Source organism: Furipterus horrens, unplaced genomic scaffold (assembly GCF_987537825.1).
Source record: "Furipterus horrens unplaced genomic scaffold, mFurHor1.1.pri manual_scaffold_3, whole genome shotgun sequence".
Taxonomy (NCBI): domain Eukaryota; kingdom Metazoa; phylum Chordata; class Mammalia; order Chiroptera; family Furipteridae; genus Furipterus; species Furipterus horrens.
The window spans coordinates 5,107,042-5,248,464 of record NW_028327173.1 but is presented as its reverse complement, the minus strand read 5'-3'; the positions used below and the strand labels follow the sequence as shown (position 1 = coordinate 5,248,464).

The 141,423-nt window shown below is 55.4% G+C and overlaps 1 protein-coding gene, 1 long non-coding RNA gene and 1 pseudogene across 4 annotated transcripts; 1 reads left to right on the top strand and 2 right to left on the bottom strand.

The window, feature by feature from the left end:
• Nucleotides 1-7,360: 7,360 nt before the first annotated feature.
• On the bottom strand, nucleotides 7,361-23,083 carry LOC150014144 (uncharacterized). The gene is made up of 3 exons (XR_016509901.1): nucleotides 23,017-23,083; nucleotides 8,508-8,705; nucleotides 7,361-7,847 (listed from the first exon to the last, which is right to left on the bottom strand). It is a non-coding gene; the product is annotated as an uncharacterized LOC150014144 (long non-coding RNA).
• A 40,466-nt stretch (nucleotides 23,084-63,549) lies between these two features.
• SPSB1 (splA/ryanodine receptor domain and SOCS box containing 1) lies at nucleotides 63,550-125,554 on the bottom strand. Of its 3 annotated transcripts, none has more exons than XM_090268543.1 (3): nucleotides 125,365-125,554; nucleotides 72,096-72,905; nucleotides 63,550-65,445 (listed from the first exon to the last, which is right to left on the bottom strand). In XM_090268543.1, the coding sequence occupies exons 2-3, from the start codon at nucleotides 72,787-72,789 to the stop codon at nucleotides 65,318-65,320; spliced, it is 822 nt and encodes a 273-aa protein (XP_090124669.1). In that variant the 5' UTR covers nucleotides 72,790-72,905; nucleotides 125,365-125,554; the 3' UTR covers nucleotides 63,550-65,317. The 3 variants fall into 3 exon arrangements, with proteins under 3 accessions (XP_090124669.1, XP_090124668.1, XP_090124670.1); XM_090268542.1 differs by lacking the exon at nucleotides 125,365-125,554 and adding an exon at nucleotides 111,153-111,389; XM_090268544.1 differs by lacking the exon at nucleotides 125,365-125,554 and adding an exon at nucleotides 109,582-109,603.
• On the top strand, nucleotides 101,575-102,538 carry LOC150014143 (E3 ubiquitin-protein ligase RNF115 pseudogene; annotated as a pseudogene).
• Nucleotides 125,555-141,423: the final 15,869 nt, after the last annotated feature.

Below are 141,423 nucleotides of genomic sequence, written 5' to 3'. Positions count from 1 at the left end.
GAACCTTGGGAAATAAACGTGTAAGCCGTCCAGTCTACGGGATTCTGTTACAGTAGCCCAAGTAGCCCAAATAGACCGACACTCCTACAACTGCAGGAAACTGGAGTCTGTGACCAGCCGGAGTGAACTTGGAAGTGAATTCTTTCTGCGAGCACCCAGGTAAGACCCAGGCTGGCCAGCACCTTGACTGTGGCCACGTGAGACCCTGAGCGTGGAACCCAGTTCAGCCAGCTTGGATTTCTGACTTACAGAAACGTGAGCTAAGAAGCACGTGCTGTTTTAGACCGCTGAGTTTATGCCAGCTTGTTACGGCAGGAAAACTAACACACCTCCTCGGTGTTCGCTGGCCACACTAGCTGACGCAGTCCCCACCCCCTACGGGGTTCTCTCCCATCCCCTCTGCTACCAGCAAAGCAACGATTTTGTCTCTTTTTTCAGCTCTCTCCCCCATGCTAGGACTTAGCCCAGGTAGGCAGAGACAGTGTTGATGTTATTCACCTGTGGCTCTGTGGTCCCTGGGCCCAGACCGGACCTGCACCTGTCCCTGAATCACTGTCACTGAACAGATGCATGACCCCTGAAGATCACTCACGCTGAGAGCCAGGGAAAGCCAGACCCCGCTCCCTTCCTCCTGCAAGACGGAACTGTAACATGCTAATGTCAATTAGAAGGCTTTTGACGAAAGCTGAAACAAAATTTGGACTTTAAAAATGATCGTTATTCATTTCATTTAACCAAAGCAGCTGGTTGGTCACCTTTCTCAGCTAAAACGGAGCTTTACCTCTACTATTTGTTTAGAATCTTTCTAGAAAGATCACTCATGCTGCGGTTGTTTTGTTAAATATGACCGACCAATTCTTAGGACCCCTGAGAAGTGAATAGGGATGGACAACGGTCTGCAGTCCCTGGAAAGGTTAAACAGGGAGTTCCCACATAATCCAGCAATTGAGTCCCTGATAGCTGCCCAAGAGAAATGAAGACCTACATATAAACAAAATTATATTCACAAATGTTTAAGGCAGCCTTCTTCATGATAGCCACAAAAAAAGCAGAAATAACTCAAATGGCCATAAGCTGGTGAATGGATAAATAAAATCTGCTATAGCCACACAATGGAAAATTAATCAGACATAGAAAGGAATGAAATACAGACCCACGCGACAACATGGATGAGCTTTGGAAACATGGTAAGGGAAGGAAGCCGGGCACAGGGGACCATGTGTCATGTGATTCCATTTACATGGAATGTTCACAGAGAACATGGATTAATGACTTCCCAGAGCTTGAGGGTGCATGGTTTCTGGGGTTATTTTAGAACATCAATATGTTCCACAGTGAATTGGAGTGATGGATGTGCAACTCAGAACACACTAAAGCCCACTGCAGTGGATGTTTTCAATTGTACGGTCTGCAAATTATATCGCAATAAAAATGTATGTCACAAAAGTAAGAAGAAGGAAGCAGGGAATGGGGGGGGAGCTGCAGGCAATGTGAGGAGGAGGAACCCCTGGGACTGGGCCCCCGCGCACAGTCTCTCCCCACAACACCATGTCCCTGCTCGCGGGGCAGACTCCCGACACCGCCTCCAAGACTCTGAATCTGAGAAAGCGCTTACTTGCCTGCTCCACTGAAGACACAGGACATTGTCAAGTTTGGTCATGGGTATGCTTGGACTTCCAGAAAAGGAAATCTATCTAAAATTTGGCGTGTTGAGGCCAGGGAGTATATGCAACCTTCAGATCGTCCCCAGTGGAATGAATGATGTCAGGAAGGAATCTTCTGAGTCTCTTTCTCGGGGTCCCTTCTGGGCCTTCCAAGACCCAGCTTAACGCTCTCTGAGCCCCTTGCAAGACAGGGGCGTGGGGCCGTCCTCCCCCAGGTGTCAGGGCGCCTCAAAGTCCTTCTTGCCTAATTCCGACAGCCTGTGGCTCATCCCTCCAAGGAGTTTCAGAAGGCTTGGAAGGAGCCCATCACATGAATAGCACATATGGTGGGGAGAGAAATTCCTCTTGGATCCCCAGCGGCCCTGGGTTCACGCCCAGAGCACCCCTTATCAACGCTACGCAGACACAGATGTTATTTATGGGAAGTATCAAGTCATCCGGCGCGGGGTGGAATCTCATTCTGGGACCTGGAAGCAGCAGGCACGTAAATCTGGGCCTGGAGAGCTTCTCACAGCGCCGGGGCCCCGTCCAGAACTCACTCACTCCCTCGCGCTTCCTCTAGGCTGCAAGGCCGGGCCTGGAACAGCCAGAAGCCATCTTCTGTGGCCTCTCACAAGCTTTTTCACTTGACCCAGCGTCCTGGTGGCCAGTTGTTCTGAGACCATGCCCTTTGCAAGTGTGCAACATTTGTTTTTAATCTTCTTAGGACTTCCTATAATCATGTCTGACAAATACTTTTATGCCAGGTGGACAGAGATGCTTGGCTCAACTCGGAGGTTCTGATGTCTACCCGGTGATTGCCCTGGAGGAAAACCCAGGCTGCGGCAGCCATGGCCTGCTAGGACCGTGCCACACACAGCCTCCTTCCCTGGGACGTGTGGGCACCACAAGGCCTGAGTCCCCGCAGCTGTGCGGCTTTCCGTGATCCCAACCCGCCACTGGTCTGTGCGTCTTCTGCGGGGTCAACACCCACCTCCTCACTTGGCCAAACTCTAAATCAGGTCTTCCCGATTGGACCACATCAGCTCCGCGTTGCCTGAAGGTGCCGACTCCAGAGGGCCCCGGGCAGAGCTATAAACCCTGGCTTTTGCACAAAGGTGGGAAGGTGTTAGGCCACAGGAGAGGGGGGCTGGAGGCCATGGCAGGGGGTGGAAGCCCACCCTGGGCGCTCTGACCTGCTCCCGCCAGAGGGCGCCACACCCCTCCTTTCCGCCACCCCGGTGTCTCCCGAGTTCAAAGCCTCAGGCCAGACCCTCACAGCCTCGCCACTTCGCGGACTACTCCTGAGCATCGCCTTCTCCTGCCGGCTCAGCTGAGGATTTGGGGAGAAAACGCAGCTGACCTGACCACGGCTCTCTGAAAAAATGACCCATTTCTGTGTTGGACCAGCACGGTCGTTTCCATTTTGGTTTCCATTCCGGTTTGTGACTTAAGAACAGCTTCCCCCTTTTCCAAGTAAAGCAGCGATCCCATTTGGGGTCTTAGGTGGTAAAGAGAGCCTGGGAAAGTGGATATGATGAAATGGAGCTTTTCTCTAAAAAGACTCTATCTAAACAGTCCCTGTTGATCTTGTGTGAACACACGTGTGTGCCAAAGTCCCAAGGATGCAAATCGGGGGGAATCCCTCTCCCCCAATTCTGCCAGTAGGCAAGGCTCACCCTCATACCCTGGCGCAGTCTAGTCTTGCCTGTAGCTCTGCATTGTCCCCCAGTTTCCCGACTGCCAGTCTCACCACGGCTCCTCTATCCACGGCTGTTTCCACCAGTGACAGGCTCCTGGCCTCACCGGGCCCCATGTCACCGGTAGTCCAGGCAGCCTTCCCATCTGGGTCCCCACCCTCATGCTCCAGGTAGCCTGGGACATGGGGAGAGGGGCCCTGGAGGGTCTCACAATCCCAGTCCTTTAATTGCCCACCTCCCAGGCCACTCTGGGAAGGGCTGCACCTCCCCAGCGGCTGTGGTTTCACTGGGGGCCTCTGAGGGTCAGCTTGACCCTTCGTCCCCTGGGGGCCTGTGTCCTGGCCACCACTGCCCCAGACGGGACTGGCCTTTGCACGCCAGGGCCCTCTGCAGGCTCCTTGTCAGAGAGAAGTCGGAACCACTGTGGCTTCGGCAGCCAGGCCTTCCTTGGGAGCCCTCCCTGCAAGTGCCTCGCTCAGCGGGCATCACTGGCAAACAGGCGACAGAGAGGGAAAGCCTCAGCCCTGGAGGCCCCTCAGATTCCTGGCTTTCCCAAGCTGGCCATTTCCCCCTTTTTAATTGGAAGGACTTACTTAAATGTTTCCGACTCATTTTGCCGAGTGAGGACTTTAAGCCACACACTATTCTAAGCATTTTTTAGAAAGCAAGCTCTCCCCATGGAATTCTTTATCTCACAATAAATAACAAACGGATGGCCTTTAAATGGAATATACTTAGCTTTATAAAAACTGGCCACCTTCGTCCTTGTTTTCTCTAGTTCCGCGGTTCCTCTGTGACCGTCGTCAGGTCTGAGCGTGCCCTGCAAGACCTGGGACCTCTCTCGCACTCACCTTCCTCCTTCACCTCGGCTTGTCCACCTCTGGGGGGACAGCGTCGCCTTTTCGCAGATACTCGCCCTGTGGCCTTTCACTGTCTCCGAGAGCCCGTCCGTCCGAGCGCTTCCCTTCTCTCTGCAGACCCCCGAGCCCCCTCTTCGGCCTTTGAGTGGCGGTGGGTGGGGGCAGCTCTGAGTGGCTGAGCCCGCGGCACCTGGTTCTCGCTTCCCCGCTTCCTCCACGAACTGCCGACCGAGCCGAATGGCCGTGCGGGGCAGAACCGTGCAGGTGAGAGGGAACGGTCTGGGTTTGTGTTGAAACCCTTGGAGCATTCCAAGAAGAGACCCAGATGTGAACCGAACGTCTGAGGGGCAGGAACACAACAGGACTTTTCGGCAAGTTCCCAGTCCCCGGAGGAGGACAAGGTCCACCGAGAACGTGACAGCCCCTCAGGGCTGAGGATGGAGGTGGCCGCCGTGGAGACCCCCGCTGAGCACAGCCCATGCCTGCTGGTCCAGAGCGTCCCCCACCGCCCGGCCTCTGGCCTTAGGGCCACCACTGGCTTCTTGTTCCCGGCTCGGAAAGCAAGCTCAGCCTCGGTGGGTGCCTCTTGGCTTCCATCTCTTCCTCCTCAGAACACTTCAAACTCACGCTTTCTCTTCTCCCAGAGGCTTCTCTTTCCATCTTCCTCATTTGATCACTGCCTCCCCGCCTCTCTGTCCCCCCAAAGCTGAACCGACGAGGCCTTCCTCTCTCACGTTGGTCAGCTCCAGCTCTCAAACCCAGCTGGTTGTCTGGGAGTTAATCCTTCCCTTAGAAGCTCATCTGTAAGAGCTTTTCCCCGACTCATCTGCTCTCAGCCCCCAGAGACATGTTCCATCTCTGTCTTTCTACAGAGAGTCTAGCCACCCATTGAGCAGGAGACCGAGACCCAAGTTGGAGTCCTCGGGGTTAAGCCTTTTCTCCTGTGGAAGAAAAAGTGACCCAGTGGCACGTGGTGAAGAGGGTAAGGCAGACTCCATGCACCGGGGCCATGGCGGTAGGTGGAGGGACTCACAGACCGGGGGCTGAAGCGAGGGAGGGAGGCCACACTCGGCCCCCAGTGCAGCGTGGAGATTTATGGCCCAAGAGTAGGGTGGGGCCAGTGGTTGGAAACTACTAGGAGAAAACATCAGGGGTTGGGGGGTCCCAGCGAGGGCAGGCCAGGGTGCTCAGCCATCCCCTGGGAGACGGTGGAGGGTGAAGAACCCCATCAGATACCGGGGGGTGGTGGGTGCTTGCTGAACGACTTAGCAGGGTTCTTGCTAAAACTGAGTTTTACGAGGAAGGACATAGATGAACCTAGGAGAAGGTTCAGGAGCCTGAGAGGCTTTGGTCAAGCACAGACTGTTCTTCTCCAGTGTTTGCCTTATGGATAGGACTTATTCTTCTCGTCCCCTTTGGGGCCAGGTATAAACGCTGTCACACAGCTGCTCCGTAATGCTGGGCTGTGGAACAGGTGACTGTCTCGCCTTCTGGAACCAGTGCTCTTCTTAGGGAACAAAGGTCTCTGTTCAGGAAAGTACCCAGCTAAGAGGTGAAAGGCGAGGCCCGCAGAGTTAGAAGGAGACCAAAACCAAAACCAAACCCCCAAATGACTTAAATTGTTCCGCATTATAACAGAATAGGCATTTGGGAATAGAGAGAACGGGAAAAGGGCCTGGAGGGATGGGGAGAGGCCAGAAGTGGGGTGAAGGCCAGAGCGCAGCTGGCAGAAGCGGCTTTAGGATGTGTAAGAACAAGGGAAAAGCTGGTACTCGGTTTTCAGGCGTGCGCATTGTAAGCTCGCTCCATCTCCCATGCCTTCCCAAGGATACCCAGAAATGTCTTCTGTTCTTCTTCCTCGGTTTTCACACCAGAGGAATGAGGCTACGCCCACGCTGGGCTGATGCTGTGGTGGAGATACAGCAACAGGCAGATCAGAGCGGGGGACGAGGCGGGGGCCGGCCTGCGGGGTAAGCAGCGGCCAGGACAAGCACAGCCGGAAGAAAGCTCGGGGTGGGTGTGGACCTGCCATGGGGTTGGCGTGGCGCCATGGGACACTGGAGCCGCAGGAGGGGCTGCTCACAGACCCACAGTTTCCATCGCTCCCTGGAATAACAATCACTTCTCTTCTTAGAAAGCTTTGCCTGCTCCTCCTGCCTGAAGGCCAAGTCCACACAGACCTCGCCCTGGAGGATGACCCTTCACAACCTGGTCCCCACTCACCTACCAGCCTTCTCCTCCAAAACCCTCAGGAAGCCCCTCGGGCCTCAGACCACGACTGATTCCTGGATGTTCCCAGAATGCCTCAGGCTGGACCTTTCCGGCCACCCTTCCAAGCCAGGTTTGCACTCACTGGCCTCGTGGCCCTCCTTCCTGACCACTCTCCCCCCATCCCGTCACCCCAACCCTGCAGCACTCCCCAGGCCCAGCAGCCTCCATCATCGGCACCTTGTGGGCAGTCCCATGGCGCTCAGCTGGCAGCGGGGGACATCGTGACTCGCTTTCACGCGGTCTCCCCTCCTGGACTGTTAAAGCCAGAGGGGCCTGTCTTCTTCACCTCGGTGCCCCCCAGCCCCCCACCGCAGACAGTCAGCGTCTGCTGAGTGGGACTGTCTAGGCGGAGAGGGTGAGAATGTCTTCACCCGAGGACCTGGAGAACTTCATCCAGCATCGCGAGGACGGGAACATCAACGAACGATGGCTGCAGCCTCCCCTCTGATGCGTTGTCATCCAGCTCCCAGTATAAATAGCTTCCTTTCCCCGTATCAGAGAACATCTGCTCCCACTAGCTGCCCAGTCCTGTACCAGCGCTATAAATAGCCTGGCCGGACCCAGCCGACCTTGGCGCAGGGGCCAGAAGACTTGGAAAGCGTGAACGGCAGCGAGATGAGGGCGGTGGGAGCGGAGCAGGCGTTGCCCAATCTCCAGGCACAGGCTGGCGACGCTCCCTCGTGGTCAGGAAAGCCCCACGGTATTCTCGGGAATTCGGCAGAGACGGGGCAATGTCCGCTGCTCCCGGTCTGGTGGTTTTCAACGCTCTGTCTGGGACAAAGGCCCGGCTCGCCTCTCGCCGGCTGAGACGGAGACGCAGCTTGGACGCAGGGCGAGGCAACGCTCCCCGTCCCAGCAGGGTCCCTGCAGGACTGGAAAGGACACAGCTCTGCAAGGAGCTGCTTCCCCTGCACATCTTAGAAGGAATCATGTAACTCTATGCTCCTGGAAGCTGCTTTTTATACTTAATAGACCAAAGGCCTGCATTTCACGTGGTACTGTGCTCTAAAACCTGCACCAATTTCCAAGGAGGAAAAAAGGAGTTTAGTGTGTGGGAGAAGGGACCTGGGAAGTATTCAGGTTCCATCTAAAAACACCGACCGCAGGCATCACAGGCCATGCTTGGGAAACCAGGGTGTGGCACAGACAAGGTTTGTGGGTGCAGCGATGAGACGCCCTCTTACTCTCTGGGGCCATTCAACACTCCCTGGGGGCTGGTCTCTGCTCAGGCCCCTGGGGAAGTCTCTGTGACCTCCCAGCGCTGTCGGATAACAGTCCTCTGGTCACTGAGTCTACAAGGTCTCTGTGTAACGGGGGTTCGTTGAAGCTAAATTTCTCCCCACACGGCTGGGCTGCTCCCAGCCAGAAGAAGCCTGTGGTGGAAGGAGGGGGAGGGGCCCTTCTTGAAGCATCGTCTGAGGCTGGGTTCTCCAGAGAAACGGCACTGATAGGATTACATCTACAATTGCTATAAAGGATCGCCTCCAAAGATTACGGAGGTGGAGGAGGCCAAGATTTGCAGCCGGCAGGCAGGAGACTCAGGAGAACCAATGGGGCAAGTTTCAGTCTGAGACCCAGTCCAAGGGCAGGAGACCAGTGCCCCAGCTCAGACACACTCAGGCGGGGAGAATTCTTTCTCATTCATTCTTCTGTTCTATTCAGGCCTTCTGTGGGCCGGATGAGGCCCGCTCCCCTTGGCGAGGGCCACCAACGTCACTCAGCCTACTGATGCCAATGCTAGTCTCATTCAGAAATACCCCCCCCCCCCAAGACACACCAGAATAATGTCTGGCCCAATATGCAGGCACCCCGTGGCCGAGTAGACACATAAAGTTAACCGTCACATCTCCCGGCTACCCTCCTCCCTCCCACTCAGGGGGTGGCCTCAGGCCGCCAGGGTAAAATGGTAGGTGGGCACCCTATAATCAGCCTTTGCTTCCTCTGGCCAAAGAAAATACTTAAAGTGGCCTTTTTCTTCTGGAAGGGGCTTTGGGGTTCCTCAGAGACCCCTCTGGCGCTGGGGTATTGCTCACCTGGGCCTCCCTCGAGGGAACGAGGACATCTTCAGCTGGTGCCTCAGCGTTTTTGCTCAGCCCCTCTCTCCCAGCGGCCCTTTCGGGATGGCTCTCTCCCATGGCCCACGTCTGGTCATTGGGGAAACACCAGGGGGTGCGGCTCTGTACCCAACTCAACAGCCGCCTCTCCATATTCTGACTTTCAGGTTTCTTCTTCTTTTAAAGTTTATTTTCAGAGAGAGGGGAAGGGAGTGAGAAAGAGGGAGAGACACATTGACCAGCTGCCTCTTGTACTCAGTTCAACAGGGGATGGACCCTGCAATCCAGGCACGTGCCCTGACCAGCAGTTGAACCAGCGTCTTTTCTATTCGTGTGACGATGCCCAACCAACTGAGCCACAGCAGCCAAGGCTGGGCTCCTTGCTGTTAAGATTTCCTGGGCATGTGACAGACACCAGTTGTGCGGCCCCTGAGCTCCTGGCTATGGACGTCATGTCTCTGAATGGCCTCCCTGAAGTCCTTACATGTCCCGCCCTCCGCCCCCATCCACGGTGGGGTGGATGTGTGTGTATGGGAAGTGCCATGGCATCCGACAACTCTCTTTAAAGAAACCATCCAATTTCCAATTTTTCCCTCTTGGCCTTGCCCACCTCCAGCCTGTTGGGAGTCACAGGTTCTCAGCTCCTTGAAGAGCCGGTATAATGCCTCACTTTGGAACCTGGGAGTAGTTGGCATCTACCGATTTGTTCTCTGCCCCGGGATTTCTGCCAGAATTGAACCAGAATTGTTTTAAACATCTGTTCCATTTGTATCGGCTGAGGGTAGTAGGCTGGCAGTTAAGTTTTAATAGCACAGTTTGTCTGCTTTGGTTTAATGAGGTCCCAGGCATTTCCAATGTCCTACTATGGCCACAGTTATACCTAAGAGGGAGGAGGAGGGCAGCTGGATGCTACTAGCGGCTGCAGACTAAAGGGTTGGTTGGTCACCTCATGGTCATCAATGGCTGCTGCAGCTCCGGGAATCATGCCCACCGTCAAGGTGGGAAGAAAGGGCATGGCCAGTCCTGTCTGTCTCTCTTAGAAGAAGAGCCAAGCCTCTTCCCGCGGGGCTCCAGAAGCAATCCATACACATGTCCTTTGACAGAACTCGGCCAGGCCCGGCCGGCCCTCTCAGCCCGCGAGGAGATGGGCGCAGAGGGGGCTGCGAGCATCGGTGTGCTCGTGTCTGCCTCCCTGAGCACCCGCCCCGACCAACGATGGTAACCGTGCTCGGGAAACCTGTTCCTGCTGTTATTCTCCCCTCCCCCCGCCAACCTCAGGGCATTGTGCAGGTAAGATGCTACATACAGGCAAAGCAGGTGTGTTCTCAAGGGGCTCCTTCTAGTTTTTGGTTAGTCCCTATATGGCGAGATACATAAACATCATACTTTTGGCTGTTGTTGCCCATGTGATAAGTTGTGGTGGCATTGCAACCCTGGCTCGAGGAAATTCAAATGTTGCCCAGGGTCCCGGATGCACTGGGACAGGTCTCCAGGCATGAACACGCGTATCAGATCATTAGGACAGGAGAGGAAGATTCTCTGCAACACCTGACAACAAAACATTTGAATAGTCTTAATATCTGTTTTCCTTTCACAGAACATTTAGTTGTAATTGGTTATATGCAGACCTTTGTAGATAGAATTGCTATATAAGCTATAAGTAGCTGAATTTCTGGTCTAAAGTTAGTTTTTCCATCAGATTTCTCCAAGAGAATCAAATGATTTCCTGAAAGTAGGCTGGCTACACTTTCTGGCTAGTTGAACACTTTTAATGTAAGTTACTCCTTCAGTCCACTAAATCTTGTCCTTCAGGCCTGAAATAGCTTCAAAGTTACCAGGCTCAGTGATGGAAGAATCTGGCTGACATGTGATGAAAGCCTTTAAAAAGCATAGTAATCAAAACAGCCTGGTACTGGCATAAAAACAGACACATAGATCAATGGAACAGAATAGAGGGCCCAGAACTAAACCCATGCCTTTATGGTCAATAAGTAGCTTACAGAGGAAGCAAGCACATATAATGGGGTGAAGATAGTTTTTCAATAAAAGGTATTGGGAAAACTGGATAGATATGTGCTAGACCACCTTCTTAAACCACACAGAAGAATAAACTCAAAATGGACTAACGACTTAAATGTCAGACTCAAAACCATAAATCTCCTGGAAGAAAACATCGGCAGTAAAATCTCAAAATTTCTCTTAGTAATATTTTTTTCTGACATATCATCTCAGGCAAAGGAAAGGGAGGAAAAAAAAATAAACAAACAGGACTACATTAAACTCAAAAGGTTTTGCACAGCAAAGGAAACCATCAACAAAATGAAAAGACAACCCACTGAATAGTAGAATATATTTGCCAATGATACGTCTGATAAATGGTTAACATTCAAAATTTATAAAGAACTTATAAAACTCAACACCCAAAACACAGACAATCCAATTTAAAAATGGGCAAAGGACCTGAATAGACAAGTCTCCAAAGAGGACACACAGATGGTGAGTAGACATACGAAAAGATGCTTAACGTCGCTGACCATCAGAGAGACGCAAATCAAAACCACAGTGAGGTACCACCTCACACCGGTCAGAATGGCCATCATCAACAAACCAACAAACAACAAGTGCTGGCGAGGATGCGGAGAAACGGGAGCCCTAGTGCACTGCTGGTGGGAATGCAGACTGGGGCAGCCACTGTGGAAAGCAGTGTGGAGATTCCTCAAAAAATTTAAAAATGGAGTTGCCTCTTGACCCAGTGATTCCACTTCTGGGAATATATTCGAAGAAACCTGAAATACTAACTCGAAGACTGTATGTGCCCCTATGTTCACTGCAGTGTTATTTACAATCGCCAAGACCTGGAAGCAGCCCGAGTGCCCGTCAGTGGATGAGCGGCTAAAGAAGCTGCGGCCCATTTACACAGTGGAGCACTGCTCGGCCTTAAAAAACAAGGGAATCTTACCCTTTGCAACAGCATGGATGGGCCTGGAGAGTGTTAAGCTAAGTCAAATAAGCCGGTCTGAGAAAGACAAAGGCCATATGATCTCACTTACATGTGGCATCTAATGAACAAAACAAACCGATGAACAAAAATAGAACCAGAGGTGGGGATACACGGAACAGACTGACAGCTGTCAGAGGGGTCGGGGCTTGAGGGGCTGGGTGAAGAAGGTGAAGGGATTAAGCAAAGAAGAAAACTCACAGACACAGACAACAGGGAGGTGATGCCCAGAGGGAAAGGGGAGTGGGGGAGGGAGAGGAGGGGAAAGGGGGGATAAACGGTGATGGAAGGAGATCTGACTTGGCGTGGTGAACACACAGTACAATACACAGACGACGTATTACAGAACTGCACACCTGAAACCTATATAATTGTATTACCCAATGTGGCCCCGATAAAAGTCAATAAAAATGGGCGAAAAAAGCTTCCTGGGAGCCCCACACACACAAAAAGAAATTACTGATGACGACACTATTAGGTATGGGAGGAGGTGTCCTTCCCACTTAAATCGGGATAGCCCAGCAGTTCCGCCCTGCCGCTCAACTGGGAGAGTAATGGGTGAGAGGAGGAAGTAGTACGGGGGAGGTTCCTGCCAGGCTCTCTTTGTGCCTCAGTTTACTCATTCCAACCGGAAGGATAATTTAATAGCTATCATATATAGAGCTTATTATAGAGATTGCTGTTTCAGCCAAGCATTGCTTTTATCTTATCATAGGTTTTATTATAATACCAGTTATCAATAAATTATATCATTCTATTAAAAACCCTGGCTTCTTAAGTATACAGGGTGGGGCAAAAGCAGGTTTACAGTTGTTTGCAGAGAAAATAACGCAATCATTAAATAAATAGTACAAGAATAAACTTTCAGGCAGTCACAACTGGAAGCCGACTTTTGCCACACCCTGTATATAAAAATGGCTACATCCAGACAATGGAGCATTATTTAGCCCTACAATGAAAGCTATCAAGCCATGCGAAGACACAGAGGCCCCTTAAATGCACGAAGCGACCAACCTGAAAAGGCTGCACACTGTATGATTTCAACTATTGTACATGACATCCTAGAAAAGGCAAAGGTATGGAGACGTACGAAGATCTGTGGTGGCCAGGGGATGGGGAGGGAGGGACGAACACGGGACGGGATTCTTAGGGAGGGACACAGCAATGGCAGACACATGTCATTACCCATTGACTGAAAGTCCACAGAATGCACCATGCCAGGAGTGAACCCTACTGTGTATGCGGACTCCGGGCCATACTGATGTGCTGGTGTAGGTTCATTGATTATGGCAAATGTCCCCCTCCTCTGGTGGGGAATGTGCATAGTGGGGGGGCTGTGTATCGGGGGGGGGAGCAGGTATATGGGACACCTCTGTACTTTCCCCTTAATTTTGCTATGAAACTAATACTGCTCTAAAAATAAAGTCTATTTAAAATATATAAGGAAACAGTTCACGAGAGGCCCAGGTCTATCTATTCTCAGAATCCAGCCCATTTCTTTTCCAAGGTCTGCCAACAAATCCTTCCTCCGTACTTGAGATGGATGTCATGTCAGGTGGAGGGAGACCGTCACCGATCCTCCTCCAGAAAAGACATTTATTCCGGCAACTTCACCTTCCTCGGCTTCCGTCTCCCTCCAGGCTCCCTGTGCTCACTCCGCGTGCAGAGAACATCGCCCGGTCAGCAGTATACACCGGCCCTTAGACGCAGGAGTATTATTTAGTCTAGAAACTCTCAGAGGAAATATCCGCTTGCACGTGAAAAATCCCTGGAATTTCTCTGTTCCTCTCTGTCCAACGTCCCTGTATCTGTGAGACAAACTTGAAAAGCTTCTGCACACAAACGCTGCCTTGTTCGGGGCTGGCCACTGCGGGCTTGGCTCCAGCGCACTTCTGTCCCTGCCGCTGTTATTCTGAGCTGCTCCTCTCCCTCTGACTGCGGCTGTGCCCAGGAGGAAGAATAGGAGGAGGAAGAGCAGGGGGAGGACCCTCTGAGGATCAGAGCTGAGAAGTTTTACACAATTGGGGAAATAGAGGAATAAAATCCGGTCTTACACCCCGGTCCCTGAGGATCTGAGCCACCCCGCTGCTCACGCCACAGTCAAGTCAGGGAAGGTTCTGGACCTAGAGGACAATGAGCGATGGGCCCGGCTCCTGACATCGTCTTATTCTCCCTCTTCCTTAGATTGCTTTTGCTGCACATCCTTCCATCTGCCTGTTCCCAGGCTTCCTCATCCTCCTAAATTCTCTTTCTTTCTCTCTTGAGTGCCCCCTTCAAACCCCCCTGGTGCTGACAGATCTGGAGCTCATTTAGATAAGGCCGCCTGGGGCCCGGACACATCCAAGGGTATATTGAGTGGCTTCACCTTCTCTTAAAACACTCAGGGAAACTGTGCTTTCTTCCCCATCTCTGGGCCCCTCTCTGCCCCTGACCCCCCAACAGTGTTTCCAGGACCGTCTTGTCTTCGTCTGAGCCTGTTTTCAGCGGGTGAAAGACCACTACTTCCCAGTTCCTTTTCTAAGTGTCTCTCTCTCTGCGCCAGCAGGCTGTGCTGAAGGAGACGGGCATGGCAAGGGGCTGGCGGAGAAGAATCCGCGGGGAAGAGAGCACCCCTTGGAAAACAAGAGAGAGTCAGGCAGCTGGTGTGAAAGTTTTAAATAGAAGCCTGCTTACACGGCACTTGGAGGACCCGGGCCTTTGCAGAAGACTAACATTTAACTTCCAGACAGTTCTGGGACAGTCTCAACATCACATGAATCCACTGTAGCAAAGCCTACAGCCCGGTGGCCCGTTCTGTCTGTGCATCTCCGATTCCAAGCTTAGGAGTTTATTTTCTAAGTTACACGCTAAAGCTCTCACATTCCAACACACACACACACACACACACACAACTGTTTTTCAAAATGCAGTCATACATGGGAATTTTATGACATCAAACCCTGAAAAATGTGGAAACTTCAGCTTCAAACTACTTAATAGGGGAAAATAATAAACCTCTTGAGTCGCAATTTCTTTGCTCTGCTCCTGGCTCATTTCTGAACGGTGACTGGCGCGGGGTGAGCAGACGGGGCTCCGGCGGCATAATCCGGTATTCATATATGCCTGGTCTTGGCACTGTGGAGTGCGGTGCGGTCTCTGATCTGGAAATATTTTCCCTTCAGACAGGAACAGAGAGGTTACTTTTGGGTCACTCCCAGCCTCACAAAAGGCTTTTCACACTAGATGAAAGCAAAGCGGTTCTGATTTGTCAGGAGTAACCACTAAGCTTTCAAATTCTAAAGATGGGGTGAGCCTCGGGGGCCAGCCGGCCTGCCTCTGGGGCAGGAGGCTGGTGAGCACCCACGTTGGGCTGAGAAGGGCAGGGCTCCAGTCGGGCGTAGAGGGCAGCGGAGGCCCCTCTTCCCCCAGGTGTCCCTTACGCAGACTTTCCAGCCTGGCCGTTGGCTGCAGGCGCCGGCCCCCTGCCCGAGGCTTGAGCATCCGCGTTCTCTGGAAAGCCCGGGGAATGGCCGCCTGCCTGCGCAGCTGCCTCGCCCACAGCGCTACCAGTTACACAGCTCTGCTCCCAGCCGGGGAGAGTGACAGCATTCCAAATGCATTTCCTCCTAGAAGCGCATAAAAAGCCGGGACCTGCTGGCCCTGGCGGAGGGAACACCTGCGTTCCTAAGTCACAGAAGGCTCTGTCTTTCCGTGACCCCATTTTCCTGTGTCTGCTGGGAAAGCAGAGTGTACAGAGTGGAAGGGGCAGTGAGGTGGAGGGACAGGCACAGCATCTGTCCAAGACCTCCGATCTCTCTGAGGAATCAACAGATAGTTTCCTGGAGCTCAAAGACCTCAGTACCTTCAGGGACAGTGAATTCCTCAATTGCCAGAGAAACTTTTGCAAAAACACCCAGTGCCTAGACCAGTGATGTGTGCGCAGCGGCCACTCCATAAATCTCATGGTGTGGATATGAGCACGGACCTGGGCATGGGACTGGGCAGCGAGCAAGAGCCCAAATCCCGTGCCCGCGTGAAGCTGGCCCTCCAATGGGCGAGGCAGATAAGGCAGGAACAAGCACTGTGCGCTGTTCTTGAGGGGATGAGAGTTTGGAGACAACCAGACGAGGGAGGGGATGCGCGTGGGAGGGCGCACTGGTTCTCCGGCCCGTAAGGGAAGCCCTCACCACTCACCGGGCATGTGAGGGAGACCTACAGGGAGAGAGGGTGCTGTGTGGGGGACCTGCAGTGCTGCAGGAGGGGGAACAGCGTGTGCGGAGGCCCCGGGGTAGGTGGGCGTCTGGTGCATTCAGGCTTCAGGAAAGTGGCCGGTGCAGCTGCAGCCACGCGGGCAGGGCACAGGCAATGAGGCCAGAGAGCATGAAGGAGTGAACTCTGCTCGGGGTCCCATCTTCAGAAACTTCCAGGGCCATATCCAAGGGAAATTATACGATGACAGGACAGTGACAGTGGCGGATAGAACAGGCTACAGAACTGATGGCAAGTCACCGGTGTTGGGGCAACAGCAACAGGCAGACAACTTGGCACCCCGGCTCTGAGGGGGGCTGTGCCCTGGGGGAAGCGTGTGAACAGGCTGTTTGGACCCTACAGGAATGCCAACCCTCAAGTCGGGGGCGGTGTTCTGAAATCCGTGGCAGCCACACCGACCCTTTAGATAAGAGGCTGGAGTCTTCACCCCAAAATGACCTCTGTTCAGGTCAAAGGGAGAGGGCGCAGCTCTTTAAACCCAGGGCGGCGTCTGCACGTTGCTCTAGTCCTGCGTGGGCGTCAGCAGCGGCTGGTCTCACCGTTTTGTCACGGGGCGACAACCCAGCACTTGGCACACCCTCTGCCTCGTTCATGTCGAGAACGAGGGTGCTTCCTCCTTGAATCTGCCTTTGCACCCAGTTCTTAAACCACCTCCTTTCCCAGGTTCACCCCCAGGTTTTGTTAAGCACAGGAGGCCTGCGATTATTTGGGGATCCAAACCAGAGCGCCGTCTCTGAGCTTCCTACGACTTGACCGCACCAAGAAGAAATCGCCACCGGGGCTGCTTCGGGCTCCAGCCACACGCTGCCTGGTGCTCATGTCCTACTCCAACAGCTCAGGACGCCGGCGAACAAGCCCATGACAGGTGGGCCCCTTGCTGCGTCTAAGGTCACTTGGAGCTGAGCCCTGTCACTGCCGTGGCATGTCACCTTTCCTTCTTGCCCTCACCATACAAGTGCAGCCGTCCTGGAGTAAATAATTAAAAAAAAAAACAAACAAACCTGCCCTGTTTCCTGGCAGTTCTGAAGCTCCTAAGGGGCGAGATGTTGCAACAGCAAAAGGGGGCAAGCTGGAGAGCGGATGCTGTCAGTCTGTGGGAAGCTTGGACGTGATCTCATCGTGCCAGGCCGCAGCCTGGCCTCCGCCTGCCCCTGCAGGGAAGGGTGCGCTGGGCAGTGAGACGGGCCAGGCCCCAGAAAGTGCCAGAGGCCATGGCTCACCTGGGCAAACGGTGAGAGGGTTGCCCTGGGAGCCCGACGACCCTGGTCAGATTCTAGTGGGAACGTTGTGTGCTGACCAGCAGCTCGGATTCCTTTGCTGAAACCCCAGCTGTGCTGGGAACTGACCTCATTCATGAAGTAAACATTGAATCAGATACCAGCAGGCCTAGCCCTGGTGGGGTGGAAATAACATGGACGTTTCCATAATTATGAAGCTGCCAATTGGATTTGGCAAGAGAAACTCTAAATATGTCAATCGGAATGAGTTCATTACCTTTCTTTGCCAACTCAATCAGAAGCCAATTGCCTTGCTGCGGTTGAAGTTATTTGTATGAAAATGCTTTACTTACATTTTAGTTTTTATACTCCAGATAATGTACTGGAAAGCAGCGTAGTCTAGCAACTGGAAGACAATATTGGGAAGCCGCTGACTGGCGCTCAGTCCTGGCCGAGTCTGGAGCACGCCGCGTGCCAGCAGTTACCGCACTTGGCTGTGGGATCCTGTTATTGGAAGACAGGCTGGAGAGCAGGGTCTGTCCCATGATCCGGGCTCGGCTGTAACCTTGGTCCTGGTGTTTGTGCTCACCCACTGTCGGCTTACACAGGCCTCGCCCGCGCACCACACAGAGGCCGTGCGCTGAGGTCACAGGCCGCTCATGCCCTTGACTTTCCTCTGTCCCCTCGCTGCTCCTTCCTTTCCATTCGGGAGATGAAGGAGCTGGTCTGTTACTCCACAGTCACGGAGGCCACTGTTGGCAATACAGTGTCACAGTTTTGGGAGAAGGACTTTCCAATAGCTGTTCCTTTCGTATCCTCATTGACTTGTAAGGCAGCAGAACTAACGTGTGGAGCCAGAGTCCCGGGTCCCAACCCCAGCTCTCCCCCTGACAAGATGGGTGGCCTGGGGCAGGTCACTTAAACTCTCCTCTGTGCCTCCATCTCATCAGCTGTGAAAGCAGCCCCTCTGTGACAGGGTTAATTCATATGAAGCACTTAGGACACTGTCTGCCACGGAGAAGGGCTAACATTAACCTTCTGCCATTAGCGGTCTATATTATAGCACAAGAACGGCCAGAACTGTGCATAATTCAGCAGTACATTTATGAGGTGTAAATCAACAGCTACATTCCAGGCATGGCAACAAAAAGCCAGGTGACTCAGTTATGACTGGTTCACTATGTCGCTTGAATCAGTTACCTAATTTTTAAAAAAATTTCTTGATATCTGTCACACAGGGTTAATGCTTACTATTCCTTCCTTAGAATTGTCTTGTCTGATTTTTGATAGTGAAGTAACTCAAAGAAAGGCACCATCACGTGTCATTTCATCTGAAGATGACTACTGACGCTTATGTCCTTCATTCTGCACAGAGCTGAACAACTGGACGTTCTTGTCCCAGGCTGATGGGGGCTGTGTCTTTGGCTGATGACGAGAGCAGCTGGCATTTGTCAGGCTCACAAAGACTTCATTTTCCCTTAAGCTGAGCCATTCGCCCGTTTCCTTTCAGCGCTGTCACAGCTGGGCATCAATCCTCCTCTGTCCACGCTGGGGTGAGAGGAGGCAAGCCCAGTGACTTGTTCCTTCCTGATCTGAAAGCCAGCTGAACGAGGGTGACAGGACTGACCAGCCCCAGCAGGGAGCATGGAGCACCACTGAGGTCTCAGGGTACTTCGAGGGATCGTGACGAATTGAGGTAAACGTCCTTAATTTTAAAAAAGCATGAATTGGGTGAACTTAAGGCCAAAGAGCTTAGTTTGGATCACAGGCAAATTCTGGAGCAGATAATCAAGTGAATGACTGACCAGTATTTAGTAAGGATGATTATAAAGCTCAATATTGATTATCAAAGGAATCTCTCTCACTAGATTATAAATCGGGTGAACCTTCCTTTCCCACGGTGCAGTGACTTTTGACAATAGTTTGAGGGTTTTTCATGAAATCCTTATGGACAAAATAGTGACAAAAAAACTGCTAGAGCTTGAAGGGACATCTGGAAATCATGTGGCACATATATGCTTAAGGTGATACCACTTGCTCAGGGCCACATAGCTAATTAGTGTCAAGGCTGGAGGCCACGCCTGGCTCTGAGTCCCAGGCCAAGGCTCCACCCCCTGCATAGTGAGGTGGAATGTTAACAGCAGATGGGACAGTGCTGTCCCAAGGCATTCTCTAATGGCATGCCAAACAGTTCTGTCCTTGGCCCTACACTCTTTAACATTCTATCAACAACTTGGATAAAGCCAAAGATAACTGCTTATCAACTGTGCAAATAACACGAGACTGGGAGGGAAGGCCAATATGTTGGAATTACAGGATCAGGATCCAAATTATCTCAGCAGGAAAGAATGATTGGTGGACTCCAACAAGATAAAATTTAATTGGAATACATGTAAAGTTCTGCATTTAGCTCCAAAAGTTGATTGCAAAAATATAGGATGTAGTTGGAAAACATGTCCAACCTCACCCATAATCAAAGAAATGCAAATTAAAGCACCATGAGATAATTATTTTCCCCTATCAGATTGGCAACGATTAAAAGAATAAAAATTCTCCATGTTTGGTGGGTAGGGCATGGGGAAATAGGCTCGCTTATAAACCACTGAGGGCACATAAACAAAATTTCCCTTTCTGGAGGGTAATCTGGAAATATATAGCAAAAGCTATAAAATGTACCATTTGTCCCAGCAATTTAATTTATAGAAATGTATGCAAAGACAAGTATGCAAAGGTTTATATACAAGGAAATTCACAAAAGCACTGTTAAGAAAATAATACTTTTGGAGTTGGGTGTTCGGTTTGGAACAGAAGACCTGGAGGCCTCAGAAGGGTGCCATCCAGCTATTGTCAAATACTTGATGCTATAACGAGGAGGGATTAGGGCCTGTGTCACTCTGGAAGGCCAGACCAAGACTTACAGGAGATAGATGTGGCCTAATGTTACAAAGCAAATTCTAACGACCAATTCCGTCCAAAATGAGACTGGGCTGCCTCGTACATTCCCAATCACTGGCAGACGACCCTCTGTCCAGGGTGTTAAAGAGGAGAGTTATTGTTCTTTAGCCACTGGGATGAAATGTTCACCTTGGTGCCTTCCGACAAAAAGAGGCAAAGAGTCTTTGCTGCACTAAATCACCAAAGGGTAGAGTCATCATTCAAGCTGAAGCTGAGTGAGAGGTCACACCAAGTTCCACTTCCTGACTCTGAACTCTGTGAATGAAATGAAACCTTCCCGCTGCCCAACACAACTCTTACTGAGAGCCTGTGGGAGGGGGGGCCCATCTCCCTTCACCCCAGTCTCTTAGGAATACCTGCTGTGTATCAGTTCCCCAAAGATAAACCTAAGGAAAGCTTTTAGCTGAATCTGAAGAAAAGAAATAAAAATGAATGCTCCTTCTCACTAAATCAATTCTACCGTTTTGGTTCCCAGTAGACAGAAGCATGGGTAAGTGTTCAACTGCTCTATCCACATCTTTTCTCATTTGCATTCATTTCATCTAAAACTTTCAGTTTGAATCATAAATCACATCTATCTAAACTATATCCAGCAGCCCCAAATACAGAGGTTTGGACTTTTCAATGCTTATCCTTAGTGAGTTCTTACAGCTGCTCACCACTTCCATTTTTGAAGTCCCTTCCTGGTCTGTTTATTGTTCAGTCTTCCCATCAACTGTATGCTGTGTCATTATTTAAAATACTCATAATTGCCTGGACTGGTGGGGCTCTGTAGGATGGGCATCATCCTGTAAACCAAAAGGTCATCAGTTCGATTCCCAGTCAGGGCATGTGCCTGGGTTGTGGGCCAGGTCCCCGGCTGGGGACTTGAGAGAGGCAACCGATCAGTGTTTCTCTCGCACGTCGATGTTTCTCTTTCTCTCTTTTTCCCTCCCTTCCCTTCTCTCTAAAAATAAATAAAATCTTTAAAAAAAAATACTCGTAGTTAACCCCTTCCTGAACCCTAACTGTGAGATACTCACTCACATGCAGTCTGCCAGGTCGTCCTCACTATCACACAACTCTGGAGCTGGGACTAGCCTCCTTCCAGCCCATCTGTGGTTGGTATAATCTTTTCATGAGACAACTCATCACATCACCAAAAACAGACCTAGGTGGCCACCAAGGTCCTGCACAGGCTGCTCCCCACCACGCCCAAGGAATCTCCTACCAGGGCCCCTCACTCTGAGCTCAGGCCACATGGGCCTGTCATTTCTTCCATGTGTCATAGTCCTTCTGGTCATAGGATTTCTACATATATTCTTCCCTTTGCCTGGAAGGTTCCCCTTGTCCCATCTCTTCATCCTATGCATCGCTTGGATCTTAATGAATGCTATGAGCTGAACTGTGCTCTCCTCTCCCCACTCTCCAATTTATATGTTGAAGTCCTAACCCCAGTACCTTGGAATGTGACTGTATTTGAGGACAGGGCTTTTAATGAGGCAATTCTGTTCACATGAGGCTGTTAGGCTGGGCTCTCATCCAATCTGACGGGTGTCCTTACAAGATATTACACCTGGAGAGACAGCAGGGGTGCAAGTGCATGGAGGAAAGACCAGGTGAGGACTCCGTGAGAAGGGGCCCGTCTGCAAGCCAAAGAGAGAGGCCTCAGGAGAAACCAAACCTGCAGACACCTTGACCTTGGACTTCTTCCCTCCAGGACCGTGAGAAAATAAATTTCTATTGTTGAAGCCATCTAGTCTGTGGCATTTTGTATGGCAGCCTAAGCTGATTAATAGAATTAAGGAGTCATTGCCGTGCCCTGGCTGGTGCGGCTCAGTGGATTGACCATCATCCTGTGAAGTGAAAGGTCGCTGGTTTGAATCCCAGTCAGGGCACATGCCTGGGTTGTGGGTCAGGTCCTTGGTTGGGGATGCATGAGAGGCAACCGATTTATGTATCTCTTGCACATTGATATCTCTCTCCCATTCTTTGTCCCTTCCTTCCCCTCTCTCTGGAAAAAAAAAAAAAAAAAGTCATTGCCTCAAGAGAGCTCTTCCCCATTCCTCCCCCCTTCAGCACTACTGCTTGTCATAATTTGTGTAATCATTTATGTGGATGACTCAACGGCTCGCTGGCAACCCTTCCTCGGCATATGGACCCAGGGGACCGAGGCAGCATGTGCGGTTAGGCTCTCCATTCGCCTCCAGCAACGCTGTGTTCGCTGGGCACACAGAGTGGTGTTTCACGTTGTTGAGTGAAAGGCAGATGTATTATTTCACTGATATTAAAAATGAGAAAATGGAGGCTCAGAAAGGTTACACTTTCTAAAGGTCACAAAGCAGCCAAGTGACAAAGGGCGATGGGGACCCAAGCTCCGAAAGCTCTACGAGTTAACCCTACTGAACCCTCCAATGCTGAAACACATCCTTTTACTCAACAGCTACTGAGCACCTGTCGTGTGCCGGCTTCTATCTAGGCATTGGGGATACAGCCGTGACACAAGTGACAAAACTGCTTCTTTCATACGGAGAGGACATCAAGTAAGAAGGAAGAAATGTCATACTCTACGTCAGAGGTGCCAAATGCAAAGGAGCCTAATGGCAACGTGGGATCGGGGAGTCAGATTTGTAATTTACAGTCAGGAGGAGGACTTTTTGAGTAAGGAGTGTTTGGGCCGAGCCCCGAAGGGGGTGGGGGAGGGGCCCGGCGGATATCTGAGGACAGGCTCCTTGCAGGGGTAAAAGCAAGCGCAGTGTCCCAGAGGCAGAAGTAAGCCCGGCCAATGACCCGCGTGGCTGGAGGAAGGTGAGGGAGTCAAAATCGGGAGCGAGCTCAGGGAGTTTCAGGGGCCTGGCGGCGCGGGGCACGTCCGGCCAGGACAAAACTTCGTCCTCTGCTGAGAGAGGAGTCTGTGCAAGGCGTCGCACAGAGCGGCGACCAGTGTAAGCCTGACTGGGACCTCCTGCCCTACGCAGAGTCCGACCAAGAGCAGCTTTAAATTCTACTTCCGTTGGACCAGTGGCACTTCCGATATTTACTAATGTAGTTCAAGAAACCCCGCAAGATGAATTTCGGGCTCTGACTCTACCTTTGGGGGCTCCTGAGAATCGCCAGCCGAGACGGCGCGAGAGCGGCCGCTATGTCAGAGAACCCACGCGGACTTCCGGAACCTCACCTACGTCAGCTGACCAGCTCTCCTCCAATCCCGTCTCGGGGCGGGGCTCGACGCGTCGTCTCCATAGCAACGCCTCTGCCGGTCCCGCTCAGGGCTTCCGCACCGCGGGGGGGGAGGCGCACTAGGGTGACGTCACGCCCTAGCGGCGCTTGAGTGACGCCAGCCTTGGCTTGGCGGGGGGCGGGGAGGGCTCCGCAGCCTGGCAGGTGTGAGAAGGAGCGTGGCTTTGGACGCTGCGCATGTGTCACCTCAGGTTGGCACGTGTGTGGCTTTTAAACACCAAGTCCTGGGCCTGCCCAGTTATCTGCCAGCCCTCGCGGTCGCGCCTTTAATCTTAGCCAGAGAAATCGTGGGAGATGCTACCGTTCCATCTGGCTTTCTGGGTGCTATCCTGGGGGCAGATGTGCGAGAATCAGACCATTCATTCAGTTTGTCTCCTTAGTCTCTTACCTCTTCCGGTACATTCCTCGTTGCACCCATAATGCCACCCGCCATTCTGAAAATGCCAGCTGAGGTCCCAAATTGCGGTTGCCAGCAAGCTTCATCAGACTATCTCCTTTCTAAACCGATGCTTATAAGATCAGCAAGCAAACTTTTGCGCTCTTTGTAAAGTGAAGGTACCCAGATTCCTACTGCAGGCCTGAGTTCTCTAAGTGAAGCGCTTGAACTTGTAAGGGCTTTTGTGACTTGTGTTGACTGCTTTTGGTTCTTTCCACCTGCTTTCACATGTTTAGCCAGGATCCAAACAGTCCACCTGGCTAAGTAAATGACTTCCAGGTAAATGAATTGTCACTGTTCTGAAACTTATGAGGCTTGGGGATACACTAATGATCACGGTTCTGCCACGGATGATAATTCATTCCATTGACTAATTCAGGAAATGTCTATCGAACAACTGTGCCAGGCACCGTTTATATTATTACCGTTCATTGTAAGAATGAAGTGTGATCTTCTAGGATGTAGCATTTGTCTAGGAGTCAGATTTGATTTTGAACTGTGGCTCTGCTCCTTCCTGGCTGAGTGATCTTGGGTGAAGTATGAACCCTCTTTGCATCTTAATTTCATGATTCATAAAAATGGGCAAAATAAATGCCTGCTTACGAAAGGTGACCTATATGAAAGTTAAAGCTCATGCCACGGTTTGAAGAGCCTTTTCCTTCTACTTCCTGACATCTCTTCCCTTCTCAGTCTCTATCTGTCCCATACCTTACACAGGATAATGCCGCTCGTGGGAATACAGCCCCCTGACCAGCACACAGCCTCAGAGGTCATCAGCAGATTCTCCTCGAATTGTTTTAAAAACAGCTTTCATCCAGACGCTGCTTTTTGTGGGTCTGTATGCTGAGGCCAAGTTATATTTAAGCAGAGCCCTCCCACCTCATCCCCAAACAAGCTCCTCTAAAACCACTCAAATCCAGAAGAAGGAAAAAAAAAAAAAATCCCTTTCTTCAAGTGCATGGTGACTTGAAGCTAAATATGTACCGGGTGTCGGAGGGTGGCCTGTGAGATGGGGTCAGATCCTGGGTCACTGTCTGAGGAGGACAAGGCACTGCAAGGGCTGGGGAGCGGGTGTCTGGCTGCCCTGTCACCACAAGGCCTGTGGTTTCCAACCCTGTCTGCATCCTCGTCCCACTGAATAGCAGCAGGAGAGAAAACAGACGTGCGCACCGGTGGTCACACACACACACATGCAGACTTGCTCGGCCTTCAGAGGAAGTGGAGCACCAGATGTTCTGGGTTTCCTGTTCCGTGCTTCCACAGCTGGTCGGGTCTGCGGTTGTGGTTTGTCTGTCTCGGGCTCATGTGAGAGACAAAAGCTGGGCTGACGGGAAGCCTCCCCTCCCGGCCCCCCCTCCTCAGCTCTAACTGATTAGCCACATGGAAGCCTGGCAGGTCAGACATTTCCTGAAACACCCAGAGCTTGGGTTCTCCCAGGAGGAGGCTGTCCCCCCCCCACCCCCCCATCCTGGACAAGGAGCCTCGAGGGACAATAGAAATCTCTCCAAATATACTATTAATACAGACCTCCATCCCTGCTGAATAGAACGAAGCTGAGGCCAGGTTGCCACGGTCCCTAACCCAGTGCCTGGCATAGAGCTGCCACTCAGAAATACTCAACACGTGAAGGAATGAGTGAGGAACAGGGAATTTCAACCTTGGGGGCTGCATCTAAAAGCTCCAGGTGGCCATCACTTCTCAAAAGGGCCTTTGGATTCAGACAGATAAGGGTTCCAAGTGGCATCGTGCTACTAATTTGCTGCAAGTAATTTAACCTCTATGTGTCCGGTTTTCTTACCTGTAAAATGGAGACAATAATATTCATCTCACAAAGTCATCAGGGCCCAATGACACATGTGGATTTGCTTGATATGGAGTCTTGCCCATTGTACCTGCTCAGTAAGTGCTGGCTTCCTTTTCTTCTTGCAACACTGCTGTTTATTTAAGGAGGTGTACCGAAAAGGCAGACAAGATAAAACAACCAGAGCATCGATCCCAGGACAACTGTCCGGTGGGGCAGTGGAGCACGAGAGTCGGCATTTGTGTCAGTGCCCATCGTAGGGGCCTGCTGGGGTTGTCCCAGGGTCTCTGGGAGGTGGTGCCTGGTGTCTTTCTCTGGGTGTGGAGTTGGGGGTGCAGGGGAGAAGAGACAGAGCACTCCTTCACCCCTTAGCTCAGTAGCGGTATCAATAACTATGGCTACTGTTCAGTCTGCCTCTGGACCTGCGCAACAAGGGCCCCTGCTCTGAGCCCCACCCAGCCTTCAGCAAGCTCCACGGCAGCCCTCCTCCAGCTGCATCTCCCGTGAGAGGAGCCATCCGCAGCAAAGGGCGGCCATTGGAGTCCTTGTCTCTGAAGCCTGACCCACTAGGTGCAGATGCCGTCTGTGTCACTTAGGAGCTCTGCAGCCTTGGGCAAGTTACTTTAACCTCTCTGTGCCTCCGTTCCCTCATTTATAAAATGGGTAAAACAATAACCACATCATAGGGTCGTTGCAATGATTAAATGAGTGATATATGCGTATAGCACTTAGAACAGCTGCTGGCATGTGGTAAGGGACTGACAAATGTTAACTGCTGTATGCACAAATATGTTGGATCGATGCAACAAAATCACTACACGTAGGTTCTGTTATTAGTTCCATTGCACAGGTGAGAGAAAACTTAAGTTCAGAGAGATGAAGTCACTTTTGCAAGTTCACACAGGTAGCAGGTAGTAAGGCTGAAACTTTTCTCCAGTTCTTTCTCACTCCTTGTGTGGGGTCTGAGCCACCTCTTCCCTCCCCCCCAGTGCCCCCCCTCTCCGCTGCATTTTCTTCTTCTGAGAGTCCACACCCTGCCCCAGGATGCTCAGACTCCTCCTGCATCCAGGACCTTACCCCCTGCAGCTCCCGGCTGGATGTGCACTTTCAGATCGAGGTCTTGACTCACTGTTTCCTTGCAGAAACTTACTTTGTGAAGTGGCTTCTTACAAGCAATTGTTTTTAGGTGAGAATAATCTGAGTTACTTCACAGGAAGATTTCGGGTGTTTCTGGGACTATTGTATTTTAACCCAAAGAAATGGTACTTTGGGGAGAGTCTGGCAAAAAGCAGTCCGGCCAGGGAGACACACATTATTGATTTAGTTGGGGAGGTGGCCCCACTGCTCTGGTGGTGGCTTGTCTGGTAGAAGAGGCAGCATGGTGTGGTGCAAGCGTCCTCAAACTTAGGGAGCATAACTTTTGCCCAAGGAGCTCTGAAAACGCAGATTCCTGGGCCCCACCTCAGAGTCTGTAAACTACATTTTGAGAAATAGTGATATCGTGCCAAGAGATACAAGACTTAGGCTCAAGTTCTGGCGTTAGCTCTGCGACCTTGGCAGGGCATTAAATCTGTCTGAGCTCCCGTGCGCTCATCTTTAAAATAGGAACGAAGCCTGGCTCACTTGCTTCATGCCCTGTTCAATGCCTTGGAATGTGAGAAAGGACTTTCTTTATGGACCATCTTCAATGTGCTGTCGAGAGAGTCGAAGGAAGGCCTAGACCCAGGCCCAAGCCTCAGAGAAGTCCCTTAAATCTTTGGTGAGATGAGGAGCCTGAATGTCAGTTTATAAGCATTCCTTTGGGTGAAGGCTGTTGGCCAAAGGGGGAGAGGGTGTCATTTGCCACCTCCTGCATGCTGATCTCTCTGTGAACAACATGGTAAAGTGTACCAGAGTGTTCCAGGAGCTTGAATCAGTCAGGGCAGGCCAGGTAATGCTGCAGTAACAATCAGTCTTGAGTCTTGGTGCCTGAACACAACCAAAGTTTATTTTCTACTCATGCTGTAGGATCCAGCCAGTCAGCAGGCAGTTCTGCTCCACAGACCCACTCAGGGACCCAGGCAGACAGAAGCTCCGCCTTGTAGCTGCACCGTTTAGAACCTCTTCATAGTCGCAGTGGCCCAAGAGAGACTAGAGGAAGGGCTTTCTACTGCCTCCGCCAGGCAATGACAGGCATCACTTCTGCTCAATTTCATTGGCCAAAACAATGTCACGTGGGACAGCTGGGACATGTAGAAGAGCAAATGGCATATTTGCTTATTGTTTCTGCCCCCAGGATACCTCCAAGAGTAGAAAGATCTGACAACTCCTGGTCCAGATTTCCAGCTTGAGCACCAAGACTGATTGATGCCTCTTAAGACAGAAGAGGAAGGAACACTTCTCTGTTGAGTGGCTCTGGTGCCCTACAAGCTGAGCAGCTCAGCGTTCCTGTCTGGTGGATGGAGTTTCATTTGTCTGACAATGTGGGTTTCCCCCCACACTTTTTCCTCATTTTTGCCTACCCTCAAAACATGGGAGGAGAAGAAGTCTGCCTCACGAAGCTAGCAGTCTCTCCCAGGCCCCTGACGATGGAGAGGAGCCATTTCCCAGCCGGCCAAGAAATGACCCAGGCGTTCCCCCGGTCCTGCGCGCGTGGGGTGCGAGACTGACACAGCCAGGAGGCGGTGTGCCCAGCCACCGACTCCCCCATCGTCCCAGCACTCTGTGCGAGCCTGGCTGAAAGCAACCCAGGTCCCTTCAGAAATGGAGAACACTGGCCTGGAACCCAGCAATTTGGGGCAGCAGTGTTTCTGGAGCACGCAGCCTGGGAATTTGCCTGAAGAAATCTTTCATTCCTAGAGTGTTGGTGGATAAATGGCACTTATTTGCTTAACCTCAAATCAAGCCACAACCCCCATTTCTGAGCTGCTTTGAAAGGGCTGTTTCAAAAAAGCTGAACAAGCTGAAAATCATGGGTCTAGGTTGCTGGAATGGCTTTGCAGAAAGTGGCGGGCTCAGGAAGTGCCTTCATTTTCCGCAGAATGTGACTGGCAGTGGGGGTGGAGGTTGTAGGAGGAGCGGAGGCAGGGCCTTCTCCCCAACACTGAGTATTGGCTGGACTGTCTCTGCCGTGGGTTCGGCCTTGGCCTGGTCAATGTCCCTTGGGAGTTTAGGGTGGGAGGAAAGCCAAGCAGAGTCCTTTCTGAGACCTAAGCTAGATCCCAGCTTTGCAGTCAACAAAGTGGAGTTCCTGTGGTATTTCTGTCTAGCCAGCCTCTACTTCCCCTCTTTTGGTAACAGAATGAGTCTTTCCCCAGCATAACCTGTTTCATTGGTTCCTGCTTTGCCTTGTCCTCTGATTTTTATCCACCCACCCATTTACCACCTGGGACTTGGAAAAGAGGGGGAGCAAAGAAGGAAGGAAGGAAGGAAGGAAGGAAGGAAGGGAGGGAGGGAGAAAGGGAGGAGAGAGGGAAGGAAGAAAAGAGGAAAGGAAGGAAAGAGGGAAGGAAGGAAGGAAGGAAGGAAGGCGACGCCTTTCTTGGAAGCGGAGCAGAACCATCCCAAACTGAAGCTGGCTTTAGCTCCCCCGCGCCCTGGAAACCAACTGCAGTTACGGTTCTGCGTCGTCCCATGGAACCAGCCTGCGGAGCAGTGACGCTGACACAGGTGAACAGGGCAGCCCAGCAGAGCTTTGCCTGGTGCTCCTTCGAGAAGGAGCTGAAACAGGCTCGAGAGGAAGCCATTCTCCCTCTGTCTCTGGGGTGCAGGGTGGGGGGCCCCAACTGCAAAGAAGGAGGAAGCCTCTGTCAGCCCTTGTGCTCATGTCCCACCCCCTTGGCTGGGGGTGCGGAGGTTTCTGGCCTGCCCCTCCCCACCCCCCCAAACTGCTGAGGGGCACACCTGGAACAACACCTCATCTTCGGCACCGCCAGCTTGGTCGCAAGTGGAGCTGAGAAACCGTATCGACAGCAGCAGCTGCCGCCGCGGCTTTCCTAGGAGGCCACTCGAGGACCCACCCTGGGCCCGGCTTTCTAAGTAGAAGCTTGTTTTACTTGTGCAGACCTGGAGGTGAGTTCTCTGATAATGGCCATGACCCAGAGGAGGAAGCTGATGCTCGGAGAGGTTAAGTGACTTGCCCAGGTCACACAGTTAAGAAGAGCCATCGCTGGCACTCAAACTAAGGTCCCAAGCCTGGCTTCATGTCTGCACAGAATGTGAAGCAGCGGGACCTGCACTTGTCTTTCTCCCCTGGTGGCACCAGATTTACAACAAGTGTGGCAGGATGGGCAGGGGACCTCAATCCCATCTGCCCCCACACGCACCCCTCAGATGACTGCCTGGGGCCTGACAGAGAGCATGCAGAGCCAGCCAGGGATCCACAGCCATTCAGGTCTCCCGGCAGGACGGACACAGGGGTGGCTCCTTGCGCCCAGCACGCTCTGGCCAAGCCCAGCGGTGGGCTCCCGAAGCTCCCGTTGGAATCACCCCTTCCCCACTGCAGGCCTTGTCTGCGGAGACTGGGGAACAGAAAGGGCCCTCTTTGGCTGACATCTGAGCTGAGTTCCAGGGACACTGGCTTGATCTGACTGGCTGGTGTGGATGGAGGTGCTGGGGGACTGGGGGGGGGGGCGGGAAGAGGAGGGGGTCATAGGAACACTGACTCATACACACCGCAAGGTCCCCACGCACCCGCCCTGCCTTCTTGGTGGCAGCGCGCAGAACGCTGCGCCCTTGTTGACCCACACAGAGGAGGGGCAGGAGGGGGAGAGGGCAGACAGAGGAGGGGGTGGCTGTGAGGTGGAGAAGGGGGCCGGAGAGGGGGAAGGCAGACGCGTGCACCCGGGGGCTGGAGAGAGGACAAGCACCGGAGTAAAGAGAGCCAAGGAAAGGAGAGCAGAGGGGTGTCACACAAGGTCTTGGAACTTAGTGACCAGGGCCGTTAGGTGGGGCCCCTCCCTGAGGAGTCCCGGGAGGGGAGGTCTGAGCTGCCCCAGTTTGGGGATGAGTGTCTGCGATGCCACTGTCTGGGTGTGTCTGTGGCTGGCAGGAAGCTGGGCAGGGCCTCGGCTTGCTGGCTTGGGGCTTCGCTGTCTGTGGGGCGCTCAGCCCCTGGGGCCCCAGGAGCCATCTGGGGTAGATGGATAAGGTGTGCGGACAGCGATGCTCCCTAAGCTCTTCCGCTCACCCGGCTTTCACCGCCTGTGCGCCTTGCATGATGTCACTTGATCGCCAGCCTTCCTATAAGGGAGGTGCTACACCCACAGACGGGGAAACGGGGGCTCAGAGTCCCGTCTCGTATGAAGTTACAAGAAGTGGAACCAGGACTTGGACTTGGGTCATTGCTCTTAAGCAGCGTGTCGCCCTGTCTCCGTGGAGGGGAATGGGACAGAGGCAGGGGCTGCAGCTACTGGGGCAGCGGACACCGGGGACCCTCACATGTGACCGTGGGCAGCAGCTCCTCCTCTAGGAAGGCCCTCAGCCCTTCACCAGCCAGCCCCTCCTGGTCGGGCAGAGTTTCTCCGCCTCCGTGTGGGTCAGCAAGGACACAGTGTTCTGAGCCACCAGGGAGGGAGGGGAGGAGGGAGGCTGCGTGGGAGCGCACGGTGTGTGTGAGTCCACGCGCGGGGGTGTGAGTGTGCCACCGGGAGCACGGAGGGCGGCCGTGTATGGCGGGCACGTTGGTGTGCCGCGTGTGGGCGAGTGCGAGGGTGCTGGTGCGCGAGTGTGTGCATGCGGGGTGCTGCTCCGAGGGGCCTGCTGCCTGTCTGCGCCCAGGACACGTTGGCTCCCGGCGGACTCTGGCTGTGACAGGAAGCCACGCGCCCTCGGTGTGCGGGGCAGCCTTGCCTGGTCGGGGCAGGATGCTCTGGTCTCCACGGAAAAACGGGAACCTGGGAGAGAGTGGAGGGAGGCAGTGGCCGAGAGGGGCTGGGAAGGGTGGGGTGGGAGACAGACCTGGAGACGTGAAGGTGGGGCGAGTTAGGTGCGTGCCCCCTGGAGTGGACTTCATCCATCATCACCTGGGCACGTCCTGCTTGTCACCTCCTGGGTTCCTCTGCATGGGCCCTAGCAGCCAGTGTGGCTCTGCGTCCCAGCCCTGGACGTGCCTTTCCCCACCCTGCCAGCACCCTGCCCAGCTCTGAGGACAGAGCTTACACTTGACCTTGGAGAAGTCGTCCCCCCTGTGGCCCAGAGCTTTCCCCCTCATGTCCGAGCTGCTCATTCGCTCAGACCTTAGCTCCCCAATGACACCGCGGAGTAGGTCAATTCTCACGTCGCTCCGCAGCGCCCTGTGCAATGCGTCCAGAGCTGAGCTCACTGACGACACCACTAACACTGAAAACCACGTGGGTGGGGGAGGGGAGGTGGGAGGCAGGCGAGACCCCACCCCGTGCTGCGCCGTCCCCATTTTTCTTTTAATACCATTCGTGAGGATTAAAGATGGGGACTCGGGAATGAAGCTAACTTGAGTTCAAGTTCACTCTGTTGCTTCGTGTGTGGCAACCGTTTACACCCTGATCTCATATCTGGAAATGTGAGAATTTGACTGAAGACAGTCATCCCAGAAACCGCAGGACTTTTCCACATGAAGATGTTCACACCAGTGTTATTTATAACAGGGAAGAACGGGAAGCCCCCTCTATATGCTAAAATGGGATAGTGGCTAAATGAAAAACGATATTACCCACGGCATACATATTTGCTAGGCACTTTAAAAGAGGTAACCCTGTGATGACTTTGTGGTCACAGAAAAGTTTTGCCGTAATGTAAAACGATCACAGCTACGTTAAACAACCAGCAACCGCCCTACGTCTAAAACGTCCGCGTAAGAGAAACACCAGAAGAAAACACCGCGAAGTACCCTGTGGGCAATTTCAAATTTCTCCTTCCCTCTCTTTATAACAAGCATGGATACTGCTATCAAGATTAATTATACTTTTAAAATATCTTTGTCCTTATCTCCAGAGTCATATTTATTTTTCTGTAAGGCAATACCAATCAGGAAAAGAAGAAAAACATGTTAACATTTCGTTTGTTTCCTTGCAGTCCTTTCTCCACGCAGATTTCCACATCTATAAATAGATCCTCGGTTGACTAGGGAAGAAAAAGCCCGAGGAATTTCGGAGGCGTTCTCTCTGGGCTCAGAGGTCCCAGTTCCCTGGAAACTGCCTGCAGCTGAGGGGATAGTTCAGCCGCTGGCCCAGGTGCCTGGGGTGAGAAAGCTGCTCCCTCCTCTGACTCAGGCCAGGGTGGGGGCCACCTGGGGGGTGGGGTGGGCTGCCCCTTGGACCAGCTTGCTGGCCGGCAGTCCCCAGGCCCACCCCAGCCTCCCGGCCCTTCTCTACGCCTTTCTAGGGACCTCTGAGGCACCAACTTGCCAGTTAATCCTGACCCTTCCGAAGTCTGAAATCTCTAACCGGGGGGCGACTTTCCCTTTTCACGTGGCTTGAGCGGTTGTTGGCTACGGGCAGGGGTTTCCATCTCGGTGCCATCGGGTGGCCCCGTCAGCAGCAGGTTCTGTGAGGCCAGGCCTGCTGGATCCTGCCCTGCCTCGCCCTGCTCAGGTGGGGACATTTGCCCCACAGCTCTGCCAAGGCCACCGCCCTGGCCCCCTAGGAACCTGCTAGCAAGATTCAAGTGGCTCCACAGGGCTGTTGACTCATTTACCCCAACAAGCTAGGCCAGCTCACCCCTGCCAGGCCTGGGATCATCTCCACACACCCTTGATGAGAGAGACAGCACTGCCTTCCTCTGTGCCCGGGGGGTGGGGGTGGGGCGGGGGGGCGGGAAGGACACAGGTGGGGATGAGGAAGGCTGTTTCTGCACAGCCTACCCTCAGCATAGGACCGCCTCCCCCACCCCTGCAGCATCCCATCCTGCGGCTACATCTGCCCCATGAATAAGATCCTATGATTCAGAGCTTCTCTATTCTTCCCACCCCCTCCTCCAGGCCCTCCTCCATCTCGGGTTCTGGGGGGGCCCACCTCACAACCCCCACCCCCAGGCTCTCAGCAGCTTTCTGATAACCACAGCTGTTTCTTCTTGGTCAGAGGTGAACATGGATCCAAAGTCACTGGGTTCTGCCCTGAGCTGACTTTCCTTGCAGCGGCCTGTCTCCACTTAGAAGGCAAAACAGGTCAGGCTGGCCAAGCCCTGCTTGCTGGGTCAGGCTGAGGACAGGGTGGGGAGGCTGGGCTGGGACCGGGCCCGGAGTGGGAGGGGGGGATGGGGCGCCCAGGAACTGCCCTCTGCACTGCCCCCCAGTGCCCGGCACGGTCCCAGGCACATGGCAGGCACTTCAGAGTCTTTTTTAGAATAGCTACTCTTCCCCAAGCCCCGAGGGGATGTGGCACAGGATATGGTCACGTTTTTTCAAGAATGAGAATTATTTTGGTTCCATTCTCTAACAGCTTAAGTCCATCAAAAAACATCTGCTAAGCACCCACTAGATACAGAATATGGGCTTTGTTTTCAAAGGACAATCTGTCCTCGGGTTGCTGAGCCCCCCGCCCAGGCTGGGAGTGATGCCGTCTTCCACGGCGCAGGCCCTCGGTCCTGCTTGCGGGGGACGAGTGGCGCTTTGCGGACCCGGCCTCGCAGCTAGGCCTGGTGAGTTGGAATTTAAGGGAACCTTCTAAGCAAGGCTTCTTTTAATCCTTTAGACATGTGTTTAAGGTTGAGATTGTACTTTTGACATGATTGTTAAGCTATATTAAATGATAAATGGTCTGAGGGCGGCCTCAGACACCAAGGTGCTCCAGACCCTGATGGCCGAACCCACGAGTGATGGCCACTTGCCCAGGGAAAGGCCTGAACCACTCTCCGTGCTCTGGTTGGACTCTTCTGATTTCAGGGACACTCAAGGCTTCCACGGGCATTGGGGGTCCCCTGGAGGGTTAACTGTGCAGCTAAAGCTGGCAGGGATCTGAACCAGGCCACCCCCACGAAGGACTACGCTGTTTCTGTAGGCCCAGCGCCCCAGGCCCCTGCTGGTAGCAGCACCCCTGTGTCCCCAACATTTCCAAGACCCCACATTCCTCTCCTTGGGGGGGGGCATGACTCAGCCTGTCAATCAGGGTACCCACCCATGCCTCTGACTGCAGCGATTGGCTTAGGAATAAGCACATGACCTCAGCTGGCCAATCAGAACCCTTCCAGGTACTTTTCTTTCTTTCTTTCTTTTTGCCAGAGTTGTTGGGCACTGTTTTCTTTTCTGGGGGCTGCTGAGCTGGAAGGCCAGGAGGCTGGGAGTGTCCAAGGAGCCTCGTTCTTTCCTCATAGAGAAGACATTGCCTTAGAGATGTGAGAAAGATGGTGGCCTGATGATGCCATTTGAACCCCTGGATCTTGATGTGCCTGAAGCCGAAGCTGCCCATGTTTGAAGTTTTCAGATAGAAACAAATACGGTCCTCCTGCCCCCTTAAGCTAGTATGAGTTGGGTTTCTGGCACCAAATGAGAGACGAGGCTACAGGGGTTATTGGTACTGCTCTGCCCTGCTGGAAACGGCTCGGGCATCCTCAGGAGGAACCAGTTCAAGCTGATTTTTAAAAACTAGGCCTGGACTTCCAGCCAAGATGGAGACCTAGACAGACACGCTGCGTCTCCCTCCACAACTAAGAAGGAACACAACTACCTCAAAACTAGAAACAACCAGAAGTTCCAGAAAATAAAACTGCATGGAAGTCCAACAAATAAAGATATAAAGAAGAAATACTCACCCAGACAGGTAGGAGGGGCAGAGCCGGGGTGGAGAGGACATGGTGTGGTGGTGGCAGCAGTGGTGGCAGCGGTGGTGGTGGCAGGTTGGCAGAAAGTGAAGTCAAACATTTTAAAAGGTCAGAAGGGACACCTGGGGAGCACTCTCAGCACCAGACCAGACTGCACAGCTCACAGTTCCAGCTCCAGGGAAAATCAAGCCTCATTGCTTCGGACTGTGCAGACCAGTGGGGGTTGGGGCGGAGGAAGAAACTGCCAGTCTCTCAGCAGAGTCCGCTTGTTTAAAGGGCCCCCACGGCCCTAGAACGTCCGCAGACCCACCCACTCTGGGAACCACAGCCAGGGCAGCAACTAGAGGGGCACCAGTCCCATATGGAGGTGGGAGAGGTGCCTGGAAAAGGGGCAAGTGCTGGGCAGGCAGCACTGTTCCCTCTCAGACCCCTTCCCCACATACAGCACCACAACGTGGTGAAACAGGTCACCCTGTACTGACAAATACCTAAGGCTCCGCCCCTTACAACGTAACAGGTGCGACAGCTCTATCTGGGACACAGAGGCAAACAAACACAGGAGCCTGTCAAGATGAGGAGACAGAGAAGTATGGCCAAAAAGAGGAAACAGATCAAGTTTCCAGTGGGAGAACTAAGTGATGAGGAGACAGACAACCTAACAGATGCAGAGTTCCAAACACTGGTGATAAAGATGCTCACAGACTTTACAGATATGCTCAAGTGCAGCAAACGCATAAAGGAAGAAGTGAAGGCTATGCTAAATGAAACAAAGGAAAATCCACACAAAACCAATGGTGAAGGAAAGGATTTGAAATATAAGGAAGAAAAAAACAGTCAACCAGTACAACATGAGGAAACAAGAATTGAAACAATATGAGGAAAGGCTTAGGAACCTCTGGGACAACTTTAAATGTGCCAACATCCAAATTATAGGACTGCCAGAAGAAGTGGAAGAACAAGAAATTGAAAGTTTATGTGAAAAAATAATAAAGGAAAACTTCCCAAATTTGGGGAAGGAAATAGACATACAAGTCCAGGAAGCACAGAGAGTCCCAAACAAGCTAGATCCAGAGACAACCACACCAAGACACATCATAATTAAGCCCTGGCTGGTGTGGCTCAGTGGATTGAGCTCCAGCCTGTGAACTGAAAGGTCGCTGGTTCGATTCCCAGTCAGGGCACATGCCTGGGTTGCGGGCCAGATCCCTACTTAGGGGGCCTTCGAGAGGCAACCAACTGATGTTTCTCTCTCACATCGATGTTTCTCTCCCTCTCTTTCTCTCTCCCTTCCCCTCTCTCTGAAAATAAATAAATAAAATCCTTAAAAAAAAAAAAAAGACACATCATAATTTAAATGCCAAAGGTTAAAGATAAAGACAGAATCTTAAAAGCAGCAAGAGAAAGGCAGAGAGTTACATACAAAGGGATGCCTATAAGACTATCAGCTGATTTCTCAAAAGAAACTTTGCAGACAAGAAAGGACTGGCCAGAAGTGTTCAAAGTGATGAAAAGCAAGGACCTACAACTAAGATTACTCTATTCAGCAAAGCTATCATTTAGAATGGAAGGGCAGATAAAGTGCTTCCCAGACAGGGTAAAGCTAAAAGAGTTCATCATCAACAAGCCCTTATTATATGAAATGTTAAAGGGACCTATTTAAGAAAAATAAGATCAACACTATGAACATTAAAATGACAACAAACTCACAAGTAGCAAGAACTGAATCTAAAAAATAAAAAAATCCAACTAAGCAAACCAGAACAGGAACAGAATCATAAGTGTGGGGATCATTTGGAGGGTTATCAGCTGGGAGGGGGAAGGGGGAGAAATGGGGAAACGGTGCAGGGACTAAGAAGCATAATCGGTTGGTACAAAACAGACAGGGGGAGTTAAGAATAATATAGGAAAGGGTGAAGCCAAAGAGCTTATATGTACGACCCATGGACATGAACTAAGGGGGGTGGGATTGCTGGAGGGAAGGGGGGTACTGGGCAGAGGGGAGCAAAGGGAAAAGAAATTGAGACAACTGTTAGCAACATAACCAATAAAATATACTGAAAGAAAGAAACAAAGGAAGAAAGAGAGAAAACCTGCCAAACTGTGTTCCAAAGAGGCTGTACCATCTTACATTTCCAACACTGATGTATGAACAATTCAGCTTCTCCACATCTTCACCAGCATTTAGTGTTAGCACTGTTTTTTATTTCAGTCATTCTGCTAGGTGTGTAGTGATATCTCACTGTGTTTTAAATGAGAACTTGACCTCTTTGATTCTGTAAAAATCTCCTGGGGACAGTAACATCCAATTTGGGTCAAACTAAGGTTACTCATTTTCCTAATGGCTAATGATGTTGAACGTATTTTCACTCATGAGTGTCTTTGCCAACTGTACATCCTTTTGAGTAAAATGTCTATTCATGTCTTTTTAAAAAATAAAAATAAAAACTAGGTCTGGTCCACTAGGTCTGGACCTCAGAGTCTCTCTGTGCTCTCGCGGTCCCCAGGTCCCACCACACTTCCACATTCACACACACAAGCTTCCCTTTGGCTGAGCTCAGTGTGGCAGACAGAACAATGGCCCTCTGAAGACGTCCACACTCCCAGAACCTGCTACTATGTGACCTTATATGGCAAAAAGGATTTTGGAGATATGATTCGACTTAGAGACCTTGGATTATCCAGGTGGGCCCCATGTGATGTCAAGGATCCTTCTCAGAAGAAAGCGGGGTAGGGGGGGGTGTCCAAGTCAGAGATAGAGATGTGACAGTGGGCACAGAGGGCACAGAGGCCAGAGTGAATTGAACATGAACCAGAGCCAAGGAGGGCAGGCGGGCTCCGGAAGCTGCCAATGCCAAGGCCACGGATTCTTCCTAGAGCCCCCCAAAAGCAACACGGCTTTCCTGACACTTTGATTTTAGCCCAGAGTATCAGTCTGCTTGGCCCACCATAACCAAATACCACAGACGGGGAGACTTAAACAGCAGAAATTTATTTCTCACAATTCTGGAGGCTGGAAGTTCAAGACCAAGGTGCCAGAAAATTCAGTTTTTGGTGAGGTCTCTCTTCCTAGCTTGCAGGTGGCAGCCTTCTCACTGTGTCCTCACATGACATTTTCTCCACGCACGAGTGTGTGTGTGTGTGTGTGTGTGTGTGTGTGTGTGTTTGTCCCTTTGGTGTCTCTTCTTCTTCTTAGAAGGACAGCAGTCCTATTGGATCAGGGCCTCACACGTTTGACCTCCTTTAACCTTAAGTTCCTCCTTTCTCCAAATATAGTCACAATGGAGATTAGGGCTTGACTGTATGAAGTCGTTGGGGGGGGACGGGACACAATTCAGTCCAAAATACCCTGTGACATGATTTTAGACTTCTGACCTCCGGAAGTAGAAGAGAGTAAAGTTGTGTTGTTTGAAGCCACTAGATTTGTGGTAACTGGCTACAGCAGCGATGAGAAACTAATACGCTCACCCAGCGATGCTCTCCCTCCCACCTTCATGCCTCACCCCACCCCCAGCTGTGCCTCTGCCTGGCACTCGTAGCTGTCCAGCTCAGGTGTCCGTGAAGGTTTCCTTGGCTCAATATAACTACCTGTTTATATATCCGTTCCCCAACCGCCAGCCAGGCTGGGAATTCGTGCCTCCCCTTCCTCCATTGACAGGTATATATTGAGCGCCCACTGCGGGCTGTGCAAAAACCAACCTTCTTGTCCTCTGGGAGCTTTTGTTCCAGCAGGCGAGACGGACATGAGTACCGGGCAGCATCGCCACCTCTCTCACCTGTGGGTCCCCAGCACCTGGCGGTGTCAGGCACCTGGCGGACTCTAGCTGTTCAATCAAAGTTAGTGAAGGAGTGGGTGCCAGTCAGGAAGGGGCTCCAGTTCCAGGTCTCGCCCTCCCACGATCCCCTGTGGCTCACGGCCTCAGACCTTGAGTCTCAAGGCTGGAGAATCAGTCTGAGTGTGTTTTGCTGGGTGTTTTGTTTTCTGAGCGTTCCCCGGGTCCTCCCACACGAGCCAAGGCTTCTCGTTGCTCAGCCAGCATCCAAGGACAGCTGTGGGGCAGAGGGCACATGGAGCCCGCTCCTCATTCTGTGTCCTCCGCGTGTCTGTTCCGAGCTGGGCTCCTCTCTGCCCCGCCCCTCCCAAGCCCGAGGATTCTGAGCATGGAGTGCTTTGTGGCCCCCTCCTCCCCAGGACATTTGGCAATGTCTGGAGACACTTTTGGTTGTCACGGCTGGCAATGGGAAGGGTTGCTACAGGCCAGGGTGCTGCTAAGCATCCTCCAATGCCCAGGATGGCTTCCCTTCTGATACAACACAGAGTTATCCTGTCCCAAATGTCTGCAGTCCCTGGGCGAGGAGCTCCGAGGCCTGGCCCACACTTTCAAATTCTTTTTGGCTGGAGAGTTTTAGTATTTGGGTTATGGAGACTTCACCCCTCCTTTAGAAATAGACGGCTGGATCTCCCCTGTTTTGTGTTACGGCTTTGTCCCAGCCAGGGGCTGCCTGCTACTGCATTAGCTTTGGGAGGCCTCCTCTGGTAACTTAGTGCTGGTGGATTCTACACGCTGGGACTTGAGGTCTGGAGGCCATGCCAGACCGAGAGAAATGTGTCCACTGATTCCTGACACAACACCCACTACCCTGCACGGCGCACACCTGTGGTTCAGTCCTTGGTCACCTCGCCCAGCGCAAGCAACCGACCGGTGTGGTCTAAAATCACCTGGGCATCAGGGCCCCTCCTGCGCCCCGTGGCCTCTGAGCCTCGGCATCCTGATTTGTAGGCAGGGATGGTGAGACCCGTCCTCCACACGTGCAGGGAAATGAGGTGTGTGCTCACTAGAAGGCTGGAGCCAGCTTGTACCAGCTCGTGAGAGCTTAAGTTTCAGTTCTCATGAATGTTGTGAACCGATTGTTAAACAGCCATCATTAATAATTAAATTCAACAAACTTACAATTAAATAAGTTATATTGAATACAAAGCTAATACCTACTCGGAGCCTTCTCACTTCCTAATTATTTTACTACACTTCACTGTTATCTGCGCTCCTGAGGTGACTTACGTCGCTTGGGACTGTGGGAGAGAAACACTATATAACAGGGAGGTCACACTGGCAGCTTGGAATCAGCCTCAGAAGTATTTACATTATGGGAACTGGCAAAACGCTATCGGTCAGGGCTGGCTGCAGGGTTCTGTTGATTTTCTAGATTTAAGATAGTGATGGGGGAAATGTTAATGCAGAATAAACTGGAAAGTGAGTTGTGTTTCTAGTCATTAGATTGTGGATCACAGAAGAAAATTTAAGAAAATCTCCTTCCAGGATTCAAACACTGTTCTCCAATTCAGCAAAAAAATAAAAAAAGAAGTTCCAATGAACATCTTCACTGTTTCACTTTCTCCTGTCCATTAATATAAATGCAACTCTCCATCAGCCTTCATGTCAGAGCTACACGCGCTCCGCAATGATGAGCTAATATTTTTTGCTGAGTTGGGTGTAATCAATCATTTATTTGTAGTAAACGTATGTACATATATTTATGGGTACATTCTCCCCCAGGAGAGCCAGTCGGTCAGCGTTTCCCAGCACAGCACAGAATGTGAGCGTGGACGAGAAACTTCTGAGCACAGAGGCGGAGCAGAGCGTGAGCTCAGTCGATGGCCCTGCAGCCAGAGCCGTGGGGGAAGGTGACGTGTTTCCGGGTAGAGGTGAGGACTGGTTCTTGTTGTAATCGTGGCTGGGAGGTGCCAGTCTCTCTGCTCTGATGATGCCTTGGGTGGCATCCTTGGGGCTCCATGTTGGTGGCTATCTGTGGGACTACGTGGCACTCCTAGGCTGTGTCCTGGGTATCGGTGAGGCATTTGAGACCCCAAAATGGGAGCCTCCTGGTGTGGACAGGTCCAGTGCCCACCCATATTGGAAGATGATCCAGAAACCCAGGTTAACCTGGATTGAGCAGGTTGGAGGACAGGATGTGGGCCCAGGTAGCCTCTTGTGGGTGGCAGTAGAGGGGACCTTGAGGGGCACATTGAGAGTGACTCCAGCCTAGAGGGCAAAATTTAGGACATCAGATCATTTGTGCTCATTCATTCACTCACTCATTCATTCAGCATTTGCAAAGCATCTTCATATAGCTCGTTCATCTTTCTTGATAAATATGATATTTGCTGATTATTTTTACCTGTACTGATAACTTAGTGATAAATACAATGTTCTGAGCACTGCTCTGTGGTGAACAGGCCCTCACGAAACTTATAATCCAGTGGGGGATAGTGACGTGATTGGGAAATGGAGAGTCAACCTGGCGGTCTGTGGATGGGCTTGGGGTGGGTGGCTGTAAATGGGGACCTTGTGTGTGTGTGTGTGTGTGTGTGTGTGTGTGTGTGTGTGTGAGAGAGAGAGAGAGAGAGAGAGAGAGAGAGAGAGAGAGAGAGAGAGAGAGAGTGTGTGTGTTTCCGGAGAGGGTTCCCAGGCTAGGAGCCCTCAAAGCCCAAGCACGTCGCACTCAGGGTGCCGGGGACAGGCCTGCGGGTTCGGGGAGGGCTCCCGGGAGGGCAAGAGTGGAGGGAAGGAACATGGCAGGGGGTGGGGGTTGTGATGACCTGCAGGGCTTGATCAGGAGGAAGTATCACGGCGACCACTTAAATAGTGAGGTCTCAGCCCAGCTCACATGTCACTGTCTTACTCGTAAAGCTCAGAAGCCAGTGCTGGTTGGGTAATAACCCTCAGGAGACAGGCAGCTCACACTTGAACTTCTAGAGGGAAGGAAGAAGGAAAGGTTCTCAAATGTCTGCAAATCTTCACGAGCATCATTCCTGGGAGGATAAGCCCGGTGAGCCTCAAAGCCTGCAAGGAATCCCGCTCCGCTGGGCAGAAGCTAAAACGTCCTCCGGCGAGGACCCTCACGCTGTTCTGCACGCCCAGCCTAAGGTAGCCGGACTTAGCAAGTAAAAATAGGACACCCAGCTGTATTTGAATTCCAGAGAAACAACAAATCACTGCCCAGTCCAAGTACGTCTTTTGCAGCCTTTGCAACTCTATGCCACTTGTGCCTAACCCACTGCTCCCGGGGCCAGCGCCCTCTCTCTCCAGTCACCCCTCTGCGGGGGAGGGGTAGCTGCTGAGCACGGGGGACTGAGCCCCACTGACGCAGGGACCCTGTGTCAGGTCTCGATGCAAGGAGGAGCCCGGGATGTGCAGGACACAGGAGTGGCCGTGTGAGGCCGGACCTCTGAGGGCAGAGCTGGAACGGAACTAAGATCGGGCCTCAAACCCCTTAACTCCCACCAGCTAATGGGTGAACTGGGGCCCCATGAGGCCACCAGACTAGAGGTCAGAGCATGGGCTCTAGGTCTGGGTTCAAACCCCAACTCTGACATTTAAAAGCTCTGTGACCTTGGGCAGACACCTAGCTTCTCTGAGTCCCTGTTGTCCCAGCTGTCAAATGGGGTTAATAACACGACACAGAGGTGGCTGTGAAAGTGACAGGAGACAGAGAGCACTGGGCACAGCGCCTGGCATAAACAGGGTGCTCAATAAATGGTAGACATGAACACACCATTATTATATGTGTTATACGTTCTGTTATACCATCTCATTATATAACAACGGTTTAGCACAACAGTAAATTATGACGATAGATTGGGTTTCTGTTTTGCTTACGGTTATATGCCAGTGTCTTGAGTGGAGCCTGGAACCCAGTTGGTGCTCAACAGCCCTGCGCTGGATGACCAAATGATGGGGAGAGGGCTTCCCCTCTCTGGAGCTGGGAAGGGACCAGGCGCCCAGCGTCCCTGAGCTTGGCTCAGCACGCTCCCACCTGACCAGGCCACCCAGCATTGCCCTAATCGGAAAAAAACATGACACGTGGGAATGTAGAAAACCCAGGCTGAAAGGTGTGGCCTCGTTCCCACCGCGTTCTGGGAAATCAGACCCTTTCCACCAGGGACAGGAGGCGGGTGAGTGGCTTCTCAGAACCCTGGCTGCAGCTGAGGGCCCGAGGGGGTGAGGATGTCGTGATCCCAGCCCTGCCCATCCCTCTGGGCAGCTGGAGAGGAACCCGTGGAAACAATCGCAGGATGAGCCGCCGCACAGTTTCTGCTCCAGATGTCCCTGCCCGTCCTGCCCCGGCCCCACCTCTGCGGTGTCCAGCATGCCTGGCTGGCATCACTGAGGTCAGAGTGCTGGTTTCGTGGTTCTTTGGGCAAAAGCACGTTCAAATTCCTGGGACTCCAACTGAGATGCCTCACAAGCCCTGAACTTGGATGTCTGCACCGGGACCCTGACCGTCTCCCCCTGGGAACCTGCTTCCTCCCAGGCCTCTGCTGCTGATGGGCAGCACCTTCACGTGCCTGGAGGTCGTAACGCAAACCAGGAGTTCGCTCGACCCTCTACACCCTCTCTCCCTATGTACCAGCCAGCACCACGCCTTGTGAATTCTATCTGCCAAGTATGTCCCGAGTCTCTCATCCTGCTGTCATCGCCTGCTGAGAACTAACTGCCACAGCCCCCTGAGGCCTCCCAGCCCCCACCCTGTGCCCCGTGCAGCCATGGCAGAGTGCAGGCCTTGGCCAGGTGGCCCTCCACCCAGTGTACCTTCTCCCCGTTCCTCTTATCTCCTTCCTGCGCAGACTGCAGGTGCCTGCCCCTCCGTGAACACCTGAATATCCTCACCACTTGCAGACACAATGGATGTCACTCTTAAGTATTGAAACGCGTGTCTTCTAAGATCAAGGACAGTCTCCTTCTGCATGAACAAGTTCCATTTTTAAACCCAGGAATTTAACTTCGATGCAGAAGTATTATATAATATGCAATGCATAATTTAACTCTCCAGCGACTGTCCTTCTTTTGCTTTAATTCGGAAGCCGACCAAGAATTACACACGGTGTCTGGTTGCATGTCCCTTTTGTCTTCATGGCCCCCCCCGCAGCGCTTGAATTAGCCCAACGCAGCTCGGATCCTGCTCCATCGCGGCAGGGCCAAGCCTGTCTTGGGCTTGGTTGTATCCCCCAGTTCCCCAGAGTTCCTGGCATAGCTTTTGAACTTGAATTGAGGAGAGGACACGGTTCTGTGCGTTCATACTATCTTTTCCTTTCGCAATAAAATCTGTCGCCTTGTGAACGGGACACAGTTGAGGAAATACTTTGAACTCTCGCTCAGTCTAAACCTAGAAAGTGGCAGTCATAGAAAGCTAGGGCAGCTTGTCTCCACCTGTCCTGTCCATCCGAGACTTGATACTGTCCTCTTATACACGGAGGGAGGCAAAGGGACACCCCGGCAGGGGTGTGGGAGGAAGGGCAGGGTCCCAGTTGGGCATCTTTTCGGCTCTTCCGGAGCCTCAGCCCCACAGTGGTGCCCATCCCTCCACACCGAGGCTCATGGGTTCCCAGGACGTCTAGGTGGTTCTGGGTGAGAACGCAGAGCCAGGACACAGCCAGCAAGCGCTTCCGGGATTATCAACTCTGGGGGTCACTTCCTCTCTGAGGCCCCCACACTGGCAAGGATCTGCACACTGGCTAGCATAACAATGGCCCGGTCTGGATCTCTGGAGGGGCAGGAAGGCCCAAATGGCCTTGGGAGAGGGAAAGGTCATTCCGAGTCACCGATATTTACTGACACAGCCATGACTGTTCCTGGGGCAGCTGTGAATCAGAGGAACTGCCGGGAATAGAACTTAAAGGCCAGACTCACACTGTCTGACCAGCGGCCTGCCGGTGTCCCTCCGTCACCTCTGCCTGACAGGGCACCTGCTTCTATAGTTGAGTATACCCTGCTGAAGACGAACTCCGTTCCTTCATTTGTTCAACACATACGAGTATATCAGGTGCCTACTGTGTGCCAGGCAGAGTTCTAAGCACTGAATTTGGTGTACATTTTTTTGAACACCTACTGTGTGCTAGGCTTTGTCTAGATACTGGGACCCATTTGTTTGTCCTTTTCTTTAAAGCACTTACTGTGTGTGTGTGCCAGGCATGGTGGTAGAATGCTCACTCAGGGCAACCCAAGGCAGTAATGTGAAACCCAGAACCAGCCCTGCCGTCACCCCCTTGGTGTCCTGAGGTCAGCCCGGTAGAGGGGCCGTTCCCAAGGGGACGAGAGCAGGCAACCGAGCTTGAGCCCAGGTCGGGTGTCCAGGCCTGGCTGCTTACAGGCCTCTCGGCCAGGCTGGCCATGGCTCTCACCCAGGCTGGGTGCCCCACCATCAGAGCGGCCCCGTTGCTGGGAGACACCGTGCAAAACAGTGCTGGTCCTTCTGCAAATCTGGCGTCGCCCCCGGCCCAGAGGGCCACTGCAAGGAGCCCAACCCCTTAATTAGAACCGGCCGGCTTGGCCCGCGCCCCCCCCAGGCCCGAGCTGACTTCAGTGGCCATAAAACTTGCAAAGTCTTTCCTGTGCGCTCTCCAGGGATGCAGCCTGCAGAAGCCTCAGGGGCGAATCCCTTCCACTGGCTACGGGGCTGGTGCTCTTGCTCATGCCTCCCAGGGCCTGGCACGCTGTGGGCGCTGGGAAGGGACTTCTGAACAGGAGATCCCCCCACCCCCACCCCATGTGTCTCTCCTGCATCCTCGCCCATTCCTGCTGCCCCACTCTGCCCCAGCTGACTCCCCATCCTGTAAGGCCTGGCCTGGGGGCACGTCCCAGGTGGTCCCTGCTTCTCTGAGCTTCCAGACATTTGTGCAGACCGGTCTGCTCTGGAATTCCTCTAGGGCAGGGACTGAGATCTCTCTCTGCACCCCAGCACCCACCCCGGGGGCTTGGCACAGAGTGGGCTTCAGGGATAGGTGTTGGTTGGCTGAATTGGAGGCTCAGCTGTTGGTGTCAAAACCCCTTTGGGGTCACCTGGCTTTGGGAGGAAGGTGCTCCCCACTCTCCTCCCTTTCCTCCAGGGGCCAGGGGTATGAAAGGCAACCCCCTTCTCCCTGCATATCCCAGAGGCTGGCGTGGCCTGGCCATCGATGTCTCCGGCCAGGTGGTTCAGGCTGATTCCAGCTCCTAAGCCAAGCTTTGTCCAAGCCCGGGTCGAGGTTTCCACTTGGAGAAGGTCCCCATGGTTGGACTGGCCAAGGACCCAGCTCGGAATCTCTGACTAATCCCAGATGTCCAGCCTCTAGTCCCCGGTGCAAAGGAACAGCTGGCACTAAGTTGTCCCCACCAGGTCCCTCTCAGCTCTACCTGGGTGAGAAGAGGCCCGGGGGCTGGGACTCGGTCTGGCTCAGCACCCTGAGCTCTCCTGGTTCTCCTTTGTACCCCAAAGTATAGGCCAGTGTGCAGAGAACTGTGGACCCCGCCCCCAGCGACAGCATGCTGTGGCTTCCCGCAGGGCCAAGCCTGGCTGTGTGCTTTTCTAGGAAGACCTCTGCTCTTTCCCAGGCTCTGGGGGTGTTTGTCCACACAAGAGGCAGTGGGATTCCCTGGTGGGGAGGGCTGTCAGCTAGACCAGACTTCAGAGGGCTCTTCTGGGCTCCCCACTTGGGCCTCCAGCTGCAGGATGGGCTGAGCTGCCAGCCTGGCAGCTGGGAAAACATGGCTCTTCTTGCTTGAAACTCTGAGCAGCAAACAAGGATGGTGCCCAAGGCAGCTTGCACATCGGCAGGACAGTGGGGTGCTTCCGAGACTGGGCTTTGAGGGTGGCCGCGGATTGTTGGCAGGCCTACGAATGAGCATCTTCCTGGGGCAGGATGGAACAGGGACCCTCTCCCCTCAGTATAGATGGCCCTGGCTCCTTCTCAGCCACCTTTTCCAAGGACATGCAACCCAGCTCTTGCTGATTATTTAGTTACTAACTTGTGAGTGACCCTCCAGGGACAAAGCAGGACCTAGATGGTCTCTGTGTCGTGAGGCCAAGGAGGAGGGGAAATTTGCGCTTATCAGCACCAACTGTAAGCACAGCTCCCGAGGGTGGGGGAGAGTGAGAGGGCTGGGAGTCCAGGCCCCGCCCCGCCGCCCTGGCCCCGTGGGTGGGGCCCAACAGTGTGTCCAGAGAGTGAGGTCTTCGGGGGCCATGTCCCTGGAAAGGACGGGAGGCAGGGAGAGGAAGTGCAGTCTGGGCTGAGCCTGCGGCTGTACCCTCCTCCCCGCCTCTTTCCAGCTTCCCCTAGCTGGCTCCAGGCACCCTCTCCTCCTGTCCCCCCTGTGATCCCAGCAGAGGCTGTGAAAAGGCCCGGCCCTCCCCCGGCCACCTGCCTCCTGCTCTCCTGCGTTCCCGTGTGACTCAGGAGGGTGGAGAAGCAGCCTGGAAGCGTCTCGGCCTCCTCTCCCATAGCCTCCCTGGCTGCCAGCCAGAACTCCCCACCTTTTTTATGGGACCCGGATGGCCTGCCACGTTCCTCAGTCCGTCAGGGCGCATGGGATTTGAACCCTGCTTCCACTCAGGAAAAACCTGGTACATCCCACTCAGGAAAAACCTGGCTTGTCCCAGGGTGCGGCCGGCTGGCCTTGGCCAGGGGCCCCGTGCCAGCTGAGCAGCCCCGCTGTGCCTGGGCTTGTACACGCCAAGACAGGGCCACCGCTCAGCCTCACTGACTTCACTGAAGAGACATTTTAAATCTCTCTGGTGGCTGGGTCACTGAGGCCTGGACAGAAGGCTTCAGGCTCTGGAATCCATCCCCAGGGACAAGCTTGCAGGGACCAGGAAGTGGCCTCCACGCCCAGCCCCACAAGACCTGTTCCTCCCGAAGGAAAGAAACAGCAGTCGGTGACTAAGCTTGGGGGCGGCCTCAGGCCCCTGGAGGGCAGGTGGACAGGACCCAGGGAGGCCCTGGGCGTTCACGGAGCGGCCCCTGGGGACGGCAGAAGGTAGCCCGACAGCGGGCCTCCGCACCTAAGCACTGCCGGACCCACTCTGGGCAGCTTTGTCCTGTCCTTCCTCCTGGGGACTGCGGAGACCATCCCAGGACACACTCAACAAGACCCAGACCCTTGTCAAACACCAGGCCAAGCCGGGGGAGGGGACCACCAGGAAGCTGCCGAATGTGTGAACCATCCCGTAGGTGCCAACTCAGGGGAGAGTGACTGTCGGAGCCCACCCCTCCACTCCTCCCGTAAATCATTTCCCTTTTCTAAAAAAAAAAAAAAAAAAATCCGAACGCGCTTTATTGTGTCTGGAACGCTTCCCCGGGAGTCCACGCAGGTGGCTCTGGGAGAAGCACCTGAGTTCTTTCCCTCTTTTCAGCAGATCTTTCTCCCGGGTTTTACCCTCCTGTGACTTCCTGGAGAGCGGGGACAGTTCCACACCAGGGTATAGAGTCCCCTTGGCTTTCACCAGCCGCCTGGCCTCTGTTCCTCTTCCCTTGGGGGCTTTTTGGAGAAGATTCTCTGTCTGCCACTGGACTGAGTGTGGGCTCCGTTTGCATAGGTCAAAGGTCAGGGGCAGCATTCCCAACTGCGGGGTCTAGATGGTTCTTTGAGGCAGGGTCCGGTACTTGGCCTCTAGAAAGAGCCAGGTCCTGCATTAGGATGCATACAAGGCAAAGCCATGCAGGGGAGTGCTGGACAGAATAACTGCTGTCCAAAGAGATCTATGTCCTGTCACCCAGAACCTCTGACTCTGCGACCTTGCACGGCAGTCAAAAGGGACTTTACAGGTGGGGCTAAGTCAAGGGCCTTGAGATGGGAGATTGTTCTGGATTATCCAGGTGGGCCTAATGCCATCACAGGGGTCCTTATGGGAGGGAGGCTGGAGGGTCAGAAAGGGAGCTGTGGACTGAATTTCAGTCCCCTAAATCCATACGGTGAAGCTCATGTAAACTTCCCCCCACCCCGCAACCCCCACCCAGTTTGGCTAAACTTGGAGATGGAGCCTCTAAGGAAGTAAATGAGGTACGGTACTGGGATTTATAAGAGATGTATATTTGTCATGTACCCTGGCTGGTTTGGCTCAGTGGATTGAGCGTCGGCCTGCGAGCTAAGTGTCGCTGGTTCGATCTTCCAGTCAGGGCACATCAGAGAAGGAAAACTCTGACCCCAAAAAACCTCCGCTGCCTTGCGGCATACCTCTTCAGGGGAAAGGCTAAGGGAGTAAACCCCGACAGAAAATCCGGAGCCGGAGTCCCTAAGGCGGTTTGACGTTGTAGTCAACACCGGCAACTCCTGCGGTGCACCTGAAGCCAAGCTGTATTGACTCCGTCTTTCCCTTGGACCCTTCAGCTGCGAAGAGAGTGGGGGTCTGCTGCATGGGCAACAGCAGACCCTCCATATCATCGTGCCCAGGCTCTGTAGCTTCAGCTTCACTGGAGAGGACACTCCAGTGTCATCACAAGATGTCGATTCAACACGGGAGGAGACAGATACCGTGTCACTCCCGAGTCGGACTGCACAGCCATTCTCGGCGGTGCAGATAGACTCTTAAGAAGCTACACCATCGTCTCTTGAGACGGACGGCTGCCGACGATATTTGTCATAAAGTGTATTAGGTCTTCCTTCACAGTTCCCGGCTCACAGCTTTGGGAGCTCTTGGCATTTCCTAAGCGATGAGGGCAGAAGAAGGCGTCTTTTGTTGTTTAAGGAGGTGACCTTTGGGAGGTACCTGAGGATGGGGCTGCTGGTCACCAATGGAGCCAACCATGTCGTTAGAGGGTTAGAAGTTTCCGCCCCACCCCTGACTTCTGGGCATGGGGACTGGTTGCCAAGGGCCAGTGATTTAATCAATCACGCCTAAGAAATGAAGCTGCCACAACAGCCTAAGAGGGCGGAGTTTGGAGACCTTCCAGGCCGGGGAACATGTGGAGAGTGGCGGTCTGGGGAGGGTACAGAAGCTCAGCGTCTTTTCCCGCATGCCTCGCCCTGCATGTCTCTTCCACGTGGCCGTTCCTGAGGTCTATCCTTCTATGATGGACCAGTGACCTAGCAAGTAGCATGGCTCTCAGAGTCCTGTGAGCCACTCTAGCAAATGAATCGAACCCAAGGAGGGGGTCATGGGAACCTCTGCTTTAGAGCCAGCTGGTCAGAAGCACGGGGGACAACCTGGACCTGTGATTGGCATTCTGAGTTGGAGGTTGGTCATTGGAACCCCTGATCTTCAGCCAGTGGGTGAGAGGCACAGGTAATCTGGGTTTGTGTCTGGCATCTGAAGTGTGTGTGTGTGTGTGTGTGTGTGTGTGTGTGTGTGTGCAGTCTTGTAGGACTGAGCCCTAGCCTGTGGAATCAGATACTTTCTCTGGGCTGGTAATGTCAAAATTGGGTTGAATTCTCAGACACCCTGCTGCTGTCTGAGCATTGTTTGTCGGTGTGGGAGAACGCACCCATCCCCACCCCTGCGGTGGGATTGGGTACAGGAATCCAATTTAGAAGTTATAAGCGTGGGGCCCTGATTCGATAGAATTAGTGTCATTATAAGAAGAGCTATTACAGGGGTTACATGTGTGCACAAGGTCTCCCTCTTTCTCTCCCCCGCCCCCATGTGCACACAAGGAGGAGAGACTATGTGAGGGCAGAGTGAGAAGGTGGTCATTTGCAAGCCAGAAGGAGGGTTTTCCCTGGAATTGAGTCCACCAGCAACTTGATTTTGGATTTTCCAGCCTCCAGAACTGTAAAAAATAAACCTATTGCTTAAGTCTTCCAGCCAGCAGGATTTTTCACGGCAACCTGAGCAGAGATTGAGAGAGGAAGGGAGAGAGAGAGAGCAAGGATGGAAGGATGGAGGAAGTAGCCACAAGCCAGGGGATGCGGGTCATGTCTCGAAGCTGGAAAAGGCATGGAAAAGGATGCGTCCCTAGAGCTTCCAGAGAAAATGCAGCCCTGACACCTGGATTTGAGGACTTCTGGGCTCCACAACTGCAAATAATAAGTTTGTGTGTCTTAAGTCATTTTTTGGCAGTTTGCTGCAGCAGCCACCTGGGGTCTGCCTGCCCTGTCTGGCCCGTGTTTCGCTTTCCCTCATAGTAACTCCTAGACCTTCCTCAGGGAACCTCGCTTCTTTGCACCCACATCCCGGGATGGAGCAGGTGGCCAGAAAATAAAAATGTCAGAACAGTGCATCTTCCTGGTCACAGGCAGGTGGCCCGGAGTCCACAGGGCTTCCTTCTGGGACTTTTGCTGAAACCCGGGGAAGAGAGAATAACTCTCTCCACTGAGGTGGCTGAGGACGAGCGTCAGCCTGGAACGGCTGGCAGCCATCTGGCCTGTGGAGGTGGAGCCCATGCAGGACATCAGGAGCTGAGAACTGAAAGGCATCCCAGGCGCCTCCTGACCACCTGGTCAAGTCCTGAGAGACCCCATCCTGAACTTTCCGACCAGCGAACCACTAGGTCCCCCATTTAACTTAACCCAGTGTGCGATTTTGTCACTTGCCACTCCGAGTCCTATAATAATGGCCCTCCTGCCTTTGTACTGAGGTCCATGTGCTCCAGCAGGGAAGAAAGGGCTGGAGTTACGGTCAGCAGTGGGGACCTGCCTGTCGCCCTCGGCCTGCCTTAGCTCGACTGTGGCCACTTTAGTGTTGGGTGGGGGTGCCTATGAAATATTGCACTAATCCTCCAACAGTTTTATTCAGGACCTTCCATGAAAACCTGGGAGAGCTCCCTGCTCGAACGTCTTCCTCCCATCATTATATTGCCTGGAAGAAAAGGGTAGCCCCTCCCTCACTTCTTCTGGACCCCCTCCTGCAAGTGGAGGCCTCTCTGATGTTCTATCCCGTGATGGTCTAGAACAGAGGGCCTGGGAAGAAAGCACACGGTGACACTATGGACAATCACATGGATGCCCACGTAACAGCGGGCAGAGAGTGAGTATGCCCTGAGGCCAACGTTATCATTACCGTCGTTGGCCCAGAAGCTGGGCGAAGCCTGGGTTCCATCAAGGCCTCCAAGACTTTGGTTTTGTATCCTTGGGGACAAAAGAGCCACAGCTCTCCCTTTGGGACCAGGGTGTGATGTTACTGTAACAGTAACTATTATCTCTTGTCTTCCACTTGCCCCTGCAGCTCCTGCCTCCTCCTCCCCTGCTCCCTGCCTCGGGGCTGCTCTGTGTGCACTGACCACAGGCAATTCCTGCGGAGCCATGGACTCTCTAAGGCTCTAGGGGAGGGTCCGCCCTGGCCCCTGCCAGCTGCGGCGGCTCCAGGTGTTTCTTGGCTGGTGGTAGCACCACTCTGACCTCTGCTCCTCCCTTCACATGGCCGTCTCCTCAGTACGGGTCTCCATGTATCCTCTTCTTTTCTTACAAGATCACTGGTTATAGATTAGGACCTGCCCTAAATCCAGGGCGCTCTTTTCTTGAGACCTCTGACTAATTACATTAGGCCTCATCCTGAGCTTCTGGATGGACATGAATTTTGGGGGATACTTTTTAACACACTACAGAGTCCTCATGGGCTGGTTATGTCCCCTGACCAAAGGCCACGGTGCCCCTCAAAGCATCCTGCTCTGTCCAACTATCTTTCCTCCTGGGCTTGGGGTATGGCTCCCCTCCCTTGTCCTTTCATGCTTTGGCAGCCACCCTGGGCACCTACACTCTCCTTTCCTCTCTTAAGGTTCCCTTACCCCTCCCCCGTAAATCAAGCCTCCTTGAATGATCCTGAAGGGGCCACCTGCTGGGATGCGGGTGGACAGTGATCCACACTGAGCCCTGCCTCCACCTCCTTCCTCCTGCACAGTTGGTACCACTCCCACTGGAAGGAAGAAGCAGGCTCAGCGAGGCGGACTTGTTTGCCCAAAGCCCTGCAGCTGACGCGCGGCACTGAACGTTGCCTCCTGAGCCCTGCCCTTGACTGTTGGGCTTCCCTGCCACAGTCAGTGCTCTGCTTCTCTCGGGATCCCAAGAAAAGCCCGTTTGCCTCTGAGAAGAGCCCTCCGGGACGTGGGGATTTGGGGAGACTGAGAGGTCTGACCACGTGGACCGTCACTGCAGGTGACAGGAAGACAAAATGTATTGGCTCATGTGCCCTAGGTGTCTCCCGATTCAGGTGTGCAAATGGTGGCCCAAAGCAGGCACGAGCCCTCTCGTCTCAGCTCCGCGGTGTCCCAGGCCAGCTCCGTACTCCAGAGCTGCCAGGTTCCCAGCAGAAAGTCAGCGCCTTTCCCAACGGTGGCTGCAAATTCCTGGGGGAGACATTGGATTGGGCCCCACGCCAGGCAGGTGCCCCCCCCCCCAAAGGATGTAATGAGGCTTCTGGAAAAGGCAGGTGCGGGGGCTCCAGCTCGGTGGGGAAACGTGAGCAGGGGTTTAATCACTCAGCGGCAGCCCGGGGGGAGAGAAGGGACAGGCAGTGTGGGACTGGGGCGTCTTCCTCCTCAACACAAGGTCCTCCGTGCTGAGGTCTGGGAAGAAGGCGGCGGGCGGACTGTCTGGGAGGGGATGGAGCACGTGGTGTTGTGTGCAGATGCACACCCCACCTGGTCCCAGGACTTTGAAACCTGCCAAGGGCTGTGGCTGCCCTTTGGTCTGCCTGGCGGCTCCCCACGAAGGCCCCAACGCAGTGAATGAGCAGGCCCGAGCCCCGTCTGCTGCATCCTCGCCATGTGGCCTTGGACCAGCCCCTTCACCCTTAGACCTCAGTGTCCTTTGCTGTCCTTTGTCGAGAGGACCAAATGGGAGTTTAGGTGTGAGAAGGCTGCCCAGGCCCAGCAGACAGTGAACTGCGCCCTGTCTGAACCTAAGATCCCAGCCTCTGAGTCTCATCCCCAGGCCCGGCAGCCAGGCCACCCTGGGTCCTGTGTCTCCCTGTCTCCTTTGTGTCCTCTCTGGTCACCATGAAGTCTGGGCCACTGGTCCTATGCTGTCATTGCGCCTCTCAGCATCCTCTATAAATGCAAGAGACTCGGGAGCAAAGCAGGGAGGGCTCTGTTCTCTCCCGGTCATGCATTTAATAAACATGTTTTGTGCCAACGCGGTGCCAGGCGGCCTGGGACACGAAGGGGCGGAGGGGCCGGGCCAGCTTGGGATCAGAGCTCTCTGTCTGGATCCCGGCCCTGCCTCCTCCCAGCAAGCTGCACTTTGGGCAAACCTGCCCCCGCCTGTGACTCAGTTTCCTCCTCTGTAAAATGAAGCTGGACAGCCGACCTCATGGAGATGCTTGAGAGCGAACTGAGCAGAACCTTCCAGTGCGCTGCCTGGGGCCTGGTCACTACGTTGTGGGCTTCGTCAGTGGTTTACGGAACAGCTCGGGGTGGTCTGATTTTCGGGGCACTGGCCCCCCGCTGCGCTCGGTCAGACTGCCCCTTCCTGGCCCTGGACTCACAGGCCTCCAATCACCCCCAATTTTAAAAAGTAGAGGCGTCTCTTATGCTTTCCCCTCTGCTTCTGTTTAGCTCCTCCTGGGAGCTGGATTGGGGGGCTGAGGAGGACAAGGCATGACATGTGTGGCCTCATCTGCCCTGGTCCTTGCTGTTTCCCTGTGGCCAGGGTCGATCTCAAAGTGTCCCCCTCTTGATTCTATGCAAACGTCCTTCTCCTGCTCACCCACTGGCCCCTGGGACTCCCCCAGCTGACACCAGAGGCCGAGATGGAGACTCTGCCGGCCAAGGAGGAGCCAGTTTTCTGTCCCAGAGCCCTAATTTGGTGGGGCCTGGGGGAGGGGAGGGGTGGTGGCAGAGGGCTGCCGCATGGCGGCACAGCACCGGCACTGGGGTTCAGGTTGCATGCTGTCGTCAGGGTGGACACAAGCCGTCTTACTCGAGAGCGTGTGGGCAAACGGGAGGATGCGGGCCTGCGCGCTGGGAGCCGGGGCAAGCCCCCTTTACACGGCCCGGACCCATCCAGCGAGGCCCCTGCACAGTCCTGGCACACACACGCACACACGTGTGCGGCTGTGCTCAGGGACACCCTGAGGTCCCTCGGTCGGCCTGCTGCTCTCCGCCTCGACCCCCACTGTCACCGGGCAAGGCTTAAGGAACAAGTGGAGGCCAAATAAGTGGGACATATGGCTGACAGGAGGGGCGGCTGAGCGGCTGGGAAGTCTTCCTGGACTTCCTGGGCTGAGCAGAGCTCAGGACTCCGGCCGGCTTTGGGGTCTGTGCTGGGTGGAGGTAGCACCCTTATTTCTCACTTCAACCCAAGTGGTTCTGGTGTTGGGTCTGCAAGACCCAAGGGACCAGTGGGTGGAGCACTGACTTAGGAGTTCAAAGTTAGTCCCCCTGGCCAGCTGGGTGTTCACTGCTACAGCAGCCGCCACCAGCCATGCGGAGGGGCAAGTGCCAAGGAGGGGTGGGTGCTTTACTGGGGTCCCAGTAAACCCCTCCAGGAACGCCTGACCTCTTTCCCCCCACTGGCTGTGTGGGCTTGTCGGGACCCCCAGGTTTGGGGCTGGGGTCTCGGGAGCAGGGGCAGCGGCCAGCAGGGAGACGCGCAGCCCTGTCCCCGTCTGCCCGCAGGGAGTCTGCTCGCCCCTCCCCAGGCTCTGGCGAGAGACTGGAACACAAAGCTATTTTTATTTATGATAGTGTCAGTGGGCTGGCCTCTGTCTAGACAGCTGGTGTTATCATTCGAGGCCATCCTGGAATGTGCAGCCCCATTTACTGAGAACAGAAGACAGTGTGCAGATTAAACAGCTCATAAAAATAAGCTGGGAACAACACTGGCCGGGAAGAGCAAGGTAACCCGGCTAGGTCAGCTGCCTTGGACGCGGGGATGTTTTCAGAGAAAACAAGGAGTGATGTGGCCCCAGGAAAGCCAGCATGTCCTGCTGCTGTTCCTCAGCGAAGACGCCTGTGGGAGCTACGGAGTGTCTCCCTCACGAGGGGGGTGGCAGAGGGAGACGAAGGAGATGCCATCTCACCTGGGACAGGTCTTGTGGAGCCGCTGAGACTCTGTCTACAGGAACCAGCCCAGAGGCCATTTCTGGTCACCCAGTTATCTGGGCTTCAGGGGAGAGCCAGGCTCTGGTAATGGGTCAAGGAGATGTGTTCTGGGCACATCCATCCATCCATCCGTCCGTCCATCCGTTCATTCATCTGTTCATTTGTTCATTCCCTCAATTAACCCATAAATATGTATTGAGCATTTACAACATCCAGGCAGTGACTCGGGGCTTGCCTTTAAGATACTTTCCGAGGGTCATGCGGGGAGACAGACGTAAAAACACAGACTCAGGACCTGGAGTGACATGCTGGAGTCTCACAGATGATCCGATCTTATCGTTTCCTTAGTTAAAGGGCCACTGGTGCCTGGGAGGGACAGGCTGCCACCGCAGCCCAGACTCCCTTGCTGCCAGCCTCAGCTCCTGCCCGTCCCAGTCCCTGGCCTGCCTGCCTGTAGCATCAGTTTACCCAGGGGGGTTGGGGCCCTGTTCCTCCTTCCGCCCTGCACCCCATGGAACAGCAGCAGCCTCCCTGGGCTGACCCACCAACACCTCCGGAGTGCCTGCGGGGTGGGGGTGGGGGGCGGTCACCATGCACCGTACCCCCTTCCCAGGACACTGCACTGTGTTGAGTGGGCTCCAAGCAGCCACCATGACTGCTCCCCACAAAAGAAGTGGGGCTCAAGGAACCACACAGATAGGCCCGGGCTGGTCTCAGGAGCAAAGACTGCTGCTGGCTGGCGAGACTGGAGCACCCAGGGGAGTTCGGAGCCAGGGCCCGGGCCAGGAGCTGCCTGCAGATGGAAGTGCTTCTGACTGTAAGCAGTCAATGACCCGGAGGTTCTGAGTTATCAGGCTCCTTCAAGAGGCTGCCCGTGGGAGGTAGAGAGGCCGTGAGCACAGGCGGCATTATTATCTTCATTCGAAGTAGCATTCCTGTATGCACCCACCATTAAACGGACCGGCACCGTGCACCAGACGCTGTTCCCAGCACCTGCAAAAGGCTGCGCGATGAGGCAGGTCTATGACCGTCCCCGTCGCATAGAGGAACCTACACAAACGGGCTCAGCTCCCTCCGCCCGAAAAACTCCCATCCACCCTTTAAAACCCTGCAAGGGCCTCCCGGCCCCGGTCCTTGGCACAGCCCATCGTTGTCCCCTGTATCATTCGGAGGCCCACCTCCCACGTCTTTTGCTCTGTGCCCAACCCCGAGCCCTTTGCTCGAAAGCTTCATTTTTCTGAGTCTGAATCTCTGGTGTCCCCACGTGTGTGGCAGAGACAAGGGGTTAAGATGTGTTTGCTGAGTGGGACAACAGAGGCTGTGGCACCTCTTCTCCTCACTCCCCCTGGGTCTCCTGCAGGAAAGATGGCCAGGAGGACCTCAGTGAAGGCCTGGGTCCTCCCAGGGGAGTCTGGGTGGGCTGCTGCCTCAGCTCATCCAGGAAGCTGGGGGTGGGGGCATGCAGAGGGAGCCCCAGCTTCCAGGGATGGCAGCGGGATGCACGAGGACCAGCACCAGGGCCCGAGGGAGGGGCAGGCCTATCTGAGGAGCTTCTTGTCCCGCTTTCCCATGAAAAGACATAATAATAATAAAGCCTTGGGCATGTGTGGGTCTTGCAGCTTTTCAAGGCATCGCCCCATACCCAGGCCCCGCTTGGTCTTGGCAACACCGCAAGCTTGGCCAGAAGGTACCGTCATTCCCACTTTATAGAAGGGGAAACTGACGGTCCCAAAGGCAGCGTCCTGAGGCACGGGACCGGCGACTGACATTCTGAGTCCAAACCGCAGCATCCCCGACCCCTTGCCTGGGTCTCTTTGTATGTCCGCAGGGTGCTGTCCCTGCAGTGGGCTGGCCTGGGGACTTCCTAAATCCTGCCACTATTTCTGGGAACCTGGGCTCTCGGGAGAGGGTGCCCTGCTGTGCTCTTTCTGGTTCTCCGGAGGATTCCGAAGTGCAAAGAGGGCAGGGGCTGGGCTGAGTGTGCAGAGGAGTCGAAGAGGCAGGGTCCCCGGGGCCCCGGACTGCTGCTCCCCCAGGCCCGTAGCCTCCAGGCCCTGGGCCTCTGAGCATGGCCCTCGGGACGTCCCATTCCAGGGAGAGCCAAGCGCTCGCATGTTAGCAGAGGGTGTTTTCCTGCCCAGCGGACAAAACAGTTCTGGCGCTTTCAGGCGGGGACTGAACACTGTGTCCACTTGGGCTGCGTTCAGGATTCCTGGACGGATACAAGTGTGCTTTCACAGGCAACGAGGCTCATTACACAGGCACCCCGCCGGTCCCACCCCTTTTCCCTTGTCACCCGCTTGCTCCAGAGCAAACATCTAAGAAGTCATTCCAAGTGGCCTCAGGAAGTGAACACTTGAGTCATATGCCTCTTGTCACCGGCCTCCTTGGTGGTGGTGGGGGGGGGGGGGCTGAAACATCCCCATCCAACCCCGAGTCCTCTGAACCCCAACAGTCTCATGTTGGGGATATCTCTGGCCTGACACAATGGCCTCCATCCAAAGATTGGACCTACTGGTGCCTCCTTGGAAACTCCCCCGTTCATTGGGATTTCCAGAGGTTTGGGAACCTTCCAGAACCCACTGGATGAACGGGTCTCAGCGCTGGTCCCCGGTGGCCTTCCATGCCCCACTTAAAGAGGCTGGCACCAGGTGGCCGACGTAAAATAAGTGGGTGGGGCCGCCTCCCGGCGGACGGTGCTGGCCGCAGGGCCCACCCCAACAGGTGCCCCACTACGCGGCTGTCTGGGGGGTCTCGCGAGCCGTGTTTTAGAGCCTGCCTATCCTGGAAGGTCCAGCAGGCAGAACATTCCACAAACCCAGGGTGCCTGTAAGACGCCCTGAAGTCAGGGCCAGGCGGCCTCCCCAGGAAGGTGAGATGCTTCAGAAACGGGGCTCCTGCCCTGGCTCCCCTCAGGCAGAACAGGCTTGGGCGGTGGGGGAGGGAGTGGCAAGGACGCTGAGCAAAGGCCCGTGGGCCAGTGCCAGGGCCCCGAACCCGCTGGGACAAGCTGAACTCCAGCGGGAGGCAGGCTGCTAACCAGTAAGCAAGTTGTAAAAACCCCAACTCAGACACAACATCTGGCAGCTGCTTCAAATACTTCTCTGTCTGAAGCTGGAGTTGCTTGCAGCCCTCCAGTAAATCAAACCATGTGCAGAGGGGAGCCCTGGGCCGACCCGTGCACCCTGCGCGGCCGGGTCCCGGCCGAGCCTCCAGTCTCTCTTGCTCCTTAAATAGCCCCCGGTTCACATTCCATTTCCTTGTACGATGAATTCCGAGTGGGCCTGGCTGGGGAGGCGGGGCGGGGGGGGGGTGAGCTACTGCCCTCTGTCCCAAAGAAAGATGGAGGGAGACAGGCACAGAGGCTCCATGGGGGACTTGGCGTGTGGGACAGCGTGTTTCTGGTGACTCCTGAGCAGTGCCTGCATCTTCCCAGACCGCTGGCCCCATTTACTCTAGCTGGGCAGGACACCTAGAGAGAGAGAGAGAGAAGAGAGAGAGAGAAAGAGAGAGAGAGAGAGCGCCATGCCATGTCCTCCGTCCACACACAAGCGTCACATTCACTCCACATCCTGGCTGGACACCGACCCTGTGTATTCCACGCACAGCCTGGGTGCCCACCCCGGAGAAGCATGTCCATCGGTTCTGCGGCAGATCTGCTGTCAAGGGCCTGGCTGCCAGAGGCCGAGGCAGGCGGACCGTGGTACCGATGGGGAGACTTGCCTCTTTGGCAGCACCCCCGACAGGCCTGGCACTGGGCTGTTTCCCCACTTCCTCACGGTCCCCCTATAGTGGGTTCTGTTTGGATCTTGGTTCTAAAGGTGCACAGAAGTATGTCTATGTGCTAACCCTGGAGCCCGCAAATGTGACCTCATTTGGAAGAGGGGGCTAGCAGATGCCACCAAGTTAAGGATCTCGAGATGACTTCATCCTGGGTAATCCAGGTGGCCCTAATCCAAAGACAATGGTCCTTCGAAGACAGACAGGGAGACAGAGGGGAGAACGCCATGTGGCAGAGGATGGAATGATGTGGCCAGAAGCCGAGGGGGAGATATCAGAAGCTGGAAGGGCAGAAAAATTCTCCCTTAGAGCCTCCCAAGGGAGCACGGCTCTGTCCACACCTTGTGTTTGGACTTCCGGCCCCCAGAACTGTAAGAATTTCAGTGTGTGTTGTGTGAAGCCACCTGGTGCGTGGTGGTGATTGATTATGGCTGCCACAGGAAACTAACGCAGTGTGGAAATGGGGGGTCACAGAGGCTGGGCAAGGCCTCGCGGCTCTTCAGTGTCCATGCAGAGGGCAGGCAGGGCACTAAGGAGGGGCTGGGCACGGAGCCCTGGCTGTCCTGGCTCCAGAGTCCAGCCCCTGCCCCCCATCACGCAGCCCCCACACGGGGATGGGCTAGAATGTGACGTTCTTTGCTTTTTGGCAGAAGTGCATTCCACCTGTGGTCATTAGCAACCCCGACAGCAGCTTTGCTTTATTAGCAGAGATCTTTGGGAAGGAACTTCACAAACGTGCTTTGGTTGAAAAGTCTTTGCAAAGGTGGGGCCCAGGGGTGCAGGGGGCAGGGAGACTGGAACATCTATGAGGAGACAGGGAAGATGCGGCTGGGGGGAGACACGGTCCTGGGTGGGTGTTGAGCAGCTTCTGAGTGGACGGCCCTGCTGGATGCCACCTGGGTAGTGGCTCTGGGACCTCTATGGTGGCTTCAAGATCCTGGTTCAACTTTCCAGGAATCATCTCCTTGGGGGAACTGAGGGCTGAGGAAGAGGCCAAGGCTGAGATTTCCCTGCTTCCACGCCAGTGTGCCCACATAAATCTACCTTGTTCATTCCTCTGACATGAACTCTGGTGCCTGGAAAGATGGTGACGGCGCAGCCCCATCTCTCCGGGCCTTTGCACGTGCTCTGAGACCCAGTGCGGACAGAGCTGATTGCCACACTAGTGGTCTCCAAGCTTCTCTGCACCTCAGCCCTCTGCAGGCCTCTGAAGGAAATGGGGACCTGCAGGGAGTCTGTTTCAGTACAACTCTGCATATAATTCTGGGGCCCCAGGAATCCCCGGGGCAAAGCATCTGAATCAGCTACGGGTCTTTCACAATGCAGACTCCCGGGCCTCAACACTGCATCAGTTTCTGGGACTTGGTTTTCCCCCCAAGATCTCCTGGTGATTCAGATGCAGTAGGCACTTGTGAAGTTCAAGTTAAGGCCCCGACCCAGGTCCTGGTACTCATGTGCTTCTCTAAGACACCTTCTTAGGGACGGTTATAAGGTCCACCCCCAGAAGAGTCAGGCAAGGGACAAATGAGGCCTTTGCTTTTCCTGCCTCTAAAAGTAGCCCAGGAAGAGGGTGCAGCTGGGCCGGTGGGAAGACAGACCCAGGGCAAGGTCAGCGCCACCTTCCATTCAGCCAGCTGCCCTCAGTCTGGGCTTCTCCAGCGGGAACACTCCCTCTGCCCAGGAAAATCATTGTCAGACAGACTGGTGGGAGCAGCTGCATCTCCAGCCCAGGAAGAAAGGCTCAGAGAAAGTGTTAGCGAGCGAGCGAGCGAGAGAGACAGAGAGAGAGAGAAGAAAAATAGAAGAGAAACCAAGATCAGAGCCCTGCTGAAGACACAGAAGTTTCAAGTGGGAACAGGACCTCACTGAGGACACCGGGAGGACGGGGGACGGTCCGGCCAGTGCTGCCCGCCAGCAGCTGGGCCCCGAAAAGCCCCAGGAGAGCCGTGAGCGGCTTCCTCTGGGCTCGCTCGGCCAGGACATCATTTGTTGATTCTAGAGCCCAGTCCCTAGCTCATGATTTCCTCCCCGGTTGCCATGGCCCCGTACAGCAAACACAGCAAACGCCTGGCCCCGGGCAGCTCGTTTATTTCAAGGATTCCTTGCAGCTGGACTCCGACCACGCTTGGGTGTCTGGACTGGAGCATGAACTAATTGCTCTGTCTTCGGCCCTTTCCCCAGCTCCCCCGGCATACTTTATGGTTCAGCAAAGTGCACATTCCTCATCTCACCGAGGCGCGGGAGGAAGGGCAGGAGGGGAGCTGTGTGCAGGACATGGACGGCGGAGGGAGGGTTCTTCCCACCCAGGGCCAAGCCCGAGAGGCCGCTACCTGCCCGAAGGCAGGGCATTAATTACATCCACATGGGCCGGTCTGCGAGACGGTTTTATGAAGACCGCTCCCTTCAGCACGAAACCCTGCCCCCCAGAAGTCTCCAGTCCGCACAAAGGCCCTTGTTTTCCCTGGGCTCCCTACACCCTCCCCACCCGCATCGCCTGACCCCCGCTCCTCCCCCGGTGGCCCCCTTCAAAGCAAGCCGGAGTTCCAACTACAACCCAGACATGAACTCCGATCTAAAAATAACTTCAGACCACCCTTTTCCTGCACACGTGTCTGGGGAAGGCATCCAGGGGTCCCTCTCCCAGTACCCACCTTGATCTCGGGAGACAGAACCCAGGAAGAAAGAATACTTATTAGGAAGTTGGTTTAGGATTATTGGGGCCACTCTCACAGACCAATGCCAGCCTAGGAAGTGCCATTTTCCAGAACAGAAAACAGTGTGCGAGCTTTGAAAGCATTTGTTTGCACACTTGCTAGTATGCCCGGCCGCTCCTAAAGCCTCACTTCACCCTTGCTACCCTCCCAGGAGATGGGCCCATGCCGAGAGCCGTTCACGGAGGCTCAGCCAAGATCAAGTAGCTGGTGGGGGTCAGAGCCAACATTTGAACCCAGGTCTGACTCAGGAGGCCGTGTGCTTGTCGCTGGGCCAACCCACCAGCACACCGAAAGAATTTCCCTTTCCCCAGCAACTCTGTGAAAGAAAGAGCTGATGCAGTTCCCGTGGTCTCAGGCTGCCTCGGCAAGGTCACCCAGGGAGTCGGAGAGGGAAGCCAGTTCCCGGGCCTGGCCCCAGAAACGGCGGTGGAGTCCGTCTCCGGCCGGGCCTGGGCGCATGCATTGGAGCCAACACCTCCCCGGCGGTGCAGAGGCAGGTGGTCTGAGGAAAGCTGGCCAGGAGGCCCTCAGAGAAAGGGACACAGGGCTTTGGTCCCAGGGGTCTTGGGCTCTCAGGCCAGGACACTTTCCAGCACCCCCAGACCCTGACACGCCTTGAGAATTAAAAATGCCCACAGGGAGCGGATGCATTCCTGTTAATTCTTTGGAAACGAGTCATGTCATGTGACCATATCCAGCCCATTTCTCGACTGTTTTCTTTATCACTTACTAATCCTCTAAATAAGCCAGAATTTCCTGTTTTCTCTGCTGGGGGGTGGGTGGGGGGACCCTGCACCTCACCAGCATCACTGTGCTGGCACGGGGGACAGACACAAAGATGAGGGACTGGCTCCTCCCACCGACTTCCCAGAACCTGGATTCCACCAAAGACACCCATGCCGGCTCCGGCAAGCCCACTCGAGCTTTCTAACACACGGGCCAGCCCGAGGTGAGGTGCCCGCTCACGTGGCGGAGCCTTTCCATAGGTCACACGCTCCTTAGTCTGGGGTGCAGGCTCACAGACTTCTGAAGAGGGATGGGGATGTTCTAGAATCACCCCTCCGGGATCCTCTTGCTCTTCTGGGGCTCTGGCTGGCACCCCACCCTCTGCCAAGGGGCGGTGCAGGGCGCAGGCGGTGGCCTCATTCTCTGTCGAAAAGTCGTGGGCAGTGGAAGGGCTGGACCCAAGGCACAGAAAGGGACTCCGAAGTGGCTTTGTATTTTCATAAACTTTCCTTTATTATGTTACTATTATCAACCATCATAAAATAGAATGGGAGTTTCAAAACTGTACAGGCCACAGGGCTCTGGGCTGCGAGAAGGGTGGGCTTGAGGGCGGGGAGCTGGGGGCGGGGGGCAGGGGGTGCGGGACAAGACAGAGAGCCCCGTGAGGCATCGTCCAGCGGCTGCGGAAGGTGCCGGTCCAAGGCGAGGAGGCTGGATCTGTGTGTGTGAGACGCTCTCACGGGCAACATTCATCAGAACAGAACCCGCCCCGAGACAGGGGTGAGGAAGATCTTTAAAAGTCTTACAGGTAAGGTTCCCAGGCCTTAAAAAAAAAATCCCTCACAATAATAAGGGGGTAATTTACATTCCTCACCCCGTCTTGGCACCGATTTTGTGCTTTAAAAAATATATTCCACTGGAAGACTTTTTAAATTTTTTTTCAAAGGTGCCCTACAGCAGCTGTGTAAAACGTAATTTCGGACAAATATATATGCATATATATTAAACATTTAGAACAAATAAAGTTATCTATTGTACCTGTACAGAAATGAAGTGAAGGCAGACTCTACGGGCGTTGACTTGAGATAAGAGAAATAGCAAACGTGGTGGCAGGGGCTGGGGTCTGCTACGTGGGGGGCTGTGGCAGGGAGGGGGTGTCCCAGCCCCACCCTTCCAGCTGGTGATGAACTGGACACTAAGCAGAGATTTCCCATGAGGTACACCTCCACTCTGGCGCACCCCACCCTGCCCTTGGCTTCTCGGGACAGAGACCCACGTCTTCCCTTCTTGGTTAGGTGGTCCGGCGGGGTGCAAGTGGGGAATCTCAGCCAGGAAGGCAGAAGCAGAACCTAACAAACCCCGAAAAGCCACGGAGGACTGAGGAAATAAAACCACATCCGAAGACGGATAAACCCAAGTGTAACTCACTACGCGAAGACACGCAAGCTGCCACGGCTGTGGAGCTGTGACCCCGAAGACACTCATACCGCGCTTGAGGCTAGGCTCCCTGAGGGGAGCAGAGACCCCTGGAAGCTGTAGGTCACGGGACCCAAACAAAGACACCGGTGCCCACGTGGGGACACACCCTAGTGACAGCCCAGCGAGAAGGACAGGTGAGGCACACACATGCCAGGGAGTGGCAAGGGGAAGAAAAGCAAGAGAACACTCCAGAGAGATGACCCAAGCAAGGTCCTTTTCTAAGTGGAATAAATAAATGGCTTTTCTTATTGTTAAAAGAATAAATACGGGGTCCGGGGCACCGGCAGCCGGGACTGACGCCGAGTGCTCAGCCTGGGGGGTCCCGTTCTGGGGGCTGCCTTGGTGTTTGGGTGTATTTCTGACATCCTGAGCTTGGTGGCCGGGACACGACCCCCCGTTTAAGCACCTCTTAGCACCCCTGGGGTCTGCTCTTGGCGCCTGCCCCCGCCCCGGGACCCAGAAGGCGGAGGCTGCCCGTGGCCCCCCAAGAGCAGATGGCCACTCAGTGCCGGGCTTCCGAGGAGACCACTGAGTCTTTTTCCAAGGAGGGGCGGTGATGCCGCGTGCAGGGACCTTCCGCCAAGATGGGGAAGGGGAACAGAGGAGCCTGCGTCCAGAGCTGTCCGCGCCTCTGTCCCAAAGGGCGGCCAGGAGGACGAAGGGGTGGAGCGGGGCCTTCCTCCCACGGCCGTGGGCGCCCGTCCAAGGCGCGGGGTGCGGCGGTGGCTCGCTGAGTTGGCACCAGGCGGCTGTCGTGCTGGGGTCCCGGGCGGGGCGTCACTGGTAGAGGAGGTAGGCCTTGAGGGAGGCGGGCAGCGGCAGCGCGTGGATCTCCCCCAGTCGCTCCTTCCCCAGGGCCAGGCGCACGGCGCGGCGGCACAGATCCATGAGCGGCAGGGGCTCGGCTGCGGGCACAGAGGGAGAGCGGGGCGTTAGTGCGGCTCTGGACGGGACGGGCCTGCAGCGGTGCTGCGCACAACAGGGGAGCATCGCCAGTGTTAGTTTTAGGGCACCCTTGATGAGTCAGCAAATTTCATTTTAAAGGAATTATTCACAGCCCAGAGAGAACCCATTCTGGGCAGGCACCTTCGTAAGCTCGCGGCAGACACTAACTCACGTAATCCTCACAGTTGTTTATGATGATGTCAGCATCACAGGCAGAGGAGCACACCGCGGCAGGAAGAGTCCGAATAATGCCGGGGTCACACTGCCGGGGGAGATGAAGCTGGGAGTCCAGCCCAGGCTGTCTCTGCTCTTACGCGTGGGACGAGCAGCGGTCGGCAGGGCACCCGGCACGCACGCAGCCCCAGGCCCCACTCGCGCTTTCAGGAAGGAACTCCTTTCGTGTTAACCAAACGCTCATGGGTACTGTTCTCATCTTCATCTTACAGCTGAGGGCACTTAGGCACAGAGGGGACCTAACACACCAGGGTCACAGGCTGCGCACCTGGATCTGAAAGAAGCTTCTCACTGCCACCTGCAAGGGCCCCTGGGTCCTGGGTCCTTGCCTTCCTGCACAGGAGGCCCTGTGTAGCCACATCTCTGACGAACTTGGAGCCTCAGAAAGAATCTGAAAGGCATTCCCCTCAAGGCCCGGAGGCCCCGCTCACCCTTCCTCCCAGAGTTGGCTTTTCCTTGACCTCTCCCCTAACACCTGGTACAGGTGAGCACACCTGGAGCTGCTCAGTGTTCTGGACATAGAAAGAGCTGACAGACTTTAAAAAAAAAAAAAAAAGAAAAGAAAAATAAATATGTTGAAATTAAAAAAAAAAAAAAAAGAGCTGACAGGAACGGATCTGTGTCTTCCCCCATGGTCTCCCCTGACTCCAAGTCTCCTCCGTGAGCAAAACAAGGATCAGATCGACAAAAAAAGGAAATGGAGAAAAACCCCAGCGTCTGAGAGCCCATTCCACCAACAAAATGTGGATTAAAGTTCTTTAATATCACCACTGTGTCTCAGAATATTAGAAGTAACATTAAACAAAAACCCATCTGTTGTTGAAGACCAGATCCTATGGCTGGAGGTGTCAGGGAAGTGTGGAGTGACTGTTAATGACTATGAGTTTCTTTTGGGGTGAAGACCATGTTCTAAAATTGATCATAGCGATGGCTGCAGAGCTGTGAATACTAGAGGCTGCTGAGTCATACACTTTAAACGGGTGAATGTGTGGTGTGTAAATTATATCTCAACAAATCTGCTATTAAAAATAAACCAATCCTAAAATGGATCACACAGTTGCTAAATTCCAGGCTTTAAAAGAAGACAAACAACTGCTTTTCATCTCTCGTGGATCGTCACAGGAGAAGGACTAAAGTAGTAAATGTTTGTCTTTTTCTTTTTTCTGCTTTATTTATTTCATTGTTGTTCTATTCAGTTGTCCCAAATCACCCACCCTCGTGCTCTTCACTGCCCCCCCCCCCCCCCCAGTACGTGGTTTCCACGCACAGCTTTGCACTGGAGCGAGGGCCGAGAGGTAGCTCCCATCACGCCCTCCCAGCTTACTGGGTTCTCAGCCAGCTGGTACACAGCCTTATGAAGAAACACCTCTAAACAGCAGAGGCCTGTCCAGGCTGGCATCCAGCGCCCTTATTTCCGGGGGTTCACATCACAGCACCAGCGGCAGCTGTGGCTTGTGAAGCACCTACTATGTGCCTGTCGGGGACTGTGGTCCCCAACCTACAGGTAGGGAAACAGGCTCGGGGATGGGAGAGTCGGGGTTCAAGGCCTGGGAGCCAAGGGGCTGGAAGGTGGATAGACGGCAGCCTGTGAAACTCAAGCGCGGCTCTTCCTAGGCCAACACAAAGAGGAAGCTCCCAGCTGCTCTTTGCAGTGCACCCAAAGGACAGGACCTACAGCCACGGCCACCGCCCCCCGGAAAGCAGTCGTGTACGGGGAGCGTCCTCAGCCCGGCCGCCTTTGGACCGCCCTGAATAGCCCAGTTAGGGAGGGTTTCTGCAACAGGAAGGAGCATGTCCTCCAGACACGCCAGCTCTTCCATGATCAGTTACAGGGGTGGCAGCTGATGGCCGAAAACATGACCAATCACCCAGGCATCCCTGGGTGGGTCTATTCTCAGGGGCCTCGAGGACACAAAGAGGTCATCCCCTCTCTGCTGACCTTGTAGGAACCAAACGATGACATACAGGCCATGGTCTGATTGCTTTTCAAAGGCCGGGCAGCCCGAGAATGCTCCGGCCACAGAAGCAGATGTGGGCACCGTGCCATGGAAAATGTCTGTCCCACAAGTTTTGTTTGGTTACTGACAGGACCAAAGAAGCACCCCCACCCCCCGCCTCAATACTTCTGACTAGGGGCTGCGGGCTCTGTATCCAGCCCCGGCCACAAAGCTGGGTGCCCACTGAGAAAGTTTCCAAACAGAGAAGGCGGAGCTGACGGATGCCCCCTGGTCGCCCTGAAGCCCAGGAGACGCGCTCATTTACATAGTTTGTGTGAATGCGAGGGGGAGGCCCCCAGCCCGAGGCACAGAAATCAGGGAGTGAATCAGGGGCTACTTATGGGAGCAGAAGGCTGAGGAAGTGGCGAGCCCACGGGCCAGCTTCCGCGTGTCTAGGAGAAACGGTTGGTTACCTGGCAGCCCCAGTTCCGCAGCCCGTGGCTCCCGAAGTCCCCTGAGAGACTGCAACACAGCTGGAGCTCCAGTTCCCCATAGCGTGTCTAGTTCACGGCTAAAGGAATGAGCTCTGGGGCGGGGGCGGGGGTGTATGCCAAAGACCAACGCCCCACGTCAGAGGCGGCTCCAAGTCAGCGATGTCCCATTCTCACCTCCTCCGCTCCTGCCGCTGGCCTCGCACTTACTTCGGTGACAGCAGCAGTGAAAATGCTCCGAGACGGGTTCTAGAAAGTCGCGGTGGGACAGCCACCATGGGATATGTGTGCATGTCCCTTTCCATTAAGCGGTTCTCACAAAAAAGCAGTGAAAGAAAGCACCACCCCCTTGCCTTTGCCAACGAGGGAAGAATGCCCGACACCTGGCTGGGACACCTTGGTCCCCTCCCTGGCTTTCAATTCTAAGAGCCCACGGACCCTGTATGACCAGCCCCTGCATCTGGGGTGGTCAGTCTCCCCAGACCCAGCTGGAATGGAGGGGCAGGAAGGGGCCAACATCGAGCGAGGGACTCCAGGAGGACACAGGAGGAGGTCACCAAGCCCAGATGAGCTGGGCCTTGGCTGAGCCCGCAATCATGACAGACCACACCAAACTTACGTGGGAGCCATGAAAGGGAGAACTTGAAAGGGTCTAACTCGGGGGAAACGCTTCCATCGCAGGGTCATCTGCTCCCAGTGGGGGCAGAGGGGCGGCCTCACAGGTCAGGGCCTCCCCCTTGGGTGACAGTGGTCTGCTGCTTGCAAATAAGCCTTTTCCTTCTGCATCTCCAGGGAACATGACAGGTAGTCCTGGGGCCCCAGCGGGGCTCTGTCCCCCGCCACCATCACAGTGGCCATCCCCACCCCTTCTCCCCAGGAAAGAGCAAGGTGACCCGTCTGGGTGCAGCCTCAGCCTCAGAGGTCTCAGCCTCAAGACGGAGTCAGAACAAGTGGCCTGTGGTCAGAGCTGCCTGGATGGTGGGGGAGGGTCCCCAGCATGGGACAGGGACTCTGTTGGGGCCCGTCCCCCTGGTGTGCAGGGGAAGGTGGGCTGGGAGGACAAAATGCCCACTGCAGCGCCCGGGGGCGGGGGTGCACTCACGGGCGACTTCAGCTGACCCACTCCGCAAACAGCCGCTCTGTGCTGAGGGGGGACCTGGTGGCTTGGGGGGGGGGGGCCGGGAAGGAGGGTGCAGACAAGTTCCCCGATGCCCCAGGGAGCAGGAAGGGATCAGAACGACCCCCAAGGCTTTGAGAGCAAAGCCCAGTCCCAGCCTGACACCAAGAAAACCTGGCCAGAGCTTCCTCCTGTCCTGCCCTGCTCCCTGGGTGGACTCCAGACCCGGCTTAGCTGTGACGTTCCTCCTTCCTCACCGGCCTTGGAAGGTAAGGCAAACCCTTCTGGGCGGAGGACTTAGGCACCCTTTGACCTAACCTCAAGGAACCCCGCCATCTTAGCGCGGGGCTGTTTCGTCTCCCCTTGGGCAGCCACACGAGGAGGGGAAGGTCTTGTGGAAATGGTCTCTATCTGCTGTCTCCACATCTGTGGAGGGTGGGCTAGTGTCCCCCGCCCCCACTCCACCCACATTCGGGACTATCTGGAACCTCAGAAGGTGACCCCATGAGAAATAGGATCTTTGCAGGTATAATTAGGTAAGATGAGGTCATACTGCAGTAGGGTCACCCTGAATCTGATGGCTGGTGTTCTCAGAAGAAGAGGAGAGGCACAGAGGGGAAGGCCACATGGCTACGGAGGAGGAGATGAGGGATGTGCCTACAAGCCAAGGACTGCTGGCAACCAGCAGGAGCCAGGAGGAGCCACGGGGCGGAGTCCCCTCGGAGCCCTCAGAAGGAACTGACCCTGCCCACACCTCGATCTCGGATTTCTGGCCGCCAGAACTGTGAGAGCGCACATTTTAAGCCATCCAGCTGGTGGACTTCCGCTCCCGCAGCCCCAGGACACGAACACACCACCCTCCCCGCTCCTCTCTAAAGCAGCCCCTCGTCAGGCGTTTGCCCCCACGCCACCCCCGGGACTCTCATCACCGTCTCCAGCCATCGCCTGGTTGCTGGACTTGATGCACAGTTCTCAGCCGCCAACACACTCCAACCTGGCATCCCCTTGTCCTTCCTGAGGTCCTTTCGTTACGTGGCGTCCAGGACACCACTCTCCGCTCCATCCCCACGGCCACTCTGCCTCCTGCCTCCTCGTCCACCCGACCTCAAAGCACCGATGCGCCCCAGGTCCGGCCTTAGCCCTCTCCCCGCAGCCCTAGGTGATCTCACCCAGTGGTCACACCTCTGAATACCATGCGGCCGTAGGTGGCTGTCTCGCTGACCATGGTCCCAGACCCTGTCTCCAGACTTACAGAGCCATCTGGACATGTCGAGTAAGAACTACCTCCCGTCACCTCCCCTCTGGACAGCTGTCATAGCTCCTTCTTAGCCTCTCAGGGGCTGGCCTTCCGCTCACGTCCATTTCTACACAGCCGAGTGACCCTTCGAGGAGATGAGGTACCCTCTTATAGAGAACCGAGGTGTCAGGGAGAGGCCGAGGCTGGCAGTTCTCACACTGACCCATGGCTCCTCATCCTCCTCCCCTCACGGGCAGGGGGCTGAGGATGCTGCCACACCTCATGGGCTTTCCCATCTGGATCCTCCAAGGTTAAGGTCCTGCAGAATGGGGCCAGGACTGGGGAAGGCGGGAAGCCACGACTGGCGTTACGGTTCTGGTGCCGGGGTTGGGGGCGGCAGGCCACGGGCCACGGGCATGCCCAGCCTCCCCCAGGGTCCAGCTCACAGAGCAGATCTCAACAACTCCTCCCAAGCGCCTCCCGCCCCGCAAACCTGAAGCTTTGGGGACTGCAAGACCAGAGTAAGCATCCGCGCTCCTGACTCCCAGCGCGGCCTCCCCACCACCTGGCCTGAGGCGGGGGTGAGCTCTTGGGGATACCGGGCCAAATCTGTCCCTCAGAGACGATCGGCACATGGATGGGTGAAGGTTCTAGCCAACCCCCTTTGCAAGGCGACACCTGCAGGTTGTTGGAGGGACCCATGAAAGAAGAAGGGTCAAACATGGGGGTGGACAGTTCAGGGTCCCAGGACCACCTGTCCCTGTAGGCTCCCAGCCAGGCAGCCACTAAGCCCTCCAGCTCCCAGACGGGGACAGTACTGCCACATGAGTTAGTGTCACACATGGTCTAAGAAAGGCCATTCCTTTCTCCAAAGGGACAGGTTGAAACTGCTGCTGACTCAGTCCGTTTCTAATCCATGTTCTCCTCCCCATAGGCCTCCTGACATTGTGACACAGTCCCGCCAGGGAACTGTGTAGGCGGCCTCTCAGGCCTACGTGGAAGCCTCCGGCACCAGGAAAGAAAGACCCTGCACCGGTCTAACGAGAGCAAGAGGCCCACGGCTGACAGTGACGTGAGAGGACCTGGTACCGCCAAGGCTGCAGACCCCCGCTCAGTGACAGGCTGGCTACTGCGCTAGAATTTGGTCAACTGCAGACGAAACCTAGACACAGGTCAACCAGAAACACCTCCTCTTAGCCAAAAGGCCAAGAACCAATAGGTCAACCAGAAACCAACCACATCTGCCAAAGGACCACCCATCCATTTATCTATTCATTTATTCACCACCCGTCCATCTATCTATCCACCCACCACCCACCCACCCACCCATTCATTCATTCATCCATCCACCTACCAAGCCTCCCACCCATCTGTCTGTCCAACCACCCACGAGGTGCTGCCAGGTTCTCTGGCAGACTCCAGCTAGAATTTTTCAGTTAACCAGAGGCAGGCGAGAGTCACCTCTGAGGATCTGAGTATGCTGGGATGGCTACCCAGAGACATTTTCATTCCAAGGACTGCACAGACCTCTGGCCAGGCCCACCCAGGACCCTAGGGGATTGGGCAGGCTGGGGACAGTGGAGAAGACACTTACGGTCGAGTCCATTCAAGTAGCGCATGCGGATCTCACAGTGGCCCCAGACGGCACTCACAACAGGATACAGTTTTTTGCCCTTGAGTCCCCGAAAAGCCACTCCCATGTACTGTCCATCCACAATGAAGCTCAGGGTCCCGTCATCCATGTCCAGGGCCACCAGGAAAGAGTCGGGGACAATGAACGTCTCGTCTGGCTCCAGAAAGGCCGGATACGTTTTGCTCGGCTGGTTCTTGCCGTCGTGGTACAGCCGGTTGCGCCCCAAGTCCCAGCCCCAGGACTCATGGTTGTTCCCCACGAGGGTCGTGTACCCAACAGAGTGCAGGGGGGCGTCGGCTGTCGCCACCCCCACCACGGCGTGCGTGCCCCGCTGCCTCATGGCCCACGTGATCTGCCACACGTGCAGCCCCCGCGTGTACCCGACCTTGCCCCTGATGGCGTCCGTGCTCTGGGCCACCGGATGCCGGTGAAAGATCAGCTTGTCGTCCTCCTTCACGAAGACGTTCAGTGAGCGGTCATTGTTGTTCCATGAGTGGAGCAGCTGGACATCGTAGGACACGGGGGGCATGTCCAGCAGCACGTCCAGGCGGGTGGGCTTGCAGTAGTCCAGGCCCTGGAGAGCCTGCTTCAAGGGCCGGTACGTGGGGTCCCTCATGTCCACAGTCTTGATCCCTCCAGTGACCTTCTGACCCATGGCTGCCTCCTGTTTCACCTGGTCACCGACGCCCAAGGCAAACTCATCAATCGCGGGGCCTGTTCTCCAGAAGGCTGCCAGGCGGCCTCTGCGAGCTGCGGAGCGGTCAGTGCTGCCTGATGGGTGGGAAGAGAAACAGGAGGCGGGGTGAGCAGGGGTGCGGGGACAGGGGAGGGACACGAGGGTCCTACAAACAGGCTGACCGCCGACTCGTCCCAGCAGCCTGCTTTCTGGGCTCTCATCACACCCGACGCGCGGCAGGCCGGAGCCTCGGCCATAAGGAAACCCCGCTCTGTCCCTGCGTCTATGTCACCGTAAGGGAGAGAGGCCACCCACCCGGCAGCCCGCATGGAGAGAGGGAGGCTTGGGAGCCGGCGCCGCGCTCCACTGCGTCGGGGGGCACCATGTACCTCATCGCGGTTTCTCAGGGCAGAAGGCCGTGCTGGCGCCGATACTGGGATCAGCCCATGCAGGGGGCATTGTCCCTGGTCCCAGCAAGGGGGAGCCTACTCCCAAGCCTGCTGCCTGGGCAGGAGGGGAAGCCCAGAGAGGCCGCAGCAGCTCCTTCTCTCTTCCCCAGCACAGCCGCCTCCCGCAGGCCCCTCTGGCTCTCACCAGGGAAGGGAGCCCTGGGGTGGGCGGCCAGCTGGACTCGGGGCGGCCAGCGTGCTCCCCGGAAGGCCCCAGGGGCTTCTGGTTCACCGGGCCCTGAGGCTGCAGCCGCCCCCCGGAAGGTCCCACGTCCCGCGCACCTCGGGCCTGGGTTGCAGTGCCAGTGACACTCGCCTCGCAGTCCCGGAGCCACCCCGAGCCAGGAGGGAGGGAGAGTCTCAGCCCTCAGCCCCAGGTGGCTCGGGGCCAACCCCCGATGGCTGCTGCTTTCCCTTCAACCAGAAGCCAGCGTTTGGCTCCTCGGGTTCCAGCAGCCCATCTGGGAAGGGGTCTGACTCCAAGACACCTTGCTGCTGCTCTGGCTTCACTGGCTGTTGGCTCCTTTAAGGGAGGACGGGGTGGTGGGGTAGGAGGAGAGACTGTCTTCTCCACCAGGAGGAGGGGCTAAAATGTGGGACTGATGGGACTCTGTCCGCCCCTGACATTCCTGGCCACACTGCCCACCTTGAATAAGGGGAAATAACAGGCCACCGCGGTTCCCTGAGCCTCACGTCCTGGATCTCCCAGGACAATCCCAGTTTCGAGCTTCAAGCCCCATCTACCCCGGAGAGCCACCAACACCTCCCGAACTCCCGCTCCAGCCCTGCGGGGTGGGGGAGCCTGCGGTTGGGGTGGGAATGGGGCCCTGCTGACCCCAGAGGCCGGCCTGCCAGGCCCCTCCCCAAGCCCCACCCGAGCACCTCTCCAAGCTGGGGGCAGGTGGGTCCAAGGCAGCTCTCAGTCTGAAGCACCCACCTCGGTCTGGACACCCCCTCTGGCAGGTGCCCAGGGCCCTCTCTGTGAAGGACACAGTGGGCACACAGGTCCTTCTCTGGGGGGACGAGGAGAACGTGAGCTTCCTCAGACAGCTCACTCACCGCTCCTTGGGGCAGCGCTGCCACTGCCCTGTTCTCGGCTCGTCATCACTGTGGGAAGGACTCCCAGAATCTCACTGCGTGGGAGCACCCCCCCCCCCCATGGGAGCAGGTGGGAAAGTGAGGAGGAGGCTGGGGCGGGGGTGGAGACACGGGGCTGGTGGGACTCGGGGAGAGGAAGCTGGGGGGAGAAGTCCTTCCAACGCATGAATCTAAAATGCTTATAGAGAGAGCCCTGGCTGCGGTGGCTCAGTGGATTGAGCCTCGGCCTTCAAACCAAGTGTCGCTGGTTCGATTCCCAGTCAGGGCACATGACTAGGTTGCACGTCAGGTCCCCAGTTGGGGGCGTGAGTGAGAGGCAACCACACAGTGATGTTTCTCTCCCTCTCTTTCTCCTTTCCCCTCTCTCTAAAAATAAAATAAATAAATAAATAAAATGCTTGTAGAGAAATGGGTGCAGATGGAGAGGGACCTACCAGGGAGGAGGAGAGGTGGGAAGGGGAAGAGGAGGTGGGAAGGGGAAGGGGCATTGTGGGGGGGGGGGAAGGACGGGAGAGGGAGGGAGCGCTCAGGCCAGCGAGCCTGGGCCCGGTCACACCCGTAACTCCCTCGGGAGCTACAGCAGGGCTGGGCTTTGTCTGTCAGGTGCTAGAGAGTATGTTTTGGGCTTGCGGGCCGCGCAGTCTCCACGCCATTACTCAACGCTGCCTTGTAGCACGAAAGCGGCCGCAGGCAGTGCGTAAGGAAAGGAGAGCGGCCGAGTCCCAATTAAACTTCATTTGCCAGCCCCTGAGCTAGATGAGGCCACCCTCCACCCCCCCTCCGCCCCCGCCACCCATGGTCTCCGCGGCGATGGCGACAGTAGGAAAGCATAAGGCGCACGTGAGGAGGCCTCTCGAAGCAGCTAGGTCATCAACCTCAGAACGAGTGACCCGAAAAGACAGTGTAGCCTCACAGGGGCGGGTCACCTGTCTGTCCAGGTCAGTTCCACAAGTTCTTCCCGTTCTGAGATTCCAACGCCTTCAAGGCCCGTTGCCAAGCAAGTAACTTAACCGGCCCTTGTGCTAAGCTCCTGCCCTCCCGGGCCCCCATGTTGGGAACCATCCGGTAGGGAGGGCCCTTTCCTGCCACTGGACCACATGACCTTTAGCGGAGGGAGTCTCTGGGAGGAAGAGGTGGGAGGGCAGGTACGGGCAGCATCATGGGGGTACTGCACACAAGGACCCCCCAGGGCATAGCCAGGGGAGGTGGCCAACCAACCCTGCCGCTCCTGGGCCATCCTGCCACCTGAGTCGCCTCCTAGGTGGTCAATCACTGTGGCAACCCCAGGGCCACTCTGGACTCCCCGGTCACCTGCCGGCCTCTACCCTGTGTCCAGGCCATGGTGAGAGCCAACGCTGCTCTGTCACCGCCTTCCCGCCGTGCATGCCTGGCCACCTCCCCACAAGGCCGCGGAAGCCGTCCAGCAGCCCTCCTCTTTCCATCTCTTTTTAAATGTGATCTGTGCTTCTGCGTGTCCCCCGAGGAGCCCCACGCACCCCCTTCCCGGGAACTGCCGCCCTGGCAGGGTGTCTCCTTCCTCCAGGCTCCTCCCCTGGGACAACCGTCCTGGGGAAGCTCACACAGCAGGACAGAGGCTTGGGCCCCGCCTAGGACTCCCCTTAGTGTTTCCGGGCTTCCGTGGGCTCCTCTGTAAGAAGGGTGTCCCATGCTCACCCAAGGCTCAACTGAGACAGTGGAAGACAGGGTACAACTGGCAAGGTCACTTTTTTCCCCCTCTACACGGTGCTCTGCACCCCGAACAAAGATCCCTGTCATCCCTCCTCATGGTCACTGCACCTGGTTCTACAGAGGCAGCTGACCTTGGGCCAAGACCCAAGGTTCAGAATGTTGAGCTAGAACAGACAAAGTTTAGGTCACTTCTAAGCCAGGGGTTGGCAGAACCCCCCAAGTCATCTTCCCTCTTGCTTCTCGGGCTCCTCCAATGGGATCCTCCGTGCCCTCAGGTGGAGGGGCAGCCAGGTGCAGAATTAATAGAGGTGCAGCGAAGGAAGCCCAGAACCAGATGCTGATCCCCAGATGGTGAGGGGTCAGAGGCATCCCCAAGCTCACCGTGTGGGGGTCTGCGACCTGGGCCAGGCCTTCAATGACCTGAAGGGGGAGGGAATGGGCACACCTGCAGCCATGTCTCCGGGGCACAGGTGGGTGCATACACCCACTGTCTTCACTACACAAGTCATGGAGAAAAGGGATGCTGGCTGAGTACTGTCAGTGAGAGCGGGCGAGCGATGTGGGATACAGAGGGTTAAAAAAGGTAGAAAGGAACGAGGAGGTGCAGGGATGCCACTCAGGTACATGTTAGTGGGTGGGGGGTGTCCAAGTCACACAGACAGACCCCCAAACTGGGAAGTGCTTCTCGGCTTGCAGGTGCCATCCCGGTGTAAAACACCAGCAGTCACGCGCCCACCGCTGTCCCCTGGTCTGCAAAGCCTTGTCCTGCACAGGGGCATGTGGGCAAGGGCAGCCCCGGAACCACGAGCCCCAGCAGACCTGGAGAGAAGGAGGCAGTCCCTCACATGTGCTGACTTAACATAAAATGTAACATGATGCTGTTACATTTTCAAAAGCAACTTGGAGAACAATACGCAGCGCGCGCTCCCATTTCTGTAAGAACAGAGTTTACAAAGATTCTCTCTGTGAGCCTTTATCTGTTCGCAGGCACAGGCCAAGGGCTAGAAGAATGAACCTGAACTTCTCACAGTGGTTAGGCGGGGCAGGGGAAGGCAATTTACTTTCAACACTTCCTGAACTGAAACTTTAAAAAATGCATACATTACCTTCATTGTAATGAAAAGGATTTTTTCAGCACACAGATAAGAATAAAAGGCTGAACATTTTTGATTTAACACACTACATTCACAAAAACAAGTTGTCCCCAAAGCAAGCCCTAAAGGCCCTCCACGTGTGTGCCCGTCTTTTAATCGAGCACAGGGGACTAGTTCAATTTGCTCATCAAGAGGCACACTGAGTCCAGAGTTTATGAGGGCATTTAAGCTAAGGTTGAAATTCCCAGCGACAGCTCTGGGGCCATCCGAAAGTCAGGCATGGTTTCCACCGTGATTTCTCCTAGGATGCCCAATGACATTATTTTCCAAATCACCAATTGTAATTTGCCCAATAGAAATGGGGAGGCTGCCTGTCTCCGTCAGCCCCACACAAGAAAAGGGGGAGTCGGGGAATCCAAAACCCAGCTGCAGTGGCTGGACAGCGGTCTGGGCTCCACTCTGCAAGGCCAGGGGAGAACGAGGAGCCAGGGTGAGGGCCAGGACTGGAGAGGGGCAAGAATTTCAACCCTGGGCTCAGACGGGACAGCAGGCGCAGCACCTGCCTGAAACTGCACACTGTCCCTTCGATTAAAGCCACAACTCTGCAGTTTGCCTTCCAAAAAACCTCTTCAGATCAATTCACCCGGGAGCCCCAACCCTGCTGAAAAAATGATCCTTTGGTTCTGTTGTTTAAGACAAAGTTCATTGAAGGAGCAGGGCTCTCTGTGGGTATTGGCCACACATCCAAGGTGATGGGTGACAAATGGAATAGGGGTGGGGGCAGGGGACCCACAGAGGAGGCAGACACACAATCACCTCCTTTGGGCTCAGTTCCCCCTCAGGGCGACTGACCCCAGAACAGTAAAACCATTGTTTTGACTCAAGATGGGGAAAGAATGAAATTCAGGATGTGGAACAAGGTGACCTATTTATAAAGCCGCCTTTCACCTGAAGATCAAACGTGCTCCCTCCCTCTGCTGCCCCGCCTCACTTATGGGTGGTTGCAGCCCAGGATTTTGCAAGACAAGCTGCCCCTAGCGACCTGTGATTATAGCAGAAGGCAACCTCTGCAGCCCAGGGCCGATGGCTCTGCCTGCAGGTTAGGGTTCCGGCTTCCTGGGCGCCTTGGCTCGCCGACACGCTTCGGGGTGGGCGCGCTCAGGGCCTGCTCAGTGCCAGCAGCCCATGGAGCCCTGGCGGAGATGCCCCCAACAGCAGGGTGAGTGCCATGTGGTTACAGTCCCCTGCCCCATCCCACCTGTCCCCTGAGCTGTGTTCTTGCTCAAGCAGGGATACAAAAGTGTCTGCCCCTAGAATCAACAAAAAGCATTGGACCCTTCTGGAAAGTTCTGACGGGTGAGTTTGGAAAGAAAAATCCCACACGGCCAGTCCAGAGCTCTAGCCTCTGACCTCAAAAGACCAAAAATGCACCTGCCGTAAACACCTACGAAAGGACCCAGATGACTCATACGGCACTTTCAGAAAGGCCTTGAATCAGTTGAGCCCACCCCTGGGAAAGCAGCCTGACATTCATACAGAGACTAAAAATTAAAATGAAGAGTCACGGCGGCAGCCAGGCCAAGGCTGTGAAGGCCACGGTCTGTGCTTCTTTCAGGCTGGCCGCCCTGCTCTTGGAGGGACTTCAGTGACACACCATGACACCCCGTGACCTTCCAGAAAGCTTACCAAGGCAGTGGCAGACACACCTCTGAGTGGCAGCGGGAAGGAAGTCTAGGTTGCGGGCCTCTGACATCGCCCAGCCTGGCGTTGGGTGTCTATTTCACTGGGCCTGCGTGGTCAACCCACAGAAAGGGGGCAGGAAGGCAGGGTGGGGGGAGGGGGAGCCCACGTGAGCTCAAGGGGAAAGGCACAGAAACAATGGTCCCTCCTCGCCCATACCGGGCTGGGGACAGAAGCCTGCAGTCCCCCAGGTGGACTGGGCAGCCTCAGAGAGCTCATGCCAGGCGCTTGAAACGTGATGCTCGCTGCCCCGCGCCCTGCCTCCCTCTAACTCTGGAGAACACCAGGAAGGGTGGACTCTTGAATGCCAAGTGCAGGAGAGCACGCAGCTGGGGAACGCCCCCGGCAGGGACAGGTGAAGCCCTCCTAGGGCAGCCCAGGGAGCCCAGCCCCATCTTGGAAGGGCGTCTCGGGAAGGGTGAGACCTGCACTTATCTGGGCACCTGGTGGGAAAGAGAGTGGGGAGGCAGGAAGCCCCCCGTGAGGCCACAGCTCCAGCAAAGCTGCCTGTGGATACACACCTATCTTCAGGACCCCCAAATTAGATCACCCCCCTAGGTCCACCACAGGGGCGGAAGTCCCATAAACTTTCTACAGGGGGAAGAGGCTGCAGGGATGTTCTGTAATTAGGTTTGCAGAGGTGGTTCCCAAAGTGAGGTCCCCAGAACCAGCAGATCAGCATCACCTGCTAGAGCTGCAAACGCTTGGGCCCCACCCGGATCTACTGACTCAGAGACTCCGGGTGGGGCCTGCAGCCTGCACCCTAACGAGCCACCGGGAGCCTGGGGCGTGGCTGGTGGAAAGGACTCTAGCTCGACATTTGGAATCTCAAACCCATGCTCAGTGGGAACGGTCAGGCTTGGATGAATAACCACAGTTTTTAAAACTTCTTGTTCTGTCTTGATTTGAAATACTTCAAATGTTACATATACTCATATGAAAGCTGACAGCAAAGGATCCACCCCACAAAATACTCCCCAGTTTGCTTTTCCCAAGTGCCTAGGTCAATTTCATGCACGATATTCCATTAACGTTAATTTTTGTAACTTTCCCTGACAGACGGACGCCTGGGTTGTCTGGCTGTAACCACGGTCACGTGCGTGGAGTTAAGCATTGCTCCATAAGAAGACGGCTCTAGAGCAGTTTCTTTTCGTTGAGTTCACGGCCACCTCTCCCTCTTACCACCCTTAAAATGTTGGGCCTCAGCACCCCCCACCCCACTGTCCATTTTTAATAGGAGGAAACTGAATGTCGAAGCGACCCATCACCAGGCTCCCTGGTCTTTGAACTGACCGTGGCGGTGGATGCCTGACGGCGCGCGGGAGCTGCTTTCTGCACAATTAGTTGGCCTGAAGGGCCGTCCGCTGGGCCTGGAATGGCCCGCAGCCAACGGACTTGGAAAGGATTCTAAGAGGAATCGGGCAGTGTGTCTCCTAGTGCAATCTAATCATCGCTCCCTGTGGGGTTTCTCAGAAGTCAACAGGACGCCCAGGCGAGGTAAAGCCCTGGGCCGCAGGCCCGCCGGTGCGGAGAGCACTTGGCCTCTGGAAGGCACGTGGCCTGCAGGAACTCCCTCTCCCACTCGGCTGCCCTTCCTCCTCTGTCTGGAAAGCCCTGAACACCTGGACCACCAGCTCGACGGGGTGGGGGTGGGGGCTCAGCGAATCCAAAGGTGGCAAATAAATTATCCCGAACTTCCAGGCAAGCAGAAGGGTCCGGGTACCGGGTTCCCGTGGTGCCAGCTAGTCCCGTGGGGGACAAGGCAAGGATGCAGGAAGAGGCCTCCCCCAGCTGGCACATCTGTGGACTATTACACAGCCCTTAAAGGTACTGGCCTGAAGGATCCCTGTACGGGGGCGGGGGGCAAAGAAATAGGTTTGCTATGTCAAGCGAAACGAAGGACAACACTGTGTCTGCCCTGAGGGTAAAATCCAAAAAAAATTTATGGCGCCGGCCTGTGAATCAAAAGGTCACCGGTTTGATTCCCAGTCGGGGCACATGCCTGGGTTGTGGGCCGGGTCCCCAGCTGGGGCGTGCGAGAGGCAACCGGTTGATGTCTCTCTCCCTCTCTTTCTCCCTCCCATCTTCTCTCTCTAAAAATGAATAAATAAAATCTTCAGGAAAATAAAAAGGAATGAAGCCCTGATACAGGCTACAATGTAGGTGAATCTCAAACACTTTATGCTGAGTGAAAAAGGCCAGATAGAAAAGGTCCCATATTGTATTATGTATCTGAAATAACCAGGATAGGCAAACCCATAAATCCACAGAGACAGGAAGCAGATGGGCAGCGGCCAGAATCAAGGGCAGGGGATGGGAGGTGGGTGCAACATGGTGAGTGAGTGCTGATGGGGGCCAGGGCCTCTTTTGGGGGGAAATGAAAATGTTCTGGAATTCGACAGAAATGGTAATGTCACAACACCGTGAATGTACTAAACGCCATTGTGTTGTGCTCTTTAAAAAGGTTAATGTTGCATTCTGTGAATTTCATCTCCACAAATAAAAAAATCATAAATCAGTGATAAATGCCCACCTTTTCAGGAGGCGGGGTGGGAAGGGGCCACAACACAGAGAGAAGCACTAAGGTGGCCAGGACCTGGCAGGCGGAGGCAGGCCTGGCAGCTGGGGTTACACACAGGGACGAGGCTAACGATATTCACAGGCAGGGAGCCAGCCTTCCAGAGCTGAGTGGCTGAGACCCAGTGCTCTGCCCCCCCACCCCCTTTCCCTTCCTCCAGGAGAAAAAGCGCAGAGCTGTGGTCTGGCAACCCCACGGCCCGGACACAGCACCTGTAGATCGCGTTTCTCTGGAGGAATCCGGAGTGCGTGCCTGCATCTCTGCGTCTGCACCCACTGTGAGGCCTAGGAGGGACGGCCCACGTGCACAAGGCCGCTGGTCTGAGCATGAGGACATGGAAGGGCCGATGTCACGCCCGTCATGCGTGCGCACACTCCCCGCTCTGGGAACGAGGCAGGATGAGAAGAGAGACATGCTAGGATGCCCAGGTCCTGCTTGTCCACAGAGCAGGTCGACGCCCCGAGGCTGCTCCCAAGTGCTAAAGGCCCTACTTGGAAGCTATCACAGCCCTCAGATCCTGGTGGCTCCCTCTGCCCATGGCACCGGGGCCTGCCTGTCCCCTGGGATGCCACAGCATGGGGCTTTGGCCAGGCTAATGCACGCTTTGACTGGATCTGTTGCCACACGTCTAATGGACTGAGTTTCTGCATTCTCACAGAGACTGTCACTCACAGACCTGCAGTGGCCCATGCTTCTCATGCCAGGTGCCACCAACTCCCACAGATCCTTTCTGGCAGACGCACTCATGTAAAACACAAAAAGTTGGCCCCAAAGGACCATGTTCAAGGCCTCTGTGTCTATAGCAGGCACTAAATAAGTCTCAGTTGCTTACTTCCCCACCCATAAGAACCTGCTAAGCCCCGAGGGGCTAGCATGGCTTCCCAAGACTCCTGTGTTCTTTAGTCCCTGAATATCTCCACAAAGCGATGATTCCAAACTGTGGGCTACATGCATCCCGCCAACACTGCTAGAGGCACCTTCTCCTGTGGAAGCCAGTAGGAGCTGACAAAATCAATAAGGCAGTCCCCTGCAGAAGGGATCCAACCTGAGAGGTGGTCTGGTAAGCATGTAAAAAACACGCAGGGCCAAATGAGCTGACCTAGGGCTGGAAATCATCCCACGGGTATTTGCTAGGCACCTATTACATATACCCGGTAGAACCTGCTGCCCTCCTGGGGCTTGTGGTCTAGTGGGGCAGACAGATAACAATCACTTGAACAATTAACACAGCTTCCAGGCAGAGGTTTTTATCAGTTATGTTCGTTGTGGTAGCCCAGTGCCTAGAACAGTACCTGGAATATAGTAGGTGCTCAATAAACAAGCATTGCATGACTAGCTAATATAGGGTCAGGTAGTGTCAAAGAAAAATGAAGCCAAGTGATGGGGGGGTGGGGAGGGCGGCGAGAGAAGGCTTCTCTGATTCTGTGATACATGAACGGAGAACTGGATGAAGGGAGGGAGAAAAGCACGGGACTGTTCAAGGAGAAAAGCGTCCTGGGCAGAGAGAATAGGACATGCAAATGGCCTGAGGCGGGAGCACGCTTGGCAGGCTGGGAGCATGGAGGCCAATGGCTGGAGCAGAGCAGAGCCAGGATGAGAGATGCAGAGGGCAGGCACACGAGGCCTCGTGGGACAGAAGGGGTTGGATTTTGTCTTCCGTGTGGCGAGAAACCAACAAAGGGCTTTGAGCAGGCAGAAGACGCAGTCTGACATCTGCTCCCACAGAATCCCTCTAGGCCGCCACATTGAGAAGAGGCGCGACCAGCTAGGGAGTCAGTGTTGAGATGCACCTTGCGCTGGGCATGGCGGGAAAGCCAGGAGTGCCACCAAAACTAGCTATAGCCCAGTTGGTGATGTCACACCTGTCTAAGGAAAGGGATCCCTAAGAAAGGGGACAGTGAGTGAGGACACAGAGCCCAGCAAGATGGCGGCCTAATCCATGTGCCGAGGACTCCAGCTCTCGTTAGGTCTACCCCTGTGGTGACAACAGAGATAACAGGCTACAAAGCTAGAAACACAAGTCATGAGGGCCACCCGCCAGTCCCCTGACTCTGGGTCGGCACCTCCCATTTGCAGCTTTCAGAGGCAGACACAAATCTTTCGCACACCTATCCCTTACTGTGTGTGAACCAAGCCCCTCGGGTTTGTACATCAGTCTCTTGTGAGTCTGGTACATACCTCCCAACTGTATCGATGCTGGGTGCACTGGGAGAAAAATCCAGTTCCTGAAGCTGCAAAATGTGGGTAACTATAGTGACCCCAAGGGTCCAGCCTCCCCCTTGGGACCCTCATCTGAGTAGCCCCGCTGCCTCTATCCAAGACTTCTTGGGAATGAATCAAGGTTGACCAAGGGCAACCCATTTGCTAAGTGCCTGCAAAGATGGGGAAGACACACGCAGTCTGGAGTGGAGCCTTCTGGGCTTAAACTTCAGCTCCACGAGCTGGGCCGCCACAGGTAAGTGGTCTAACTTCTCTGAGCCTCAGGCTCCTCATCCATTGACATGGGGGTGATGGCTGTCTGACTTTGCTGGTTGGCTTTAAGGGTTAAATGAGAAGCCCTTGGGAAGCCTAGCACTCCACAGAGAGCCAGCGCCAGTGATGGACGGTCACTCAGAGGTCTGAGGAGAAGGGAGTGGGGGAGGGAGGCGTTGGTTCTTTGATAAGGGGGTCTCTGGCTCCTCCATGGCGGACCATAGTCATGCAAATCCTGTCCCCAGCCCAAACTCAGCAACCTCCACCAAGAACAGGGTGGCCCTGATGCTCCTCATCTCAAGCTCATTAATGGTGACAGAGACACCTCCCTTCACAGCAGTGGTTTTGCCTTCCCCACACCCCCCCCACACACACCCCTGCTCCAGGAAGGGGTGACAGCTGTGGGGGTGGGTCTGTGGGGTCCTGGGACGGAGGGGTGGGGGTGGGGGCTGCCATGCCTCTGTGCTCTCTGAGGCGAGATGGCCAGGATGTAGACATCCAGGAAAGTTTCTCAGGAAAGCACCTTGGACCTGGGGGGAATGTGTCTCACTTGCCACATCGAGAACACAAAAGGAAGGAGGAGGAGTGGGAAGAAGGGAGACTGGGCCCGTATCCACTTCACGGGCTAGGCCAGGATGGCAACCCGGGCCGAGGGGAAGGGCAGCCAGAAGGAAGGCAGTTGCAGGCCCAGGACTGGCCACGCGAGCCAGACCAGGTCCCCTGGTCCTAGATACAAATGCACAGCTTGCGTGCCTGCCTGGGCAGGGCTGCCCCGTGACCTCAGACAGGCCGTGTCGCCAAGGCGTGTCCTCTGCAAGCTGGACTTCCCCATAAAATAAAACCATGCTACCTTCACGGGTGAAATGGAGAGCAGAGGCTGTGTCCCCCACTCCTCAATGTCCAGGAAGGTCTGCCTCGTCACCGCCTAGGGCGACTCCGGCCACAGACCTAGGTGTGGGGACCCCGCCCCGCCCCCCACGTGCTGCCGCCAGCCCCGGGCAGCGGGTCTCCAGAGCTGGAGGGAGACCACAGGCCCTGTCCGTCCAGCACATGGAGCATTTCTAAGTGTCCCAAGTTTCCGTTCCCATATCAAAAGCGCCTCTTTTCTGCTGAGGCAGCAAGACCTGCCAACAAAACAAGCCTCTGGGACCCACGTTTTCGTAACACAATGCCTTCCCTTGAAACGCACGACAATGAATCACTGAGGTCTAATAGTTTCGGCAGCTGGGCTGATGGAAGGAATCCGTGTGAAAGTGAACAGCGGAGCTTGGGCGGTCCCCACGCACCGTGTCCCAGCCCCTCCCCAGATATCCCACCTCTCCTGATGGACAGCAACCCCCCTCCAGGCCCCCCAAACGGAAAACCAGACACGACTGAGATCCTGCATGCGGAGCAGCCCGATTCCTTCCCGGAGAAGCAGTCACTTTAGGGGTGAGACAGCCAGTCACCCCGCATGCCCTGAATCTGGTTCCACTGGGGCTGCCCCCCGGACCCAGCTCAGGCATCAGAAATGTGGTCTCAGGCACCCTCCCCCTCCCCCGACTGCCTCAGAGAGGCACCGTAGCCAGAAACCCAGGTGACGCGTGCGCCAAGGTGGGTCGGGGCTGTGGTGTGAGGCCTCCCCCCAAAGAGGGGGCCTGGAGGAAACACACATCTGAAAGAAAGAAAGGAGTGTCCATCCCTCTCCAGAAAGCCAGTCCTGAAACATAAGTGACTCATAACAAACCAAACCTAGAAGCCGACACGTCTGACACCGGTCATAGGCAGAGGCTGTCAGGGCCCCGTTCTTCGGCCAGACCTACAAGTGTGGGGGCCGCTGTGGATTCCTTGCCTTTCTAGAAGGCCTCGGGCACTCGGGGTCAGGAAGACCAAGGTTATGGCAAACACCACGTCCAGACCCCGCCTCTGCTCACGGTTTGGTACGGGCTCCCCCCTCTGCCCCCTTCCAAGCCCCCCTTCGCTCTCCGCTCCTCCAGTATTCCCGATCTGCCACCTAACCAAGCTGGCCTCGCCATCCCCAGGAGCCTCAGACTTTCTCATGGCCGCACCTGTCATTTCACTTCAATGACCCCACCTGACCACCCAGGACCTGCCCTGGTCCTCTAGGCCCCAGTGCCTGTCCTGGTCCACGGGAGAGCCTCTCCCCCAGCACAGCTCCTTCCCCCCAGCAAGCCTCCCCCTAATCACCTTAGGGCCCTGGGTCTCGCCAGAAGCCAGAATGAAGATCCTGGCCGCAGGTCGCATCCTGGCTGAGGGGCACAGCCCTGCCTGAAACCCACCCCGCACCGCCTGCCGGCGCGGGGCCCCACGGTCTCCTAGGCGCCTACCGGGGATCCGGAGTTCTGGAATGTTTCGGGCCAGTGCCTGGGGAAGGTGCCAGGAGAGAAGCCCTCGGTCCTCAGACGGGGGAGGGTGGGGGACCGAGGAGTGAAGGCAGCACCTGGCACCCTCTCTGCAGGCTGCGGGGGCCTGCCGGTCCCCCCCGACCTCCCTCGCTGGGCTGGATCAGTGCTGGCCTGCGGGAGCTCCTCCGTCACCAAGGGGAAGCGGCCCTTGGTTACCACTGGCCCGGAGAACACAGAAGGCAAAACAAACCCTGGAGCCGCTCCTGCTCCTCCCCGACTGGCTTCTCGCTGCTGGGAACAATGACAAGGTAACCGGCCTGTTCTTAAAAACCCTCCGGAAGGGAGGCTGCAGGCAATGGGAAGCCTCCTGTAACCGGTCCCTTCCTTCTGCTGCTGCGTGTCCCTGAGACCCAGGGACCCCCAACCCCTGCCCCGCTCAGGGACGCCCAGAGGAGCACAGCTGGAAGTCACAGCGGAGGCCGGCCCACGCAGAGGCAAGGCGGAACACCACACACATCTGTGCAGCCACTTAGTCAAGTTTTTAAGAGGACAGGTGGGCCACCTGGCAGGTGTACTGTAACGCCCTGCAGAGCCTAGCCCAGCCCGCAGGGCAGACTCAGGAAGCACTGCTCCCTTGTCCCCCACTGAGCCCCCTTTCCAGCAGTGATCAGCTTTCCTGTCCCAAGGCAACTTGTCATGAAATGAACAGAAACTTGCCAGCAAACAAGATGCCCTGCTCACCAGCTTCCAGCTGGTGCTGGTGGGTGACTGCCAGGATGCCCCCAGGCCGTGGCCATTCTCTAGGGGTACAGCCGGGCCACTGATCCCCACTGCCTCCTGGCAGAACACCCTTGAGGCCCGCACAGTCACACACCTCCTCCCCGAGAACAAGGTCTTCCCTACGCAGGGAAAGCCCATGATCTGGGGCCTTGGCTGGGTCCCAGGTTTCCGTGAGCAGAAAAGAGAGGGAGGCCTGGGTGGAATGGGGCAGGGGAAGAGCTCCGTGGCACCACCCCGGTCTCCTCCAGCTGGCAGTGGGCACATGCCTCTCCCCCACTGTAGGTTACACACGAGCCCTTCACAGGTTCAGCCACGTGCACTTCCCTGCTGCCCCAGCCTCTCCTGGGGACTGACTGCTGACCTTGGCTGGGCGATGTGGCAGCAGCTGCAAACTCCCCCAAAACGGGGGTAGCTGCCAGAACACCCGTCTCACCCTCCTGAGTTACCCCACCTCACCCCAGAAGTCACACAGGTGAGTTCTCCCCGGTCATAATGAAGGCAGGCTGCTCAGGCTGGAAGACCCTTGCTCGGAGGGCCTCCCAGGGGACAGAGAGAGAGATAACAGACAAACACACACAAAGAGAAAACTAACCAGAGACACAGGGACAGAGACACATAGGAACAGAGACAGAATGAGGCTGGGAAGGAAGCAGAAGGAACAGGGGGCAGGAGGGTGGAGGCCCACAGCCTCAGCAAGTGCCAGCTGCGGCCCCAGGTGGCTGGAGCATCCCCATCAGGAGGACAAGGCTGAAGAGCAAGGAGGGAGGGTCAGTGCTCCCAGCTGGAGTTGGGGTGCAGGGCGGGAGGTTGGGGCACACCTCTGCTGCCCCGAGCCTTGCCTGGCTCCCCCTCCCCAAGAGGGTTTCTGGTCCTCAAACCAGAGAGGGCATGACGTTAAAAGAAGCCGACAGCCTCACTGAGCAGGCAGACCACGGGCCCCAGGGCTGGAGAGGGGCTGCCCGCTGGGTGTGAGGGACCCGCCTGCGGAGCGCACCAGTGGCAGCCGGGGCAGCTGTGGCTGTCCCACTGGATGGGGCGGGCACCTGAAGGGGCCTCCCTTTTGTAAAAAACCAAGCAGGTCCTTCGGAGGCAAAAGCCAGGCTCACCTGAGTATCAGGAGCCAACCTCCCGGTCCCTTTTTTTTGGGGGGGGGTGCTGAGCTGTGGGAGTTATAATCAGAGTTAGCCTCAGGCCCCAACTCTGACGTGCTGGGAATGAAATGGAATATTTGTAGGACCACCAGATCGAGAACACCAGAAAGCCCACCTCACCCCTCCAGTTTGACTCGATGGAGAGGTTTCTTCCAGACCTTCAGGTATGGACCTTGATCTCAGCGGGGGAATGGAAGGGCCAAGAATCGCTAGCCTACGACCCCAGAGCCCCACTCTTCCTTCCTCCCTTTGATGACCCCCCAACTGGGCAAGGCAACCCTTTCTGCTTACCCAGCAGGAGCCCTGCTAAGGAAGAAGTCACTGAGAGGTGTTTTCTGTTCAAAAAAAAAAACATCCCCACACTGGCTTTCTCCCGGGAGGCCTTCTCCTCACAGGGTAAAGGAAAACAGTTAGACCGTCAGGAAAAAGGAAAAAGCCTCTTGACACAGCCTTGTCCTTTTTTATCCAGTAATGATCTGTTCTGCAGATATGATGGCCTGCCCCGCCCGGCAGAGCCTGGGTGGGTGGGAGACCGAGGTGAGGGGTGCAGGGTGGGCGCGGTGTGGGTGGAGGGCATGCCCTTGAGGGATCCTTACAGGGGGCTGAGATCTCAGTAGCAGAGATGAACTGAGGGAGGAGGCAGGCAGGAGAGACCCCCACCATCAGCACCGGGGAGGGGTATCTGGGAAGCGAAGGGAGGTCAGGAGCATTTAGGGCAAAATTCGGGAGAGAGAGGAGGCGGGAAACAGTCTGGAGCCAGATGGCAAGGACCTTGAAGGCCATGGCAGGGAGCCTGGACTCAGGCACGAGAGCCAGCTGCAGGGGGTGAGGCCGGGAAGCCGTCTCCCCAGGTTCTCCCCGCCCCCCGGGTTTCCCAGCAGAACCAGAGAGCACTCTAAACGGAGAGCTAATGCCCCCTCTTCCCACGGAGCAGCTCGGCTGGCATTGCTGAATGACAAGTGCCAGAGGGGCGAGGCGCAACCGCTCCACAAACACAGTGACACAGGCCCTTTTATTGTCTCCAGGGAAGGGGACCGTGGCAGAGGGGGTGGCCTCCTGTCAGCACGCCCCAAACACTTCCTTGAATGTTCCCTCCCTCTATTCTTTCATTCCGGGGAGGCAGCCTAAGACCCAGGAGGAAAGAATTAGAAACTTTCTGTTAGATAAACAGAAGACGTGTGTTAACAACACAAGAAGCACCACTTTGAACCACGAGCCCAGGAACGCAGTTAATTTTCTCCGCAAAAGTAAGAATAATAATAGATACCGACTCTGCAGGTGTGCTGAGGGCATCCCAGGCAATAACGAGTATACATACACAAGGAGGCAAACAGGTCAGACAATACTGGGTGCTCACACGGCCCTCCCTATGCTGGGGCACTTCCGACACTTTGCCCTCGACCGTGTTAATGCCTTAGGTGGTGGCTGTTGACATCAGCATAGCGTGATGCTCAGGGGGTTAGTTCTTAACCCCAAACATCATCTTTCGGCCACTGACCACGGAGCTAGAGAACCACCCCTTACTCTTAAAGCACAGACCTACCTTCCAGATCGCCTAGTAAAAATGCTTTGTCTGTAACATGGCACGGCTGCTGTGATGGGCAGTGTGGCGACTCCTCAAAAGATTACTGAGTTACCATATGTCCCCGCCATTCCACTTGTGGGTATGCACCCAAAAGAATGGGAAGCAGGCTCTTGAACAGCTATGTGCTCACAGCAGCATTATTCGTTATCACCAGAAGGTGGAAGTAACCCAAGTGCCCATTGACAGATGAATGGGCAAGCAATATGGAGTTGATCCAGACAATGGAGCTATTCAGTCTTAAAAAAGAAGGGCATTGTGACGTGTGCCTCAACACAGATGAACCTGGAGGACAATAAGGGAAGGGCAGGGTGTCGGTCACGAGGGGACAAACACTGCAGGAGCCCACTCACTGGAAGCCCCTAGGGGCGTCGAAGTCACAGAGGCAGAAAGCGGGGTGGGGGGAGCTGGGAGCTGGGATGGCGAGTTCGTGCTCCATGGGGACAGAGTGTCCGCTGGGAAGATGAAAATGTTCTGGAGACGGATGTGGGGACAGTGGTACAACCATGGGACTGCTTATGCCACTAAAGCCTATACTTAAAACAGTTAAAATAGCCAATGTTATGTTATATATATTTTACCACAATGAATAGAGGCTTTGTTTTATGTGAAAAGAAAAAAAGTCTGAGGCATGGAAAAATTACGTGACAAAAGAGGGTCCTTCTGTCCTGAGGCCACTAGAATGATGGTCAGATGCCTGGCCAGCTGTGCCTAGACATGACCCATCTGCATCTTTAAGCCAACTGGCGGGCAAGGTTGCGCACACACAGAGCGGTTCCCCCGGGAGCTGCGCTGGAGCGGGAAGTCAGCCTAAGCAGAGGCAGAAAGTCACCCTTGACTCGGCTAAGGGCTCCTTAGACTTCTCAGCCCACGGCCCTTCTTCCCACTGGACATGAGAAAGGGAAGATGCATGTTCGCAGGACGCTTCCCCGCCGAGTCCGTTGGGCTGCTCACCTGCTAGTCCACACAGCAGGCGCTTCACAAGCCTGCCAGGGAGCCTGGCAGGAAGCAGAAGCGGACTTGAAAAAGAAGCTACGCTGATGAAAGGCCAAGCCCCAAATGGCTAAGAAGCGGGGACAGGTCGCTGTCCAGGAAATGACTCATGTCCCCACGGGTCCCTCGGGGCTGCACCGGGAACACACACTGAACAGGGTCTTGAGGTTCCCAAGAAGAAGGCAGCTGCCGGCGGATTCCCCCGGGGCACCACCAACCTGACGGGCATGTTTGGGAAACCTGGGGTGGTCGGTGCCTGGCATGGCGCACGCAGGCAGCTCAATCCACACTGGCTGGCGAAGACCACAGAAGCCAAGGCGGAGGGCCACAGAGCCCCCGGGTGCCAAGACCGCCCCGTGTACCCAACACCCTCGCCTGTAGCCACCCACACTTCCTGGGGCCCCCGCCACCCTGCACACACTCCGGCTGCAGAACCCAGAAAGCTGACTTCATGTCCTAACCACTTTAGGGAAAGTATTCTTCCAAGTCCCAACCTCCTAATCAATACATTGAACAGCCGAGAAAAGCATCTTCTTGACCTCCCAACCACATCTGAGACTCCTGACCATGTCTCTGACCTTGAAACTCTGGTCTCCGTGATGATATGCTCTCTGCTCGGCAAGGCTCCCACCCCCACTCCTTTGCCGGTTCTTCCTCCTGCCCCTTAAACACAGCTGTTCTGGAGGGGCCCTCCCTCCACAGGTTCCTCTGCTCTCATGGCTCTGGGGAGCATTTCCTCTTGAACTTGACACATCCACCCATCAGCATCACTCTTTTTTTTTTCTTTCCAATTATAGCTTATACTCAATAATATTCTGCATTAGTTTCAGATGTACAGCGTAGCGGTTAGACAAACACGTACTTTCCAGAGTGGTCCAGTGGCATCACTCCTCTGGCAACCCTGCCCCCACTCCCCCCACTGACCCCAACACCACCCCCTCCCGGCCTCCACGTCTTTGCAGTGTCTGTCCCCCTCCTCCCAGTTGGTCACCCAGATCAAACCCCTCATCTCTCTGGATTCCTCCCCTTCCTGGCTTCCCACACTATCAGCCAACGGCGTGAATTCCCGCCTAATGGCCCACATCTGTCCCCATTCTGGCTGTTAAGTCATTACCACCTGCAAGGCTACTGCCTGCAAGAGTCTCCAGATGGATCTCCTTGCCCACAAAGTCTCTCTGACCTCAACCCATCTTCCTAAAACACTCTCATTTAGACAAGTTTTTTTTCATTTTGAAAATCTGTAATTCAAAAATGCACGAAAGACACTCCTATTTTCAACCCCGAAAATGAACAGCTGTCAACAGTTTGTCACGTTTGCTGCTGGTCCTTTTATTGCACGGTAAGTCAAAGGGCCCGGGGATTCGGACTGGCAATTTAGAAGAAAAATCAACAAACATAAAGAGGCTCAGCCTCCCCAGGAAACAGACAAACACAAAATTCAGTATTAAGCCACCATTTGCAAACCCCCCCCCCACCATTCCTACACAGTCAATACAGAGCCGACGCCCGCTGCTGGCGGGGAGGGCACGTAGCGGGCACCCACGTGACTGAATTGGTGCAGGTTTGGGGAATCAGACTGACAATCGATCCAGCAATTCCGCTCCTGGGGCTTGGGCCCACAGCGATGAAAGCACCCGTGCAGAGGAAATCTGTCCAGGGTGTTCATTACAGGGTCTCCGCCATTTCCTGCTGCTCCACATTAAGTGTATTGCCATCGGCGGAAGCTGATTAGGTGGACAACTGTGATACGGCCATCTGCACCTTGAACTATTACACAGCAGGTCAAAAACAAGGCCGAACCACACTGGACCCTGGGGCCTTTCCCTGTGCCGTCCCTGCGAAGAGCAGGAAAGAATCCAAAAGGTGAGCCCATTTTAATAAAATAATGGTGTCCCCCCCCCCCCCCCAAGGTGTATAAATCAATATGCCTGGGCAGGCAGGGAGGTATGGTACTATTGGGATGCATTACCCTTCAATAAAAGGTTGATGTTTAACAAAAAAAACTAGACAATAATAAATGTTGGCGAGGATGGAGGGACACTGAAACCCTCGTGTGCCATTGATGGGAATGTAAAATGGGGCAGTCGCCGTGGTCCTCAAACACTAAAACTAGAATTACCATGTGACCTAGCAATCCCACTTCTGGGTATATATCCAAAAGAATTAAAAGCAGCGTCTCCAACAGATAGTTGTTCCCAACAGCAAAATGGCAGAAGCAACCCAAGGGTTCATTGATAGATGAGTGGATAAACAAACTGTGGTCTGTCCATACAATAAAATACTATTCCGCTTTAAAAAGGAAGGGCATTCTGACACAGGCTACAACATGGAAACATGGTTGAGCCTCAAGGACATCACGCAGAGTAAAATAAGCCAGAAACAAAAACACGTATACTGTATGATCCCACTTATACGAGGTACCAAGGGCAGCCGCACTCACAGGGACAGAAAGTAGATGGTGGTTACCGGAGGCCGAGGAGAAGAGAGAAATGAAGAGTTATATTTTAGTGGGGGCAGAGTTTCAGTTTTACAAGATGAAAAGAGTTAGGGAGACGAGTAGCGGTGATGGTGGCCCGACCCTGTGACCGCACTTAACCCCAGTAAACGGTACACTTAAACATGGTTAAGACGGTGTTCGGGACTGAATGTCTGTGTCCCCACCAGAAGTCCTATATCGAAATTCTAACCCCCCATTGTGATGGTGTTAGGTGGGGTGGAGCCTTCGGGAATGGGATTTGTGCTCTCCTAGGAAGAGACGCCAGAGCGACATTTGCTCTCCCTGCATGTGACACACGAGACGGCTGTGGGCAAACCAGAGAGGGCCCTCACCAGACACCAGGTCAGCCAGCACCTTGATCTGGGATTTTCCAGCCTCCAGCCTGTGAGAAATAAACGTCTACTGTTTAAGCCACCTTGTCTATGGTATTCTGTTACAACAGTTCACGGTGACTAAGACCAGTGGCAAATTTTGTTATGTGTATTATTACCATAATTAAAAAAGAAGAAGACGAAGAAGCCCCTGGCTGGTGTGGCTCAGTGAATTGAGCTCTGGCCTGAGAACCAAGGGGTCACTGGTTCATTTCCCAGTCAGGGCACAGGCCTGGGTTGCAGGCCAGGTCCCCAGTTGGGGGCACACGAGAGGCAACCACACATGGATGTTTCTCTCTCTCTTTTTCCCTTCCTTCCTCCTCTCTCTAAAAATGAATAAATAAAATCTTTAAAAAAAAAGAACAGAAAGACATGCTCTAGGTTAACATCAGCTTAGGACAGGAGGGGAAGAGGGAGGACGGGTGGCTGGCAAACACGAAGTAGTCCCCCCAAAGGGCACACGTGAAGCCACGAATGTGTGCGGACCGTCAGCAGCACAAGGTGAGCGTCAGGATGTCAATCTGGGGACCTGAGGATTCATCTATCCTTATCGATATTCATAAATCATGCATCACTCGGTTTCTTCGCAATGAGCGGGTAACAGCAACAGGAACAACAACAAAGCTATTTTCATTGTGGAAAAAGTGACCTACAGAAAAGCCCGAAGGCTGAACGCCACAAACGCGAGTTTTCCCACGCAGAACTGACGACTGAACAGTGCTGACTCAGACCAGGTGTGTCTCCTGGGAGCATCTCATGAACGGAGCCCCCGGAGCACGCGCACACTCTCCTTTACACGTGCGTGACTCCCATTGGGCGCTCTTGTCCTGACGCCCAGAGGCTTCCTCCTGCCATCGGGCGAGTCCAAGCTTCTGAGACGGCCACCAAAGGCTGTCCCCACGCTGCCCCCGGCCCACTTTGCCACAGAAAGGCTTTCTCGAATCCCTTGGCTGCTCTAGCTGCTATTCCTGTCCCCAGTTCAGCTCCCATACGTGCCCACGCTTGTTCCCCGCGCCTGTGCTCCTAGAAGCAGTCACCCCAGAACCATGCCGGCCCTCCGGAACCCCCAAGAGATCCGCATCTCCTTAAACCACACCTGACCAACCAAGCAGCCACAGGGGACAGTGCCTTTGCCTCCCATGACATCATGCTGGACGTAGACACAAAACCTCAGGATCTGCCTCCCGTCCTCAGACCCCAGCAGTTTCTAACGACCTTTGGTGACAACGGACACCCTGTGTCCCCACAACGTGGTGTGAGACCTTTGCAGGCCATCAGCTTCGTCTTTTTCTGCACATACATGAGGCCGCCTGCTCCGGGGCCAGGGAACCAGCTGCCCATCGCCCAGGGGAACTTTCCTCCCTCGGCTCTGGGAATGAGTCCCGGAAAAGACTTCCAAAAGCTTCCTAGCATCAAAGTCTTTAGGATAAAATGTCTGTAGAGTGACACTACCCACAGATGGCCCCCAGGCCCCTGTCACGGCACACGGCCACACCCAGGCCGTGTTCCTGGCCGTCCGTCCAAGACTGAGCTTTGGGACGTCTCCCGGACTCCAGCCCTGACTTCTGGTTGATCGTTCGGCTCAGCTCCCGAAACACTCTCCGCCCTCACTGACTTCCGCACCTGTCCCTCTCACGCCCTCGCACTGCCTTTCCAGAACATTCCATCACTCTCCCTTGCAAGGTCCCCTCCTGCCTTGGTGTGAAGTCCTCTGACTGGGATACTCACATCCTGTATCCGTTTGGGATCTCGCCTTCGCCTCCCTCTCTACTGGGCCCCCTGCCCTGAACCCCTTGACTGCGGGCACCTGACCCTTGGGAGAACGGAGCCACCGCTGTCCCCTGTGTGGCGTCACACCTTCAGGGCTCTTCCAGCAACCTGCCTGGGATGCCTTCCCCCCGACCCTGCCCCCCACCCCAGAGAATGCTCCTAACTCCATCAGAGCTTGGAAAAGTCCCTCTGCCGTTTACCAGCACATTCCAGCCAAGGCGGGCTCCACACCTGCTGGCGGAGGATAGCCCTGTGGTTCTCACTGGGGCGGTTTCACCCCCGGGGACATTTGGCCAGGTCTGGAGACAATGAGGGTGGGGGTGCTATTGGCATCTAGAAGCCCAGGATGCCACTAACTATCCTACAGCACAAGCCCCCCATCCAAAGCTTATCCTGCCACCATGTCAACAGTGCCACCATTGAGAAACCCTGAGACAGAGGGAGCGTCTGATGGAAGGACGCAGCGCATCCCTGTGACAACATCGTCCACCGTGGCCAGAAGCACTGTCCAGGACACCCGGATTTGTGACTCCGCATCAGGGCGGATGGGGCGGGGGCCTCTCTGCGCCAGGGGCCTGCACTCAGGGATGATCCCAGCTCCGTCACCAGCCTTTTGCTCCGCCCTGAGCAAGACGTCCAGGCTCTCTGGCGTCCAGTTCCCATGTCTGTGACACGAAGGGCCGAAGGAGATCAGCTCTTCCCCAACATGGTCCAGACAGATTCTCAAGCACCTGACAGCACCCCTCCTAGAGTCTCACAGAACCCATCTGCCTCTTAAAGGCTCTGAGAAGTCCTGCCGGACAGGAGCTTGGCAAGTTTGGTTTTGTTCTGGCGGTTCCCACACTGGAAGAGAAGGGGACATTCTTCCCACCGCACATTCTCCCGCAACAGCCCCCGGGACACGGGTGTGGAGGCCCTGAAGCGCTCTCAGCTCTGCCGCTTCTCGACTCTGCTGAGCTGGGCCACTGCCTCTTCCCACAGCCCCACTTACCTGGTTCTTAAGGAGGCAGAGTTGAGTGCGCTACACTGTCATGTAAGGGGCTGTTTACCTGCTCCAGCTGTGCAAACTCGCTGCAAGGTCCACACCGTGTCCCCAAGAACCCCAAGAGGTGGTCTGACTGGCACACTCATTCAAGTGCCCAAGGTCACACTCACTTCATGAGCCCACAGGGGCTTGCTTTTAAAAAAAAAAACCAAACCTTTATTTATTTGTTTATTTATTTTTAGAAAGAGGGGAAAGGAGAAAGAGATGGAGAGAAACATCACTGTGTGGTTGCCTCTCACTCGTGCCCCCAACTGGGGACCTGACGTGCAACCCAGGCCTGTGCCCTGACTGGGAATCGAACCAGCGACACTTGGCTCGCAGGCCGACGCTCAATCCACTGAGCCACAGCAGCCAGCTGGGGCTTGCTTTTTGGTGGGTAATCTTGGCTGGTTCTGAGCACGGCTGGGTCCACCCTCTGAATCTAGACCAGGGTCTGGCAGTCCATGACCCATGGGCCAATCTGGCCCACTGCCTGTATTTGTCAATAAAGTTTTATTGGCACGCAGCCCTGCCCGCTTGTTCACGTACTGTCTCCGGCATTCTCTCTCACTTGCTACACCAGCGGTCAGGTGGCTGCGACAGAGGTCGTATGGTTCATGAAGCCTGAACATTTGCTCCCTGGCCCTTGAGAGTTAGCTGATTTGTGTTCTAAATCTTAGAAAGTTTTGCCAACCAATGAAGAAACAGGGTCAAACCTCTCCCCCAAACTCCACCCAAGGCACAGGGAGTGTCAGACCTGCTGTCTGCCCTCCCACGCCCCAGCCCTCCTCCCTCCACACCTGCGCTCCGCCCGCGGCCAGACATCCCTGGAGCCCCGGATGCCCGTTCCCTTCACAAACCACAGCCTCATTGACAGCAGCTACCAGCCTTTTTGATTATGCACCCAATTAGCAAACTTTCAAACGTGTACCCCCCAAAGTCCTGTACTGCGCAGCGGACCGTCTTAGAAACACGCGCGGGACGTGGGCACGGTGCCCGTCTCTTTTCCAATGGCCACAGAGGAGTTATTAAGGGCCAGGAATCACCCTGAAGCCCCGCCCTGAGCAATGCCCCAGAAAACACAGGGATGGGGGGAGGCTGGGGCCTCGAGACCCAGGAGTCCCCCCTACCTGGCAGCAGGCAGGAAGGGAAGGATTAGGGACCCCCCCAGAGAAGGCGCTAGCTGCTCCCCAGCAGCAAATACCAGGGCCAGGCAGGGGGATTTCTGTGCTTTGACTCAGAGTACTACATCTTTCAAAGTAAACCAACCCAGACGAGAAAGCAATGGAGAGGAAAGCCCCTTGGAAATAGCTGGTGGGTGACGGCTTCTGCCAGGAGAGTGGGAGGGAAGATGCTGGTGACAGGATGGAGAGGGGGTGGGGGAGCCAGGGTGCCCCTACCCAGTGGGTGCCTTCCAAGGGTTCAGACCACCCCCCAGTTCCTGCCCTGGGCCCTCCTTCCAGGGGTTCAGACCACCCCCCAGTTCCCGCACTGGGCCCTCCAGCCCTCACTCCGGTCCGCCCAGGCAGCCTACCCGCCAGGGAGAACATTGGGCCACAGGCTCTCAGTGACCCACGCGGGGGCGGGGTCAAGGTCCCATCTCACCTTCCCAGCCACTGAGGCACCACCCACTGACTTCCTGTGGGCACTTCAGGCGGCTCTGAGTGTTTCCACAGGGGACGCCTGGTGGCCCCCACGGCATGGGATAGAGGAACAGGCTCCAAAAAGGGACATGAGCGGCGCTGGGACTACCCCGGGTCTCCTCCAGCAGTGCCACAGGGAGATGCTTCCCTACCCGAGACATCTCACACACACCCAAGGCCCAGACAACCGAGGGAGGGAAGGGTGAGCTCAGCCCCGTAGAGGTCACGGAGGACATGCCACCTGACCCCTCCGATGCCAGTTGCCTGCCCAGGCACACCTGGGGAAAGGGGATAGACCCCAGGAGGCACAGAGGACTGAGGGCGACCTCACGGACTCCAGCCTCCTTGTAGCGTCTTCTCTGCCCCTGGGATGAGCCAGGGCAGACAAGAGGACCCAAATACAGCTCCCTTGGAGTGTTGATGGAGGAAAAAAAAAAAAGAAATGCGACCGCGGCGAGCTTTGTACCCGGCCGGGACACGGGGCCACCCAAGTGAAAGGCAGTTCCCTGCCGGCGACTGGCTGCTTTTAGAAACACACCCTGCTCGTCCGCCACAAGCCTTAGCCGGCAGCTAAAAGAGGGAAGTAGTGAACGAAACAGCTCTCTGGATAAGACGAGAGAGGGTGCCAGGGGCAAAGCTAATGATAGGCTTCCACTCCGCCACCCAAATTTGTCCAGACGGCCCTGTAGGGAGAGGGGCATCGCAGACAGCGTGCGGGCCTGGGGGGGGGGGGGGGCCGCGGAGGGCGGTGCCCGGCTCTGTGCCGAGCCCTCCCGGGGTCCTCGCTGTCCCCACCCTCCCCGCCGGCCTCCACACAGAGCCTTCTCAAGTGGTGACTGCTTAAAACTGTCCGGTGGACGTTCGTGAAACACGCAGGTGGCCCTGGCCAGCTCACTGCGTGCCTACTATGGGCCAATGTCACAGGGCCACCTCAGGGACAACTGAGACAGGATAGTAAGAAGCTAGGAAAATTCCTTGGTGAGTGGAATAAAAACACTAGACAGACAGCTGAACACAGTGGCCGAGCAACTGACAGCCAGTGCATATGGTCCAGGGCAGAAGGGTCGCCAGGGCAGAGGGCAAAACTGGGACAAGGGCCTCACCCCCAGGGTGACCTCCCCTCCCCTGGCCTTTCCTCCCTGGAGATAACACCTAGGCCTCCACTGCTTTCAGTTCCAGGCCCAGAAAAGCAGCAATGCAAGGACTAAGGACCCCCAGCCCCGTCACTGACCCATCAGCAGAGACCGTGACCCTGACAGGCACACCTGGAGGACTGATAAATATTCTGCTGAGACACTCCCCTGACACCTCCGTTAATATTCCTGCATCCAGGAAAGAGATAAAAGCCCAACACAAAGGACCCAGCAGGTGCTCTCTCCGTCTGGGGAGCCCTTTCCTTTCCCTGCTTCTTCCCCCACTTCTTTCCCCACAGGCAGGCGTCTCCTAAACTCTAAGGCACTGGGCAGCTGGCAGCTTGTCCCAGGACAATCCCCTGAACCTGTCCCCATGGCCCCCTTTTCTCTGACTGCCCCGGGAGCTCAGGCAGCCCAGCTCGGGCTCTCCTGTTGCTTCTTCTATGCTAGGCCCTTCCTTGTTTCCCTGTCCCCGGCTTTAATACACGTACCCTCATAGTCACCTGGACTCCTGCTGTGAAGACTTTCCTACACCCTGCAGCTGGCTGGACGCAGACCTGCTCAGGGCCAGGCCCCGTCCAATCACACCAGGATCAAGTCTCGCATATTAAAGCACTTTATGACCTGCCTCTGACTACCTTTCTGGCCTCACCCCCCAGTGCCCTTCCCGGCACACCATGCAAAACCAGGGGACAGTGGCAGAGTGCCCCTAACAAGCTGGGGGTGGTGGATGGGCGTGTGGCTGCTTGCCCAGCACCTGGCGTCTTTGTTCAGGTGATGCGCCCTGCTTCTGAGTTGGAGGTCTCGCTCTCTCCACTCCTGGCCCCGGGCTGTGGTCCTACTCTGTCCTGGCTCTGGGGGCAGCGGGTACACACCTCAGTCCACTGCATCAGGGCGTCCCCCACCCCTGTGACAGTGCGTACACAGGCCAGCCAGAGCCCACCCTGGGACTTCTGCTTTAGTGGCCTTCTGAGGAGGACAAAAACAAGGCAAGAAGATGCTTAAATAGAGAGGCCACTGCCAATGCTGGAGTCTGAGCCTCTGGATCCAGCCGTGCCTGAAGCCCTCCACCTTTAGCTGCATACAGCTCAGCAGACCAGTCGCTTGCTAAGGCCATTTGGATTTGGCTGTCTGTCCCGGACAACTGGAAAAGTCCTACCTGACTCGGGGCCAAGCTTTTAGACTTCACTTTTTTGCTTCTCCTGTTTCTCCCACGTGGAACTCCTGGCTTCCTTCTCAGGCGGTTTCCCACGGAGACTCTGACCCTGGACTCGAGTTCCCTCCGGAAAGCCGTCCTGACCTCTCTGCAGTGTCATTTAGATGCCTCCACGCTGTGTCCTCTCAATACCTGTGTGTGCCTCCCCAGGTCCTTGTTCCTTGAAAATTCAGTCCTTGAGCGTGGTCAGAGCTCACTCCTACACACCCCAAACTGTCCCCAGTGTGTCAGGCAGGCCAGTGTCCAGAGAGCAGGGGGCAGCCAGCCCCTCCCCTCCACCAGCCCCGGTCGCTCTTCCCTGGAAAACCCCGAGTCAGCAGCAGGAGCCGAGGCGGCTCCATCAGCGGCTATGTGCTGAGCGCTGGGGTCCCGCCCCCACCCCCACCCCCCCACTGCCTGCCTGGCACAGACCCACCCGTGAGGCCCCTCCCATCACAGCCTGTCTCTGCCGCCCCCACCCACTAGGTTTTCCAAGAAACAATGTGTCTGGTCTGGATCAGACAATGCTGGCCCCGAGACACACACAGCAGACTTGTCCCAAACATGACCGTCTGGCCGGGTGTCAGCTCTATCTAAGAGGTCAGGGGTCACAGGAGTTATCATCTCTGTGAGCTGTGACTCTGAAGCAGTCAGGCCTGTTCCCAGGCAGAGTCTGGGCACCTCCTCCCCCCGCTGGGAGCCACACAAGGTTCCCTTTATGGGAACGAGGCGGCCGGGCCGTTTCAGCCTCAGGGAAACCCAGGTTTGGGTTTTCTCCGCAGGCACAACCAGGCCTTTGTCTTGCGTTTGCTCCGTCCCCACTGGCTGGGCTGGCCTCCCGGTCAAGTGCACAGCGTCCAGGACCCAAGCCCCTCCAGCCAGCCCTACTGAGGCTGGGCACAAAGAGACACCACAGAAGACAGCAAGGGACATGCACCCCATACTTCCTACCAAAACCTCACAGAGGACCTACTATGCGCTGAGCAAGGGATTCGAAGTGGCAGGTGACTGATGTGACAACAGCTAATTAAGGGGCAATTCATCGATGCAACGAATCATTATGAGTCCTACTATGCGCCTGCCTGCCCAGGTGAGAAGAACAAAGTGCTGCCCATGCAGCCCATTCCAGCAGCACCAGACGTGTCAGCTTATTGAGAGAAATGTCAAGGCTGGCTCACGTGACTGACGCGGTGGCAGAGGCGGGAGGCAACGGCTCAGCGAGGTGTGGGCAGCCACCCTCTCGGACTGCCACGGCGGAAGAGAACAATGGCGGAGGCCTCAGTGACCCAACAGGCGCAGGTGCCACCAGCGGCCCGTACAGATCTGCCACTTTTGCAAGGGCGAGGTCAGCCCCAAACTACCGTTTTTTACGGGGTGGCGGCAGCTGGGTGAACAACAGCACATCAACACCCTTTGCAGAGTTCCAGCGCAATGTGGGCTGCGTGATGATTAGATGAGGTTTTAGATCATTTCTGAGCAGCAACCCACTGGACCAAGGTAATAGAGCTGATGAGAGACACGAAACTCACATGGACTTCTGGGGACCAAGTCGGCTTCCTTGGCTGCCAATGACTCGGAGACACAGATTGCACGGAAGTATACGCATCCTGACAGATCCCCAAGCGATGGAAGGAGTAAGACAACAGATCTTTGCAGGGTTCTTTTTTTGCAAATCCTGCAGTACCTGGTGGATCCCCACGCCCTTTTACCTGGAGCGGGATGCTGCATGCCAGCCCTGGGGACTAGGCCTGGGGTCAAACAAGGCCTGACACCATTGTAACCCAGCTTTCAGGACAACTGGGGAACACGGGGCCTCCCCCAGCTGACAAGGCAAAGATTGCATCTCTCCCAACAGGGACAGTAACTCAGGAACAAGTTGATACGGGTGTAGAGTGTCCAGTACGCAAAGATTACTTGGGTGAAGAGGAAGTCCCGCAGTTACCCGGCAACCACTTCCTCCACAGCAAGTGTGTTGTGCGGTGGTGGGAGCGGCACGACACACGTCCTATGTGTAGGAAGGGTTTAAATGGTGAGGACTCTACTTGGCAAACCCAGAACTCCAAGGCCTGTGCAAGCCACAGATTCAGCAGTGACAGCCAGCTACATAACCGATGGACTTTCTGAAGCTCAAGACCACATCTGAGCCAGGGCGGTGGCAGTCATCTTAACCACAGCTGTAAATTGTATCAAAACAAAAACAAATAATATATGCTGAATTTGCTCATGTGATATGGAGCCTAAGATGTCCCAAGATCTGCAGTCCACCCGCCAGGAGGGACAGCGGTGTCATTCCGATCTGATTCCAAACACTTGAGCACAGCCTTCTCTCTCTGCGTTGCCACACGTCTTCTCTGCCACGTTTGGTAGGTCCTGGCCGAGGATCACAGTGTCAAGAAGAGTGAGCCCTTTCCTTCCCCACTAGAAAAAAAAAATCATCGGATTCATCCCTTCTCATGAATCTAAGGTTCTCCTGATGGCTGTCTCGGCTCTGGGGACTGGGGGTGGGGGGGTGGGGGGGGTGGTCCTCACCACCAAGCTGGAGGCCCACAGCTGCTAGCAGGACAGTCAGGGCAAAGCAGCCTCTGCTAGGTGCCATCAGCGTCCTGCACGTCATCAGCAGCTCCAGGAGCTCGAAGCAGGTGTTGGCTCTGCTGCTGTGCTTGGCCTCACCCGGCTGAAAGGACAGGGAGAGTCCCAGACGAGGCCTTCCAAGGCTCCAAGAGCATCTCCCTGTTCGGGGCATTAGGTTCTGTTGGCTGGAGGCTGATGGAGGCGGTGGGGGAGGGAGTGAAGTGAGATCGTAAACTGTGGGTACATCTGATGGGGGCTTGACAGCCCAAATTTATAAAGAACTTATAACACTCAACACCATACAAACAAACAACCCAATTAAAAAATGGGCAAAGGACCTGAATAGACACCTCTCCGCAAGGGATGTACACATGGCCAACAGACATATGAAAAGATGCTCAATGTCACTGACCATCAGAGAGATGGAAATTAAAACCACAGTGAGATATCACCTCACGCTGCTCTGAATGACTACCATCAACAAATCAGCAAACAAGTGCCGGCGAGGACGCGGAGAAAGGGGAACCTTTCTGCACTGCTGGTGGGAATGCAGACTGGTGCGGCCACTATGGGAAGCAGTGTGGAGATACCTCAATAAATTAAATATGGATCTGCCTTTTGATCCTGCGATCCTACTTCTAGGAATATATCGGAAGAAACCCAAAACACTAATTTGAAACAACACAAGCACCCCATGTTCACTGCAGCGTTATTTACAATCGCCAAGATATGGCAGCAACCCAAGTGTCCATCAGTAGATGAGTGGGTAAAACTACGAAATATTTATACAACGGAATTCTACTCGGCCGTAAAAAAGAAGGAAATTTTACCCTTTGCAGTGGTATGGATGGACCTGGAGAATATTATGCTGAGTGAAATAAGCAGTCAGAGAAAGAAAAATACCACGTGATTTTACTCATGTGTGGAATCCAATGAACAAACGGAACGAAGAAGCCAAACAGAGACAGACTCATAGCTGCAGAGCAGGTGACAGCTGGCGGGGGGGTGGGGGGGGGTTTAAGGGGTGAAGGGACTGAGCCAAAAGGAAAAAGGACCCATGGACGTGGACGACAGTGTGGTGATTGTAAGGGGGAGGGGTTATAAGGGGGATATGTGGTAATGGAAAAATGCAATAAAAATGATAGTAAATTCTTAAAGAAGTGTGAACGTTTGATCGCTCATCAGAAGTTTGGTCCCTTTGGCACACAGAAAAGGCCTAAAAAAACCAGGAAAAAGGAAATGGAAACAACCACGACTGGGATTGGGGCCAAAGGGAGCAACCAGGATGCCCAGGAGGGATGGGAGCTTGATTCCAGGCGGCCAAGCATGCATGGAACCCCCTCTTTGGAGTCTGTGTCCTCCTTCTTCTTGCACAAAAAGTCCCCCTGATTTCCCACGGGCCACCAGGAGGAAGGGTCTGAGGGGGAGGGGAGGCCCACAGTCCCACGGTGTCACAGGCCCATGGGCACAATGCCTGCCACCTGCGGGCATCTCAGCAGGAAGCAGGTCCCCAGAGCCCAGAGCCCAGCTGCGGGTGTCAGCGGCGTGGACGTGGCACCGTCTCTCTGAGGCCCAGGAGGCCCAGGAGGCCTGCAGACACTGGGGGCATCTGGAAACCACCTCCTTGTAGTAAGATGGGCCTGGTGTTCTCCCTGCTCTGCTTTGTGTACGTGTGGGTTTCATGAGGCTAAAGATGAAGCCCCCCACTGCAGACAGGGCTCTAGGCCTGGTGAGGGGCAACGCGGCCCAGCACTGAATTCTGGGCACCTTCAGCATCAGTCTTGGCACCCGGGCTATACCGAATGTTCCGAGATCCACTGTGATCTCTGCCAACAGGCCCTGAGGGCACAAGTCCCCAAACCAGCCGTGGGAGAAACGGAAAACCCCAGTGATTCTGTGGAAGAAACATCCGCTGCTGAGTGTCAGGCACAGGGGCTGGGGGGCCGGAGCGGGGCCAAGTCCAGCCGCCAGCCCCCCTCAGCTCTGGGCCAGCAGGAATTAGTCTGTCTCATCTAGACAGTCAAAGCCGCCAGCCCAGACAAGGCAATCCATGGAGGGGACAAGGTCAGATGCTCAGACGGAGGGTCAGGAACGTGGATTTCCCCTTTCCAAGATGGCACAGGGAAGGAGGAGTGGCTGGCAGGACCAGTCGCTGAAGGCCAGAGCAGGGGAGGGGCGGCCACCCTGCTCCCAGACACTGACTGCCCCTCCACAGTCAGCATCAAAGAGTGACAGCCAGACACTGTCACCGCAGGGAAGGTCACATGTGGGTCAGTGCCGGCAGCACGGGAAGGGAGTGACCTCTTCCCAAAGCCCATTCAGGAACCTCCCTGCAAGCCCAGACGTCTGATGCAGCCAGACAACAAAGGGACGGGGGGCTGGGGGTGCTGAGGTGTCTGATGGTCCAGCGCGGTGCTCCCCTCCATCCCAGGGGGCCCCTCCGCTGCACCTCAGCCCCCTGCTGACCGTCAGAGTGGCCGCAGCAGCACGGAACGTACTCCAGCCCTAGCCACTTTGCACTGGCTCTTCTGACCCTCCCGAATGTTCTGCCAGTTCTCAGCCCTGCGGACCCAGAGGCGGTTCCGCCTGCCCCGGCAAGCACACCGCTTCTCAGTCAGCTCCGAGGAGCCCTCTGCACGCTGGGCCTTATTCAGAGCCCCCTTCTCAGTCAACCAGCAGGTCAGGACTGTTAACTCCTGCTGGCCAACAGGTCAAGTCACGATACAAACTGGGGGGGACCAGCAATCGAGACTCGAAAACCTGTGAATGTAAGAGGCAGGCTCCGGCTTTGGAGCTCACCACCGTGGGTTCAGATCCCAGCTCTGACCTTTCCCCTGGCTATGACTGGAGACTTGGGGGGTGGGGGGGGAAGGGGGGTTCAGTTTTCCTGTCTGCAAAATGAGGACAATGACCGTATCTGTCTCCCAGGGGTGGTTTTAAGGGGAGATGACACCGGTGCACACACATCATGCTACCTATTTATGGTGAGTCCTCTTTAAAGAGAAACTGTGGGGGTGAGTCCGAGACAGAAGAAGCTTGAGCCCCAGGGCCTCAGCCCTGGGGATTGGGATCCTTAATAAAGGGCCCCTAGAGGCCCTCACAGGGTGGGGGCTTGGGGAGAGCAGGCATGGAGCCCTGCCCAGTGCTATTTTCGGGTGTGAGTTACCTGGGACGGCCTCTGCCCGTCTGTCTGTAAGACACACTCCGCGGCTGCTCCCCCCAGAGTGAGGGGCTGTAGCGTGGAAATGGACAGCTAGAGCCCAGAAGGAGGCCGCGTGGCGGGCCTTTGGCCAACGGTGCCCATTGGCATCGACCTTGCTGTTGCTGCTGCACACCCCAGCCCTACTCTGCCCCCAAACTCCCCCAGGTGCCCGCTGGGGCTGAACGAACCTCTCCCGGGAACCTGACGATGCCTAGGCCAGTCCCCTTGCCCCCGTCCTGTCTCTTCGAACGCAGCTTGAGTCACATCTTAACTTCCTGGAGTCAACGGTGCGTTACGGTGACAATTGAGGCAATTTAGTAAAACGGCGGTGACTCTCCCCTGGACGGGTCTCAGACGTGATGAAGGGCAGCTTTCATGACCTGCCCCGGTCTGCCTCCCTCCCTGGTTCACAAGCTTCCTGAGCGACTCTTGCCCTCATTTCCGGCTGAATAGTAAGTGTTCACTAAAGGCCCGCAAAGGCAAACTGCTGAGCACCTCTCTCTGGGTACTGAGGTGATAACGGACAGGTCAGGACAAGTTTAGATGAGGTGGCATGGGGTCTGCCCTCTCCCGAGAACGGGTCCTGGTGCTTGGAGCCCACTGGGCCATCCAGGACATGTGGGATTTCACCCCCCACACAGGCTTCCTTTGTAACGGGTCCTGGCTTCACGCTGCACGCACCATTAGCCCAGAAATGCGACACAAAAGAACCCACTGAGCCCAAGGAATGTAAATGCTTACGGCCCCCCGCTTGTGAAGCTCTGCAGACTAAACTAAGGTTTAAGAGCTTTTGTCATCTTGGGGGGGGCGGGGGGAGGAGGTCCGGAGGGAAGCAGGGTCGTTTCCAGCACCGTAATTCCACCGCCACCTTTTTCACCCGCAGTCCCGTGGCCTTGGCCTGGCAGGTGGCCCACACCCCAGGGATTCAGGGACAGGATCAGAGGAGGGGAGAAGCAAGATGCCGATGTTAAAATGGGGGGAAGGTCTTCCAGCTGGAGCCTAGGGGAGACCTCTCCCGGTCACACCAACTTTTCCCATAATCCCATCCCACTAAAACCAGCTTCCAAAATGCCAGTGATGAAAATGAAAAGTCCCCCACAAGGAAACAAGGGGCGCAGAGCCCAACCTCCAGGTCATCTTCCAGCGGGAGGTCCCGCTCGGCCTCCGTGGGGGCGTAGTCACCAGGAATGCGGTCAGACCCTCAAGCCGAGGTCGTGATGGCTGAAGAACGATGGGCTGCTTCAGTCCCACTGTGTGCCAGGCACTGCCCTAGGCTCAGGGGCTGCCAGACCAGGCAGACGGAGCCCCTGTCCTCACGGAGACAGACAGTCAACCGACCACCACGGGATATGAGGTGAGTGGATCAAAGATGCTAACTGTTCCATCGCCAGGAGTAGGCTGGCTCATTCATTCATTCACTCATTCACCAAGTCCTCACGGAGCCCGCGCGTGTCCCGGCCACTGTGCTTGACGGGCACCAGGACCGGACAGTGATAACCGAGGTGTCTGTCCCGGAGGGTGTTTCAGCGACTCCCAGCACATCTCCCTGATTCCTTACCAGCCCCCCGCCAGGCACTGAGCATGGGAATTGGCCCAGCTCCACATTTCCCTCAGTGATGTGGGGTGAATCTGTTTTTCCTGCTCCACTGCCTGAAATACTTGCCAAACAGAACAGGTGGGGTACGTGCTTCCCCCAAGTACCAAGGGATAACTTACAAACACTGAGCAAACCCACTGCGTATAAAACACCTCAGCAAAACGGGGGCAGGGACACCCCACTTCTGCATACAAAGGAGGCAGCACAGGGGGAGGAAAGGCAAGAGGAGGGCAAAGCCATCTGGCTGGGGTGGGGAGGGAGGCGGTGTTGCAGGTGGCAGACAGACAGAGACACCTGCCACACAGAGGGTGGTCTGGCCCAGAGATCGCAGGGGTTCATTCTCACCCCCAGCCTGTCTTATTCTTGCAGCGACCCCTCATCCTGGAACAAGGCTGGCACACAGTGGGTGCGCAGGAGATAATTGCAGAAGGAAATTCTGCCGTGAAAATTTAAGAAGGAGGCAAAGAGAAACCTAAGTTGGGGGTGGGGACCAGCAACACTGAGAAGCAGACACTGGCCTGGACGTCTGGAGCCCCTGGCAAGGGACTGTGGCCCTGTCCTGAGCAAGTACATCTGGCCACCACAACAACATCACTGCACTCAACGGGCTTGAAAGTATGAATCCCCTTCCTCTCTTGTGAGGAGCGTGTCCTGCCTCTGACCCCAGAATCAGGAAGGCAGGTGGCTGGCTGGCCCCGGGCCAGGCCCAGCCAGGGTCCTCCCAGAAGGGTTAGGGCTGGTTGCTTGCAGACAGGAAAGGCAGGAAGCAGCTTCCCACCCAAGGACCAGCGGGTGCGGACGCAGGAGCTCACAGTGGGCTGTCCTGTCTCTAGCCGCCAGGCTGGACAGTGCTTGGAAGCTCTATCCTTCAAGACGTGGCCTTACCAACGGCCCCCACCCACGCCACACTGGCCATGCCTGGGCTAAAATCCATCACCCCCGCCACCTCAACCCAATTCCCCCTCTGCCCCTTCCTGGCCCCTGCGTCCCGCTCTCCTTGCTCCAGGGGGACACCTGCAGCTGCTCCATGGTCAGGGCTCCTCCTTTCTCAACGACAGCCATGCTTCACCAAGCCCCTGACCCGCGACGTCCGCATTGGATTTCAGAGGGGGCAGCAGCGGTCCCGCGTCCCAAGAAGGGGCGGAGCAGCGGGGCCCCGGGACCGTCCTCCTCGCTGCGGCTGGCCTCTCCTCTTGTACTACCACATGAGTCTCGTGTCCGTTTCATAGATGTGGGAACTGAGGCTCAAAGAGGCCAAGTAACGGTCCGGGATCCAAGTCAGAAGCCAGAAACCAAACTCATGGTCCTCCGGACATTGGGAGCCTGAGAGTGGAGGTAGCAGTGGCCTTGGGGACAAAGAAGAACATGGCAGGAAGGCCTTGTGGGCCACAGGCAAAGAATGCTGCCCTCGTTCCCCTCCTGTTCCCCTCTCCACCCCCCACACCGTAGCCTGAAGAGGCTGGGCCTAGGGCAGGGCCGACAGTGCCAGGGAGAAGCAGCAAAGAGTCGGAGGCCAGAGGGGACAGACAGCAGAGAGAGTGCAGACCGGAGAGGGACCAGAGTGCAGGTGGCAGCTGAGGCCTGAGGACGTTCCGGTTGAGGAGCTAGGGGTACATCTTGGGTGCCCAGGTCCACCTTCACCCCTCACCCGCTGTCAGCCCAGACCCCACAGCCCCCTTCATCATCAGGCCACAGGACATGCCATCCTTCCCAGACCGAGCTTCCAGAACCAACGCCACATTTCCCTGACCTGCCCGGAAAGGGAGGGTGAGTACAGCTGCTTCCTGTGGTCCCCACCTGGCTCATCAAGGGTCCCAGGCTGTCCAGCCGCTTCCCCAGGCTCCCACTGGGACCAGAGTCAGAGGCACTCCAGGGCAGGCTCCGGGCACCAGGGAGTTCCAGAAGAACATGGCCTTACAAGCCCACAGCGCCAGTGACAGGGCCAGGATGCCCCTTAGGTCTTCGCCCGTGTCCTTGTTTGCTGTATGCCCCACAAGGCCACCAGAGCAGGACGGAGCCTGGCACACAGAAGCTCTTGCAAACATGTGGAACCAACGGAAGGTCAAAGAATGAAAAGTGCCACCCAAGGAGACCGAAGAGCTGCGCAGCTCAAAAGAAAAAGAAAGAAAAACAAATTGGTTCCCTCACCACAGGAAATCCGTTGCGCAAAACTTTGAAACTATCTTTTCCCACCTGGTGGCCTGAAAAATCTCTGTCTCACACACACACACGCTCTCCCCCCCCCCCCCCCTCTCTCTTCCCAGATAACTAAACTGAAAATCCTGGAGTCATATTGATTTTTATGATGACCTTTATTAAGTGCTTACTACATGCCAGGTACCATCTAAACACCTGGCGGTCTTGCGTACACACATGCCCTTCGATTGGTGACAGATCTCATCAAGTCCTCCTCCCCCTCTAGTTCTTACATATCCAAAGGTCCAGCTTCAATGTCACCTCTTCCAGGAAGTCTTCCTGGATTCACCGGCTGAGCATAAACCCTTATCTTCATCAAAATCCCCCAGAATGCCAATTCTCTCTCATTGCTTCTATTACCCTCTGCCTAAAATGGTCTTGTTTGAGATTTTACCATGTGCTCTCTTCCCTTCCAGAAAGTACAGGAAGCAAGCTCTCCAAGGCCAGGATTAAGGATTATAAATTCCAAGAAATACTCCCTCCTCTGAGCAGGAAGGAAAATGGAAGGTGAGGCCCTACTCTACCTCAGGCCTCAGATCCCAGTTGTGGGACAACTGCTCTGGACAGTTCACCCCACATCAACCCCTTCCATCCATGAGGTACTCCTACCCACCCCCAGTTCACAGATGGGGAAGTGAGACCCGGGTCACAGAGGTAGGAAGTACCAGTGCTACACTCCAGCCACCTCCATCAGCCTCCCCAGCCAGGCTTGTAACTGCTCCAGCCGTCACACCCAGACTAAACACGGCTTCCAGGGTGGCCTCCTCCAGAGAAGAAACCCACGGACCAGAGGCTGCACACAGCAGACCGCCTGCTGGGCTCTGAAGGGGGCGCATGGGCTCTAAGACACCCACATACTCCCAGACGTGTTGGTAATGAGTGACCGCCATGATGCCCCCCTGCCCCCCCCCACCTCACATCCAGATGCATGGCATCCAGAGGCCCCAAGACCCCGCCAGATGCCAACACCAAAGTCTGCTCTGTTGGGCCAGTGCCCACCCACACCAGCGTGCTCACACCACCTGGCCGAGCCTCTGTGGGAACACACGCACATGCACACACATGCACATACCCCCCCCCACACACAGCCCTCCGCTGGGCCCTGGAGGCTGCCTCTCACCCCCGCCCCAGCAGAATCTGACTGCCTGGATGCACCACCATCTCCAACTCACCTGCAGCAGGCCGGCCGGCCAGCAGGGAAGTGTCTTCTTCCCAGCTCAGGTCCCCTGGGAGGTGAGCGAGCCCAGGGGAGATGAGGCTGGCTTGTCTCACGGGCACCCTCCTCTTCCCCCAAGCTCCCCCTCCCCTGCCCTGCTGGGCAAGGCTGAGGAGGGAAGAGCACAGGGTCACGGTTCCCTCTGCAGGACCTGGTGGCCGCTGCACCTCCCTGACCTCCTGCACTGGGTCCCCACTTATAAATGACTAAGCGATTTCCACCTCGGAGACTGCCTGCCAAGAGGCCCTGCTGGCTGCGGAACTGTGTACCAGGGTGCCTGGAGCCGCACGCACTAAAACCCATAATTGGTGAGTCCTCTTCTCGGGAAAGAAAACCCCCTCCATGTTTTGTTTTGTTTTCCCCTTAAATGAAACAAATCCACCCACGTAGTTACTGGAAACTCGAGCATGTGAAACTGAACCGTTTGCAAAGAGAATTAGTCAGCAAGATTATGAGCAGAGGAGCGGCCCCTCTGTAGGTGGAGCTGCCTGGCTGTAGAGGGGTGTGGAGTGGTCGGGACCCCCACACTCACTGCAGAGGGTGCCCTGGGCACGGAGCAAAAGGAGTGGCATCGCCTGTTTTTTGGCCAAGGGTGAAGAGTGCATCTGACTAGGTGCCCCGGTCACGACAGACAACGGTTTAAAAGCCCTGGCTCAGGAATCTGACCCTCGTTCAAATAAATCCACACCACCCACTTAGTTGATCCTCTGAGCCTCGGTTTCTTCATCTGGGAGATGGGGGTACCAGAGCCTTCCAGGTGCCTTGTCAGGGTCACCAGAGACACCCACACAAAGCTCTGGGCCCTGGCACCCAACGGGCAGCCACGGATGCTGACTTTCACAAGGAAGCTAAGATGGGCACGTGGGACCATCTTAGGGCTCCCCGCCCCAGAGCTCTGTCCCCCACGATGCAGTGGAATTGGCTGAGTTGGTCCCCAGCCCTCCTGCTTTCCCCAGGACACAGCATGGGGAGGCAGGAAGTAGCCCAGGCCAGGTGTCAGCAGGTACAGGTCACACTCCAGCGCCCTCAGCCCCGAGCTTTGGGACCCCACTGGGCTCCTTGGCCTTGGCCTTCTCATCTGTATATATAGGGCACAGACATTTTATTCTGTGTTGTTTCTTTTCAAGCAAACAAAAAAATCCCACAAAGTTATTCTCCCACATTTTTTTAAAAAATCTGGATTCCTGGCTTCTCTTAGGGGGAAAAAGAAACAGACGCTATTAGCGTACTGGACGCCACTCCTCCAGGTAAGAGAGGCCACCACTCCTTCACACAGGGCATTCGATTCCACTTGGGCACAGTCCTCCCCCTGCCCTATAGCCTCCCACAAGCGGCTCATTTGCACCTTCTTCCCGGCCCCTCAGGGCATACAAGTTTGTGACCCAGTTAAAAACCCTAATTTTATTTAGGAGCATGACATTAGCCACTTTTCCCTCGAAATATTCACAGGAAGTGTCCCTTGGGAAGGTAATTAAAGTCTGACACTTCAGGCTTATTTTTCTTGCGGAAAAAAGACGACCTAAGAAGACCTACACCTGGCTCTGGCTGAAGGAAACCCCGCAATGAAGCAGTAATTTTCTGAAATTCTTTATGTGGTTCACTAGACAAAGAGCAGAGGCAGGTGTCGGGGTCCTGCCCTTCATGTCTCTGACTCTACCCCCCCACCCCCCGCTTTCTCTGGGTCTCCCCCTCTAGACACACAGAAGGTGGGCACTGGGAGTCCAGACGCCCCTTCAGGAGGGTCCAGGACGGCTGCTCGCAGAACGGGGAGCCCTTTGTTTGGTTTACTGGGGGGCCGGAGGGGCAGGGTCCTGAGGACGCAGCCATATCTCCGCACAGCCCAGCAGAGATACTGAAAACGTCAGGTGGACACTTGAGAACATTCTCACGTTGTCTTGGTCGCTGCCGAAGGGAAAGACACAAGATTCAGAACCTCCACTCTCCTTGCCTCTACGATGACACCTGGTTCATTCAGCCTCCACAGGGCGCCTGCTGAGGGCCGGCCACCAAGACCCCGCAGGGGCACATCCCCCCATAGCCTCCGGGCACACCTGCATCACATAACTTACCTGTGCAGTGGCCCAGTGACTGCTGCCTTTGGACCCATCCCCATCCTCACCAGATCACGAGCCTCGTCAACCTCAGAGGTCATATGGAGCAGTGACTCGGGGCCCAGGCTGGGTCTGTGTCCAGCTTAACGTCTTGGCCGGGTGATCCCAGGCCAGCTATTTGCCTTTTGGGCTTCAGTTTTCCCATCTGTAAAATGGGCATCATGGACCGCACTCAGCAGAATTCTCGGCAGCGATAAGTAAGTGGGAAGTGCCGGGAACAGTGCCAGCACACAGAGAGGGCAGATGGGTCTGAACCCAGGAGGAAAAGGTGTCCCCGGTGCACAGGTGCTCCAGGGACACATGGCCTTGGGCCCAGCTTGGGATGATCGGCACGCACTGCCACTGGTCACCTTAACTCAACACCCTTCACCTGCGCTGCCTTTAGTAGACGCTTCCCCAAACTGTCCTGCTTCAGCGTGAGGAGGACAAGGTGCGGGACGGTGCAACCCTCACAAAATGCAGCCTGGGAGCTGCTCACCCAGAACCCTCTATGACCACACGTGCCTGCATGGCGACCAGCGCTCCCGGGCCTCGGAGAGCGGCACTCCCTGCCCGGCCTCGCCGGCACAGACAGCATGCCTAAGGACTGGGAAGAGATGCGGTCCAGGTGGTGTGATGGCTGCCGGGCTGCGCACAGTTAATAAAAATCATCCAGGGGGACACCTGCAAGGGGTGGCCTGCGACTTCACACTGCTAGAAACAAACCGTACCTTAGCTCCTGCTGTGTGTGCTCGGAACCTCCTAGAGGGCATCCCACAGCCGCCCCGTCCACAAAGGTCGGGTGCTACCTGCTTTGTTATAAAAAATTCAGGGGAAACAGTAACACCAAGACAAACACTTGGTCACACTGAGGGTCCATCAGCCTCAGGGCTTCCTGACTCTCTGGCCTCAGAGATTCTGCTGGGTCTAAATGCAGCTATTTTATCTGGTGGGGACTGAAGTGTGGTTCAGTTCCAGCAGAAAATTCCCCACGGATGCTCCAAACCCTCCTTCCCAGGAAGAAAGCACGGATCACATCCTGCACTCCAAAACCTGGTGGATAAAGCCACGTGGCGCCCGACACCCAGCGGCTCTGGCAGAACCATCCTGGGTGCTTCCGGTTTACCCTGGTATTGACGTTTATCGATCCCTGCCGAGTACTGAAGCATTCTGGGGAGAAGGCAGAGGCGGGGGGGGGGGGGGGGGGGGGGGGGACAGGAGAAGACCACCCCCCAGTCTGCCTCTAGGAAAGCGACCCCAAAAACTTACTTTTAGCAGTTTGACTGTTTTCCCCCAAATTAAGCCTTGTACAGAATTCTACGCCCCTCAGAAAACAAATAAATAAGATCAAACTTAGACTGCTCTGGAAACCAGAACATGGTTTTAAACCCCCAGAGCACAAGAGCCCCAGCTGACCTTTTCTGGGACTTGGATGCCATCCCTAAGCCCCGATCTTTCCAGAACAGAGGCTGTCGTGTGCCTTGAGGAGACGGCGAGGCCTGTTCACCATGGCGCAGGCTGATGAAGACGCGGGGCCCACCACACCGGTCTCAGCTCTCCCATGTGCTCAAAATTTTCCACCAAAAAAATACATGTAAACACTACAGCAAAGCAAAACCTCAGCGGTGGTGAGACACTCCTGGCGGGGGTGGGGGACCAGAGGAACCCCAGCCATGGCTCAGGACTCAGCTCAGACATGGTGGCCTCCCGGGTCGGGGCTGTCTGGGCGTCTCAGTGCGGGCACCGGGACGGGCCAGACAGAGCGGGCATTCACGGAATAGTGGCTGAATGACGAAGGAATTAAAAAAAAAAGAAAAAAAACACCTCTACCCTGAGCTGTCTAGACACCCCTGAGTGTGAGTTGATAGAGGGCACTGGGCTTTCTGGGACCCTGGAGGGCAGGCGCGGGGGAAGGGACCTGGGTCTACAAAACGGTTCAGAAGGGACCCACTAGGAAGGGCGCCAATGGAAGGAGGGGGAAACCCTACGGTTTTGAACATCACATTTCTCCAAAGATAGGAAGTTTCATGAAGGGGACCCTGACATATAATTTAATATAATTAGAACACATTTCGTACTAGCGTTGCCCCTTTGGACAATTTTCTAAGCTTCACAAACGTGAGATGGCCTTTCTCATTACAGCTTCTTAAAATCTCCAAACTGAGAAGAGCCTGGGAGAAGCATGAACCCTCACAAAGCCCCCACCCCCACCCTGAGAGTAATGACTCCCAGGTCTTCCTGACGTGGCCGGAGGCTCCTTCCCCAGAAACCCACAGAGGTGTCCTCAAGAACTCGCCGTGCACGAAACCCAGCATCCTCAGAATCCTGTTCAACCTCGGGGTCGCTTGAGGCTCCTTGGGACCGACCCGCCAACGTGGCCCCTTTCCTGCAAGGCCTTCCCGAAGTGGGTGCAGGAGCATCATGAACACCGCCAGCTCCCCCTGCCCCTGGAATGAGTCAGAGCCACAGCCAGGAACCCCAGCCTCGGTCGCACCTGCAGCCAAGTCGCCAAGTGCATGGATGGTCACAGATCTGCTGTCCAGGCAAACGGCCCAGGGCACTGAACTGGGCCTGCTAAGGGAGAGAGCCAGAGTGTTTAACCAGGGAGGCCCAGGCAGATGGAGACACAAACTCCTGGGGTACCCACACCACTTAGGAGCAACTTTTGGGGTGAATGAGGTAGGAGAGGGATGCCAGGTTCCCCTGTACCCACTGACAAGCCCTGGGCCTGGCATTCAAGCCCCCCGGCCATACCGCAGCCTTCCTGTGATCCTTCTCACCATGGCCAGTCCCTCCTCCCTGGGGTCTCTCCCATCACAAAGACCCCCAACCTAGAACAAACCCTCTGGAAGAGTGACACCACCCTGCGCTCCTGGCAGTGCGCTCTCCTATCGACTCCACCTGCTCCATCACTGACTCTCAAGGGCCTACACTGCTTGCCGCTGCCTGGTAAGCAGTAAGTGCCCAATAATGCCACTGTGTTCGATGTTCATAGTAGAAAGAACACGGGTTGTGGGATCAGGCCAACGACACATCACCCATGTTGCTGTGTCACCTCCGGCCACTTAGAAAACGCCCCTGAAGCTTGTTTTCCTCATCCATGAGCAGCAAGGTCACAGTTGTCTCCCTGGGCTGTCAGAAGGACGGGAAGCCCACCGACAGCGTGAGCCCTGGGCTGGGCACACGGCGGGCATTCGATCACGGTTGAGACTATTTCTGGCAGAATCGTACTCAGAGCAGCGGGGAGTGGAGACACCCTGAACTCAACGCTAGCCCAAGAGTGGGAGGGGACTCCGACGACCAGGGGCCAGTGTTCCTCAGTGGTGACAGCTCCTGTCTTCTCGCCTGCCTAGGATGACCCACCGGTCTCCTTCATACACACTGTTCCCCAGCCCACAGTCCCGGTCCCATGGATCTGGGGGGTCCCCGGGCCAGGACGCACTCCCTGCCAGAGTGCTGGTGACATCAAGAGTGGGCAGAGAGCAACCAGCACGATGACTGGTTGACACTGGTTAGGACGTCACTCCTTTGGGACTGGCAGGAAGCTCTGGGTCACACTTCAAGTAACACAGACAATCCACACCCTTCAGAGCCTGACTGGTCTCAGAAAACACTGGGAGAAAAGGAGAAGAAAACCTGACCAGCTAATGCCACACAATCAGAGAGCAAACCTGGAAATAGCCCCACCTCTGGGTGGCCTGGGAGAGCTGCTCCAGAAGTTCCAGACCCCTGGCTCAGGGCTGGTCCGTGAGGAGACACAGAGCATCCCTGCTCGAGATGGCAGGGGTGCCACACACAGTGAGCTTGGGACGAGGTCACACCCTGAAGGTCGTGTCACAGGTTTGGGAATTTACCCTGAGAGCTATGGTCACTACAGGTGAGCTTTAAGCAGGACAGCTGACACCGCCAAGTGTTCATTTTTAAAAGATCGCTGGGGAAAAAAAGTTAAAACAACGCGCAAGATTGCAACTGCAAGACAGACAACAGGGGCCGAGTCTTGGGTGACGATGACGATGAGTGAAAGGCGGTGTCTGCAGCTCCAGGGGAGCGCTTTAGACGAGCTGCCTGAATCCAGCTGTCCCCACCTGCAAGTGGCCTGCAAGTGAGCCAGGAAGGGAAAGCCAGCTTCCCTCTACGAGACCCTGGAATCAGAAGCCAGGCACCAAGGGTCACGGCGGGCGACTCCCTTCACAGGACATGTTCAGGGTAGTCAACCCCGTGGACTGAGCGCAGACTGGGGAGGGGTGTGGGGAGTGACAGCTTAGGGGGTACAGGGTTTCCTTTTGGGGTGATGCACATGTTTTGGAATGAGATCGAAGCGGTTGCAGGACACCATGACTGTCCAGTCATCCCTCCGCGTCTGCAGAGGGCTGGTTCCCGCTGTCCTTGTGGGTGCCCAAGACCAAGGTGCTCAAGTTCCTTACATAAAATAACGCAGGTTTGCACAGAACACACGCAATTCTCCCGTACGCTTTAAATCACCTCTAGATCCCTCATAGTACCTAATACGATGCAAGCACTGTGTGAATAGTTGTTACACTGTATTGTTTACGGAATAACAACAAGAGAACAAAGTCTGTAGGTTTCAGTACAGAGGCAACCACTGCAGGCCGAACGGAATCGTTTGCTTTAAAACAGTTCATTTTATGTTATGTGGAATTCACCACAGTGTTTAAAAACCACCCACGACCAGCCAATGTCACAGAGCACGTGGCATATTAAGAATATTAACAGACCTCCTAGAGTTAAGAGTCTCCTCTGAGACACTGAGCCCATGTCTGCTGGGGCATCACCATTTCCTCACAAACCTGGGGCCACTTCTGACTGTCCTTGGCCCCATAGATCCCATTAATCCTGCAGGAGGACAAGTTCTCCCCCTCCCCCCCTCCCCTCCTTCCCCCACCACTCTGCTTGGCCCATGCTCACCCAGGTCAAAACCTGGTTATTTACAATGAAAACAGGCCAAGCAAACACTGCAGGAAGCAGCATCTACCACCAGGGAGGCCCATGCACCTAAGGCCGAGCGGAGAAGACGGTCCACAAGAAAGAGGAATTGCCCCAGAGGCCCTCAGCCGGTGCCTAAGAAGTCCAGGCCAGAGGTCCCCCCAAGGAGCACCCCCTGGGGCCCGGCCCCTCTCCACACATCCACCCCTGCCATCCTCCTGCGTTGCTGCCCTCACTCAGCCCCACTCCAGTCCCACACTAGCCCATGCTCACTTTCCACCTCCTCCTCCTTCCCCCCCGAGGAACACCCACCTGCCTCTGTCCCTCACCTTCTGCCTGTCACCATCCGCATAATGCCCTGAGTACTGCCATCCCAGAGCCTGTGTCTCCCCAGCTACACAGAGACGGAGGGGGACCCCCTCCATCCTTTGTATTCTCAGCCCCAGCAAATTGGCTGCATACAGTAGGTGCTCAATACATGTTTGCGTGACAGAGTAAGTGACAAGCGGCCCAATGATAGCGCACGAGAGGAGCCTTGTCTTGGAGTTCCTGACCTTCCGCGGGGCCACGGGGGAAACTCTGGTCTGGGACATGAACACTTGGCAGTCAGGTTCCAGGAGGGAGGTGCCACCCCCCACCCCCGCCCCAGCACGCCATGCAGGTGGCCAGCGCACCTCCCTGCAACCTCACGGCCACCCCGTGGGGCGGCGGCCACTCCGCATGGTCAAGCAGGCCGAGGCCTGAAGGGAAGTTTGTGACTGACTGGGCCACCCAGCCTGAAAGTGCGGGTGCGTCCTCTGAGCCCCGGCCCCTCCAAGCCCTGTTCAGAGCCGCCACGCTACGGGCCCTGGCTGCGCTCAGCTGCCCAGTGAGTACCCGACAGGAGCCTGCTGTGTGCACTGACACAGGGGATGGTGATGAACAAGATCCACGTGTCCTGGTCCTGCTCCCTTGAAGCCTGCAGTCCAGTGGGACAATGGCCAGCTCCCACGGGGCCCCGAGGGGGTGAGTGTGTGTCTGGCTTGGGTGACTGACTCTCTACGCGCGACAGGAACACAGGAGCAAGTGGGTTTGGGAGGAGGGGAGACGTGAGGAGCTCCGTTGTTGAAAGTCAGGGGAGAAGCCCTTGCAGGCCGTCCAGGCAGACACAGGTGGCACGAAGTGTACAGGGCAGGAGGTCTGTACAGGAGGCCGAGTTAGGGGTCACAGCACATGGATTCTGGGGACTGGAGCTGGGGGGGGCGGTCGGGAAGGGCCAGGAGGCTCAGCAGAAGCAGGAGGGTTTGGGGGTGGGGCGAGCTCTCTAAGCAGAAGGTTGGGGGGTGGGTGGGGGGCAAAGGCACCAAAGCAGCAGAGCTAGTGAACAGATGCCAGCGAAAAAGTGCTGTGAATGTTGGCGGCTGTGGTGCCCGCCAGGAGCTGCTGGAAAGACCTGGAAGCGGCAGGAAGTGGGGGAGTGGCACCAGGTGGTATGTGGCCCTGGGCATGAGGCTGGACTTTGGCTGCTCTGGCCACTTGAAGCCAGAAGCCTGGGTCTTCTCGCGTGAGCGCTGGCCCCCCGCCCCTCCTCCTACAGCTCCCCCGGCAGCCTCAGCTCATCTCTGGGTACTGGCCTATGCAGAGGGCCAGTCCCCTCAGGGCCCATAAAGCCAGCCATCAGAGCTCCTTCAACCCCACAGGTACCCCAAGGCACACACTGAGGCCCTTCCCTGGGACCCATAACTCAGGGAGTGCGATAAAAAACCAGAGACCGAGTGGCCATGGGTAGAGGGACGCAGGAACTAAACATGGTCCATCCACACTGTGGAACATCCCCCAGGCTGAAAAAAGGAAGGACACTGACTCACGCCACAGCGCGGTGAGCCCAGGGACGCCGTGCCGAGTGAGACAAGCCAGTCACAGGTGACCCCGCTCCCCCGAGGGACCTCGAGTCGTGATGGCATAGAGGCAGGAAGTAGACAGGAGGCAGGTGCCAGGGACCGCGGGGTGTGCGGAACGGGGGTTAGAGAGCCAGTTTTACAAGACGGGAAGGTTCTGGAGACGGATGGCGGGGCCGCACAGCCGTGTGAATGTGCTTAATGCCTCTGAGCTGCGCTCTTAAAAGCGGCTAAAACGGTAAATTTGATGTTCGGTGTATGTTGCTGTGATTTTGAAAAGAAAGAGAGAGAAGTATAAAACTCCTAAACCAGAGGCTTCCCACGTGGCTCTTGGGCACCCAGGTGCCCCCCACGGAGACCCCAGCACGCACCCCTCTTGTCAGAAGTGTTCTGTCCCCACTGGTGAGAGGTCTCCAGAGGCTAGTGCCGGGAAGGAGGGTGCCACACCCTGGGCACCCCCAGGCCTCTCTCCCTGAGCCCCAGGCCTAGCTGTGGTCGGGACACATCACCCAAACCATTGCCACCTGGACAGATGCAAGGCACCGCCTGCCCCTAGTCTCAGCCCTCTCTATGGGTTCATCGTCCATTATGGCCCCTCCCTGGCGGGGACCCTCACAGACACCTGCCATTCTTCACCCTTTCCCACACCCAAATCTGACTAATTACCACACTTCCTGAATCCCCCTTGAAAACATCACCAGCCCCAGTCCCGGCTGGCAGGAAGCATGCAATGTAACACAAGGAGACGTTTTCAATACTCAGGGGCCCCAAAGCAGAGCCAGCAGCTGCGTGTGGTCACCTGCGGCCTATCTGGTGCAGCTGTGCAGACCCTGTCACCAGGTGGGTCCCAGATTCCTACCTGGTGTGGCAGTTCCATCCCACATGCCCTCGGTCTGGGCCCAGATCACCCACGGCCTCCCTCATTTTCCTAGAGGTACCTGCGGGCTGTAGACGCCCCCATAGCCATTGCCCAGATGGTGAGTTCAAGCCGGTTAAGTTTGAGTTTAGGTCGGTCGGGTCCAGAGCCTGTGACAAACCACTTCCACATCCCCTGCCCCCGAGCCCTGACTCAAATCACCATGGCGGGGGCGAAGCCAGGTCGTGCCGTAGGGTTTGCGTCTGCCTATGGTTGACCCGGTTTGCCCCGTGACCAGCGGACTCAATTATTTGTTGAGCAATGAAGAGAACTTTTAAAATACAAACCAAGAAGGTTTTCAAAGGCTCTCGGGCAACAAGGCAGATCCCCAATGGGCCGCCTTTCCCTCGTCAAAGCCAGGAAGGTCCCTCAATGCCATGTCAGGAAGAATACACGTCTCCTCACCTGCCCTCCAGTGGGGTCACGGTGCCCCTCTGAGACCTGATGCTTCCCTCAGACGCTGCTCAGTAAGTAATGACATAGTTCCAGGTGGCCTGACATCAAGTCCCGGATTGGCTTCCTAATAACAGAGCATGAGCCGGGACACGTGTGTGCCTGTGTGCCCATGTGTGTATGCACACCGGAAGCTGGTGAGGGTACCATAAATACTCTTCGCTCAACTTGAAACTTCCGTAATAATCACATTTTTCATTTAAAAAATGAATATATTTCTCGAAAGAAAAAAGGCTAAGGCGATGGAAGTGGCATACTACGCCAGTCCAGGGCTTGGGCACCAGAATTGGAGTTAGAGTTTTGCCCCACCCCCAGAGGTGGCACTGAGTCCGTGGCCAAGTCACATGGTCATGCCAGCCTCAGGAGAAGGTGGATGGATGGTGGGAGAACCTGCTGGTGCACAGGGTTCTTAGGAGAAAACAAGGGTGAATGTGTCAAAGACTCATATCAGGCCCTGACTGGTGTGGCTCAGTGGATCGAGTGCCAGCCTGCAAACCAAAAGGATGGCAGTTCGATTCCCAGTCAGGGCACAAGCCTGGGCTGCAGGTCAGGCACCAGTGGGGGGGGGGGGTGTGAGACGCAACCACACGTTGATGCTTCTCTCCCTCTCTTTCTGCCTCCCTTCCCCTCTCTCTAAAAATAAATAAACAAAATCTTTAAGAAAAAGAAAGGCTCAGAGCAGAGCCTGGTACTAGTACACACTACAACTATTCCCTGCCATTGTTATTACCATCATCATCATCATCATCATCATGAAACAAGGTCACACCTTAGAAGCACTTAGCAACACAGTGCCTGGTTCTGAGTAGGACTTTTACTCTTAGGTGGGAGGGATGCTTCCAGGTATCAGGTATTAAGTGGAAGGGCTGAAAGCCCAAAAGAAAAGCCCCTTGAGGTCTGTAATTTGTTGGTCAGACTTGTGGGGAAGGATGAGATTAAGCACCCAAAGCACCCTGTACTTTGGTCGGATCACGATGCTCATTCTCACACTTTTCAGGAACAAGATAAATCAATTCATGCATACCACAACCTATTTCTTGAGAAGAATCAGTGTGAAATTCCCAGAGTAAACTTGTGAACGCCGTAAGGTTCAGAGGTTTGGTTCAACGTGAAAATGGATCAGCAGACAAGCCTCTGCTCATCTGGGAGGAAGGGCAGGCACAAGGGACCAGGCACCACACAGGGAGGAGAGCATCCCTTATCCCCTGCAAGTAGGGGCCAGCGCTGGCCTCCGCCACCTGGACCCCTACCTGCTGCTCCTGACCCACAGGAGGAAGTCAGTGTTACTGCTGCCTCCTCAGAGAGCGTTTTGGCTTTAAGTGGCAGCCCCAGAGAGCCCGCTGCAGCCCAAGACACGCAGCCTTCCCCAGCCCCAAAGGGACATCACCCGGAGACCCTGGCAGGACCTCTCCTTCCTAAGAACCCTGGAACCCCCAGATGCAACTCATTCTCTCCTGACCCCCAACCTCCCTGAAGCCACATGTGTCCCTGCTCATGGCTGTCAGAGCCACTGCAGTCAATGTGCCAGTCTTTTTTTTGTCCCTGGGAAAGAAAAGGAGGACTTGTAAAGTTCTTGCATTAGGCCACTCCACACCCCCATCTGTGTACACGAACGTCCTCCCTCTCTGTCCCTCTCTCTCTCTCTCTCTCTCTCCATCTACTGGGTAAAGTACTCCCTGCAGAAGAAAAAGCAGTAAGAGAACAAGAGAAGTGTTTAAAATGATCTAATCCAGTCCATCACGCTACAGCTGGGCATACATGAGTGCCCGGCCCCTGACCTCCGCACTAGGGACAGTAACCAACTACAACAGCTAGGATTCTGGAGACTTGGTCCATAGCCCTGGCTGTGCACTTTGGGTAAGTCAGCCACCCGCTCTGGGCTCTGCTGGGAAAGATACCCTATAAGTAAGATAGGGCTTCCCCAGCTCCTCGGTTCTTCCCGGGGAAGAAGCTAGCCTCTGCCCCTAAAACTTAATCCAGCGCTCCCACCACCCAGAGGGGGACTACCAGGAAGGGACAGGGCAGGCCCCCTTCCATGCTTGCTGTTCCCCTCTCCCCTTTCCTACCCTAGGAGAGAATTCTTCCAAGGACACCAAACCCTAGTCACTGGAACGGCACTTTTACCATCAACACCTGTTAAAACTCACTCATGACCAGCGTCTGATGCTACCGGCTGAAGTGTTTAATTAAATATTACTCACTCAGGAAGCAGGCCCTGCCAACTCACCCCCAAACTGTACAGTTCATTTTCAGAGAAAGAGAGAGGGTGGGGAGAACTGCCTGTACCCTCCTCAGCTGGCACCAGCAGGGCTCCCCGAGTCCAGAGTGTGGGGTCCAGCACCACCCGGAGTCAGAAGCTAGAGGTGCCAATGCCAGGTGGCTACGGATGGCACACGGTTACCCCACAGATGCATTCAGACACACACACACACACGCAGAGACACAGAGACACATAGATGCACTAAGACACTCAGGCAGTCACACAGATGCACTCAGACACTCAGGCAGTCACACAGATGCACTCAGAGACACACACACACAGACACAGAGACACACTCACAGATGCACTCAGAGATAAGCAGGCAGTCACACAGATGCACTCAGAGACACACACACAGACACACTCAGACACACTCACAGATGCACTCAGAGACACACACATTCACACGGATGCACTCAGAGACAGTCACACAGATGCAGACACACTCACATGCACTCACACACACATGCACTCAGACACTCACAGACACACACTCACACAGATGCAGACACACACACATGCACTCAGACTCACGTAGATGCAGAGACACACATAGACACACTCACACACATGCGCTTAGAGACACTCGGACACACACAGATACACTCATACACATCCACACAGAGACACAGATGTACTCAGAGACGCACAGATACCCAGAAACATACCTCAGACACACATGTACACTCACACACATTTACACACCTATTCACCCACACATGCGGGTTCACAGAGACACACTCCCACAGACATCATAGGCTCGGCACAGCCACCCGCAGTCTGACCGCAGGCCGACCGCAGGCCAAGCGGGACGTTAACATTCCCGGGAGACTTTGCCATGGACTCGAACAGCACAGTTCCGAAGTCCCCCCACACGCTCGGGGGCAGAGGGACCGCAGGGCTCCACCGACTGACCCAGGCTGCTCAGGTTTTTTTCGTTTTGATGGGTTTCCTGACGTAACACTCGGCTCTCCCTTGGTTGCCGGGAGAAGCCCCGGCTGGGGGAAGGGTGGCGCCGCCCGGGTGTCGCCCGGCAGGCTCCCCGGGGGAGGCGCTACCAACAGGGCTTGGCTGGGGCTTGGGGGGCGGGCAACGCCGAGGGGCCAGTCGGGCTGTGCTGCAAATGCGGGCCCCGACTGGCGGGAAAAAGCGAAACTAACTTCACGGAGCGGGAGGGGCAGGTCGGTGCTCCCGCCTCTGCCGCGGGGACTGTCGCGGGAACCGAGGCCCTGGGGTGCCCGGGCACCTAGAAGACGGCGGGCGCCGCCGCGCGCCCCAGGTGCCTTCGCCTGGTCTGCAGCCACCGAGGCTCAACCTGCGGGCGCGACGGTTGTCCCGGCACCGGGACCCCTGCCCCGTCTCGCCCCCGCAGGTGGGACCCGCGGCCGCCTAGACCAGCCCGCGCACGCACGGCAGCATCGGCAGCGGCGCTGGGCGGCGCCCGACCCCATCTCCCGGGACCCGGAGCGAGAGTGGGCTCCCGCGCCCCGTACGGTCCCCCGTCGGGATCCCCACCGGTGCCCAGTGCCCAGCCCTGCGCCCACCCACTCGGTCCCCAAGTGCCGCGATCCCTGCGCCCACCCCGCCCGCCCCGCAGCCACCAAGTCCCCGCGCCCGGCCCTGCCTACCTCCTCGCCGGGGAGGCCGCTGCCGGCGCCCGCTCTCCGGGGCCGAGAGGCTCGGGGCGCTCGCCACAGGGAGCGAAGTCGCCTCCTCCTCGCGGCCCCGGCGCCAGCGCCTGGAGCCTGGTTTCTGCTGCGAGCGCCCGGGCTGCCCGAGCGCGACTTCTGTGCAAAGAAGAAAAAGCGACCCAAGGCTTTAAAGTGAAAACACGAGAAAAGCGCCGGGGGCGGGGCCGGCCCGGCGAGGCCCCGCCCCGCCCCGCCCCGGGGCTCGGGCGCGCATGCAGCTGCGCACCGCAGGGGGGGCCCCGAGGATCTCAAGGCGCGGGGCGGTCCGGGTCCCGGTCCGGGCCCTGCAGCGCCTCGTGTGTCCCGCGCCTGCTGGGTCGCCCCCCCGCTGCCGTTCCCTCCTCGCCCCACCCGGTGCCTCCGCGGCGCTCGAGGCCGTGGCTGAGCGGGTGCGCGGGGCGGCGCCGAAGCGTCGGTCCCTCCCGGGGCGTCTTTGGGAAACGCCGGGCGGACTGGGCTGAGCTAGAGCACCGGATTGCAACACCCACAGGGCCGCCGCGGCAGTGCCAGGCCCCGGGAGAAGGGGGTGGGGGCTTACTAATAATAATTTTTAGAATCTCTTGGGAGGGTGAGGGCTGTTTCAATAACCTCGGAGCAAGGCCTGGCTTGCCTCATCTGAAGTTCCCAAGCAGTTTAAAGTTCCGTAATTCTAGGGCACAGGAGAGGAGTTTGTGGGCTGGCAGATAAGCCAGGGACTCCCCCGCTTCCCCCGACGCATTTTCCTTTCGGTACACCAGGGGCGAGGATCTCAGGACTCTCAGACCCCAAGGCCCGGGCAGCTGGGCGTCCCAGCACCTGATGGCTCCAGGCACACAGTAGGCTGCTTTCCAGGCACGGTTGTGAATGAATGAATAGATGAATGTCGCATCCCTGAGGACTTTGTCATGTAGCCTGCTATGGCTCTAGCTCCTCCAAGGAATTTTCCAAACCATGCGCCCTACATAGCAGCCGCTTGTGCCCTAGAACCGGGAAGCTTTTGAAGAAATTACTGTTTTAAGAACAGAATCTTCATTCCTCCACCCCTTACTGTGTGTGGTGTCTATTGATGGGAATGGGGAGTTAGCATGATTGGAGAAGTTGTAAACAGTATGGTTTCCAGTTACTTCAACTTTACCCGAACCTGCAAGGGCTGGACCGTTTAACTCATTGTAAAGACAAGTGGCCAGAGGCCCTGCCCTAGCAGAGCTTGGAGCCCAGCTGGACTCTGTTAGTTTCCCAAGTTCAATGTCCTCTCACCTCACTGTGCTGTAAATCAGTTTTGCTTTGTTTTGAATTTTAAAAAATATCGTGGCTCATCTGGCTGCCATGGGCAGGGGGGCCTGAGCGGGCATCTGGCCACTCAGCTGACACTCCTGATTCAAGTTTTCTAGGGATGTGGAACCCAGGCTAGTCAGGTGGGCAGCCACTGTCAGCAACCCAGGGGTGCTTGGAATTTAAAGAGCACATGACTCCCTTTAGTCAGTCTGCAGTTTGAGAAGCGTTCCTTGTCCCGGGACATCATGGCACATGGGTTATTGGTATGCCTCAGAGTCTTGTCTTGCAGAAGCACAACCACCTCTGTGCTTCATTTCTCTCCCCCGAAGGAGTAACCACAATCGGTGTGCCGTTCTGCGTGGAGTGCGCGCCCTTCACCAGATCCTGTCTCTCACGGGGTGGCTTCTCTTCTTATACCGGAGGTCACATTTCAGGACAGACAGGAAAAGACTGCATGGACATAATTCAAATGGCAGGTCTGTTTAGGGGGGGGGGAGCAGAGACCCCACCTTTGATGGGAACTCTGACAGTTCTCAGTTTGAGGTCCTCAGCACTCCCACCCCACCCTCCTGCAGCGTTAATCTTGAAATCCCAGCTCCGATCCATTGAGGTAATTAGGTCCTGCTGACCTAAATTTCCCAGAAGAATCCCTAGGGAGCAAGCCTTCCTCTCCTCCACACTGGGCCGGTGGGCTGGATGGTGCTGGGCAGCTGGTTGTACAACAGGGACCCCCGGCAGCATGGAGCAGCATTGAGCAACCTTGGAGACCAGAGTGTGTCCCCGGCAAGCTCATGATATCAGTGCTGATACTATTGTTTGTCAAAAGACACATAATCTCGCAATATGGTGACATCAGTGATAAACACCATCCAGGAATCTGCAGGCTGACTCAAGTCTTCAACTAAGTACAATATCTCTGTTCCACAGGGGTGAGGAGGAAGCAGGGTGACTCTGGGGTCCTGGTGGTGCGACCTCCCCCAACTCTACCCCCCACTCCCACACACAGTTCAGCACTTGCATCAGTTACAAGCTGCTCATGTCTCTAATCTGTCTCAGGAAAGTGACGGGGAGAAATTATAAGATAGCACATGAACATCAACTGCTTTTTCTGATGATGAAAAGTCTATCCAGGGATATCCGGGGCACCCTTTAGGCCCACAGAGCAGAACCCTACTGCCTTCATAAGCGTTAGGGACTCCATTTTCTCCAAGTCCCTTTGTTGATTTGGAACTAGACAAACCTAACCCAAACCCCAGCTCTGACATTCACCAGCTGTGTGACCTTGAGCAAGTTACTTAACATCTCTGAGACTCAGTTTTCTCATCGGCAGAATAGCTCTACATGTTTCCCAGAATCTGGGGTGGGAGTGGGGTGAGGGGGCAACCATTCAACAAATATTGAGTACGACACGTACAGGGGATTGTGTTAGAATGAAATTAGAGGGTTTTTATGAATTTCAAGGTAACAGGCACATTTTACATGTTATTATTGACAATAATAAAGATGTTTCCTAGAAAAGCATGGGATCTCTAACACAGAAGTGTGGCAAGATCCACCAGAACAGAAAGAACACTGAAGAGTATTAAGAAAATTTATGCCCATTCTGCATCTCTAACATAAGATCTACTTGTCTCGTGGAGTGAAACTGAAGTAGAGTGGCCCTTATCTTACAGAAATGAGTTAGTGCAGGGATTCATTTCATAGCCTCTCTGGCCTTCAGCTTCTGTGGGTTTCATGCAAGATCGCGTATTAGACAGTGACACCTGCTGGCAAAGTGTGATATTGCAGTGTAGCTCTATCAGACATTGTCACTCAGAATAAAGAGACAATGCAAAGTTTGGGGGGCTCTAAATGAGACACTGGGTGATAACAAGGCTCGAGGAAAGTTCCTATAACTTTGAAAAGAAATAAATAAATAAGTGACTTTGGACTGGTGACAGTAATTATCGCAAAGTTCTTCAAAAACCCTTCCAGCAAAATATAAACGAGCAGGCTGTGATCTTGATGCCTGTCGCAACTATTCACCAGACATTGTCAACAGTCTTTCAGTGCATCCGCCCGCCCCGGGACATCTTCAATATTATAGCAAAACTCCCTTAAAATAACCCAATAAAGCACCCCTACAAGTGTTCAGTCATTTGGCCCTCCAATATTTATTTATTTTTACTAAATATCAAGAGAATAAATATTGAACAGGCCCTGGCTGGTTTAGCTCAGTGGATTGAGCATCGGCCTGCGAGCTAAGTGTCGCTGGTTCGATCTTCCAGTCAGGGTACATCAGAGAAGGAAAACTCTGACTCCAAAAAACCTCCGCTGCCTTGCGGCATACCTCTTCAGGGGAAAGGCTAAGGGAGTAAACCCTGACAGAAAATCCGGAGCCGGAGTCCCTAAGGCGGTTTGACGTTGTAGTCAACACCGGCAACTCCTGCGGCGCACCTGAAGCCAAGCTGTATTGACTCCGTCTTTCCCTTGGACCCTTCAGCTGCGAAGAGAGGGGGGGTCTGCTGCATGGGCAACAGCAGACCCTCCATATCACCCTGCCCAGGCTCTGTAGCTTCAGCGTCATCGCAAGATGTCGATTCAACACGGGAGGAGACAGATACGATGTCACTCCCGAGTCGGACTGCACAGCCATTCTCGGCAGTGCAGATAGACTCTTAAGAAGCTACACCATCGTCTCTCGAGACGGACGGCTGCCGACGAAATATTGAACAGCACTATTCTGCATGTGTGAGAGCAAGTAGTAAATGAAACAGCCCGGGCTCCTGGCCTTAAAGAATTTCCTTTTAAGTCAGAGGGACAGACAACACACAGTAACTGGATTGTTTCAGACAGGAACAAGTGATGGTAAAGAATCATTTCATATATATTTGTTCTGCGACCTATGTTTTTATTAGATAGAGAGAGACCTGCATACATGTGCTAGTATTTATCAAGGGCTTACTATATACCAGGCACTGTGCTCTGTGTTTTACACACGCCATCTCATACACCGCTCCTACGAGGTAGGTGCCAGGACTGTTCATATTTTGTGACGGAAAGGTCATCCAAATTTGGCAGCATTTGTCCCTTGGTACCAGGAAAGGCTTTTCCTGAGTGGCATGTCCGACATCAGGGGGGGAGTGCCCAGCCCAGAAAGTCGCTTGAGGCCGCATTCAACAAGCAGCAGGTACAAAGCTTAGCAAGAAGCACACTGAGCAAAATGAAAACAACTGAACAGACTTAGTCCATATGATGCTCCAAACCAGGCGCCCAGACCTGAAGGCACCAGCTAACAGGCTTGTTCCCTCGCTTTCTGTGATGGGGTGGCTGCTGCTCCAGAGGTATTTATCCACATGCAACGGAAGACATTTGCTACCACACTGGCACCTCCTTACTCAAGGCCATACAGTCACGCACTACTATTGCTGCCTGCCCAGGAGTCACGTCATCTTGCTGAGCCGCAATTGCTGGGCTGTGGCATCGGCTGACCCTCCTAATGTTAGGGAGAGCGTTCTCATTATTTGTTCACTGGCACCTCCTCCAGTGCACGGAGTGAAAGCTCTCCCCGCGGAGGCAAACCCAGGATCACACACGCCTCCTGGGAGTCCTTGGTTAAGACGGTGTTAGCGATCTCATGGGATGAGCCAATGGAAGGGATGCTGCTGTTTTGTTAAGAAGAGGGAATCAGATAGTGTGTAATAGCAAGGGGACATTGTCCTTTGATTCTCCAGCTGTCAAGGCAATGAGTCACCCCAGCATTAAGCCCATCACTGAAACCTCCTGGTAGAAACATGTAGCCGGGAGGTGCGCAGAAGGCTCCAGCATAAGAGACAGTGTCTATGGACCGATTCTTTAGTATACAGGCATTAACATCACTCAGCCGATGCTCAGATACTGCATTTTACATATTGAAAGGCTGCCTAAACATATGGCAATATCAGCAAGCTTATGAATGGCCTAATTTCCATTGGCTGTCCCACAGTTTCGTATACAGTCTAGATTTTTGAGAAACAGTGTTTTCCCATGCCAGGGTTGGATTAGATTGAATCAGGTAACAAGGTTAGCTGGGCTTCATACCATAACTTTACAAGATGGGCACATGAAACCGTTTAAACATATGGTGGCATTTGGAATTCCAGAAATTACTTGTCGGATGAACTGAGAGGTCATTACTGTCTTGGACAGATCGATGCTTCTGATGACAGATCCTGTGGACAAATGCATTGTCTGGTGCCAACTGCTTCAGCTCATGGACATTTTAAATTTCAAGCCACTGGATTTGGTGCCTTCTTCAGGTGTGACACAGGGACCCAAGGGGCCACTCCTTGGAGCTTGGCGGCACAAGGGTTTGTCAACAGTACCTCATCACAGTACTAAGCAGAAGCGCATCCTTCTGGAGGTGCCTTGTCCAGTAAACAAAACTACCAGGATGCAGAGTGTGGGGTGTGGGGCTCTGGTCCCCTGGAGCGCAGTACTGAATAATGGTCCTTTTCAACAGAAGCAGTTGGGTCTTTGCAGTCTTGAAGTGTGTCTCCCTTGATCATCTGTGGATCAAAAGAGGCAGTAGCCAAGGACACGGGCCTTAGGTGATGACCCCAGACGGTCAGAGTGACCGGGTCCTGAGGGGGGACACAGGGTCACCTCTTCCTCTTTGGAGCAGCTGGTGATGGGGCGGCGGAGACCTGAGATTCTGCAGAGCTGGCGGCAGCGCTTTAGTCCTGCTGGGTTACAGCAAGGCCCTAGGGGGTTCTCCTAAACCTGGGGGCTGCGGGCGGTAAGCAGAATGAAAATGTAAGACCCACCGACCAGCACACAGTTGTTGAAACACCCGACCAGTGACATGGGCTCCCCAATCCCTGTGGAGCTGAAGAGGACTTCCCCGGGGCGATAATTGTTGCTAACGGAACTGTAGCCACAAAAGAGGCCAGGTCCTGTCTGCAAGAGAAGGCTTCTGCCCTGCGAGAAAACAGGCACATCGTGACTAAAACACTCACACCTGTGAGAGGGAAAGAGGTACGAAATCCATTTGCCAAATCTCCAAGGCCACGGGGCAGTTTAAAGCGTCTGGGAGCAGGGCAAACAGGCCTCCCTGGACTGTGTTTTGGACGCGTGGGACGAGCAAGGCAGGCACGTTTTCAGCCTTATTCATATTTTCCCACCAATATTGGTTCATGAATGCTGTCATTTTGTCAGCAGACCGATGTTTCAAGGCATGTACAATGCTGAGGAGTGGGAATGTTAGGATTCTGGTATGGCCCATTTGCTCCTTGGCCAAATCATAGCGCGCTCTCTCTCTCTCTTTTATCGAACCAACAGTTACTAGACTTTCCATCTTGTTTTTCCTTTTCTGAGATCAGTGCTGGGCATTCTCGTCAATTTTTCTAGGTTGTCATCTTGGGGAGCATTCCCTTGGACCATGACAGACGTCTGGCCGTTGGTTCCTTCATGCGCGGTGTTTTGGGCAGAAATATCAACGAGGTGGTTTTCTTTATCCTCTAGGGGGTCGCGTGTGGTGCGCTCAGGGATCTTAACAATAGCCAGGGTAGCTGGCAGGGCTGGCGTCTAATAGATTTTCAGATATCAGAGCCATTGCAAAGCTTTTCCCCTGTGGAGGCAGGGAACCCTCGCTGTTTCCACGGCATCTCAAAGTCATGGGCCGCCCCAGCGGCAAGCCAGCTTTCCGTGTAAATGTTAGGAGTTTCCGCTGTGGCTGGAGTACAAGCTCAAGAAAGAGGATATAATTCAGCCCTGGCCAGGTGGCTCAGTTGGTTGGGATCCCCTACACCAAAAGGGTGTGGATTCGATCCCAGTTGGGGTGCATGTGGGAAGCAACTGACCCATGCTTCTCCCTCTCTCTCCCCTACTTCCTCTCTCTCTAAAATCAATAAATATATCCTTGGGTGAGGATTAAAAAAAAAATTTCTTTTTTAAACCAGAGTATCTAATTCAGCCTGTTGGTCTGAAGTAGCTAAAGGTAAAGCTGCTGCCTCGCTTACTTCAAAAGGCGTTCCAATAGCATATACCCACCCAGCACGGCATTTACCATTTCCACCCTTTAAATAAGAACCATCACTAAATCATGAAAAATCTGCACAGATCGGAGGAACTTCCTGTCCATGACACGCGGTGTCAAAAAGGGCTCTGTCAGCACTAAGCCGTGACAAGGGCGGGGAGACGTGAAGGACCAAGGTTTTTACAAGGAGTTACAAGTAACTGGTTCAGGTCGCGACACGTGTAAGTGGTAGAGCCCGGATCCGCACCCAGGGTTTCCGGTTCAAAAGTCAGCAGCTTAACCATTATTCTGTGTCGCTCCTTAGATTCTAGACAGTTAGGTGATGTCAACAATGAAAACATCATGAAACAGTAGGACAAGCGGGCCATTGAGGACGGCAGTAAAGATCTGGGGAAACGGCTATGAAGAGTTGAAAATAGTCACCCCTTGGGGTGCGGCCCCCCAGGCGTGGGGAGGGCTAGTGCAGGAAGTCGCTGGGGTTTTTGTTTTACTCTGATATTTTCAAAATAGTTGCATGCATTATTTTTATTAAAATACAAATCAGATCAAGAAAAGAAATTTCAGCCCAGGCCCGTGTGGCCCTGTTGGTGGATGCGTCGTCCCATACACCAGAAGGTTGCAGGTTCGATTCCTGGGCAGGGCGTCTGACTGGGTTGCGGGTTTGATCCCCAGTCGGGGTGTGTGAGGGAGGCAACGGATCGATGTTTCTCTCTCACACTGATGTTCCTCTCTCTCTCACTCTCCCTCCCTTCGCCTCTCTCTAAAATCAATAAGCATGCCCTCAGGTGAGGATAAAAAGAAAAGAAAGAAAGAAAGGAATTTCAAAAGGGACCCCTCCTCCCTGGGGGCAAGCCTCTGGCCAGCTTCCCGAGTGCCAGACCTCCTGTGTGCTCTCTAACATGGCAGCTGTGCACACACCATCTGCCTTTGCTTCTCTCTGCTTCACAGTCTGTCTTGGAGGTGGCTCTCATCAGGGTACAAAGGTCTCTCTCTGGTGTTCCACGCATGGTTGTGGCTCAGACCAAGTCAGGTCTCCTGGCTGCGGGGACCCTAGGTGAGCTCTCCCCCCTGTGTCTAGGAACCCCCCGCGAAGCCAGCTACCTGAGGACCCCCGTGACGCCGGCCACCTAGACATGGGAGCAGGGGCATCAGGCCCTGTGGCCTCTCATCCCAGGCAGAACTCAGAGCTCTGGCACCTGACCCAGAGGGACAGGTCCCGCCCCAGCCACTGCCTGCTGTTTGCACAGGCCCATGGAAGATCTAGGGAAGGGGAGGTCACAGGTCAGGTGGCTCTGGGTACCAGAGCCTCCTGCCCCCTTCTCAGGTCGTGGGTTATCTGTTCACTCTTTTCCTCTCATTTCTTTGTGCCTCTCTGGCTGAATGGTGTCCTGGGATGTTTGGTCGGCCAAATGCCAGTCAGCCCCTCCCTGTGCTTGGAGCACTGTCCTTGCTCCAAGCCCCCCTGGAGCCTCAGCTGCTCAGTGTCGGGGAAGCTGAGTCTGGGTGAGGCCCTCAAGGTGTCCTCTCTGAACCCAGAAGGAGGAGGTCTAGGGTGGAGTGAGTTGAATTTCCTTTCTATTTAAAGAAAAAAACAAGTCAGTATTTTTAGGTGCCAGCTAAGAAGTTGCTTCCTCTACTCAGGGTCTTCTTCGTCTCTGTGTGGCGGTTGGTGGCTGTCCCTGGGCTGGTTCAGGACAGATGCTGACATCTGGTTTTAAGTGAGGGGTCTGGTTTTTTTCCCCATTCAACCAGTGGGTTCGCCTGAAACCCCAGAAAAGGAACGTTCAGGAAATTGGTGGCAATTTGAACCCAGGCTCCTTCTGGCCTCTGATTCCATTCCGATCCCAGACCACCCAGGCGGCTGGCACTTAGCACGAGTGGGCTGAGCTCTGTCTGGAAGCTGCCTCTGGGAGACACTCTAGCAGATGCCTAGAGCCAGGGCCGTCTGTGAACCTGTGTTTCTCCATGCTCAGCAGGGCCCGTTGCAAGAAGCTGCTCCAGGCTGTCCCGCGGCTTGCCTGTGTGAGGGTTACTTTTGTCTCCCTGGGCAGCTGGGAAGGACACAGGGGTCACAGCAAAGGCCCAGAAATAAGCTCTGCCGCCCCTTAGGGGCTCTGGGTGAGGCTGGCGGATGTGCTGAGACCTGGGCACGTGGGCAAAGCAGGTGCAGAGGAGGGGGGCCCCCACCCGGCCGGCTGCTGGAGGGAGAGCTTTGTAGATGAATCTGCTTCCACAGCCACGACCCTGACAGCTCAGAGCACTCGGAGAAGGCCCAAGCCTTCAAACGGCTTCCAGGTCACTAAGTAAGAGCAGATGCTCCTGGGCCTGGGGACACTTTGGGGGTTGCACCCCATCATGGCTCCCAGAACCTGAGAGCTGCAGCTCCAACTCTGGTGTGGGGGACCTGCCGGCCCAGAGGGGGTCTTGGGCTGGTCCATGTCCCGCACCAGCGCTTCCCTCTCAGCAGCTCCTAGCTGAAGCACCCTGCATGGAGAAGTGTCTGCGATGCCCCCCAGGGTGGGCAGGTGCCCCACCTGGTGCCCCCACAGCTCCCAGGCAGCCTGCCATCCCCTGGGTCCTTGTCTCTTTCCCCACCAGACTGGCAGCCCCGGGCAGGGTCCTCCTCTGTCCTAGGCCCTGTTTATCCCGGAACTAAGCACAGGGCCTGGCACGCAGTAGGTGCTCAATAAATACTGCGGGGGTGCAGTGACATCAGTGGCGGCAGTTACTGTACACACCATCTGTGGGCCCCGGCCCACCTTCCCCGGAGTCCTGCGGTCCCCACCCGAGCTCTCTCAGGACACCAGCAGCGCCTGGGAGCCCGCCTTGTCTGGCGCTCAGTTCTCTTGCTAGACTATCATTCCTGGGGGCAGGGCTGGGTCTCAGTCACCCTTGGGTAAGACAGAGCCCCTGGGACACAAGAGAGCTGCAACTGTCAGATGAACAGGCCTGGGGAGTGGGCACATGTCCCTGCTTTTGCAGTGGCCTGTGTCCCAGACGCTGAGGGTGCCCCCGTGAGGCCCACGCTGAATTCCCTCCCAGAGAGCAGGGTTCATTATCCCGTCAACAGAGTAGGAAACGGAGCCCATGGGTAAAATCAGGCCCATTGCTCCACAGCTAACCTGCATGACCGGGATTTGAATCCATGGCTCTTAACCTCATAACACACTGTCCTGCAAAGGCCATGAACAGCAGGGATCCCACGTCCTTGCTCCCAACATCCTACCGAGGGGCGGAGAATGTGCCGCAGGCAAAATGGAGCATCACTGCCTGCTTGGACAGGCCTCAGGTCTGAAAGGAAATCGCTCTTGCAGGAGCCCCTCTGTGAGTCCGGGAGCAGGCGGTGTGGGCAGAGCTGGAGCGGGGACCTCGCAGAGCTGGGGGATGGGCCAGCGGGAGGGAAACAGAACTGGGACCCCAGGGGACAGAGACGCACAGGGAGGCCAGGCTGCCCGCACACCGTGCCCCTCCTCCTCCGGGGATGAGGACAGTCCAGGCAACCCTTCACAGCTGGGTGACAAATTACCTCCCTCACTCTGGTCCCATTGATGGATCTGACGGGAGCCAGGGGCAAAGGGAGCTGGAGATGCAGCCCAGATTTGGGGAGCAGGATGGAGAGGGGAGCAGAGAGATGGAGGACGGACAAGCAGAAGATGCCCAGCTGTGTCACCCTCTCTCCTTGGACCCCTCTGTGACCAGGGAGGGGGACCTGATGGCATCTGCCCTCCTTCTGGAGAGGGGCGGGAAGAGTAACGAGAGAGGGAGGAAGCGGGTGCTGGGGAGGCCCACGCCACGGTCACTAGGCTCAGAGCCTGGGCTGGGCCCCTCCAGGCTGGACACGGATGAATCAGCGCTGAGACGGATGGACAGATGAGGCATCGCCACAGGTGTGTTCGTGCAGTTGCCTCCTGGGCCGTGCGCGGGTGTAGGGTTCCACCCTTGGGCAGAGATGCTGACGCTCAGCTGCTCTAGACATTGGGGACAGCTGGGGGACACACTCTGGGCTCCGTCCCTGTCATGGAGCACTGAACTCCTGCACAGCACATGGACGCGTGTCTCCAGGGCGTGGCACTGGGGAGATCTGGCTCTAGGAGAGGACCATAAAGCCACTGCGCTTACATGGGTGACTGTGACCTCCATCATCCCTGGTCCCTACACCCATTTCAGGATCCCCGAGAAACCCTCCAGGGCAGCACGTTAAGTCACGTTCGCAAGGAAGCCACGAGGGCTAAGAACGCAGAGGCTGTGGTGGCCGGGATGTTCTAGGCATGGGGGGTAATTGCAGCAGATGGCTGGGGCAGCCAAGGAAAGCACTGTGTCCGTGTTTATTTCTGAGCACGCGACCACACTTCGTGGGCACCTCCCCTCCTGTCTCTCTCTAGCTTTGCTCCCAAAGCCCGGTCGAGGGGTGTCGGAGAAGGCTGTCTGCGAAACTTGGGTTGTAAACACTTTTGGTTTGGGTTTTCTTGGGGGGTGACTTGCTTCTGAAATAACCTGATGATTAGGAAAACTTCTGGGAGGATGTCCCCTTCTCCGGAGCACGTAAGGACAACGGCTAAAACTGTGATTTCTATTAAGGAGACCACCCCGGCTTCTCAGGGCTGCTGGGCAGTTCGAAGCTCTGACATACGTCAGCTCCCGAGGGGGTGCCATGTGGGTCTGGGCCAGTATCTCTACCTTTCGAGGGGGGAAACATTGGGTTGGTGCCACACCCCAGGGATGGACAATCACCCCCCACTCCCTCCCAGTGACCGATGCAGAGGTGGGCCCTAATCCTGTTCCCACGAGGAAGGGCTTCAAGGCAGGAATCTGATTAGAAAAGGGAGCTGGGCACCTGCCTTGAAGCGGCACGGGCAAAGCCCTCGACAAAGACAGAGAAAATCTCAACTGTTCACAGCCAAGAACTGGGGGACAGGGAGGCGGGGGGCAGGGAGAGGGCTCTCCAAGCCCCCCTGGTGCTGCTCTGGCACCTGTACCTCGACAATGCTGCAGTTTTATTTGACTGCCCCACAAGCGTTACGTTCCTGGGAGCATGACACAGGTTGGGGGGACAATCAGCACAGGATGTGACAAGACCAGCAGTGACGCCTGGCCCTGCTGCTTCAGGATGTTCTCTCCTGGCACGTCCCTCTCAGGTGCCCCAGTACTCGCCCTCGGGTGCTGTCCTTCCCCATCCCATGAGCTGCCAGGAAGACGATGGGGTCACCCTGGCCACCGCTGCCTCCCAGAGGCCCCGGGGCCCTCGGGCGGTGGAATGCAGTGATCGGCTCAGACGGCGAGGTGCGCGGGGTCCAGAACGAGGCCCCGCCCCCGGGTGTGCTCCCCTCCCCCGCTCTGAGGACACACACAGCCCACTGGCAAGGCCCACAGCCCACTACCCTCTGGCTCCCTGAGGAAGAAGGAAAACATGAATTTTGGCAAAACGATTTTATTGTTTAAAATAAATGTTACATTGGACATAGAAAAAGTCATTTTAGAAACTCTGAATGTGCTCGTTGTGTGAGGCGTCTCTAGGTGTCCAGAATACCCATAAAAACCAGGGCAGTTTGTCTCTCTGCAAAAAGGCACGGCAGTCTCGCTGCTTGGCACGGGGGTGGGGGGTTCGTGCCCACTGTGCCCCCACCGCACAGGTAGTTTCCCCGCTCTCTTCTCCTCACCTGACCGAAGCCCAGTGCTGAGTTTCCCAGCAAGGGACAGAGAACACGGGGACCTGATCTGATTCAAGACATCCTGCCTTCAGCCCCCAGGTCCCCCGAGATGTCTTGCTGGCAACTGCCCCGAAGCACTGCCCCAACTTGGCCTCATCGGGTGGAAACAAGGCACAGGGGGGCAGCAACAGCCCCAGGACCCAGGGGAGGCCCTGCTGGTATCTGCCCTCACCCTCCTCTTCCGAACGCAGAACCAGGAGGTTGGAGGTAGTGTCATTTCTCATGGAAATGCCACCTGAAAAAAGCCAGTAGCACCTCTAGTGAGCTGCAGCAGTGGGCGGTGCCCTGCAGACTGGTTGTGTGCAGGGGAGCACCACCGCCCCCATCCTTTAGCCCTCTCACGGCCCTTGCCCCCACTGGAGTCTTTCGTGGAGTGGGCAAGTGCAGATCGCGTGGGCCAGTCACCACAGCCACCTGTCACCACTGGCAGCTTCTCTACTAGTGGACTGAGGTCTGCAGGGCCCTGTCTGCCTAGAATACATAAGGACGAGGCAGACGCTGCATATGTGAGGCGGCATGTATTTTTGTTAGAAAATGTTGCTGAAAACTAAATTGTAGGACAGGTTTGAAGGAAGCTTCTGCTTCCCTTGCAGTCACACTGGCCCCGGCCCTCTGCCTGGGCTCGCTGTACAGATGGGGAAAGGCAAAACTCCCAGCCTGTGCACTCTGGAACGACAGTCCCCGAGGGAGGATCCTGAACTATTAGTCCACGGGCACAAAGCTCTTGATTATGCGGCGAAACCGAGACTGGGAATAAAGCGCTGTCTGCGGAGCAACAGGGAGCAGGAAGAGCAACAAGACGGGACTATTTTAACTTGCGGTTAGCAGAAAACTTTGTTCCCAGATCAAAATCAGATCCTAGCTTACGGCAATCTGGAAAGTCCCTCGCGTCTTTCCCGACAACACACGGTAATAACGCTGGCTCTAGAGAAGCCAATTTGACAAGGCGTCCCAAAGGAGGGGCCCTCCTGCCCTTACGGGACTCTGGGTAACGGTCCCTGCAGCAAGCACCCCAGGGCTCCCCGGGAAGGAGGTGGCACTGCAGGGTGGCCCCGGGGGGGCATGTCTAGACTCCTCAAGACCCAGCCTTCTCTGCCTGGCTTACAGTAACTGGCCCATTGTCATTAGACTTCAGTTTCAAAATCAGCAGTAAATGAGGCTCCTTCCACCTGCCTCCCAGGGCTGTTGAGAGGCTCAGACAAGACCACGCTGGGCAAAATGTTTAGTATCCAGCCTGGTACTTAAGCCCTACACTCCCAGGCTCCTGATTAGAGCTTCTTCACCACCCACAGCTCACCGTCCCTCATCATGGGGGATGAGGGTCCCATCCCCTGGGCCAAAGCAGCATTGACTGGGAGCCTGGGCAGCCTCCTGGGCTGGGGGAGCCCGAGGCGTGAGGCTTTGGGACTGCAAAGCCTGGGTCCCAGTCCCAACGTGGTCAGCAGCATCCTGTGGGAGCCAGGCACGTGCTCCCTCCAAGCCTGGGTCCTCGGCTTGGCTTGTGGAACAGGGTAGAGCGGGATTACAGCAGCATTTTTAAAACTGTCAACTCAAGTTAGCGGATTACAAGCAGCAATTATTTTTTAAATGAAAATGATGACGCTTGTGCTGAGACAGATCGCTGCAGGACTCATGATGTTCAGGGTGTCTGGCCACGCAGCATGGCCCAGACATGTAGAAGGCAGCAGTGTAGGGGCCAGGCTCTAAGAATCTCTCCTCCAGCACAGGGCGGGAGGGACTGGGGGGAGGGGAGGTGGGGGAGGGAGCAGGTGGAAGCAAAAGCTGACAATGTCCCCCAGGGGTCTTTTCAGGTGTGACTTTAAGATAGCAGTTGATTCGGGGAAGGAAACTTTTGGTGTTTCGGCCCCATCCCTACCCCCAGGGGCAAACGCTCCACAGATAAAGGGTGCATTCTGAGGCAGGGCCACGCTCTCAGGACAGGACATGCTGCGCTCCGGCCTGCAGTGACTCACTATTATTCAGAAATGGTGACAGCTCACTCTTGATCCTGGACTGAGACTCGGGCATGTTGGAGGTCAGTTTCTCTCTGGTGTTGCAACGACGGGGGAAGAAATTCCCTGAGAACATCTGGGGGTGGGGGTGGGCGGCAGTGTTCAGGGCCGAGGGCTCAGGGAGGCAGATTATGAAAAGTGCAAGTACCACGCGGAGGTCGGGGTGGGGTGGGGTGCGGGGGTGGGTGGAGGGGGCCCCTGGGGATCGTTCAGAACTCAGACCTCAAACCAGCAGGGATGGTGCAGGAGCGCCCCCACGTGGCCACAGTGGCACCGGATCTGCCACCACATGCGTCCACCAGCATCTCTGGAGCCAAAAAGCTACGCCGCGGACCTCCCGCAAGGGGGGGAGACTTCCCAACCCGGGTCCTGCGATTCTGCCCCGCCAGGGTCAGCTCTCCTGGTACACGGAGAGAGGCCCTGTCCGGACCTGGCTGCTGGAGGCCAGGGGACGCAGCATTTTTTAACAGGTGTGCATGTCACAGGCTCACATCCCAAACAAGAGCAGAAGTTCCCATAAACCGGCAGCCTTGCAGAAAGTTTGAACAGTCAGAAGTAAAGACCTCGCCAAGGGGCGCTCTCAGATGGACGTGGGCCCGGGGCGCCTGTCTGACACCGTGTGGGTGGGAGACGGGGGACTGTCACAGCTTGGGGGATTGACTCTGTGGGAAATGGAAGTAAAAATTAAACATGTCCTGACAATTCTGATTTTTTTTTTTTAAGCATTTCTGAGATAGTCCCCGGGGGTTCCAGGAACACAGGTAGCACTGGCGTGTGCTTCTCCAGAGCAGAGCACCCAACTGCTCTAAAGGAGAAGCTGCCGGTTTGCTCCCCAAGTCAGGCAGTGCGGCAGTGGTGACGTGAGAGGTGGCAGGGGGGGCCAGCAGGCAGGCTGGACGCCACCCAGAGGTAGTATGAGGAAGGGGGGCTGCAGCCACTGTGCCCACGAGCTGTGGCCGCCCCACCAAGAGCCCGGCGCCCGTCTGGTCGATCAGAGTGCCTGGATGGCCCGTCACCAGATGACACA

Coding starts and splice junctions, on each gene's coding strand:
- SPSB1 (XM_090268543.1), bottom strand. CDS start 72,789: ATGGGTCAGAAGGTCACTGGAGGGATCAAGACTGTGGACATGAGGGAC. Junction 65,446..72,095: donor CTACTTGAATGGACTCGACC/GTAAGTGTCTTC, acceptor CTGTGCCCGCAG/CCGAGCCCCTGCCGCTCATG.